The following is a 142,642-nucleotide window of genomic DNA, read 5'->3' as shown; positions in this document are numbered from 1 at the left end:
AAGGAGCTGCAGATCATTACTGCAAAAGGAGAAAGAAAAAAGACCGAAAGGACAGACTTGCTGTGCGGAGCGGCGGCTCCCGAAACAAGTCGTCTCTAATCAGCTCCTCTGGAAGCAGATGAGCTGGGTGACCTTTCTTCTTGAAAGGCCCTTTGGTAGCTCCCTCAGAGGTAAACTTCACAGCCTAACACACTTGCCGATGCTCAGTGAGCGCTCCTGGGAAGTGGGGCCGGTGGTGTGGGCTGACGGATGCTCCCCAGCTCTGTGCGCAGTACAGCCACGGCACTAACAAGCCAACACTGAAACAGGCCCTTCTCGGCAATAAAAGTTGTCCTTAGCTACTCTTGAAGGCTTTGATACAGCGGAGAGGGCTGAAGAAAGGCAACGCAGGCGGCTTTTCGTTGAACTTCATTTTTAAGGTATTTGTGAACTGGAGGCAGTGTTTCCAGGCTAATTGGGAGCACTCGCAGACACTGACGATCAAACGTCACTGCGAGGATGCCGATGCTGTCACCTCCCTGAACTCCAGCTCCAGCTAATCAGCCTCGAGAGGGAAGATCACACAGCACTGAGATGTGGCATCCCTTCAGGGATGAAGGGGTCGGGGGAGATAGTGGAGGAGGAGGAGGGTTTATGCCAGAACCACTTCACTTGGGGATGTTCAAAGACCATGTCTCTCTTTAAGTGACGAAGGGCAGCTTCACTGAATTGCGTTAACCTCCCACTTTAAAAGAATTACTGGTAGAAACTGGACAGGTCTTTTCTGCTGCGACAAATTGCTCAGCTGAATCCACAGCATCTTGTTAAAAGCGATTCTCCTGTTCAGCTCCTGGGCGCTCTGGGTGCAGGAGGATGCAGGCAGTGAAAACCAGGGTCAAAACTCAGGGTGGTCTTCAAGGGATTTTTGCACTTGGTTCAAAAGCAAGCAGAAATGGGACTTGTAAGCATTTGCACCTATAGGACAGGCCTGAAACACCCAGTCGTCCCTCCTTTCAGCAGGAACCAGAGCAGCAATGCTGTCCTCAGTGGTTTGCACGATTCGGCCAGGGTGTGCAGCTACTGAGCATGGACCTTACAGGGCTCTGGGGCTCTCTGAGGGTCTTTGACTCCTAGCACCCCAAAACACTGCAATGGAACACTGCCATCCACCACGTGGTTGCACCTCTCATTTCCTTAGGAACCAGCTGAAAGCTCTTCGTTACTTACTGGCAGCAATAGTGCCAGCAATACACAGGTTTTTAGGGAAGAATGGGAGCCTTCCCAGCCTGCTGTGTATCAGCCGTTACACTTCAACTGAGACACAGCATGAGATTTCTGCAATTTCCAGTTACAGAGGTGCAGGTGATGGGATTGCTGACTTCATGTGGGAAAAAAACGGCCAAAACAAGAGGGAAACTCTTTAGTGCTTAACCCCATTTATTTCAATTTTTAGCTCCTTGACTCTGCCAGGGGGATTCCAGCGTCCAGCACAGGCAGATTTTAATTTGCCTGTTTCTTGGCTCATAAGAAACGCACACGGCAGTGTCTCTCAAGCTCTGCACTGTGTGCATCCCCGAGAAATTGTAACATATTAGTTTAATGAAATTGTGCAAACTGTGAGTAGCCCTTAAAGGAATAATGTTATAATGTAACCAAATCCCTTCTTGGGTTTTAATCAAGGCTTACAAAGCCTGGCTGCCTTCACGTGAGTCCCAGATAGCTGCTGCTGGGGCCGTCCGATGCTCCGAGCTTGCTCAATGTGCTTGGAAAAATCTTCTAACGCAGAATTAGTGGTGCAGTGGGTGGCGGAAGTGTCTTGTGCTTGTGGCTTCATCTGATTTGAGATCCTCTGTCACACAGCTGGTGGAATGGGGATGCAGCCTACAGACAGCTCAGCTTAGGTGGGGGGGCAACGAATTGTTAAAAGGACAATCCTTGGTCTGTATGGGCTTGAAGCTGTGTGCCATCTCTTACTGACATTCAGCGCACAACTACTCAGTGTCCCGAGAAGATTTTTTTTCTGTTTTGCTTAGTCTTTATCTTATTTCTTCAAAAAGACAGTGAGAGAGAGAAAATGCACATAAAGATGTGGCCCCAGAGCTATATGTGTGTATTATATTTGCACTTCTGGAATATTTTTTAATGAAAGTAATTTTTTCCTCATTTTACATTTTTCTTGAAAGCATAACTGCATATTTTTATTTTTGAGAGTGCATACATATACCCGGTAGGTGTGCAAATATATCAGATTTTATAACTTTAAGCAATCTTTCATGTCTCTGCTTCAGTCACATATTCATTACACATAATTTTTACCAGTATTTCTCTGTCTGCAGTACATGATTACATTATTCTGACTCATAGCTCTCTATCTCCCCCATCTATTCAGAGTCAAATGGAACTGGGGAGATCATTATTAAAAGACAGAAAGCATAGAAATAAAATTAACCATAGCACCAGTTCTCTGTGTGCTGAATACACTGAGGAAATAAAAGGGCCTTCCACTTCTAATAAAATCTGGATATGAATTGCCTCATAAGAGCTTAAATGAATTATATTCAGAGCCCAAAAAGAGACAGCTCAGAGCCCGCCAACTGCAGGGTGACTGCTCTTGTTGCCTTGATATGCAGCACATCAAAACATGCCATGAAAGCTTTGGAACCAGGTGTGATGTTCTGCTCAGAAAGTGAGCTTCAGGACTTCAGGAAACACTTGAGTCACAGGTCTGCAGGTGGTTAAAGCCCCTGCCAATGAAATATTAATCCCATTGAGGTTGCTGGAGCTCTTTCCGCTACTTCCTGAGGGCTTGGCCATCGCTTTGATTCTTGCCCAAGTACCTTCACGGTGGATGAAGGACTCTGCAGAGGAATGGTGGCTTCTCAACCCTGTGCCTGCCCACTCTGATCCTCCCAGGGTCCCAGGAAGGATTTTGGGCATTGACATGGTTTCTCAGCTTCTTCATCTCCATGCTGGAAGATGAAGGCTGATGAGGAACATGCACCAGTTCATCTTCCTTGTAAAGCTCCAGTGTCCGTTTGGCGACAGGATGTATCTGCTGTCCCGGGACATCACTGTCCTTGTGAGATGCTCTTTGGAGACATGCTTTCTTTTAGTCATATGTTTTATTGGGTGGGTTTTTTGGTTTAGCACAGGGAGTTAGCTGGATCAAAGGGGACTGCGTGCCTAACTCAATAATGGAGAAATTAGCACCCTGCAAAGCCGAGGACTGCATGGTGCTTATTGATTGTTTCTCTTATTTAAGAGTGTAGCCCAGAGTGTCAGGTATCCAAGGGAAGAGGAGACTGCAGAACTGATGTAATCCTGGTAATGAATAATCGTTAAACTCCAAAGGAGTTTATTATTATTACCATTAATTCTAGTTGTACTGTGCCCAGAGACATGGAAGGTGGAGATAGATGAGTTCATGACCTATATATTACAGGCTAGGTTTTATCCTGCTAATATGAGAAAATCGATCATTTCTTAAGTGAGAAGGCTGATAAAATCACTGACTTCAGTGGAGCAACATCATTGCTGTTCTGTGTTCAACAAGCTCACTGGAATGGTGTTGGAGAAGAGTCGAATCCTTCTTCTGTATGTCTTAAATTCAGGAATTAGCTTGCTCTCAGTTTCCAGGAGGCAGGGGAGAAACAGTTAACACCATCCAGTGTTCACACCTTCACTTGCAGGCAGGATTTCCCCTTCGAGCTAACCTGCTGCTGCACAGGTTGGACATCTCCCCATCCCATTTGCTGTCCCCTGAGGTTTTTCATACCCTGAAGTCAGGAGCAATTGCCAAAAGTGAAGGAAAGCCATAGAAAACCCCCTCCAGCCATAGGGTGGGCCAACAGCCAGAGGTTTAATGTTGTTCCTTTAAAGTGGTTTGGACCAAGAGTAAAATACTGTCATCATGTGGAAACCCTGCTCTTCATCACACTCCCCAAATTACTCGAGTGTGTTCCTTTGTAACTCACTGTGTTATGGAAATGCCTTGAGCAAGAGGACTCATTCCTCTCCTGGACAATAAAATGCAAAACTAGCTATAAAACACCCACAAAAAATGTCTGCTGTAATTTGCGCAGACCAAAAGGGAGGTGCGAACTGCTCTCTGCTTTTAGGGTCTTTATGCAGCATATTTCCTAATTGTCTCTTGAGCTGAACCAAGAAGTTGGGTTTGCTTTCTACAGAGGTACTGTCTTTCTGTTTGGAGAGGTTTCTGTATTTCTTGGCTCGGAGTGGAAGAAATTAATATCAATGTATTCATGACCCTTCCAATGAGACCATTAGGGTGAAAATGAAATCAGTCAGTTTAATGGGTACCAGTTGTGCTGGTAGAGGAATTTTACAGTTTATTGTAACCTTGTTGTTAATTCAACTAATTCCTATTTATGTAATACACACTGCTGGTTTAGTTTATACTCTGAGGAGTGGGTTAGGAATGTTTATTTTCAGGAGGGAAAGCCACTCCTGAGAGACCCAGCAGCCCCAGGAGCAGACCTGCTTTCTGGTGAATTATTTGAGAGCTGATACTGTCTGTCCTGTATTTTTTTTCTGCAATTACTGCAGGCAATGACTTACCCTGTTGTGCTTGCACAGCTTAGAGGGCTGCATTTACAAGGTCACATGAGAGCCAGCAATTCAAACCAGAGTAGGGTGGGTATTTCCAAAGCACTGAAACAGGGTGGGGACCCAACAGCACCTGCAAAGCTCACTTATCATGTCTACATTGTTTTATATGTTTTTCAGATACTTTTGAAAACCCTGTGGTTTTGAGAACCAAGTCCACACTGCAAAGACAAAAAAATGATCATTTGCAGATTCTGATGTTCAGGTTCACCCAAGTTCCATCAGGAACTTGCAGCAGGCTCAGATCTGGTCCCATGCTTATTAAGTGAATGTAGAGAGTAAGCAGGGATAGGGAAGAAACAATCAGTAGTGAAAAACCTTGTTTGCAGGCAGCTCCAGGGGGTGAAGGTTTATTTCCACACACTCTGCAGATAAAGGCTGATGTTCAGGAGTAACATGCAACTGCCTCTGACCTGAGCAGCTACCGGTGAACTGTATTTTGCCGCTACTGGATGCTCCAACTTTCCCGCGGTCTAGTGCGAAGTTGGGTAAGGTCAATGTCAGCAATTTTAAGTATCTTCTGCTGGTAAACTTTAACTGGATTTGATCCCTCATCCAAGAGAACAATGCAAAGACATATCTACACACTGTTGTCTAGGAAAAATAACCCACTAACCCTGCCTGCCCCTGCAAAACTATATCATAAATCTGGAGTAATCCTTGATGACAGGTAGCCTAGCAAATGGGCTATGTTCTCTTGTGAGAAGAAAGATAACTTAATTCTTGATCAGGAAAGACAGCAAAAGGAGGCACTTCCAGCTGCACGGACATTATCCTGACATTGCCTGTTAAAGTTAAATGCCTAATAATGATGGTTGTCATGAATTAGCTACAGTATATGTTTTATTGGGTTTCATGGTCCCTAGGGCTGACATGCCAGAAACTTTTAAAGAGGATAAAAACACAGAAGGGGAGACCTCCATACAGGCTCATTTTGATTTTGTAATGCCTGGTTATTAATAATATCACACAGCCAAAAATTCACAGGTGATACCCATATGGTACAGGTTAAGCCTCAGCGTCCTCTGTCTTTATAAATAAAAACATAGACAAGTAGACGGGTCCCCAAGTAGTGGACTGAAACATACCTGAGCACGGGAATTGTTTTTTCATTTTCTAGGCTGAAAACCGGGATGCTGTTTTTGGTTAGCTACTGAAGTGTCAGCTCTTCCCATCTGTTTTGCAGAATGCCAACGCAAGGCCTGATTTTAATTGCTGAAGTCAGTGTGAGTCTTGCTCAATACCTGCAGCCATAAGAAGTTCTGATCCAAGAAAAAACAGTTACCAGAACTTGACAGGATTAAATTTTCAGTCCTCAGATTTCAATTTGACAACAACAATCCATAGGAAAAATACAAATATGGTTTTTCCAGCAGACAGAAATGAGAGAGGGTGCGGAGAGCTCTAGTGCTGTTTGATCACTTTAAAGCCTTGCCTACAGAAAGTGAATTGGTGAAATCCTGATTGAAATGTGCTGGATGCATTTACAGGCAAAGACGAGTAAACCTTCCTCAGCATGGAATAGCCTCCCCCAGACCTTCGTGTTTATCCACTAAAATACAAAGGCAAGATTTTTTCCAGGCTCTTCTGTGGATTCACCCTGTGTACTTCTTGTTTAGCAATCCACTTCACCACAGAAAAAAGAGTCAAAGAGGTTTCAGCTCTTTCCCCTACCCCAGCCTTTTCTGTCTCATAATGTTAATGAGTGATAATGCTTCATGATTTTTTTCACAGGCTATTGCTGCTGAAAATTGCCCTGGTGCATTGGGACTCTTATTCGCTGGGTATGGCAAAAGCTTTCTGCAAAGCAGAGGAATAAAGACCAAGGAAGTGTGGTGGCTAGAAATTCTACAATGGTCTGACCTTTATTTTGTCTCAGAATCAGCTTTTAAGGAGTGGGTCCTGTCCCCCTCGCCAGGCACATTAGAGATGAGCCACACAGCTCACTCCCTCTCTTGCCCAGTGCACCGTACCTCACACATCCAAAAGGCAACACATTCCATCCAAATTGGGTAGTTATTGGGAACTGGACAAAGCTTTCACTTTTCATGATTAACTAAGCTTAGATCTATAAAATAAAAGGCTGAAGAGTGTATTACCTGGGGTTAAATTAGTGGTGAAGAGAGGCTGGGGCAGCTCTGTGGCTCCATCCCTGCAACCTCCTCCCTGCCACTGTGAGTGCGTCTGGCCCTGGTTAGGGGAGGGATCTCTGGGGTTTGGGCAATGGACGTTTCTCTTGAAATGGTGGTGGCTGAGGCATCAATGCAGCCAGGAGAAATGGGAAGGACTCTCTGATGTACCAAATCGTTTGTCTGTGATGAGTCTGCAACAGAGCAAACCCCAGCATCTCCTCTCCGGCTCTAACAAAGATGATGATTTGTACGCAGTGGTGTTATCCCCAGCCGGTGCATCGCTGTGGCAGAGAGCCGATGGCCAGAGCCTGTGCAGGGAGAAGAGGGAAGATAAGTTCTCCGATCCTCTTGCCTTTCAATACAAAACCGGCAAGTCCTCCACACCCCCCCTCATTGCTCCCACAGCACTGTCACGTGCATATGTATATATGTACACTGGGATTTCTTTCCTAGAACCTTTGGCTTCTTTCACTTACTTTGAGTCCCCGGTTTTTGTAGTCCCATGGACGACCTGAAATACAAGTGGCTGCACAAGTGATGCTCGAGGCCAGATTCAAGCCCATCAGGGCAACTGGTGTCCTCTACATGCTGTCAAAGCAGTGAGAAACAGAGATGGCATTACTCAGTACTGACTTTTTTGCCTTCTCATTTTGGCACTGAGAAAATGCTTTTGGCCTCTTCTGGCCTTCAGTGTCTCCTGAGGGGGCTGGACACAGGTGTTTCACAACACTGCAAAAACAAAATGAGAGCTATCTAATATGTGGGTGAGGTATAATATCTTCACTGTTGATGTCCATTTGGAAGGACACTTTAAGGCAGCTTTATCCCAAGCTTGCAGAGGCACTGGCTGTGCTGGGAGGCAGGGTGTGGGTGGCACCAGCGACTTCTAGACTCACAGTGTACCATTTCTGAAGAGACAGCAACTCTGGATATTAAATAGCCTTTAAGGAACAGGAGCAGCTGCAAAACATTTTTGTAGACCAAAGGTACAGCTCTGGCAGCACTAAATCAGAAAAGTCAACAAGCAGATTAAACAGCGCGGTTTAGCTCTTTGAGCAGAGATACCTGGCCTGAGGCCTGCCACTGGAATTGGTTATGGAAGACCATAATTGAAAGGAAATCTGATATTTCTAAAACTCACAAGGTTTGGAACCTGTGGGTGAACGCAGGTTCGGTGGTGTGCATAAGTTGGAGGGTGCAAGTCCATCCTACGATGAACCACCTAACATTTCTTATAAGCATCCTCAGGTCATCTTGTTCACTATTACCATAGTAATTAGCACTTGCTTGCATCAAAATCTAGAATAAACTTATTAATTATTTATTACATGTACCTTCCTTTACTTTGCCCATTTTTTCTGTGTGGAGAAGGGTGAGTGTGTGTCTGGTTTGGGTTTTGGTTACTTTTTTTTTTATTTTATGCAATGAGTTCTTACGTCCTACAGGTGACCAGATTTTACATCCCATACTTGGAGAAATGGTGCTCTGAAGTGTCTCTCCTCCATCACCTCCTCCAGATTTGGAGTTTGGCCTTGGTCACTACCATCTAAGGTTCAGTTCAGCCTCTGAATATTTAAATACTCTCACCGAGGTTGGGGGTTTCTGTGGAAAGTCCCAGCCCTGCTGCGCAGATTGTGTTTAGCAAAGTAGATTCCAGCACTTCTTGCCTGCAGGGGTTTTGGGTGCCACATAGCCCTGCACACCGCGGTGGCTTGCGCCAAGCAGGATGGATTTCTAGATGAAACAGCACAGCTATGCACCGAAGAGATAAAGCTGTAATCAGACTCCAGTGGCTAACTGAGCTGCTGGCTGCCAGCTGGACAGGAGATCAATGGAGAGATACACCACAATAATTTTATAAAGAATGGAGACATGTTGCATGTGCAAATATGACTGGAAATGTCACTGCATATCCATTCTTCAGGAAAAAGGCAGGGCAACAGTGAGCACTCTCCCTTTTCATCTACCCAGAATAAAATAGATTTTGCTCAAGGTGCCAACCTTTATTTCTCAGAAGCAATTTTTCTCCTTCTTTCTTCCCTGGACATAAATGCATCTGTTTTCTTTTGTTATTCAGAAAAAAATGGGGAAACAAACCCTCACTTATTCCCACTGTTCAACTTCGATAACACTATAGCTTAGAAAACTCTACATATTAATAGCGTGAATCACTTAAGTGAGGTACATTATGTTTTCAATTTCCATGATGCTTTTAGTGTAGGCAACTTATCAGGGGCTGCCATTTAATCTGTTGTAGCAATCTTGAACATTAGAGCCAGGTTATTTCAGAAAGGGATGTATTCCTTTCACTGGGGAGGTTAATATCACCCATGATTATATTTGACATTTAGGCCTGGCATATTATTTGTCGTACCGTGTATGAACGCAACTACCCACTCTTCCCATGAACAGTGTTTGAAGTGGGTACATTTCAAATATCTGCACACATCCATAAGTGTCATCCTAACAGCCTCATTGCTGTAAATAAGAAAAGATGATTTAATGAATGAAATGGGGAGGGTCAATTCAGGAAATGAAATTTTCTGTAGTGGGTAACCAAGCAAAGAAAAAATGTCACTGTTGTGCATGCCTGTTGAAGAAGCTACAAATGGGGAGTGGGTACTGTGCTCCTTGGAGGAGCACCTCCAGAGCATCACCTCTTGAAAGCATCCCTGAGCAAATGCTACTGATATGCAGCTGGCGTGCAGCTGGGCCTCCCGGCTTCTTTCAGAGGTTCTTTTCATAATATGACCCACAACATGGCTTAGAGGTTTGCTCTCACTGAGAAACAGGGATGTCTGTAAAGTAACACGTCCAGAAGCTGATGTCTCAGACGGAGCAACGCTTCACGTCTTTCAAAGCCAAAGGACTCTGGCTGGCTCTTAGCACAGGGCTGCTTGAGTATGAGCCTAAAAGGACTCCTCAGAGTTGGGCATGGGAAAATTTACCTTGAATCTCAGTGCTGGCCTGGTGAAGATGGTAATTCTCAGTTAGGGTAAGTGCCTTTCATTTAGCAGTCAAGGGAGCCTGTGTCATGGACATAATGACTCATCCATGTCTCTATATGAGTAGATCTGTCAACTTCAGTTGTTAATTCTCTGTTTGAACCCCACTTGCTCCCGTTTGTCTTTGTTAAGAATGGCCTATTGAAGGTGAAGCTCTAGGTGCTGTTCTTGGACACAAATAACTTGGGGAACTTACTGCCACAAGATCTCAGCAACACCTAGGGCTGAGCAAGATCTTAATGAAACCAGGGCCTTTCTACTAAAATGTTAGCTCCTTGGTCCTGTTGCTGTCATTAGCGAACTGTTTGCCATGTGTGGAAGCCAGCAGTGTAGGCTTTGGATGTTTGGGGTCTTTTAAATCACCTCTGTCCTATTTCTGGTTTTGTTCAACCTTAGAGCCTTAGTGATGCTATGAAACCAGAGCAGTGTGCTGAAAGGGAAGAACAGGACATGAGGAGACAGCAATTCAGGAGAGGGAAAGACTAAGTGGAATTAAATTGCCACCAATTTCTGAGGCATGACAATGCATTACTGGATTTCATGGAGGATTCAAACAACTGATTGAAAAAAATTCTCTTCCCAAAATTCCATGTCATCAAACGTCATTTCCACAGTCCCTTCCTTTGATTTATTTTCAAAGCTAGCTGATAATGCTCCCATAATGTCTTCTGCCTTCATCTTTTATCTGTTCCTAACACTGAGACTATAGTGAAGGAGAAACCCCAAACAGCAATGGCAGCAACTCTACCCTTCACTTAATGCAGCGCAGGTAATTTCAGATGAATGGGACTGTGTGGGACTACAATATCAGACATAAGCAGCCAACACAAGAAAGAATATCCAGTTTCCAGGCTGTCTGAGCACTGCTTGATTAAAGACACCAATACACGGGATAAAAGCCAACTGCCCTTTGCTGCCTAGCATAGTCCAGTGCTCTGTGGGTAGACTTTGGATAACAGAGGGTCTCCTGTAAGGGCAAGCTCTGCTTGACAACTCTGAGTAGAGCTAATCAAAATGTAGAGATTAATCAAAATTAAGACATTTAGATTAATTGCAAAACTCCCTGACCTCAACAGGGCTAGGATTTCAACCTGAAATTCCCCTAATGCTCTTAGATGTATTATACAGTCACAAAGTGGTAGAAACCAGGGCTGGGACAAGGCATCAGGATGTCACAGAAATCTGCTCCTCCATCTACCTTTATCTGACCTATCATTTCCTACCCTGTTTTTGCAAATGTCATAAACTTGGATACCTTACTGTTCCCCATGCAATTGGCTCCATTGCTTCAGTGTCCTTACTGCTAGGGCAGTTTCTCCAAAGCCCAACTCCTACCCGGTGTGGTTATGGGAGGTCCAGTTCAGGGTGCACTGCCTTTTCAGAAGTGGTTGAGTGGAATATTTTATAAGACATACCTTTGGGCTCCCTGATGGGTTTCTATGCATTAGCCAAACATTTTTGAACACACCTGTTTTCATCTGTGACACAGCTTTATTTAAACAAAGCTGCTCATGGAGGAGACCAACTCTGGTCAGGGGAAGTCCCCTTGTGAAACGCACCTCTGGACCCCCTCTCCCCTCCTCCTCATCTCTAAAAACATATGCATTCAGACCCAGGTCCAATGAGGATTACTGTACTTACATTGTGGGGTTTTTTATGGCTGCAATTTCGTTTAACATTGCCCCTGAAGAGTTCTGTTGTGTTTTTCAGAACTCCAAGTACAAGAGCTCCTTGAATCTTTCCCCTAAGTGTTCCTATTGCTGTTGGGAAAGAATATTAGAAAAGTGTGGTCCTGACTTCCACTTTCTCATTTGGAGTCTGTGATTCATGTTTTATAGCATCCCGCTCCCATTACTGCCAGCTCTGCTTTCCCAGGGTTTGTTCTGCAGCATCTTATACAGCGGGGGCACTAATGAGTTTTTATGTCCCATGGGTTTGTATCCTTTATCCCATATATGTCCCCTTTAATTTCAGTAACCTTGATCCTGTCCAGATGAGACAGGGCAGCAGGAGGGCTGCTCTCCGGCTGCGTGGATGCAGGCTGGTCCACCAGTGCATCAGCAGCACATTGCCAACGGAGCATGCAAGGGATGACGTTTTCTGGTTTGTTTCATTTTCTTTACTTAGGCCATATTTTTTACAAAATGTATATTTGAGACCCTTCCTTCCATCTTCTAGCCATCATTCCATCCCTAACTGGATGATTTTAAACATTGGTAGTGAACTGAAGATGAGAAGAAAACAGATCAACCAGCACAGTTGCAGAAACTTCATCTCCTTTGGAAACCAGGATAAAAACCCAGTTGCAAGGATTTAGAAAGTGCAGGGAGCAGATTCACTGGCAAATGATGCTACAAACTATTCCTACCAAGGGATGCTTGTGAATGCCATTTGATTAGAGGTTGTCAGCATTATGGGGTGGAACAGCTGGGCTTGTTAATGAAAATGCCTTTTCTACCTACATGCAACTATTTTGCAAGGCAGGATTATTTTAAACAAAATAATTTTTTTGTGAAAAAAGAAAATATTTCTTTAATATCACAACATCTAATCATGATATTAGGGAGTGAACTGTCATTTCGAATGGACTTTTCGGAAGGAAACTGGTTATTTATAGGCATACTTTGTAAAAAGAGATAAGAACAATTGTCTGAATTGAAGAGAAACTCATTAATTTTTTTTCTCTCCCTTCTTTCTGCCAGGGCAAACAGCTGCTCTCAGGCTATGCTCAGCATGGACCTCTCCGCAGACCAGCAGTGCCATTGCACTGGTTGCAGGCTACATGGATGAAAGCTGCCATCACTCTCCTCGTTAAGGACAGTGCCCAGAGGGGAATGAGCCCTCCAGCCTCAAAGGCAAGGACAGGACCTTCCCAGTAGGTGGCAAAACCATCAGGTGGATGAGGCCATTATTTCATTTCAAACTTACTTGACTAGGGGAGGAGACCTTGAGGTGGCAGTGAGCTAGGGATGTCTGAGAGTCTCCAGGGCTGGTGACTTCCCTCAGTTTCTGGGCTTGAGCTAGGGGGCTGGGGTTTCCATCTAGGGGGACCAACACAGGAGCTTTCCCCCCATTCAACTCCGAGTGGTGCCACTAGCAAGCCCTGTCATGCTCCATCGCTCCTGCCGCAAGGGTGATCTGTGTTCCTCGTGGACTCCTGCCGAGTCTGGTGCTGCAGGAGCGCTCTCTCTAGCTGCTGAGCTCAAAGCAGGTTGGTATTTTTCTAAGCGCTTTGGTGAGCTTTGCAGTAGTCATGGGCTGAGTTACTGAGAGGCTGAGCTCTGCTTGACTGAGCCTTCTGTATTCTGGGAAATGAGATAAATGCTGGCACAGGCTTTGCATTGCTAATTAGCACACAGTAAATGAGCTGGCATCCCGTGCAACAGGCGCTGATGATGCGCTAACAACACTGGTTGGTTTTGCCTGGTGATAACTGTGATCAGGGCAGGGATAACCGCTTCTGACTAGTGCACTCCAACCTCATTCCCAGGCCAAGAAGCTACAGGATATTTTTTATCATGGACATGTGCAACAGGAATGGACACTTTCAGGCTGTGGTGTGGACTCTGTTTTCTCCAAAGATGGACCCCAAACCATCCCAGAGTCCTGATTGCTCCCACCTCTACCAAACAGATTTGTGCCTGCAGCTCAGCTGCTGGGGCTGGAAAGTGTTCAGCATCATACCCACAACTCATCTTGCAGCACGAGTGAACCAAAAAGTCTAGTGTGTGCATGGTAGGGGAGAATGGTCCTGACAATTCAAGTAATGCAGGATTGGGAGGTAAAAATCCAGCAGTAAATGTTATGTATATTTGTACAGATGGCACTTACTAGGTAGAAGAATAGTGTAATGATGGCACTTTCTTTGTGAATTAATATGAGCCTGTTTAATTGCCGAGGGAGGGCTAAGGGTGAATAAGGGCTAAGCGTGACTGTGTGCCTACATCTTCACACTGGCTTTTATTTTCAGCTCTTCAAACCCAGCACCACTTTAAACTGGTTTTTGTACAAATAAGATTGAAAACAACAATAAGTCCTTCATCATGAAGTACAGAAACATTATTCTTCTCTCAGGCTTCTTTGTAAGTCACCATATATCACAGCTGCAAAAGCAAACACTAGTCTACCTGTGTGTGCACTAAATCTTATTAAGCTCCTATAAAATACAATTCTTTCCCCATGGACACAAAGTACTTCCTGAGAAGTCCAAGGATACCATGAATTGACCAAAGAAGTGAAGGACTTTACATATTTTTAAAATTTTCTTTTTCGAACTCCACCAAATTGAAGCCCTGTCACTCCTTGCTCAGAGCCATCTGCTTCCTATTGCTGGTAACAAAGGCCAGGCTATTTAGCTCCAGCCTCCAATTTTGCTGTTTGTTATTTGTTGGCTAATCAGAGCTGCTTCACTTGGGAAAATAACTCTTTCCATGTGCAAGCCAGGCCACAATGTCTTTGCTCCAACTGCTTGGCTGCCGTGTGTGTATGACCACATCTGTGTGCCAGATGCAAACAGCTGTGAAACCTGTGCTGTGCAAATGCAAGGGTTCTCCTTTTGGTTATTCCCTTCCTTAACCCTCACAGTTTGGGTGTTTGGTCGTCTGCTATGTCAGATATTCCTTGTGTCAGGTCCTTGGGGCTGTGCTGAGGAAGCCGGGATGAGTGACCCTGTGGATGCAGAGGGGTGAGGTGAGCTGCTCCCCAAGGTGAGGGCTGGGATTGCTTGGGGTAAGAGAGACAAGGCCCAGGCTGGGCTTTTCCTATGGGGAGGAAAGTGTGAGCAAGCCACAGATCAGGCTTTCTCTTAAAGCATCTGGTAGTGCAGCACCATCTGAAAGCTTGCTGGGGTCTGGTAAGCAGATAAGGGAGATGGAGGTTCCCAAGGGAGCAGTATCTCAGGAAAAAACTTGCTTGAAAAAATTTGAGTAGCTTCCTCAATATTGCAGGGAAGTGATGGGCTTTGCTTTATTCACAACTGGAATAAATCATCCCACCTTTACCCACCAAAGAGGAATGGCCCAAAGTCCTCAGGGCATCCATGATAGCAGCAGTGAGGAGAAACTGAGCCTTGGATCCTGCCCTCCTCCTGCCTGGGCATAGCTGGCTGGGCTCTTCCCAAAGCGGGGCTGGTCCCCAAGCACCTGCCTCCATCACCTTCCTCTCTGAAGGGCTGAATGGTTCCCCATCCTCCCAACACTGACCCCAAGGGCTGGATACACCATTTCAATCTCTCCTTTCTCCTTTCTGACCACCACTTCTTCAAATGCTGGGGCAGAACATTAGGATTATAGATTTCTCTAAGAAACTAACAATATTTTATAGGCATAATTTTCACCATTTAAAGTCATGCTGCCACAGGGTCAGTAATTACCAAAAAGAAAAAGTAGTTGTAAACTGACACACTGAGGTTTTATTCAGGTAAAGGAAAGAAAGGATGTTGTTTTGGGCGTTTGTGGGTCTTTTGGAGGGAGTTTTTTTGGTGGTGTTTGTGTGTGGTTTTGTTTGTTTTAGTTTTGTGGGGTTTTTGTTTTTTTTTTTATTTGTTTTGTTTAAAGATATCATCTCTCTGGGCAGGGACCAGAGAAGCTTATCTGGATCTCTCAGTGTTTCTCTCCCCTTGCATAAGTACTTCGTAATAACTACATATGAACAGCTTCTGCTGGAGGATTCTGTAGCTACAGTCAGTCAGCACTAGTAATTATTACAGCATCTATTACTTCTATTTAGAAGGAAATCTTAAAAAACCCTGGTTTTAGAACTCCGACTATGTCCCCTCTTTTCCTCCAAAGCACCGTAGGGTCCCTAAGGTAATGAGGATGAATGTGTCCCACGATCTGTCTGGGTGGTGGTGGGGCCTGAAAGGGAAAGAAGTACTCGAGGTTGGCAGAGGAGCTACCAAAACTGCAATTTGGTGCTGTTTTTCTTTTTTTTAAATGAGGCTTTGACATGGGAAGCAGCTGAAGTGGAGTTTGGGAGGCCAGGACTCTTTTCAAGGCACATTTGGGTGGGTTGTGTGATGGCTGCCTGCCTCAGTTTGTCCTTTGGAAGGAAAAACCCTACTAAAAAGTTAGTTCACGTGAAGTAGGGGGTGAGGTGTAGCAGTCTTATCGTCCTGGTTCAGAAATCTTATTTTTTGGTGGTGACAGCTTTTTTTTTATGCGAAGGAGCATTTATTGACTGTATCAGACTAATTCAAGCAGGAAAGCCCTTGGAGGCATCACACCCAGCAAGAAGGACAGACAGAATTTCTTTTCCTCTTGTATTATTCTTAATCCCACTAAGTCCTAGGAAGGGATAGAAGCAGATAAAACTTTACCTGTATGCAGTGACTAGACGTTATTAGAGCAAGCTGGAAATGGTACCTCCTCGCATGTCAATATTTGACTGGAGGTGATGTGGGGGTGGCATCGATTGCGCTTTGACTTTGATGCATTGTCACTTCAAAGCACAAAACTCCCCAAATAGTTCAGGCTCTGTGCTGACGTCGGCAGGTGATTATAAATCCATGCAGCGATGGGAAAAACCAGTCTTTGGGGAGAGCTTCAAAGCTGAAGCTGAGAATCTTGCAAATGTTATGAAATATTTCAGAGTCTGTTAAATGGGAGCTATGCTTTTAGACTAGGTTAAGGAACATGTGGGCTAATTTTGTAAGACTCTCCAGCACTTCTTGTAGATTATGGATTCTCTTTTAATCTTTAAATAGCTGCACTTTTCTTTTTGTCTTCAATAAAAACCCCATACCTCTAAGAAACCTGACAAAAGCAAGTGTTTCACTGCACGTTTAGTCTGAAGACAACTCCCAAATGACTTCATCTAATGGATTATACAGGGCCTTTTACTAACACAAATGGGCAAAAAGGTCTAAGGAGGGGTTCCCAGCTTGGCCCACATGGATTCTGCACCGCTCCTTGCACAGGGAAGGAATCGGTGCCAGGAGATGACTGCGGGGAGACCACAGCCTGCTCGCTACTGTCCTCCTCCCCATCATCTCCCATTTTGCTCCTCTTGGTTATTCACCTTCATCTTTTTAGCTTGTTGATTTCCCAGGCAGGAGAGGGATGCCTCTGCGGGAGTGCTGTGCTTGTGTGGGATTACAGGAGATGGAGCCAGTCATGGGTAGAAAGGAGCGGAGGGTGTTTGCAAATTTGGCAGCTTCAGAGAACTATTTATTCATAAAAATTAAATTTGAATGGGAGATTTCGATTCTTGCAAAACAACCAAACCCCTGGTTGCATGTTCACAGTCCCAGGATAGTTTTGGACAAGGTTGCTGAACCAGGATGAATCACAGGAAATTAATCCCTAACGGGGTGAGCTGAGTGGTTCAAATATCCCCGAGGTGCAAAATATTCCTGGTCCTGAAGAGGAGAAAAAACCAAGATAGTTTTGACCTACTGTTGCTTTCAGGATCATCTCCTGAGATACTTACTTGCCGAAAAAAGAGGAGTCTAAGTTAATTTGCAGCTTGCTTTCAGTACTTGAAAGCATTTGTTAAAGGCAGAGGAAATGCAACAACAGCTCATGTCTAACTGTTGGGTTTTTAAAAACTCTCCTCTAATGACTTCTTTTAAAATCTGTTATTTAGCCAGTAGGCAAGTGACTGTCCTGTATTCCAGCTGCACTAACTCATCTCTCCTGGTGGAATTAAAATGTGCCTTCAAAAGAAGTTGAAAGAAGGGGGCAGGAAACAATGTTCTTTCCATACTAAGACTTGTGACTTCCAGGGGGAAAAAAACCCAAAGAAAAGAAAGAAAAAGCCTATTTACACCCCAAAGAGAGTGAAAAGGAAAATCTCAGAAATGACTACTAAGTTACAACCCAACTTCAAATCTTTGTTCTTTTTGAAAAATGCCAATTTAATTATAATCTGTATTTTTAAAGCAGAGTTTTTACCATTTTGTGAAGAAAATGGAGAAATAAATACATGACATGTTAATATTCTCCCCATCCCCCTCTTTCAAACCGAGAACTATTCCTTTTAAAACACCAACAATTTTGGATGGGGGGGACAGGACCCAGAAAACCACATAGTCAGCAGAGTCGCTGCTTCCTGTACTGCCTCCATAAAGAGGGGAAGTGATGGCACTCTAGTCACACCTTTCTTCTTCCTACTTGGAAAACTGGATTTTGTCCGATATGCAGACGTGCACATCGCGTTGCAACGAGGAGGGAAGGCAGTAAGCCAGGTCTGCCGCTGGTAGGGTAGCAGCACGTGACAAATCTTCTGGGGGTAAACACGGAATCAGTATTTTCCACCTTTTTTTTTTTTTTAAGGAAACTATTTTTTTGATTACACAAAAACTTGTTGAGACAGCTCTCTTTGGAGAGTTTGGGGGTTTTATTAGAAATGTCAGGCTTATTTTGCTTAGCGTGATTCCCCCTTCCACAGGTGTACCAAGTCTCCCCTGTGGCTCACCATCAGCTATTGTCAGGTAGTGGAGTTGGGGTATCATATGAATATTTAGGGTTGTTTTTTTTTCCTGTCTCCAGCGTAAATCTGGACATTTCCAGTGACATGGGGCTGGGCAATGCTGAAGAGCCGGGAATTGGGTCAGGACTGGGGATCGAGCCCTGTCTGCAACAAGAATGGCAGCATGCTTGCTTCCAGTTTTCAGAAGCAAGAAGTTGCTTGAGTTTTTCAGTTCAATTCCTCCTTTGTTCAGAAGATGTCAGGAATATTGGGTGTCACTTGGGCATGCAGAAATAATTTAACAAATGCAGTGCTTTATTGTTAATAATAGACTAGCAGACTTGAACAATCCTCGGGTGTCTTTTTAAAAACCCAGAATTTCTGGTCTGTAAATACCACTGCTAAATCCTTCATATAAAGGAAGAAAAATGAGTTTTAAACCTCTGTTTCCTTCCATACTCCACCAGCCTGTTGGAAGAATATCAAATCTGGGATCTGCACCAGGCAAATAACACCTGAGAGAAGCTGAGACTAACTGGCACTCTGATGGATGATGCGTGTCCCTGGGAAGGAGAAAGACGAGGGGATACTGCCTGTGGTCCTCTGCAGACTTTGATGAATTACTGCATATCTTGGGGTCTCTGTGTCCAAGCTCTATTTTTCATGCAGCCTTTCAGCTGGTCTCCTGGGAGACCCCCAGCCTTGGCAAACAGCCGATGGAGGATTTCTCCTCTTGCTGGCAGTTTGCTGGGCGTAGGCATTGGATTTGCGAAGTGAATTTGTCTGGTGGCAGGTTCCAGCTGCTGCTTTTTTAATATCTTTCTCTGCTAAATTAAAAAAATCCTAGCAGGTCATCACAGGGTGATAACAGGCTCTGGTGTTCACCCACAACACCAGGTTTCTTCCTTCACATGTCCCCTCTTCCCTGTGCTTGCTGAAGAGCATCACCACACTCATCAGCCTCACAGGAGCAGCGTAGACCTTAGAGAGGAGCCTGGACCTTCTTGACCAGCTTGACTTCAGCTTGAAGCTTGACTTCAGCTGCAAATCACCCACCTTCCAACATTACCCACCTTCACCAAAATACATTCCGATGGGACTATTTCTTGCCGTGAGTCATACCTGTTAACATCACCTTTTTTAACTGCCTCTGCTCTCCAGCCAGATGCTGCACCCGTCTAATTTTAGTCCTATGAGTCACACCAGAGGCTTTTGACAGGGAAATATTTATTGCCTATTAACCAGCGTAGATGCCCGCTCTACACGTCCCAAAGACCAACAGGTCTGCTTCTGCTCTAGTTTCATTAGTGGTGCCAGTGTAAATATATGAACAGCTTTGGACTCGCAGGGAAAGACTTCTAGCAGTGTGCATGACAGCCAACAGCTCCACTAATTAAAGTGTATTGAAGGACTGGCTGCTAATGGAGTGCCAAATGAAACTCTTCTGTAGCATTTTTTTATTCCTCCTTTTCCTTTCTGTATACAGAAAAAAATGAGTGGGCTTCTTGAACCTCCTTATTGTAAACTAATGCGTTACTTGCTTAAAAACCTGTCAAAATCAAGAGGAAAGAATAATAATTTTGATGTTCAACTGCATGATTTTTTCCCTTTAAACCAAAGCATTGTTATAAACGATTTCAACCATCAAAGCTTATTTAGCAGAGATTAAAATTCAAAATGAGTTTAAGAAAAGATAAAGAACCATTTAGATTGTTTTAATTTCAGTTCTTTGTGGGAGTTAGTGAGAATTAAATAGAAGAATTCTTTTGGGTATCAGTGGTGATAGAGAGCAGAAAACTAGAATTTGAGCCTAAAATTCAACATGTATTTATATAACCAAGATATTTTGTTTTGCAGGAATCCTTTATTTTAGATACTTAAGGAGCCCAAGACATTACAGAAATTATTTAAAAAAAAAAAAAAAAAAAAAGAAATATCCTGCTTTATAGCAGATCTAGGCCTGTGGAAGTAAATACTGTTTCTTTTGAAGGCATTTTGCAGCATGGGAACTTTAGTTTGATCTTTGCGTTAGCTTGCAAACCTGATCTTGTAGATATCTTCTGTATATTTAAGCATCTAAAGATCATAAGCAAGTGTCATTGCGCAGGACTGAATGAAAAAGCTCATTTGGGATTTCATTTTGCAATAGTCGCTGGATTTCTTTTCAGTTAGAAAAAATTATTTCTCACAGCAATGTGCCTTGAACCTTTCCTGGGTTCCCAAAATGAGTTCATGAGCCTTCAATAAGGGAAACCGTATGAATCACTAAAATATAATATTTGCTGATGAGTTTCCATTGTGAAGCTCACTTACAGTCTGTGAGATGCACAGAGACTCTGAAACAACATTTTCCCCTAATGACTGGTTGCAAACAGAGAGGTAATAAGACTCAGTCTTATTGCTTTCCCTGCCTGCTGCTTGGAGAGGTGGGGAGGAAGTCCTCGGAAAGAGCCTTTTAAATCTCATTCACAAATGACGGGTTCAGAAGATCTGCGACAGGTTCATTGATGCTGGTGCGTGAAATGACATTTCCTTGGCCCTGGAGGGGGAACTGCCTGTGTGAGGGGTTGTGATGTTGGTTCAGCAGCTTCACAAGGTTTCTCCTGAAAGACTGTTGAGGAGGTTTTATGGCTCTTCCCTAGGGATTTCCAGCAACAAGAGTTGTTCCCATCTCCTCTTAGCCAAAAGCAAGCAGTACTAATGCTCATATTTCTGTTTAAATTTCCTACTGTCTGTGCAACCAGGGACATGCTTCACCAATGCACGGCAGATCCGCTCCCCGACCACCCTTGGGTGGGATCCTGGAGCAGATACAGAAAACGAGTCATGGTCCTGTCTGCATCTGTGCAGCAAAGGAGCTCACAGCTAGGAGGTAACATCCACATGCATTCAGATGTTGAGATGCACAGGAGTTAAGGCAATATTTACAGTGTAAGTAAAGTATGTAAATGTATTGGTGTTTATGCGAGTATGCTAACGAGGATATGCAGAATGCAAATCTGTAGTGGGTAATAGTAACATATCATGTATTTATACTACAGAGAAGCCCCAGCAAGCATTTCCCTCCACTTTAAACTGAAAGCCTTATAAATGGTTAGAGGAGAGGAGGAGCCCAGTGGGAGGATGGGACTCAGCCTCCTCTTTCTCAGCCTGCCATGAGTATAGAAACCTGCACTATGGGAGCTGGGGAAAGAAATAAGGCTGGAGCAGGTACAGGTAATTAATGAATTAACTCTCCTTTCCCTCCTAGTTCCCCAGCCTATAAGTGGCCTGGGAGGGAGCAGAGCTGCTTCTGGAAGGGGCTGAGGTGATAGTGAAGCTGGTTATGTTGGAGAGATTTTAGCCAGGGCTCATTTAAGTGAAAACAAGCCAGGTTCTGAAGGGACAGAGGGGTTTTGTTATTGCTTTTTCTAGCTTGAAGTGCTGCTTTTAAGCTACCAGAAAGGTCTCTAAAAGCCTCTATGGGAGAATAGGGAAAGCAAAGCCTCTTTTCCTCTGAGCATCGGTAGGGTGTTATTGTGCAATCAGGTAATGCTTTAAAGGGTTACTTGGTGTTACAAGTCAATATTCTGTGCAGTTTTCTTCTGTGGAAGAAGAATTTTATGGGCTGTAGCTACAGACTGCTATAGACAAAGCCCTGGAGTTTGGAAGGTTTACTTCTCTTTTCTCTTACGAAAGGAAAAATAAAATTAAATAGGAACTATTCATCCTAGTGGAGAAAAGTGAGAGAGTCCCTGTTTTTCCTTAGGGTTTCTCTGGAGTTAATTGTGCGATCAGCTACCCCAAGTGGTCTTGGAAGGAGCAGAAATTTGGGTCTATGCAGCCCCTTTGCCCAATGTTTGTTAGAGGGCAGTGTCTTAAAAAAGGTGGTCTTGGCTTTGTTTCTATTGATGTTGGCCAGTGTTTGAGACCTTCCTAGGGGCCTGTCCAGATGCAGAGATTCCTGAAAAAATAGGTCTTCATCTGAGAGGAGCTTGGTTTCTCATCAAACAAGAAATGGTCTTGAGGTGAGTGTTCCCACTCCTGGCAAAATGCACTGCTGCCTCTTTGAACTTTGCATTGAGGCACAACTCTTGGGGGGTGTATATGGGAAATTTCCCTGAGAGTAAGCTGAAGTTTTCCATCCAGAAGTCCATAGCAAAGTACTTGCTATTTTCTTCAGTGCTAAAATTTTTTCTTCTTAAAATCTAAATTGACGGGTGCATGAATTGTTCCAGCAGCAAAAAATCTTAATTCTCTCAAATTCCTTCCTTTCTCCGAATAATTCTTCTGTGCTTTGTGCATTTTCTAACAGCCCCTGCTTTACCAGCCCTTCCAAACAGCTCAATGAATAGGCCAGAGCCTCTTACAAGAAGTAAAGCTGGTGATGGAGATTACAATGACAACTTCATCCATCACTGAAATGCAGTTAGCTCAGAGAAGGGATGCAGCGTCTCTTCAGCCATGCACCACCAGGATTCCTCTGGCTGCATGGGACTGCGGACTGAAAAACATTGATGCAAACAGAGTTTTGGGTCTAGAAGGGATGTAAGCAAAGTGGGAGGTGAGTGAGCGGACTGGAAGTTGGCAGGAACCCTGGTAAAAATGTTGCCATGGAGCCCATAAGGAATCCAGTGATCCCACCTATTTGCTATGGAAACCAGCAGCTGGTTTCACAGGATGCATGGGGTGGCTGTATCCGAAACTCATGCCTAGGAGGGATGCAGCTGGGGAAAGGCTCCCAGAGCCAGGCTTGCAAGACTCATCATGTTGGAAGTGCAGATCTCTGCTCCCTGTGAGCAGAGCACAGAGACCTGAAGGAGCATTAATTAATGCTCCCAAGAGAAAATTAATTAAGCTATCAGACTGAAATCCCCATTGTAAAGTATTCTTTTCCACCTGGGTTTATTGACAACCAGAGCCTCCAGGGCCTGTGAGTGGCCTGAGAATGACAACCAACAAGAAACTGGGGAGCAAAACGAGGGAAGAAAAACCCCAGTAGTGTTTTCTTGATAAAACTTACTGTGGGTGCTGCATGGGAGTAAAGAGAAATAAACAAGCAAATCTAAGGTGCCACAGGAGGGAAGGGAGAAGTGAGCATTTTTCTAATCCCTGAATTTGACAGCTAGTTTATATGAAATAAACTCTGAAGCCTCCTGCCTTCCCCAAGGTATTTTCTTTCTAAATAGATCTATAGATACACTAATTAGCCAAAGGAGAAGCACATGAGTTAATCCCTAATCATGTAAATATGTTGTTTCAATTAATTAATGCACGTGGTACTTGTGCTCTAGTGATAGGCACCCTAAGGAAAGACAGACACAAGCGAGAATAATCATACTTAACAGTCTATTCCCGTTTATTCCTCCAAACATTAATGGTGTCAAACCTTCTCATAATCTTTCTCCATAATTCATTGTTGCTTGGCAGGGCTGTGGTATAAATTAGCTGGAATCACAGGCTGGAAATGATAGTTTTGTAAAAAAAAAAAAAAAAAAAAAGCAGCTTCGATCACTTCTCCCTTGTTTACATCCCTTCACTGAGTCATCAAGTAAACTCTGTTTTCTAGGTTGGCTCTTGGCTCTCACCCCACATGTTTGGGAATCTCTGTCCTCTGGGAGGGTGCTGGGACCAGCACCCTGTGGATGGGTGTGGGCTGGAGATGGGCATCTACTGTTTGGATGCCGATGGGGCTTTGTCAGTCAATGTTCTCAGCCACGCGGGGGGGATTGCTAGAGCAAGAGGAGAGAGTGGGAAGAAGAAAACAAGTCACCAAAGAATATATTTTCAGCCACTAAAAAATTCTTCCCTTAAGAACCTTAATGACCTTCTTAAGCAGCTACCCAAGCCATGGTCCCAGCCTCATGCGAGCATGATAAAAGAAAGATCCAATTTCTACTGCTTATTACCAAATGTTAGTGTTTCAGCTCAGACAGTCACCACAAAGGAGGATAAACAGGACATGTTTATATAAAGCTGAGGGGACTGTAATGTCCTTTCCATGCTGTTTCTGAGAACTGGAAGCACCGCATCAGAATTAAAAGCCACTTTGTTAAGGAAAAGGCACAAAAGGAGTGTGGAGCAAGGCAGGGAGGCCGTTTGTGGTGTGGTGTGTGGATGAGCCCTGCACAACAGCCAGCATGGAAAGGGGCTTGCAGGCAAGTTCTGGCTCCTTGGAGCAAGCTGGGTTTTCTATTGGGAAAATAAAAATATCCACAAATGGTATGACAGAGGCATCTGTAGAGCCAGCAATTATCTCTTGGACTGGGTGAAGGCTGCTTTTATTAAAAGGCAGGGCACTGCCGGGTTTGTCTGAGGTCTTTGCAGAGGTTGTTCATACGTGCTTTTTTAGAGGTTTTTAGTGACCAGTGGCAAACATGCCTTTGTCACAGCCCATCTCATTGGGATTTGGAACTCCAAGGTGAGGAATGGTGCTCGCGGAGGGATGCACATGTTGCACAGAGGTGCAGGAGCAAAGCCCTTGAGGTGACGGTGGGACCTGCAGTGTTCATGGTCCACAAAGTTCTTTGATCTTATCCTCACAGCAACAGCACCCCCCACCATGAAACACCCCCTGACTGATGGTAGTTGTCCAGCATAAATGCAAATATCTGAAAGAGTTGAAGAAGAAATTAGAGGCAGGAGTCAATTAAATAGCAGATGCTGGTGTGTGACACAGCTGTGAAAATGGGAGATTTTTTTTTTCCTTTCTGTTGGTGGACAGGTCTGAGGGCTCCTGAGGAACCCTGGGGCAGTGGTAGCCCAGGGAAACTGAGGTTCATGGTTTTTGGGGTATGCCTGCTTTTGGCTGCTGTATATCTTACTGCAAGGTACAACACAGCTCAAAAAACTGATCAATACAGCTGTTAAATTCAATTTTTGGAAAACCCTTTGGAAACACACTGCCCAGGGTTTGGGGGTAGTGCTGAGGGCGAATGTCCGTGAAGCTCTTTCGCCCCATGGGCCAAATCCATCTAATATAAATCACAATTGATGTTTTTGAACCTGTTTTCTGCTCCTTTCCTGGAACACTTGCACTGCAGCTTCCTCAAGGGCTTTCTCCTTCTCCTAGAAAGCAGGCAAACAAAGCTCTTCACAAATCAGTCAGTTTCAGAGCATTCCTCAGGCTGGTGAAGAGGAAGGGTTTGCACTAACAAATTGTGAGCTTTGCCCTGGCACTGCAGCATTGCAGTGTAAACCCCAGCCACAACCCATGCTGGCTGAGCTGCTGCGGTGCCTTGCCACCAACACCTGCAGTGATGCTCACTGCAAGCTTCTGGCCAACAGAACCTGGTCCTGATGGGTGACTTCAACTACCCAGACACCTGCTGGAAGAACAGTACGGCAGCTCGCACGTCATCCACCAAGTTCCTGGAATGTATAGAGGACTGTTTCCTGATGCAAATGTTAGATGACCCAACCAGGAATGAGGTGCTGCTGGACTTGCTATTCACAAACCAAGAAAACCTACTTTGTAATATCTGGGTTAGTGACAGCCTTGGCTGCAGTGACCACAGTATTGTGGAGTTCGGGATCCTGATGAGTGTGCTGAAGCTCAGCTCTAAGACAAGGGTTCCGGATTTTAGAAGAGCAAACTTCAGTTCACTCAGGGCTCAGCTGGGAGGGATTTGATGGGAAGCTTCCATAGAAGACAAAGGAGCTAGTGAGTGCTGGGAGTTCCTCAAGAACTCTCTCTTGGAAGCACAAAGCCACTTTATCCCCTACAAAGGAAAGGGAAGTAAGCGGAGCCAGAGGCCCCCATGGCTCAACCATGACCTCCTGGGTCTATTCAAATGCGAAAGGGAAACATACAAGAGATGGAGGAGTGGAGGATTATCCATTGAGAGCTACAAGGGCATTGCCAGAGCGTGCAGAGATGCAGTTAGAAAAGAAAAAGCCCAACTTGAATTGAAACTGGCTGTAGACATGAAAAATAACAAGAAAGGTTTCTTCAGGTATGTCAACCATAAGCAGAAAAAGAAGGAAAACATAGGCCCATGGTTAAATGGAAAAGGAGAGTCAATCACCAATGATGCTGAAAAGGCAGAGGTCCTCAACACCTTCTTCACCTCTGTCTTTACCAACACTGTCAGGTCCCAGGCTTTGGGAACAAAATTGCTGGTTGATCCAAACACTGACCCACCATCAGTGAAGGAAGAGTTAGTATATGAATTACTACAGGAGCCTGACCCCTACAAATCGATGGGCCCTGACACCATCCACCCGAGGGTGTTGAGAAAGCTGGCTGACATCATTGCAAGGCCACTCTCCATAATCTTTGAGAAGTCATGGAGAATGGGGGATGTCCCAGAGGACTGGAGGAAGGCAAATGTTACCCCTATCTACAAGAGTCTCGAGGGAGGATCCGGGTAGCTATAGGCCCATCAGCCTTACTGGGAAAGTTATGGAACGATTCCTCCTGGGGGCCATCACAAGTCAAATGAAGCACATGATTAGTTGGCTTTTCCCAAAGGCAGATTGTGTTTGACAAACCTGGTGGCCTCCTATGACAAAGTGACTTGCCTGGTTGACATGCGGTGGGCAGTGGACATTGTCTACCTGGACTTCTCCAAGGCATTTGATATGGTCCCCCACAGTCTCCTCCTGGAGAAATTAATGCGTTATGGTCTAGACAAGTGGTCTGTGCAGTGGGTGGGGAACTGGCTGAGAGGCTGCACCCAAAGGGTGGTGGTAAAAAGCTCTTTCTCAAACTGGCAACCTGTCACTAGTGGAGTCCCACAGGGATGAATATTGGGCCCAGTGTTATTCAATATCTTTATAAGCGATCTGGATAACAGGATCAAGTGTAGCCTGATAGAGTTTGCTGATGACACCAAGTTGAGTGGGGAAGCAGACACTCCAGCAGGGAGAGCTGCTCTGCGGGGAGATCTGGATAGGCTGGAGGAGTGGGCCAGCAAGAACCTTATGAAGCTCAACAAGGAGAAGTGTAAGGTCTTCCACCTGGGAAAACATATCCGGGAGTGCAGCCCAGACTGGGATCCACCTGGCTGGAGAGCAGCTCTGTGGAAAGGGACCAGGGGGTCCTGGTGGACAGGAAGCTCAACATGAGGAACAGTGGGCTGCTGCGGCCAAGAAGGCCAACAGGGTGCTGGGTTGCATCAAAAAGGGCATCGCCAGCAGAGAGAAAGAAGTCATTATCCCGCTCTACTCAGCGCTTGTCAGGTCACACCTGGAGTACTGTGTCCAGTTCTGGTCCCCGCTATACAAAAAGGATGTGGCCAGGCTGGAAGGGGTCCAGAGAAGGGCCACCAAGGTGATCAAAGGACTGGGAAGCTGCCATACAAGGATAGGCTGGGAGAGCTGGGTTTGTTCAGCCTTGAGAAAAGGAGGCTCAGAGGGGATCTCATCACCATGTACCAGTACTTAAGGGGTAGCTACAAAGAAGATGGAGACTCCCTTTTTACACGGAGTCACATGGAGAGGACAAGGGGGATGGACACAAGTTGCTCTTGGGGAGATTCAGATTGGACACCAGAGGGGAATTGTTCACAGTGAGGACAGTCACCACTGGAATAATCTCCCCAGGGAAGGGTTTGACTCGGCCACGTTGGACACCTTCAAGAATAATTTGGACAGGGTGCTGGGCCATCTTGTCTAGACTGTGCTCTTCCTGGAAAGGTTGGACTAGATGGTCCCTGAGGTCCCTTCCAACCTGGGATTCTGTGTGATTCTGTGTGATTCTGTGTGATTCCTTTGGTGGAAAGTTCCTGCTGTGCTTCTTATTGCTTTGGAGTATATCCTCAATAAAGATGGCATCTCTCTGATTTTAACTCAGTGTGTGAAACCTTTTATTTTTCCACTTACTAGACTGACTGTGATTCATTTCTCTCTTTCAAAGACCCAACTCAAGCTTGATGGTTATTTAAAACCACAGTCAGCTCCAAAACAAGTCCTTAGCGATAAAAACTTATCTATTGAAAGTAAGTGGATTGCATAGGAGAAAAACACAGGTCTACTCTGAAGTCCGAGGACATCAGTGTAAAACCATGTCTGCATGACCATGCTGCTCTGCCTGAACCAAACCAAACTTGTCTGTGCCCAGCGCTGCCGGTGGTTAGTCCCACTGGCAGCGTAGGACTGCAAAGGACTTGTAGTTGCAATGACTTTGCAGCTCTTCCTGAACTGATCAAAAGCTACATCAAAATAGGCTGCCTTATTTTTGTTTCTGGCTTGCACTTCCTCCTCTCAGACTTTTTTGAGAGTTTGATTTCTCTGAAGCTAAGAAACTTAGTGTTAGTCTCCTGCTGAAATGTATTCATGGCCAGTTTATTGCCATTTTTTAAACTGAGCTGTAGTAGGGGAGCCCCAGCGAGGACAGGAAGAAATTGCCTCTTTCTGAAAAACCTTGGAAAGGAAACTGAAAACCTAATATTAGATGCTGAAAAGACAGGATTTGACTCTTTGTTCTCTCTTTTACAAACACACCCCTTGAGGAGTCTTCCTCGTTGCAATCCCTCACAGCCATGGTACTTTCCAGCCACCTGCCTGGTTCTCCATCCTTATCAAAGGAGTGTTCAGATGAAAAAATGGTGCAGGTATGAGCCCAGCAGGACAAGGGTATTTTTATACACAGGGAGGCAAAGCTGAAGGTCAGGAATTCTGCTCTTGTGGGGCATTGTGTGCTCGGTCTCAGGGCTGAAATCCCAGCAAAATCCCTCCCCCCACCCCAGCTCTGGAGCACTATTATAATTTATTACAGCAACTCCTGCCCACTTGTGAATTTGCATTTTCTTTCCCAGTTTACAATTCCCTTCAGTGGGTTCAGAATGTCCTAATTCTATCCCAATTAAATTTTCTTAGAAACCTCACTGCAGTCAAAAAGTGTGGAGTCCTTGTCTTTTCTTTCCCCCCCACCTGTGCCAAAAGCCCCAAGGATTGTTCCTCCTGCTTTCTAAGCAGCTGCACATCTAATTTACACCCAGTTTCCAACTGGGAAAAGCTGAAGCAGCAAAGCAAGGAGCCCCTTGTCATCAGCAGTATTTCACAGGGGTCCCCTCGGGTGCAGAGCACCCAGGACCCGTTTGTTTTCCAGGAGAGCTTGGTGCATCCTCTCGCACAGTGTTTCGGTGGCCACCGATGAGCGATGGAGCTCTGCCACCTTGTGGGACTGTAACCCTGTCGCTTTGCTCGGTGGGTGATGTACCCACAGGATCCCTTATAGAAAGTTCAAAAAAAAAAAAAACTACTCACAACGCTTTAGAAAACATCACTAGAAATCGTTTGATGATGGCTCAAAGGTCACAGGGAATATGCCTGATGCTGAAAAGGTGTAATTTCAGTGCAATCTCTTGGAAGAAATGTGACATTAGTATTGACTCTGGTGCTCTTCCCTGAGGGCTTTTTAGCACTCTCGGTGTTCCTGTGCAGGATCTCAGGGGATGCGCGAGAGGGGCAGGGTAAGGTGCGCAGATCAGGACTAGAGGGTATGTGGTATCTTGGGGTGCTAGCTGGTTTTGGGAGGTGGCTGCTGGCCAGCTGAACCCCACACTGATGCAGCTCTGTGGCATTGTGGGGGGTACCTGTGTGCTGACCTGGTGCTCACGCTGCCTGCGGGCAGATCCTGCAGTTGACTGCCTGTATCTCCTACTGCTTTTTTCTCCAATGGCAGAAGCAAAACCAGAGGTAGCTCCTGCTGTAAAATGATGCCCTTGGCAGGGAGGCAGCCAGCAGCCCCTGCTGCCCAGCATGATCCTGCCCTGAAGATGCTGAAATGAAGGTAAGGTGAAGATGGGGGAGATGGATGGGGTCCTGCATGGGATGTGAGGATTGAAAGAGAAAGGGGATGGAGTTCAGTCCTTGGGGCTTACATCTCGGGGAATGAAGGGGCTGGGAAGGACCCTCCTGTGAGCTGTGGGGTCTGCAGGCAGGCGGCCATTGTGGCTCTGGCTGCTGGAGGGGGCTGGAAGCCGGGTTTAACCCCCACCCTGCAGCGCTGCAGGGGCTGCCATCAGCCGGCAAGGTTTCGGCAGGCCGTCTCTGCCACCGTGCGGCCCCGAGGCGGCCGCCAAAGAGCAAGGCAGCTCCCAGCCTCACCCCACTTCCCTGCTCGCAGCACCCCCCTGCAAGCAACAATCAGCATTAATATTCAGATTGTCTTTTTGAGCCTTGAAAAGACAAATAAAGGGGAAAGAACTAGCAGAGCTGCTGAGATTCACTAATTGGCACTTCCTTCACTTGCCCATCTGCTCACTTACAGACCAACAGCGCTTTGAACACAAACATAATTGAATTGTCAAGTGGCAGGAGATACTTAGGTGACCGTGCCCGGCTCTGCCTTTGTTGATTTGCAGTGTTTAGCTACAAGAGTGTGCTGCTGGCTCTGTGCTCCACAGATGTGGCGGGTTGTTGGTCACTGCTAGCACCAAATGTCGCTGCCACAGCCCTGCAAGAGAGAGGCTGCCACTCACCCATGTCCCCAAGGAGTGAACTGCTTGGAGCTGTGCTAACCCTGCGTGGCAAGCGATGCCGGTGCAATGAAGTTTCATTTCAAGGTTTGGGTCACTATAATGTATTTTGAGCTGATGCTGAATCAGTAGGTCTGAGCTTCCATTTGAAACTCTGAAATCTCTTGCTGCTGGAAGATAGCAGGACCCTGGGCAGGAGATGGAGGTACAAAAGCAGGACATCAGGCTTGCTGGTAGCTGCAGTTTGGTTTGTTTTATGTGTTTATGTACTGATTCTTTCTGCCAAGGTTGTTTTGCACTAAACATCTGCTCAAATCTCTCTAAGAGCACCAAAGATAATTTTGCCTCAAAAATGCCACCAAACTGCCCATTCAGAAAAGCATATGAGCTCTTCCTTGGAGCTGTCTCTAGCCTTCTCCAGCAGAATTTAGGCAAGTGCTTAAAATTACATGTGCACATTCTAAATCAGGGCCAGAGAGGCTAATGTTTTCAGTGAGTGTGCAGAATATGCCACCTTCTCCCTTCACAAGCTGATTGAGAAGGGTGAGCTGGAGCTCCCTGTGTCCACCTCAGGCATGGGTGGATTTTTAGAAGTCCTTAAATTCCAGCAATCCCTCAGAAGTCCTTCAGGTTTTCTTCGTCCGACATGTAGAATGCTTTTGATGATCTGTCAGGGAGTTTTATGAATCTGATCAACTGGACAGCAAACAAACACACTGTGGCAATTATTCTGAGATAAAACTTTATTATAGCAGCAGCCCATCTGCCCTGGGAGTGACAGAGATATTATCCCATTTCTTCAAGTTTACCACTTGGGAAACTTTTCAGCAATAAATAGTCATGAGCTGCTGTTCTGGATGCATATGGTTGGTTTCAGAACTGTGTGACAGGTTAAAAACAAATGAAAATAACCCTTCATATCAAAGAACAGGTTTCTGATCTCTGCTGCCTTCCGCCTACAGGACTTGCAGGAGAATAAACTCCTACAGACTTGATTAGCTTTAAAGGAATATAGTTGCTAGATTTGGAAGAAAGAAATCTGCTCTGATTTTGTTTAGGTGGTTGCTATTGTTTGCTCTGCTCTTTTGGAAAGGGATGAATCACCACCTGAAATTGGTGTGTTCTCATAAAATGTTCCAATTTGACTAAAAAGTCAACAAAATTCATTTCCAACCAACTATAGACAATTTGTGATATCAAGTCTGATTTGCAGCAATATGGAATATAAAAACATTTCCCCCCCTGCCAACCAGAAGGAGTTGTAATTCATAAAGGAAATAAAGCAAACAAGAGAGCTTGAGCTAACACCACCAAACTGTAGGATAATCTGCAGGATTATCCTGTAGGTATTGATCTCAAGAAAAAGAGGAGCAGCTGCAGAATCCTCTCAGGGCAAAATAATTGTGTCTGAGAGCTTGTTTGCCAACTGATCTGTATCCAGAGCAAAGGAATTATTTTGGCCTTATGGGGGTGGGGGAAATGTCAGACATGATAATTTAGTTTGTTGCTGGGATGGTGCTGGGAAAACCTTGCAGCCTGCTGAGCTCTGGCTACCTGTGCATTGTTAAAAAACAGCTAGCTTCCTGCCAAAAAAAAAAAGGTTTGGGTTTTTTTTTGGGGTTTTGGCCCTTGGAAAAGCCATACTGTCCTGTTCCCTACTTAGCTGTTTCTTGGAGGGAACTGATTTTATTCTGCAAAATCCTCCTGATGCTGCTGGAAATGGCAGTGCTCACACCCCTCCACTCCCGCATACAGCTGTGGCAGGGAGGCAGGCGTCCCCTCCCTGTGGTGGGGACAGCAGTGTGACACTGGGGTGACAGTCTCTGTGAAGCATGAAGGATGCTCCAGAGTTGGGCTCAGAGGAGCTGGGGCAGAGCATAGATGTGGGTGATGCTGGCTGTTGGGCTAAACCGAGCTGCTATTTGGGCTTGAACTGGGAGATTGGTATTTTATGCTGTGTGTAACCAAAGTAAGGAGAAGCGGAACAGGGCTGTGAGCCGGGGCAGCTGGAGGAGGGCTGTGCTCAGGCATGCATCTGGGGGAGATGCTGTGTGGTCCCTTTGTGCTGTCCAACAAACCTGGCTCTGTTGTGGCCCTGGGGCTGGAGGAAGATGGAGCAGGAAGGGATATTGCCTGTCCTGGAAGTTGGAGCACCACAAAGACTGCATTGAGGGAAGGGGCTGAGCAGAGAGGGTCCTTTTTGTCTTTGGAAACCTTCCCAAGCAAGTCTGAGGCACTTTGGAGTTGTCTTTGCTTGCTGAGGGATTCATTCATGGAGCCTGACCTCATTTCCCCCATAGCACACACCAGTGTGTATTCTCTCTGCTTTATTAATCCAAAAGCGTTATTGCTCTCACATTTGTTTGAACAAGTTCCCCACAGATCTTTCCCAGGCAGGGGCTGTACTGCTCACTTTCCTCATGTGTCCTGAAAATAAACCAGCTCAAAATTAACTTCGGAGTCATTCATTACTGTTCTTTTCAAACCCCCCTTGGAATAGAAATGCAGGTTGGACCCCTGTGAGCATGATGCCTTCAGCCCTGCAGCACTAATCCTGCTGCCTGCAGCTAGTTTTGTTGCAGTCATTACCTGGGTGGAGCTCCCCTGGGGAGATGGGGACCCTGCTAAGTCACTGCTTGCTCCGGATCCTGCTGTATCCCTGGTCACCCAAGGTCTGTGTGACCCCTTGTCATCGTTGCTGGGCTGGAACAGATCTACCCTGGCCTTTCAGTGTGGTTTGAATTCCCCTCTGCCCTTTCCTGAAATGGGTCTGGCCAGGGAACCGTCTCCATCCATCCCACCACCCAGGGGCAAAAGGAAGGAGGAAGAGTAGATGCAAATCTAAAAGCTCTTTGGGGAGGATGAATATACAACAGAACCGTACAGAGGAAGCCAAGGATACAAGAATTTTTTGAGACCAAGCCATGAAGTTACTCAGCCATCCTCCTCCTCTCTCCTTGCCTGCTGTGAAAGCTCTGCATGATGCCTGAGGAGACGCAGATGTAGGGATTCATCCATTTGCCATCAGCTAGCCCTGGAAGAGGATTTGCATGAGGCTAAAAATGTCAGTGTTCCTGAGGGGGAGGAACAGGGTTAAAATCCCATCTGGAGTTTGTACAGCAGCATTCAGAATTCAGGTGGCGGCACCGAGAGGACAGTGTCCCCTCATGTCATCACATCTGACCAGGACAGGGGCACTGGAGACCAACCTGACCCAAAACACTGTGCAAGAATGAGCTCACAGCTCTGGGGGAGGTTTAGGGTTGTGTGTGGGGGGCTTGTCTCTGGCACATTGGCATGGCAGCGCTCTCTTCCACCAGGGCTTTGGGGAAAACTTCTGCTGGGCATGCAAAAGAGTGTGTTGGAGTGGTATGGTGTGCTGATGGGGACCACAGTTGGTTCGTGATGTTCCTCATGGAGGGGGGAAAGACTTTCTGCAGCAACAAACTAATGCTGGACAATCCAGCTCAGAGAAGCACAGAGGAGGCTGCCTGAAGGTGTTTCAGCCACTGTCCTCTGACTCCAACCAGAGGAGAAACCACCAAACAGGACATACTTTGCAGCACATCAGGCTCGAGGCCAGCTTTGGGCTCCTTTTAAGAGTGAAGCTTTTTAGAGCAGGGACCAAACCATGTGTCCCAGGCTCTTGGGTCTGTGCAGCTCATCGGACTTCATATGCAGTGAAGTTATTTCCATCCTTTCTGTTGGGCTGCTGCTGAGAGCATCCCTGTGCCAGGCGCCGTGTCCCTTACATCAATAGATGGCAGCAACTTCCCGGGTGCTGATGGAGAAGCCTTTGCACAGAAGAGCTGGAACAGTTATCTGGAGTTCAGCCTTTCTTTTGCTTGCCTTTCCCCCTAAGTCTCAGCCCAGCCTCCTGCCACAACCCAAACTGTAGATGGCAGCAGGAAAAAGATTTTCCTATTTCTTGGTGACTTCTGTTCTGGATAGTATTTTGCTGCTAATGGCTGCTGGCTGAAGGAGCCCGTTGGCTCTGATGTTTCTGGCCAGCTCAGAGCCCTGTCTTGACTTCAGGCCAGTTTGCAGGCTTTTCTGAATGGGGCCGAGAGACTTTTCTCTGTGTGCTCCAGCTCTGAGTGATCTGTGTGGTGTGAGCATGGGAGATGCCTGTAAGTGCCTGCAGGGGGGTGGAGGGGGATGCTCCCACCAAACTTCACATCAGAGCAGTCCAAAAATTTTGGTATAAACTGGTGCCTCACAGCCAGGAGGGAACCGTGGCTACTGTCTCATGTTAAAGGAAACAGAGCAGTTTAAGCAACAGTTGTGCTGGCAGCGAGGTTGTGGCATCTCCATCCTTGGAGGTTTTCAAAACTCAGCTGGACAAGGCTCTGACCTTAACTCTGACTAATCCTGAGTTAACTTTGAACTTAGCCCTGGTAGGAGCAGGAGGTTGGATCAGGGATCTCCAGAGGTTTTCTGTACTTGTTAGCCTGATCTCCAACTCTCTGGTCTGCGTGTGCTAATCATGCTCATCTGGGTTAATGTAACATATTTTCCTCTGAGTTGTAACCGATTGCATAGTCTGTTACCCCTTCTTGAGCTGGGATAGGTGAATCTTCCGAAGCAGCATCCAGGCTGTCTAACACCTTGCAAATAACTGTCAGTGTGTCCTAGATATGTCAGCAGGACCCTGAGGTCACATCTGTACGTGTCTCCCAGGTACAGCCATGCCAAGGCTTCCTAAAGTGTTTTTTGAGGCTCTCTTTGGTGAATTGGTTTAAAGCTTCACTCTTGATTGACATAATGGGATTTTAGCAAGCTCACGTCCTAAGGAACATGGGTCATTTGAAGTATATACCGCTCAGTGGAGGAGGAAATGTTAACATGGTACATGCCGGCTAGGAAGAAAAATCAAGATAAGGTGAATCATAGAAAAAGCTGCCTCAAAATGAGAGCTATTAGCTACTGGAGTAACTTGTGGGGATGGAATATTTAGGCTATTTAATGGACCATAAATTACATAGGGAATTCTCATGCTTTAACTCAGTAGTCACTTGATTTAAATCTGCTTCTTTCCCTGGCTTCCTATAATTACAGCGTAGCTACCAGCCACATCCCCAGCCACCTGCAGCGGCTGTTCCCGGTGAAAAGGACTCCCAGATGTTCAACACCTCTCGGTGCCGGGTCCCACATCTATGGGGTCTCTGTGGCAGAGCCACCGTTCCCCCCGCTCCCACCCCACCAGCGGCTCTTGAACCGCCCGGCTGCTTTTTACACTACATCTCTCTTTGTGGAGCTGGGAAAGGATCCAGAGCAGCTGTGTTAGGACCTGTCAATATCAAATCGCAAAGTCATAAGGAGGGAAAATAATCATCGTAATAATAATAATAAAGTCATCAACTTGTCTTACCCTCTAACAGAAAAAAGGTTTTGGTTGGAGGTTTGCATTAGTTATAATTTTCTCCAAGCTGATTTCTCCCTGTGATGCCACTATACAGCCTTTAAATGATACTCAGGCAAAATCTCTTCTGACATTCATCTCTGTTTATAGAGCTCATCCAAAAACAAGAGGCCTTTTCTTCACTTTATTCAGCATCACCACAGCTCGGTTGCCAAGGCATCAGCCTTTGATTCCTGCAGTTTGGCTCTAAGCAGTGATGCCCGACACCTCCTGATCACCGTGAGCAGTGAGCCCGGCCATCCCAGCACTGATCCTACAGCCGAGCAGCACCATGTCCGCATGGTGGGACACCCACCTCCACTGCCCAGCCTTGGTGGGCTCCTTCCCAAACCTGACATAAGGACCTGCCTTCAAGCTTGATTTGTCAAGGGCAAAAAAGCAGATGGAAAAGACGGGCAAAATGATGTTTTGTCAGAACTTGTGCATATATTGCTGCTCAGCCCAAATCACCTTAGGTCTCCCTGCTGAATGGAAAGGGCACATCAAGAAGACCCTGAAACAGGAGATCATGAAGCTCTTGATGGGTCAGGAGCAAAGCTGAGGCTGTTGCTCTCTCTCCTGTCTGTTCACTCTCTCACAACACCACCACCTGCACCAGCTGATGCACCTCTGTCCTCAGATACCCACACTTTTCTAGCAAAAATCATTTCTAGCTGCAAACCCCACCACCCTGAGTCAATCATTTGCATGAGGGCTGAGTTGTTCCTGGATGAGACGTCTGTTAGCAACCCCTCCTAAGACTGCTGTCCATGCATTGCTGCTGAAGCTGCCAACATTTACAAATGGCTCCAAATCCAAGTCTCATCAATGGAAAATGATGTTTCTCTGTTTCTGTTTTTTTCCACAAAAAAAAAAAAAAAAAAGAAACACCATCTAAGCTGCACAGCACGCTGAGGGAAAGGAGCAGAGGGAAGTTGGGAAGGGGACAGTGCATCTTGATGCCTTTAAGTCACTCAGATGAAGTTCATTTCTCCTTGTCTGTACAAGGTTGGACTCTCTGCATTTTCATGGTAAATTTGTTTATCGAGCCGTTGTTGAAATTCTGGAAGCAGAGAAAATGCATTTGCTCCATAACCTTTCCGGATCTGACAAGTCCTATAAAATCTATTAAAGCCTTTAATGAAATCCCCGCTCAGAGCCAGCTCCCATGAATGAATGTGGAATCGGAATTTAAATTAAAATGTTGTTTTTGTTGTCTGTGGGCTTTAGCCTTGACAGAAATTAAAGGGACAGTTCACATTTTGTGGTATGTTGCTCTCTCCCTCTAGTTCTCGACCACCACAAAATGGGTCTCCTTGCAGAGGATGGGTATCTCAATCTCCTTTTCCTCTCACTGAGACTGTGGCCAGTTAGGAGCACTCGGCTGCAAGCACAAAACCTGGTATACTGGATAATTTCAATTAGAAAAGAATAAATTGCTTAATAGGCAGCACTGTCCTTTAAATAGGATGCAGAACTCTCATTAGCAAATGGAGGGGTGTTGGTCCGATCTCCCTCTCTGAGGTGGATGGAGCTGGCCAGGCACAACGTGCCCTTGCTGCAGGGGTAACCGAAGTGCCAAAAGCACCGTGGTCAAGGGCATCCTCAAACACTTCCCTGTCCCTCTGCCATCAGCTACCCAGGGGCATGCTGCCGCTCGGCCCCCAAGTCTTGCTGCTACAGAGACACTTCCAAGCAAGCCTCAGTTTGGAGCCTGATGTAAATCCATTGGATGTGCCTGGCTTTGCATACCCGAGGATTTAATTTCCATATGTAAATACAGGTCTGCATGTGCAGGGGGGTGTGCAAGCAATTAATTATTTTTGATCTCCTCTGCACTGAGCAAAGCGAAATATCCTACAGTGAAATGTGTGTCTGAGCCTCAAAAATAAAAGGCTGCTCAGGGCTTTGATTGCCTTCTCCTAAGCTTGGACCCTGCACCAGCCTAACGCAGCATGGTTCAGGGATTGGGCCTGGGTTATGTGGGTCTCTGATGCCTCTTTCTTCTGGGAAAAGTTGCCAGGATTTGCTGGCTTTGGCTTCCCACGGAGTGAAGCCACCAGCTGTCCCTACTGCCTCTTTGGGTGTGTATTTTCCAGCAAGAAGTGACAAAGTCTGCATTTGTTCCTTTACCCAGGTTTGCTTCTTTTTGGCATGCTTTGTGTTTACATATTTGCTCACAACTGCATCAGCTCTTGCCAGCCTCTGCAAGGAGTCAGTTCTTTACCCAGAAGAAGGAAACCATCCATCCTCCTTTCCTAGGAGCCAAAAACTGCCCCAGCTCTGGACCACCCCAGCTGCAGCTGCTCATCCTTGGGCTGGGAGCTGACCAGAGGGGGCTGCAAAAGGTACCTGACTCTCTCCATTTTGGGGCTTTGGGCCTTCAGTTACTCTTTTCACAGCTTGCAGCTCCTCCTGTTGGTGTTTCTCCCTTTGCAAGGGTTATTTTTACCCAGGGAGGCCCTTGACACCTGTGCTTCAGCCTGGATTTATCCCATGTGTTGGACTCCCCTTGCTCCATGTTGATGGAGGGCTGAGGGGTCCCACCCCATGTCTGAAAACCTGTTGAGGGTGCTTGGTCCCCTATGGTACTGACTTGCGGTCAAGGGATATTCAACTTCTTCTTTCTTTCCTTTTCATGAGAGCTGCTTCCAGAAATGCATCCCCAACTTCCCAAGCTCTCACCGTTCGATGTTAGACTACAGGGGCTCAGCACAGGATTATGAACGAGGCATTACAGGAAGTGTTGCAGATCACAAATAACTGCATAATAAACACGTGTAAACAGCCACTTGGTTCATGGCTGATAAATTTCATGGTCTATTTTATCACTGTGTATGAAAAGGAGGAGGGCTCAGGATGCTGCTGGTCGGCAGTGGACCAGTGCTCAGCCCTCTGCACTGCCAGAGGTTTGGGTGTGATCCTGACCCACACTCTCCTTTGGTCTATGCTCCAGCTCCTCCAGGCTGGGGGGACAGCTCTGCCTCCAAAGTGTGGCAGGAGACCAAGGAAAAGGGTGATTTCTGGCATGGGTGGTGTAGCAGAGAGAGGTTTCGTTCTGCAGGATGCTCAACACACAACCAATAGAAGAGGCAGCTCCTCTCCCAAGGAGGAGAAAGCAATTGCTGCTTGTATTAAAACCTCTCTGGGTTAGGAGAGCTGCAGTGGGCTGAGCATACCTATGGGCACAGGGATTTTTGCCAGCTTCATAGGAAACCTTGCTCCTGCAGCAAGGCCAAGCTTGGGAAGAGTTTCTCCAGAAGGGAGGATCTTGGAAGACAGGCGAAAACAAGAGTCTGTTTTCAGTGCAGAAAAGCAAGGGAACTCATTAGTGCAATGTGAAGTGAAACAGAAAATGCTTAAATTTGTTGGCAAAATGGCAGGAGGAGGGAAGGAAATGCTCTTTCCATGTCAAAGCATTGCTGGAAGGATGGTGAAAAGTTTGTTTTGTATTGGTGGCCGTCAGGCCTTTGCATTTTTCTCCTCTTTCCTCTTTCTTTAACTGAGGTTATTACAAAGCAATCCATGTTGTTTCTAAAAAAAAAATCATTAAGTTTCATTTTCAAAATGTCAAAACAAAATGTTTTGGCATTTCTGAAGTGAAACATTTCATTAAAAATGCTGCATCTGAGTGTTTTGACATTTTTTAAATCCGCTCTCCTCCTCCTCCTTCCATTTTCCCAACCTACATTTGTTAGTATTTTTAGTCCTTCTGAAACTTTATTTTCCAGCAAACATAGTTGTAGTTGTAGTTAAAAAAAAAAAAAATTGCTGCCTTGTGTATTTTGAAAGCTATAAGCAGTGGGAAATGTGGGCAGCTGAGGTCGCCACTGTCTTACAACCTCAGTTGTCATTTCCATGGTGCAAAAGGAATGTATAATCATGAAATTTTGTAGTAAAAGATTTATTCATTTAGAATCATAGTGGCAAGAGTTCCTCAAATGCAAAAATTGACCTGGTGGTGGGAAGGAAAACTGGAGCAGGTTGGGTTCTGAGTGATGCTGCTGATGTCCCCTTGCATTCCTCCCACTCCCTTGATGCACCCCTGGTTCGAACGCTGGCTGCACCGGAGCACACAAACGGCTGCGGGGAATTGCCTTGGTGCTCCAGCCAGGAGATCACAGGGAGGCTCGAGGGGGCTGGGCAGCCCTGCAATGCAACAGGGTGAGTTGCTTGCACAGTGCCTGGTGTTTCTCACCTGCCAGCAGCAGCCACCATGCTGCGAACACTCCTGGTGTGCCCTGGGCACGCAGTGGGGCCCCCCTCCAGCCAGAGCAAACTGCTGATGCTTGGAGGCTATTCAAATATCGGCTGACTTGAATGCAATCAAAAGCCGCCTTTAAAGCGATGCTTTTTGTGCAGTGGAGGGAATAGCTGGCAGGGTGTGCTGCTTGTGGCAGAGTGTGATAGTCGCCTACAAAGGCTCGAGGTGTTTGTCAAAGGGGACGGGGAAGCCTCTGAAGCCAAGAGAAGCTTTCAAGAGGAGAGCAAGTGAGTGCACGCTCCGGTCTGCGCTCCATCACTCGGACACGAAAGGATGCGAGGCTCTACTGTATTGCACGCTTGTTGCCACAACCCTGGCATGCAGCAGTTGTACACCCTTCCCCTGCCAAAACCTTAACACCAGCTAAATTGAAATGAAGAATGTAAGAAAATACGGGGTGCTTATATTTGCTTTCAAATCACCTGACTCCAGGAGTTCAGGTCTTGATAAATATAGACAAGGCAGGCTCAAAATAGCACCACTTTCTCAGCTGGTGTCACTGCATAAAGAGAGAAATCGCATTTACACAACGTTTACCCTCTTGTCACAGCACCTCCCAGTTATCTGCTGGCAGACAAACCAGCACACCCACCAAGAGGTCTGACCAGAGGAGATGCTTAAACCAAGAAACACCGATTCTAGGTGGGGATGATGGAATGAGGCAGTTTTGCTGCTGAAACACAAAGGCAGGCCGCAGCAGGCAGCTCTGGGGCTGCCTGGGTCCTGAGCTCTGTCTTTGCCAGTCCCTGCTTAGTGTGGTGCCATTTCAAGGATTTGGATGAGCCACGCAAGGCTGAGCAGGTTCAATTTGTGAGCATTAATTTCCTGGAAAAAAAACCCTGTAGCCTTACAAATGTCTATCTGGAGGTTTTCCCAGGACTTCAGGAAGACCCAGAAGCTGCCTCAGCAGTATAAAATATTGGCAATAATCCTAATCTGCTAAAGAAAGATCCAGTTTTTTAAATCCAGATCAGTCAGTTACCTTTATGCAAAAATCCCATGCTTGTGCTTGCTGGGAAAACCGCTGGTGGTCTGGCTTGTTTGAGGACTGTGGTCTCAGCTCTGGTTTCACCATTCCCCCGGCTGGCTGGGCAAGCAGAGCACCGACCAAGGACCTTCTTTCAGTGCTGGCTACTGGCAGCTAGATCTAGGCAAGGGGGAAAAACCATTTTTGGTTTGGGAAAAAAAACTTTTTTCCCCTCTTTATAGCTGGATGTTTAATTCCCACGTGGTGGGAGCGGATCTGGATCTTAACAGAGGTGAGCTCCCTGAAAACACCCGGCACCGCTGCTTCAGGGGAAGGCAGTCGTGTCCAGGGCTAAGTTTTCCCAGCAAGTACAAACTCTTTTGCGCTGAGATAACCAGCTTGCAGTAGTGGTCTCCTGCTGAAACCCTCATGGAGATGAGACACTAGTGGTTTTTATAGGGGCAAGCTCAGGTGTAGGGACAGATCCAGGCTGAGACAGCCTGAAAGATGGGTTCATTCAAGGGAAAAGGGGGAAAAACTGCATCTGGTCTCCTCATCCTCTGGATGATCACATTGTTTTAACAAATACAGTCATTCTTCCAGTGCCTTTAGTGACTAGTTGCCTTCTCAGGGCTGCAATCCCTTTGTCCTGCATCCCTCTGCCCCAGATCTCCCCAGCAAAGCCAGCCCATGGCTGCACCCATCCAGAGCCTGCACATCTCCCCGGGGCCCTCCACTTCTCCTCTTTTCTAAACAAACATTAAGAAAAAAACGGGTGGAAGGGAGGTAGTGGTTCAGGAACATAAAGTCCCACAAAGAAAATTATCTTCCTTTCACTTGAGTTTTTTTTTTGAAAGCTGCTGGGTTGCAAAGGCAGTTCTGCTGATTGCAGTTTCACTCTCTGATTATGCAGTAATGGAAGCATCAGAAATCATCAAGCTTCCTTCCTCAATTTGAGCTTGCCCTTCATCCCGTGGTTTCAGGCTAAGGAGAAAATGGTCATTTGGAAGAGGAAGGGGGGAAAAACACAATATTGTTTATCTCCCTTAAAGTCACAGCTCTTTATTTGCCATTCCCATTTTACAGCTTGGCCATTTGAAAGATCAATTAGCGACTGCCTTGTACACGAGCAATAAAACCTTTAACGGGGAAACTTTTCCTCAGGCTGAAAAGTACTTTTCTCACCTTCTGAGAGAAAGGGGAAAGGCCAGGTGGTTTTTCAAGTAAGGAATTCTCAGGTAAGAAGATAACACAGGTTGTGAAGAGGCTTTCGGACGGGCTGTCAGACCCCACTCAGTGGTTTCTATGCTGAGGGTTGGCATCAGTGAGCAAGAAATGAGAGGTTTTTGGGGAAAAGCTAGCAGGCTGTTGGGCTGGGGAAGTACTGAACTCACTCCTGATCAGAAGCTGCGACAGAAGAGGAAAGCACCTCTTGCCATGGGAGGTTTTGGTGATAGAGATGAACTTTCCTATCCTCTCCCTTTCCCTGTGCTCATTCTCTAATATTTGGGATCATTTGGGAGGGGTCTAAGCAGTTAAAACAACTGCTTTATGTTTATTCTCTCTGGGGCAAAAGTCTCTATTTCAAAGTTTTATAATAGCTGTGCACATTTATGTACCCACAAGGATTTATAGACATCTGTGTAGATGAGGCTGATCAAAAATTCACAAAACAGGCAACATAACTGCAAAACCCAGTCTTAGCGCATTGGAGCTACGCAAAGCCTGGGATTTTGGGGTACTTGAGCTGCAAAGGGTGACCCTGCTGCCTTGGCACCTCATCCCTGGGGGAAAGGCAGAGCTTTGGCCATCCTAATGTGCCAGGGACGCTGCTCCTGCTGTCCCTGATGCCCTGGGTGGCCGATGCGGCTGCACCTCTTGCAAGGGCTGAGCACTTTTCTCTCTCTCTCACTCTCTTTCTTTTTTTTTTTTAAAAAAAAACCAACTCCAATCTGTTTGCACTTCTCCCCCCTCCCCATTGCCATCCCTTAGGCCTTCTGGGGAAAGAAAGAAACAGCCTCTCTGTTTTTAATCAACCTAATTAGTGTATCTTTAATACAATTAGAGGGAAATTTTACTGCTCCCCCCCTCCCGGTGTATCAATTAAAGCCCCGCAGTTGCAGGGTAAATTTCTAATCCATTTAGGACCGTCTCCCCCAGGCTCGCATCCCCCTCGTCCTCCTCCTCCTCCTCCTCCCGCCTGGCAGAGTGTTGCTTCCTCCTCCGTTTTCTTTAGGAGTCTGTTCAAACAGCACATTGTAAGGAGTAAATAAATTACTCTCTGCCCCCTTGCCCTCTCCTCCGTGGCAGCCGGCCCTGTTCCAGGCAGCTGCCCTGATTGTACAGGCAGGCGCGGGGGGGAAGGGGTTCGCACAAAGCCAGGGCTGCGGGGCTGCACGCTCCAGGTCAGGGGGGGTCGTGCTGTTCATCCTTCTTTTCTTCTATTCTTCATCCCCTCTTCTGCATCTTGCTGTTTTTGTTTTCTTTTTTTCAGGTCTGGGGTGGTTGGGGTGGTTGAGGGTTAGTGTCTATTTTTGTGGCATGGAGGGGTTTATGCCTGGAGACCCACCGGGTGGATTTTAATCCCCTTGGGGGTCTGAGTAGGGTGGTGCTGGGTTATGGCCCCACTGCTGCGGTCGCGGCTCCTACCCCCAGGGTGCTGCGTGGGGAGCTGGGGGGGCCCGCTGTGCCCGGCTGCCTCCCCTTCACACTGCAATTCCCATGTGGAAAAAGCCTTGGGCTTGCCTAAACCCAGAGGGAACAGCCCTGCCCGGTGTCAGCATCCTACTATCCGTGCTTAGCACCAGTGGGCCCGATCCTGCCCTGTGCACCCTGATCGCAGCTTGGGGAGTGCAAAGTACCAACTGGTGGAGCAGCACCTAAATAGCAAGAGCGTTTTTTCTTAGGCTTTTGGGTTTTTTTCTTGTTGTAAAGAGGTGGCCGCTAGATCTCCAAAAGCTGACTGAACACCACAAAATGAATGCCCAGCCCAGAGACCTGCTTAATAAATACATGTTCATTTGCAAACTCCTGAGAGGGGTTGAGGGCTCTGGCCTGGGACCCCCAGAGTGTGGCACCTTGCGGGGATCGAAGCTGGGAGGGAGCTGGGAAGGGGGAGGCAGGACCCAACCTTCTCCCCCTCTTTTTGCATGTGGGTGTAAGAGCTTGCTCGCAGAGGTGAAGAGCGAAGTGGCGGGTGCCATGGGGCCAGGTGCTGACCCTGCACCACGCCTGGCTGGTGTCCTGGCATGGGGCAACGCCCCAGGAACCCCTCTGCAACTAGCAACTGAGTTGTGCTCCAAAAAAAGTCGTGCCAGTGGGTTGTTATTGCCAGTGCAAACACAATTAGTAGCTTTGCTGTTGCCTTTTTGAGGTAGATGGGTGAGACTTCCCTTCTCTGCATTTCTCTCTGGCTGGCCCATGACTACAAGGTCCTGCCTTTATGGATCACTGAGTCCCTGCGCTTTCTTAATGAACCTGCGTTTAATGCTTGACTTCTCTGTGTCATGTTTAATTACAGCAGCTGTAACTTTCTTGTTGGTTGGCTTGAAATAATTTCTAAGTGCTTCTGAGCTTTAGAGCCTTGTTATTCTTCTATAATTAGAGTTTTAAGGCTGGTGTGAGCCATCTCTATGAAATACGCATCCATTTGCCATGCATGCTTATTGCAAGGCTTCAGGTTTCCGAAAGATGGGAAAGAGATGCTGTTATCAAAAACCTGTCAGGTTTAGGTGGAAGAAAAGTTGGGCCCAGGGTGCAGGAGGTGGCAGCCGCACTCTGCAGGTGGATGGCAGTGGAGCATCTCGCTGAGCATTTCAAAACTCAAATATGACCAAGGAATTGATACAAAAAAATTCCTCAGGGTGTATCTGACACAGGAATGTGGGGTTTCTTTTGCTTAAGGTTGAGTTTGCTTTCTTTCACCTCTGAATACACTGCTTTTCCCCTGAGAAGGGCTGGGGTTGGGAGGATTTGGGGTTCTTGCTGCCTCTTCAGGTCCCCTCTGCTTCAGTCTGTGGCTGGTGACCCTCCTGGGAACGGGAGAAAAAAGCGAGATGGGGAGAGGGATGAACATTGGCCAGTGCGAATGATCTTAGAAACCTGAGGTGACACTGTGCCTCCCCAGCAGACGATGGGCGAGACAGCAGCCAACTTGAAAAACAAGTGGCCTTTTAGGACCTGCCAACTCGGGAGAAAAGGGGGCTTTGAGAGGGGTAGAGATCGCCCCATTTATACCACATCTGCACTCCCAGCGGAGGGACCGCAAATGTTCCCTCCTCTCAGACTTCCCCTCTACATTCACTGCCTTTTAAATAAAGGGTTTTATTCCAGTAAAAGTGAAGGGATTGATGGCTTTTTCTTCACTTATGTTCGTGTACCTGTGTTGTCTGGGCAGCTGTGGTAGGAACTCAAGCACGCGGACCTGCAGCCCAGCTGGAGGGCTTTGTGCTGGCCACGGTGGGGGATTGAGCTGCAGTGACCCCCCCAGCTTTGTCCTTGCTTAGCCTGGGGGGGTCACAAGGACTTCTCAGCTCGGGGACAGCTCCGGCCCATGTGAGTATGGTGTGTTCCCAGGCAACGGCATTGCAGAGCCAGTGGTGCCACCAGAAGCAAGGTGAGAAGACCACTGGTAACATTTCTAGTTTTTATTAAACTCCTGGATTTCTTCAATTCCCTACAGCTGGAGGGTCTCATTGCCCCAAACTAGGCAGAAGAAGCCACAGCATGTGATGGATGTTGAGTCATCACTGTGGTATGGTCTCAGCTGTGGGTACGTGTGAGACTTGAGCCCCAGGGCAACCCAGATCCCACAGCATGGGACAAAAACCTGGGACAAGACTGAACGAGAGATGTCAGGGTAGTGCTGGGCTCACAGGGGCTGGGGCAGCTGGAGACAGCAAACCCAATGGCCAAAATGCAGCATCTTCTCAACGTGGCTTAGGGCCATCCCCTCGTCCCTTTGGAAAGCAGTTCCTTAGAAGAAAAGGGCAGCCTGCTGATCCACCCCTAAACAGGGATTAGTCGAAACAGGCAAAGACAAAGTGCTCTGATACATCAATTTATGCTGTAAACTCTTCCTTGAAGCATCTGCCACAGGCTACATTTGGAGGCAAGGTCCCAAATCCAACAGAGCTCAGGCTGAGCCCATGGCATGGGACCTAGCACTCATGGCTGTGGAGAAGCTCATCTCCTCGCAAGATCCCCACTGTACTCCTTGCGCAGAGCATTAAGAGGGCGTTCTCCAGCGAGAAGGGGATGGCAGGAGTGACAGTCTCTGAATTGCAATTTGAAACGTTTACAGCCCAGTCAATCCTAATTCATTATTAGCTGTAATTGTTTCAAAGAAAGTGTCCACTGTTATGTAAAATGCAGTCCCAGATGCTCCTAATGGTTCAGGCTGTCTGATTGCTGTAATTTGCAAAGCTTTTGCCTTTTTTTTTTTTTCTTCCCCTCCCTCTGTAGTTATGATGTGCCTTTTATGAGCCAGCGAGGAAGAAAGAGAGAAAAGGACGCCATTAGAGGAAAATAATAATGTTGTACCTGAAAGGCCATTAGTGAGTCTCATATGAAAGTATGCATCTGGTCTGCACCCAGCCTGGCCCGGATGCTCCCTGGCACCTGGAGACCACGCGGGGGCACGTGGAGCCTGGGGACGGGGACACACGGGTCCCAGGGAATGGCTCTGCTTGCAGGGAGAAGGGCTACAACTTGGGTGTGCAGCCCAAGGTGATGCTGCACTAATCCAGGCGTCAGGAGGTGTAAATAACCAGCATGCTTCACAATTAATTTTCACAATTAGACGCAGGCTCTGTGCAGAAGAGGAATCAGCTGGAGCAGAGCAGCTTTTGGCTAGCAAATTTAATGCGGGGTGATTTTGCTGGTGAGGGGGCGGTTTGTCTCTTTTTTGACATGAAGGAAACATCCATATCACACTTCCATCTTCTGATGGTGCTTTGTATAAAGGCAGAACTGCAGGGATGTCTCTCGCTGGGATACCCAAGCTGTGCACCGCGGGACATTTCAAAGCTCTTACTGCTCGCTGTCTTTCGCCTCCACCTCTGTTTTCAGCTCAGGTGTTTGTTTTAGGCTGTCTGTGTCGATCCTGTCACCAGGAGCTTCTTAAGTCCATAATATCAACCTAGTTTAAGGAAGACTTTACTTGATGAGACAGGTTTTGGTCCCCGCTGTGTGCAGAGGAAAGAAATTAAGGTTGGTTCGGTGTTTCCATCACACCCTGCCCAAGGCTGAGCTCCCATGGGACAAGGCACGGTCCTTGGGCTGAGTTTCTCAGTGCAGTTTGCCTGGATGAACTGTGCTAGACTTATGACTGGGATCAAAGAGGCACTTTTAGTGCCTTTTTTGGTTATTTTAGGGAAAAAAAGAAAACCCAAACTTATTGTGAAAGAGGTTAGAGGACATGAAGGCTGAGATTAAGTACAGTGTCCCTCATGTCTGGCAGATGCTGCATCCATAAATTATCTGGGAGCGAAACACTCAATGAATTGTGCTGGGGTTTCCCCATTTCTGAGGCTGGGCTGGAGGAGCAGCAAGACGAAGGAGCAAAGGCCAGGAGCAGCAAGCCAGGGCAGTGTGGAGGGAGGCTGGTGTGAAGGGGGTGCTGCCCTTTCACCTCTGCTGTCCCACTTCTCCTCCAAAAGTATCTGCCGTGTGACCCAGGCTCACCGCTTCCCACCAGACAGCCCTGCCCTGGCCCCCTCCTGGGGACCTGCTCTCCCAAGACAGGCTTTGTCTGGGGAAGATTGAGAGGGCTGATGGAGCGGGGCGGCTGCCTTACCCTTCACCTCCGAGGAGGGTGGTCCTCCGGGGTCATGGCTGAGGGCACGCAGGGCAGTGCGCGATGGTATTGTCCACTCAGGAGCCTTGGGATGGGCTTTTAACGGGTGAGAAAGGCACGTGGTACCCGCCCCCATCCCTTGCATTTCGCAGCACCCATCCCAACACCCTGCACTTCACAGCACCTAGCCCAGCCCGTTGTATTTCGCCCCGTCCCGGTGCTGGGAATAGAGGGGATGACTCTTATTCCTGGGAAGGGTTTAATGTGGGTTAACTCAGAAGCCCTGGGCTGTGGGTCCAGCTCTGGCAATTAGCAACATGCATGTTCTTGGAAGGGTCAATTAGGCTCTTAAGCCATTGTTTACTCATTAACACAATGTCTCTAACTACCCTGACCTGATGCTACGGGGGTGCTGAGGTTGGCTAATCAAACATGTACATCCTTCAAAACAAAGGTAGGGCTCAATATTGAGTGAAAATGCCTTTTCCACAGTCAAGCCCATGTTGTTTGGGGACTTACAGCAACATCACACTCTCTGTCCCTGAGGACGGATGGGGAGGCGGGAGCGAGCGGCTGGGCTGTCCAGGTGTCTCGCATGCTGCTGGAGCAGCCGGCGGGGCCAAGATTGCTTTATTGCCTCCTGTGCCTGCGGCTGCGTGGGGCCAGCAGCCCTGGCTCCTGCAGGACGTGTTAATGCAGGTCATGGTGTGGCTGGACTCACCAGCCCTGGCAGGAACAGGGACGGATGCGGTGACAGCAGACAGACAGCTTGCCAGCGTCAGGCAGGGCTGCCTGGGGAGATGGAAGTGGTGTGGTTGGAGAGCTTTGCTTTGCAATCCACCAAAATTATGGGTTTTGGGGGTGAGGTGAAACACTCTGAACTCCCCAAATCAGAGCTAGGAAACGGATACCACAATCATGAGCACAATGGCCACATAGGAACTAAAGCAGCCTTTCTTGTTTGATTTATTTTTTTCCCTCCATCTCAATTAACTCTCTTTATTATTTCATCACGGAAATTGTTTGTGCCTTTAACGAACGGGAGGAACATTTGCAAATGCCTTTTTGTCTGAAGGCAAAGCTGCTTGGTGTTACTGAACTTCAAGGTTTCGTTCCCTGTTTCCGCTCCTCTCCCTTTCTCTGCTGAGGCAGAACGTAGCATAACTTAAAAGTCAGTGATTCAGACTGCAATTATAACCTAAAAGCACAAATAAAAGATAAGCTGGCATCCTACTGTTCCCCATTTGCATCTGTGTCACATGGGATGAAGGGAAAAATAAAATCTGCTTTTATAAAGTGTTGAGCAGAGAATCTCGTCCAGCAGAAAGAAGAAAATAAACAGATCCCCTGAGGCACTGGCTGTTTGAGTTGCAAATGACAACTCAGTTGGAAGATGGTACCATGAGAGGCACGAGGAGTTTGCACACAGGTTGGCCACCCTGGCTCTGCATGCCGCCGTACCATCAGCCTGATGCTGGCAAAAAGCCGCCTTGTGCTGGTTTTTCCATGTCCCGTGAGCACCACACACTCCAGTGGGGGGATTCCCATTGCTCCCCCAACAGCCGCTACGATTTCCCATGGTCAGGAGTGGCTGTGGTGGCAGCCTGGGTGCAGGAGGGCTCGGTGTGGTGCTGCCATGATTTGACCACCTCCTATCAGACAACCATCCCATGTGGCTCCTTGGGTCCAGCACCTCTAACATTACCCTCTACTTTGGGAGCAATGGCTCATTTAGCATTTCAGCAGAGATTTCTAGTGCTCCTGTCCTGGTAGATTGAAAAATCACCTTCCAGGGTGTTTCAGGTTTCTCTGCTTGCAGAAATGGTTGGGAGCTCCCTGGGGCCCTATAAACACTTCTTGCTGAAAATAAACAGGTTTTTTGACACAATGGGCTTTTTTTTCCTGAATGTGATAGGTTTCTAACAGCAAAAAAAATCCAAGAAGGAGGCAGAAAGAGGATGGTTTGGGCTGAGATGCTGTAAAAACCCAAAGCTATCATATCTGGGAGCAGGGCAGGGGGCTGTGCTTTGGTCTCTTGGGCTGAAGGGGAACAGAAGCACTGCAACAAAGTCTCAGCTGCAAGAATTTGTCTTCCAGCTTGGGAGCAGATAGTTTTCCAGCCAGGCACTGAGCTGGACACAAGGAGTCACATCAATAAAGAAAATGCTGAGGCTGGTCTCCCAAATTTGGCTGTCCTTTGCTACCTCCTGCTTCCCCAGAGGCCTAACCTGATGCTTTATAAAAGCTGATTTTATTTTTCCCTGCCTCTATCCAAGACCCTTCAGCACTGCATATACTCATGGTAGACCGTGGCTGTGGGACAGGCAGCACTTGGGGTCTTTCCCTAACATCGTGCAGTTCTTTACTTGGCGTTTCCATGTGCCCAAGCCCCGCGGTGCAGTCAGCCGGAGGGGCTCCTGCCAGCCTGCCTGGCCCCGGGAAGCAGAGCAGCTGTGCCGGGGATGCTCTGAACAAAGTGCCTCTCCCTGTGCCGGCAGCCTGCCATTTGCATACAGATGCGTAGGAAATCCTGGTGGGTCCCGGCGTCAAGGGGGAAGGGGACCACTGCTGCGGGCAAAGAGATGAGGCTGGCCAATGTGCGGCCCCTGAAACCTCCACCTCATCGTGCCAGGCTGTGGGGACCCATCAGTGAGGCTGTCCCACAGCCACCCTGGTGTGCGTGGGATCAGGAGCAGCCTCCAGCCCAGTGAGCCAGGGGGATGTGGGATGTTCCCCATGACGCAGCACTGTCCTCCCCTGTCTCATGGTCAGATGTCCATCCTCTCTCCCTTTCCTGCCACTTCTTCCTCTTGTTCTTCCTCATCCCTTCTTCATCAGCCTGTTCTCATGCTTTTCCCCTCCTGTTTTCTTTTGTTGAGGATCCAGTGTAATACTTTGAAATGATGTTTAGGTCCTGTTTATTTGCTGTCCAGCAGCTCTGGGTGCTCTGCACTATCACATCCAGAACACAACCTCACGCAGCTGCAAATGGTGTAAAACCCCATCCCTACCACCCTTGCACCTTGAGTCCCCATCCCATGCCAAAGATGGGCATTCACCAAAAGCAGTGGGTTTTGCAGGCTAAGGAGGGTTGAGCAAGTCATCCATCAGCAAGTGGGGAAAAACTACAGCCTGTGATCCCCTCGCGCCCATGCAGCAGAGGAGCTCCAACTGCAGACTGCTGTGGTCCATAAACACTCTGTTTGCTTTGTTTTAAAGAAAAGTTATCCATCAAATGTGTTTGAATAGCAAATAAATGCAGGGAAGCTGTGAGCGGCCATGGAGGATCCTTGGGCAGAAGGAGAGGATGAATTTGTCAAACCCGCTGTTTGTACAGCTGGATCCCTGAGCATTTTGCAGCATCGAGAAAGCTGAGGTTGCATATGAATGAAACACTGAATTCATCACCCGCTTTTTGTGTTCCCTTCCCTGGATGCCGATGGCTCTGCATTGCGTTTGCTGTTGGACTACAAACCCCACTTGATGTGAGGCTGGTGGTGGAGGGACTGACAATGGAGGGATGCATGGCAACGTGGGGCAGCGCACATTGACTTTCTAAGTTTTGCGAAGGGCTGGGAGAGGTAAAACAGTGAAGCCACAATCACTGCATCTCAATGAGGAGCTCAGCAACACCCTCTCCTCCCAATGTGCAATTAAAAAGAACAAAAACCCAACATCATGGTGGTGCTGGAAATAAGACAGCTTCTTCGCTGTCCTTGTAGCTCCCGTTATCAAATATCGTCCGCGGCATCCCAAATGCATGACCTCAGCAAACGGCAAATTGAGTCTCTTTATCACGTGGCTCCTTAAGAGGTGCTTGCCTGGTGAATGGCCTTGGCATACATTAAGTGAATAAACCACCCCATTGTTCGGCTCCTTCAGCAGCTCTGCTCAGTTGACCCATTCAATAACTGTTTGTTTGCACAGATTTCCCTGTACAAGTGCAACAAGCTGAACTCTGGATCTGAGCAGATGTGTTTGGAGTAGGCTCTCTCTCTTCGCTTCCTTCCCATCAAGGTGTATTGTTGCATCTTTTGAGAGCTCAAGCTCTCACCAGCGTGACTCATTCAGGCAAAATTTCTGTGCTGTTTTCAGGGACCCTCAAGGGTTTCCAGGCATGTTTTACTTCTTCTGTGGCCTTATTTTGAGCCTCAAACTAACCCAAAACTTCCTCCTAAGAGGTGTCTATGTTTTATCACAGCATATCCGTGCATGAGAAAACAGGGAACGCAATGGGACACAGGAAAGGTGTGCAACTGCTGTTTGAAGCCAAAATTGAATCGGATGTGTCAGCATCTCCTGTCTGAGGCTGCTTGGCTCTGGAGAAGGTGCCCCAAAGTCCTCTGAGACTGTGTCTATCATGGACATCCTTTGCCTTGACCTCGCAGCACTGTGCATCCCAGCCCTTCCCTGCAGTCTGGAGCTCTGCCAGGGGACTTAGGGAGAGGAAAGCCCCAGTCTGTACTCCTGGGAAGCTGGGAGACTAAGTGTCTCTGTGGCTTGAACTTCTAATCGGCAAAAAGAGAAATTATGTTAAACCCTCTAGTTAAACCTTTGTGCCAGGGCAGATCCCTGCAAGCACCTTTGTTTCAGGAACCCCATTTTTCAGACACCGGACCTGGAAGATTTTCACAAAGACAACACTTCTCCTTTTGAAAATCATAGTTAGTTTGGTCCCTAAATTGTCTGATATACAGATCCCACTGCTTGTAGCTCATCTCTTCTACCCAGAAGTAGCAAAGCACTTAGTAAATGTTGAGTTCAGGCTGACCAGGCCAATCTTTCCTTGATGTAGAGGCCGAACGGCTCAAAGATTAATGGAAAAATAGTCTCCAGCAGTAGAAGTAGAGGGACAACCCCAAATATTTAAGAATGTGGGTAACTTTAGGCATGGAGTAAGGGCAGAGCCCTCAAAACAAAGAAACAGTAGCCAGTTCTGAAATGTGTGATGATGATGCCTGAAATCAAAGTCAACTTGAGGTTGGCTAAAAATACAGCAGGCACATTTTGCGGGGCTGTGGATGCCAAGACCCAATAAGCTATTAAAAGTTCTGGAGATTTTAAATCCTTTTTTCCATTGATGTATCACATGAATCACAAATACCCTCAAACGAGCCATTTATGCATCTCCCTCCAGACGGAGTTGACAGGGGGATAAACAAAAAGCATGCAAATACTATTTCGGGGCAGGCTGAGATTGGATGGGGTGAAAGAGAAAAGTTAAACATAGAAGCATATTTATTTCTGCATAATTTTGTCAGCTTTCTGCTGGCAGCAAGAGACTAAACTTCAGAGGAGCCTGACCTCCGGATTATCCGAGGGAAGACATGTGCTCGCTGTTTTGGAGTCACCATCTGTGAGGGAGATTTTGGGGAGCGAAGACGCATGGCAGGGAGATGGCTGCATTGGCAGAGGCCAGAAAGGGACCGCCAGGATCCTCAATTCCTGAGCATCCTCCCAGTCCTGCCCATGCATTTATCACCACAACGAGTTTCTGCTTGACAGAGGGGTTCTTCAGCTTTTCTATTTCTTCCCCACCAACCCTCCAGCCCAGCTCCGGGGGACTTTCCCCCCTCCTTCAATCAGCCCCGGTGGGTCCATTTGCTTTTGTCTCCCATTAATTGCTTGCTACTTTTCACTGCCTGCTCCTCCCCCTTTTAAAGATAAATTTTAAAGCCCAAGCAGGGTGGAGAATGGCTGAGCCCGCTGTTATTTTTGACATTCGCCTCAGTGACAGCTGGACCTTGCAAGGCTGGGGCTGTTCGCACACAAAGCCTATTAGCTGTGCCCACTCACTTAATGAGGCCTGAAGTCTGGAAGGAAAATTTCTTCCCCAAAGTGTGGCAGAGCCCTTTGTCATTGTAAACAGGCACTGCTTGCCGAGCCCTGCCTTGCCTTTCTCCTTCCTGCCACCGTGGCTTTTCTATTTACTCAGGAAACAAAAGCGAAGCCGTGTCAGCGTGCAGCGAAGAAAATGCACCCAGCTACTCGGGTTCGCATGCATGCACGGACACACGTGCCTGCCGCTGCCACCCACCTACCTTGGTCAGGGCTCCCCAGCGTCACCAAAATGAAGGGGACACCCAGGCACGGGCCGTGGGATGGGGAGGGAGGGATGCACCTGGGGTTTGCAGATCCATAGGAACCGCTCCTTATAGGAACCCGCTGTACAGGTCAGAACAGCAGTGGGAAGAAGAGCAGGGTGCTTCCTCCAAAATCCTTTCCCTAATCATGGTGATCTGGGGCTCCAGAAATTCCTACATTAGCCACAAAGTTGGTTTTGAGGGGTATTTTCCTCCATAAATTTCTCTAGTAATTTTTTTTCTCATGCAAGGAGTTTCCTTCCTAGTTCTACAAATAACTCACAAAGGAATATTTCCTTCTGCCTCTTTTGAACTTGCAGCCTGCCCGGGTTTGTTGGATTGTAAGCCTCAACATGCCCTGTTTTATGCCCGTTTACAATGTCACTACCCGACAGAATAAAACCATAAGTGTCTATAAAGCATTTTAGAAATGGAAACACTCTTGGTGTAAGTGGTAGCACATGTTTATTGAAACTATTGCAATATGCAAGCAAAGAGCAAGGAAAGTGGAAAAAAAAACCTGAACAAGGCCACCTGGCAGGCGGTCCTTCCCTGGGCTGAGGGAGACCAGTCACTTGACATAGACCCTGTCACCAAGGGCAAGCAAAGTTACTACAGCTTTGGAATATAGGTCTTGATTTGATTAAGAAGATGAAATCTCCAGGTCTCATGACTTGCAACATAACCTTCAATGTCAGCCAGGCATAAGTAAGAGCTGGAATATCTGCCCGGTCTTGATCCAGGCTGGGAAAGAGCTGAGAGGTGCAAGCTGTCCCTTCCTTGTCCTGTCACTACTGAAGCCTAAAGAGCATTTAAATATCCTGCTTGGAGTGTGTGTGAGGGCAGGCTGAGGCTGCTGCAGACTTCGCAGCCTTCGCAGCCCTGATTTGCTTTTGTGGTTCAAGTGGGCAAAGCATTGCTTGAGAGCTGGACCTCGGAGGATGACCTTGTGCCGTTGCTTTCCTGGGCTGCTGCTGGGTAAAACTTCCAAGAGTCTTCAGAAAAGCAGCTCCCAGCCTGCAGTTGTTTCTGTATCTGCTGGCACCCCTTCCCCCACTTTTTTTTTCCCCCCTTTTTTCTCCAGGGATTTGCTTACTAGTTTTTAAATATTTGCATATTTCAGTGCTTTCTTTCTGTTGGTAACCAAGGCTGTTTGGTAGAAGCTGAGACATTCTCTAAATGGAAGTCAGGCAAGAAATTACCTTTTTTTGTGTGCTTTGCAATTATCACAGCAAAATTATTCCTTTCTTCCTTCCATAGTCAGTAATTTATTTTTTAACAGAAAAACTAAAACGTTACTTCAAGAATGCCGGGTTAATGCTGTTCTTGTTTTCCCTGTGAAGTTAAGCTGGCTTCATGACTGAAGTGGTTGTCTTCAATTTATAAAATTGCTTGTGGGTATGTCCCACTTTGGGAAGACAGAAGAGGCACTCACAAGTGAGAAAATCTCAGGTTCCAAATTGGTTATTTAGTAACAAAAGGGAGGGAAAAGGCTAATCTTTATCCTACTTTAAACTTGCCTTTGCCAGTGTTTCTAAAGTGGCTTTTCCCTGTTTACTTCATAAATCATGAGGTGTAAAACCGACTGTGTCAGGAAATATACAGAAATATACAGTGATCTTGGATCACCAAGCTCAGCATCTCCTACTTGCTCCTCTGGTTCCCTGCTCTGATGCCAGCCCACAAGCACGAAGACTCCTGCACCCACCTTGTGGCAGCCTCTCCTGAGAAATGCTTCATCAAGGGATGATAGAGAGGGAAGCAGAATAAATAATGTTCATGAGAAGTCACCAAGTCTTTCCCTTCCCACAAGCCATGATTGCCCTTTTGGGCCTTTTGAACTTCAGCCTGTTCTGGGGATCTGGGAAAGAGATTTTCTACTCTTGCTCAGCTCTATGTGAACTGCTGCAGCTTATTGACCATCCCAACGCCTGCTAGCTTGGGCCAAGACCACCTCTTTGCAGCAGCTTACCCTATCTGATGGGTAGTCAGGTCTTGAGAGATGATGATTCGGCAACCCAAGTCTCCCAGTTTAATGAGTGTCCAGTTTAGGGGAATGTCTGTAAAAGCTGATTGCAGGGCAGGAATGTGAAGGCCTGGGCTATAACAGGAATGCTAAAATGTAGTTTTACCACTGTGTGACCAAGCTTTCCAGATACTCTGACAGTTCCTGCATGTCTGGCACATATGAAAGCCTCTCAGTCACATTTCTCCATAAATCCTTGAGAATTTTCCCTAATGGCAATGGAGAACCTTCCCGTTGCACACAGTCACCTTGTGCAGGGAAGCTCTGGAGAGCAAGGAACCTGCTGTGGTTCCCTTTTATTCTTGTGGTTCTGTGTAATCTGGGGGCTGAATTTTGACATGCAGAAGCCTGCAGAAGCCCCTCTTCCCTCTGGTGTCAGCCTGTCTCTGCACAAGGGGATTAGGACACAGAAAAGGAGCTGCGGAGATCAGGGAGGAGGTTGTGCTACAAACCAAGGTTGGGGCCAGGAGCCTTTCTCCATCACTGTGGCCTCTTCGTTTCAATGTCCGTCTAATATCTGCTAATCGGCTTTTCATTTGTAGTGTGCCTTTTAATTCACCGGTGTTCATACCTCCGACATCAAGTTGGCAAGTTGTGCCTGTGTAAAAGCTGGAAGTCAGGCCTGGGCAAACGGCTCCAGGAGTGCTTCTGAGCTTGGCGTGTGTCATGGGGATTTGCATTTTGAAAACAGAGCTAATCCCTTTTCTATGGTCCGCACTCGTAGGCAGCTGCCCCAGAAGCATTTTGCCTGTCCTCTCCTCCACCCTCCCTTTTGACGGGGATTTCAGAACAAAGAGGGCGGTGGGTTAGGGGCGGGAGCACCGACTGGGCATGCAGAAGACCTGGCTCCAGCCCTCTGCTCTCACACAGCTTCCCAAGGTGACCCTGGATAAGTCTCACAGCCTACATCTACCCGGGCACCAGAGCAGGCTTACGCTTGCTAACACCCAACCCATCCATGAAGCCGGCCTTCAGCCCAGCTGCGGCTCTGGTGGCCAGTGCAGGTCAGGAGAGCTGCTGGGGGACATGGCTGGAAATAAGCACGTGCATAAACACCTTACCAGCACTTCCAAACATCTTTTTAAAATTTGAATGGCATCTACTCAGTATTGCTGGGGCTGTATTTTGAGAGCTCTGTGAACATCTGGGCACATATTTCTGCTCCTTCGGTCTGCAGAGCCTTTGAAAGTGCTGATATTGAGTGAGGGTTAGATTTCATATCATCTTGGATTAAAGATGCATGTACTGCAGAGGTTGCTCCGAGGCCAGCAGCTGACAGGAGAGATGTCCAGACTCCCTGGATGAGACCATGATTTTCAAAGCCAACTGCAGGATGCAGATACTCAGCACACATCAAAATAAATAGGAGTGTTATATCTAAATATTCAGTTGGCTTTGCCAAGTGAACAAAATTCTTGTGAACACCCCTTTTACCACTATTTCATTAAGAATATTAAATTCAAGATCAAGACGCTGGGAGAATTGAATGCCAAGAAATCTAGCTGGATTTGACTTTTGTGCTTCTTTTACAGAGGCCAGGATGATCTTTTCAAAGTACGGGTGATTATTTGCACCAACCAACCCTGTGTAATGACTATCTTTTATGCAGTTGTGACGAGGGGTTTGGAAGCCAAGGACGGGTTTTTAGATCATTTCCAGCTCCTTCTGTGTGACACTGCAGTTACCTGCCAAGATGCCCTAAGACTTAAAAAGGCCAAGCTCCCTGCTCACCTCTTGTGGAAGAAGGAAGACCTGCAATCCCAATTTCTGGTCCATGAATGCTTCCCTTTCCAACAAATCAACACTTCCCAGTGACGGGGGAAAATGTTTCCCTTAGAAAATCTCCCACCAGTCTTACAGCTACAGACCACACCAAGTCCATCACGAGGTCATGGAGGTATTTGCAGCTGTTTGGTCTCTGACAACTCCTCTTGGAATGGGAAGACTTGCACCAAAGCAAGCAGTCCTGACCTCCATGTCGGTGCTGGGGAAAAAAGCCTCGTGCTGACAAGCTTTGGTGTCATTATTGCATATCACAAGGTTGGCTGGGCAGGTGGATGCTGCCAGAGCAGGGAAACCACCCAGCACAGCACGGGCAGGTTGGCTTTTGTCGTCCATGCAGGAATGCAGATTCCACCCAAGTGGGGAAGAAAATAGAGTTGGGTTGCATTTGAAATAAGGCTCGTGCAAAAATCTGCATAATAACATGTAAAAAAATGTGATGTGAAACTAAATATAGTGCAGTGCTATTTTACCAACCTCTGGTTAATCAAAGTTAGCTGCATTATAATGTAACATGCGTTGTCTCACTGCATATCAAATTTCCATTCTTCCAAACCATCAGAGTGTTTCTGAAAGGCGGCTCTACAAAGAAATGCAGTGGAAAACAAAATCCCAACCATGCTACACCTTAAATCATCAGTAAACTTGCTTTTATACCAATAAAAAGTTTTAATTCTTTATTTTAAGTCTCACCATGTCTTTTGAAGGAAACCTGGGTGGAAGGGCTAGCAGGAGGAAACACCCATTTCCCATTCTCTGGAAAAAGCCAGATTTGTCTGTCATGTCTGGAACAGACATATAAATATTTACTTGAACCAAACCCACAATTTTCTGTAGAAAGAAAGTTTTCAGGTAAAGCCTTTCAGCCTGCTCTGTTTAATCTGCAATGTCCTAAGACTCTCAGAGTGTTGTCACTATGTGAACATTAGCCAAGACCAGTCCTACAAGAAAGTCAGAAAAGAAAGGTGCAGCAATCTTTTCTTTGAGTTTTTGTTTCTTTCTCATTTTTTTAAGAAACTTGTCATCTAAATCTCAAATGTTTCCATTTTTCCCTCCTGCAATTTCTATAATGAACCGTGATCTCTGTCCTACCAAGCTCATGCTATGACTTCAAGGCAGTGTAGTACATACTTCCATGTTATCTTGACTTGAAAAGCAGACTTATTTTGCAAATCAGACACCAGGCTGTTACTCCGTGCGAGCCTCAGTGGCCTGGTGAATCCCAGACTCTTGTTAATATTTATATCAGAGCTAACAGCAGCATTGGAGGCTCCGATGGGCTCTGCTGTGTAAGGTCCCATACAACCATGCGTGAGAAACCTGTGGTTCTCTGCGTGCCGAGAGAAGCTCTCCCCTTTTTGAGCTGATAGTTGATTGACCGCCCTCACTCAGGGTTTTTTACGCCATGAGGACCCCCGGCGTTCGGCACGTTCCTGGAAACAACCCGCTCTCCCCGTTCAAAGCCCCTGTGGGTTGAACTCCTCCACGGCTGCTGTTAATAGGTTAATGAGACCCTCGTCTGGCGGAGTTAGAGTGCCTGGCTTTCTAAGATAAAACTATCCAGCAACATTAGGAGGTTGGGCCTCTTTATGACTGAACGCCATTCATCCTGAGTACACAAGAGCTCGCAAATTTAATAAGCAGAATCCATTTCAGCCCCGTGGCCTGCCATGGCAACAGGAGAGAGGGGCTCCAGCCTCGGCTGCTCAGGCATCATTATCTCCAGGGCCATCTGCTCCAGAGAAGCACAATCCCAAACTCATTTAAATAGAGCCAGCCTGAAATATGTGACGATTTTTCCCAGTCTCCCCCACCCCACTGGCTCCCCCCCTCCCCGCGCGTGGCTACACCTCCGCACACAAGTAGGTGGAGATGTAATATTCAAAGGGTGAGGAGAGGGTACGGGAGATAAGATTATAGAGATAATGAACTGAGGGAAGGCAAACGGGGGAGGGAGGAACTTTCCTCCTTTGGCCGCTGTTCCCTGAGAAAGCAAGAGGTTGCAATAAATTATAAATGTATTTTTCAAATCATCTTCTTGGAAGAAATATTTCATAAGCAATGATTCATCACCCTCCCCAGAAGTCAGGCCCTCTGGAACAATTAAGCGATGAAGAAAACTAACCCAACTAATTCATTTCTTTTCCTGCTTTCTGACTGACGGTGCACTGTCCTTGTCATAAAAGGATACAATAAATTACTACATTCCTAAACACGGTCACCCCTCCTAACTGGGACATTTTGGAAAGCAAATGGGAGGGGTTAGGGGGGAGGGCGTCTAGTCCTTGTGAAGCTCAGACGGTTTGCACCCATGCGCATGCTGCCTCGTGTTTAGGGGCTCCCAAGCCAGAATTTGGGATGGGGAGCCATAACAGCTTGCTGAGATGAGTGGCCTTAGGTCCATCCCTGAAGGGGACGGGGGGGGGACATGGGCTTTGACAGAGAGACATAAACAAGAGCATGCAAAGTTGCACCACGCCTCTGCTTCTGCATTAAGTCATTTTTAATGCATCCGTTTTATTTCGGATGTAACGCACTGCTTGCAGGCGCAGCAGCTGCAGGAGGTGTGAGAAGCAGTGTGAGCCAAGGCAGGGGCAATGGGGGATGCCAGCAGGTGGTTTTACAAGTCATTACCCCAACAGTGTGTAAAGTTGGGGCAGCACTTCACTCCCGGTAGCTGGGAGGAGAAGGCGAAGGGCAAGCCCCAGGGAGCCCCAGGGAGGCGTCCCAGTTGGCACCCAGGCTGGGAAGGGTGTTTCTCTGCCTGGCCCCTGCACCACGGCTCTCCCACCACAGTGGGAGAGATGTTGTGGCCAGAGGGGAAAGAAGTTACTGCAGAGATTTCTGAAAGATGTCATTTCTCGTTTGTTTTCTGCCAGGGTCTTCTGACCTCTGCTCACTGGGTCACAGGAGTAAGTCCTTCATGGGCTAAAAGATGGGTTTCCTCTGCAAAGGTGGAGGCAGCACCTGTCTTCTGAGCATCCCTGACCCTCCTGAGTCAGTAAATGTGTCTGGAAACACTTTCCCTGCCTGTTACCCTGTTTCTGGCTCTGCATCCGTGCAGCATGCATACACCACACAGCATGAGCACTCACATACATGCACAGAGGTGTTGAGGCTGTGGATGGGATGCTCCAGCCCCATTAGCTTTCAGGACAGGTATGCCGTGGGATGTATGACTTTGCCAGCTGCCAGCTCATGCATATGCAGTGCTGGGGTCTCGTTCGCCTGACGCGCCTACCTGCCAAGTTTCCTGGCTCCACTCTGAGGCATGTGGAGTTCATGTGGTTTATAAGGAGTGAGGCTGCAGTACATCAACAAGATCAAATGAAAGCGTAGAAATGCATCTGGGGGGTGAAATGAAATCATATATATTCATTACATTTATTTAGTGATGTTAAGCCTCCCAGTGCCCATAACACCCTGTATATGCTGCCATTATTCACCTGCAGCGGAGGCAGCCACCTCTGGGAGAAAGCATGGCAGATGGCCAGAAAGCCAGCGCAGCATCACTGAGGCGGGGATGTGATGAATGCCTGCAAGGATGGACACCTCTGCCCTGGCCCCTGGGAGAGTTGAAGGAGGCAGAATGGAATTATATGTCTTGGAAGCAGAGGTTTTCCACTGTCGACTGAGTCCTGTGGTATTTCAGCATCTGCTTCTGTGGAGTTTTGCAAAAGTAGTGATTGCTCAGGTGAGGAAATTGTGGTTACCATTGGCGGACATCCCTGGGCAATGCAACCACACATGTGCAAGACACTCTGGGTGACCAAGGTGCTCAGCATCCAGTCCTGGAGGCTGAAACTGCTTTGGTTACATCCCTTACTTTGCAGGGATATACTAAAAGATATAATCTTTTAGTGTTCACTAACTCAAGTTGTCAAGTCATTGATTAGGAAGACTCAGCAAACCCCGGGTGATAAATAGCATATGACATATTAACTTATATAGAAAGCCTCTATTGCTTTGAAATGTTTTTATGTTGATAAATTGGAGGGTCTACCACAAAATCCATAATAATGTGTTTTTCTGTGTAGCTCAGTTAGAAATTATAAGGTACCAAGTGTTATCAGAGATGAATAAGCTTCAAAGTGTTTGCAGAAGTATTTTAATTTATTAAATCTGCAGAATAGTTGAAAAACTCATAAGAACAGTTTCGCTGCAAGTTTCTCAGCTTTTTCTTTTCCTGGACTGGCTAACACCACACAAAGACCTGAACTTAACCAGGCCTTTGAGTTCTCATGCTAGGCAGAGATTTGGCCAACAAACAAACAAACAAAAACCCTTTATGAACACACAAGTTCAGCTCCTGTTTTCATATTTAGAAGAAAAATTATTTCCTCTAAAGAAATTTCCAACCGTTTTATCTCCTTATGTAAACCCTTGTCAGAAATGTCCCAGGAACTGATATTCACAGTAACACACAGTGTTCACTCCAGATGAAAGGAAAACCAGATGTCTTTGCAGACAGACTGATAGCGCAAACTCCATCTGATTCTCTGTGAAATCTCAGCCTGGAGTTTCATGGACTTCCTTTCACCAGCCAGCCTAGACTCTTGCCTTAAGCGCATACATTCAATTATTTAGCAAGGAAAATGGGCTCCTGTAACTAATAAAATATCTGATTTAGCCCCTTAATCCCATCCTAACATCTTTAAACCAGTGCCAACACAGGTGAGACCTCTGGGAGAGGAAAGCTAAATATTGCTTTCTGCCTTGTGGCTTGCTTTCAAACGTACATTTCATTCCATCTCTGTTGTTCAGAATTAATGTTGCAAGGAGAGCGGCAGAAAGCTTTTCTAGGAAGGCATGGCAAATGCCCAGCTCCAGCAGAGACCAGCCTACCACCGTGCAGATCCGCTGTAACACGGGTAATTCATCCCGGATGGCAAAGGCTGGGCTTGTTTTTTTGAAATGCTCATCTGTTAGCAACAGGAGAAAACCAACTCATGGGTCAAAGCTCTCGGAGCAAATCTTTCTGCCTTATTTTTCAGGTTTTAAGAGATAAAGGATAAAGCCCAGCAGGTGGGAAGGAAGAGATTGAAATGGGCAGTTTTTCATTCTTCCATAAGCAAATTCTTGGCCGCAATCTCTCCTGCTCCTGCTGCAGTGGCCTAACGTAACTAGACAGCGCAGACCGAAATCTTTCTTGCATAATTGTGTGCTTCACTGGACTGACACCGGGAATGAATTTAGCTCACCCGAGGCTCAGCTGGAGATGGGGTGGCTTTCAAGGAGCTTACGCTCTGTCCCAGCGCATCACCCTTCATTGATTGATCACCTTTTCTGCAGAGTCTGACAAGAGGTATGAAATTATCATTAAAGATGCCCCTCAGAAAGGCTCTAAGCTGTTTTCTGATCAGATTTACACTGTATTGGGAGGAGTGAGGCAACTAGTGTCTTCCCAGTCTAATTTTGCAGCTGATGGAGCTGTCTGGGGCTAAAAGAATGGCATGGAGGAAAATCTGTGGTGTGAACAAGGTCTGGGTAAGCCCCGAAGATCGGCAGACACCCATCTGAAACATTTGATCACGTTAGCAAAATTTTAAAAAATCAGGAAAATTTGACATTTTCTGACAAAAAAAAATATATTTGGATTGCTTGTAGTTCAGAAGCATCAGGTTAAAAGTCCAGGAAAATTTGGGGCAGGCTAGAGTTATAAATGTACCTAACATCCTTCCCGGTATTTATTTCACATACAGCCTCATTTTCTTGCATATTTTCTATTTTTATTTTCTTTAATGGGTTTCAGCCGTGATATTTTTAAGAGCGCTTTTCCATGCGTAGCAGCTGCCATTGCCATGCTGTCAGCCCGGTTGCCAGGCTTGTGCAGGGCTTGTGCCAGAATTCTGTTGGTCAACAAGCCGCTGTCAGCGCTGTTGGGCAGCGTGTTCCCACAGCTATCCGTGGAGAGGGGCATCTTCAGGTGATGTAATGCTGAATCTCCTTTTCAAAGGACTCAGCCTAAATGTACTCGCCAGTCTGTAGTATTTAATGTGACTATTTAGCACCCTAACAGATGAACTCTCTCCAAATTAGCTGGAAAAGCAACGATTTTTAATGCAGGGCTGGTAGAGCAGCTCGTTTGTGCTAATCAAAAGGGAGCGATCAGCTTGAAAATGTCCCCTCTTAATTTAATGCATGGACTTCAAAAATAAGTTTCTTCAGATGGAGGTGCCTTGAGAACATCCGTTTTTAACTCATTTGAAGTAGTGAATTCCTCTCACTGGACTTAATTAGGGACAGGTATTAAAACAAATTGAGGAAGAAGATCTTAGAAGAAAAATGATTTTATTAGGAAACGACTGTAGGGCTTTTTAATTAATGCCAGAACAGCTGTCCTTAAACTGTTTCTCTCTTATGAGCAGATTATCCCAGCAAAGGCTAAGAGGCCATGGAAAACAAGGAGAAAGTTCTGTTCAGAGCTTCTGGTCCCCGTCTGCATCACTACCATCAAAAACCACGGAGCGTTTGCCTGGTCCTCCCTTGGATTGCAGCATATTTCTGTTTTCTTACAATATAGACTCATCCCAGTTTGTTTCTAAGTGAATTGCTTTTTTGTTCATGTTGCATATTCCCTAAACAGTCATATTAGTGGTGACAGCATGTCATTTTGATGGTGTTATGACAGTATGACGCCAAACTAGTATTAACATAACATTTCTTTTTAAATCTTGTCTGAAAACATATTGTTCTCCCTTGCCAGCACTTCTCTGTTTCTCTCACCCTTTACCATGGGTTCTGGGTTGCCTTTTTTGGTTTAACTCAGTTGTTGCAAGCGGGCTGATATGCAGCATATATGGAGGCATTTTGCTGATCATTCCAGTGATGAGATGAAGGGAGAGAAGACTAAACCTGTTTGACCAAGGCTGTCCAGAAGCCTCTGGTGGGGGAAAGCCCCAAGCCCACGCTTCCCTGGCTAACACCCCCTTTTGTCTTATGCTTCACCTTGCTCAGATTTATTGAATTTAGATTTACGAAGGTTAGGTTTCAATATCCCCATTGCTACTATAGAAATATTTCTATTTCTTCTACTTTTTTCTTCTACAGCCTCAATTAAAAGGTGGACTCTGATGTCCCCCAAATGGTGAAGTCAGTCTTAAATTCAGAAAGCTCATGAAGAGGGGAGACCTGTAACTCAGGGGACAAGGAGCTGTCTGTGTGGATGAGGGGGATGAGCAGAAGCTCTTACTTGCTTGAACAACCTGCTTTTCTGATCTGAGGTCTGCAGGACTCTTGCTCAGAGATTGAGATAGTTTGGCTGGGAAATGAAAATTGTTTGCTAAATAACAGACATTTTTTAGAAGGAAAGTAGAATAGAGCTGTTTGTTTTCAGAGAAAAAGATTTTTATGTTAAAAGTGAGCAACAGGAGTGCAGGAAGTGCTTCCAGTCCCTGCTACATGCAGGCAGTGGGGTGCAAAAGCCTGGGCAAACACCTGCCTTGGAGGGAGCCTAAATTGCCAAGGAGGAGCTACAGCCATTGAAATGGAGAATAAGACAAAAGGCCTTTCCTGCAGTACCCTCATGCAAGGCAGAAGCCGGCTGGCAGACACCGGCCGACCCACCGCCCTCTCAGGTAAAGTGCTTTTCCCTTGCTGCTGGAGAGGACTGGGAGAAGGTGACACCAAAAAGAGCAGCTCTGCACCGGGAGCTGCCAGGGAGCCCCGAGGGCCGAGGCATTGCTCTGCCTCCTCGTGCAACCGATCTGTCAAAACCTGGGGGCATCTTTGCCCGACCCCTCTCACCTCCCCAGGAGGACGAATATGCCCTGGTGCAGATTGGCTTAGCGTGTTGCTGGCTGCAAGGTTTTCCTGGCTCTCAGCCTGTTAGTGATGAAGGGAGGATGGGAGGGGGTCCTGCGATACGATGCACAGTAAAGCTCCCTGACAGCCCAATGATGGGGGTGAAACACCTACTTTCCTCTCCAATGGCCTGTGGATGAGCACAGACCCCATCCCCATCACCCTGGACATCTGCACCCCACAGCTCCTCCATGTCCCTTGCCCCCAGCCCCTTCCTCACAGCAAACCTTTGCTCAGCTTTTATTTTTGCCTATTTGCTTTCCCATCCCTCCTCCTGCTCCCTGACCTGACAAGCTCTCCTTTTAGCAGAGTATTAATTATCATCACAGTGCTGGGACTAGTAATTATCCCTCCCTTGTGCTTTATGGGCTTCCCAGCATGGCTTGCAACGAGGACAGGGTGAAATGGCTCAGCTGGCAAGGGGCTCGTGGTGTGTGTCTCTGAGCTATGGTAATTGTCCTGTGCCAGAGAGGAGAGAAGGAGACGAAGAATAAGAAAAAGGAGAAAAACACCTCTTTGGAGTCAATGGGGACTTGGAGAACTTGGCTTGTAGCCTTTGACCAGGGTGTTTTCTTCCCAGTGGCTCCCAGAGTTTATAACGGAGAAGAAAATTAGGGGTAACCGTAGGCTATCCACCAGGAGATGGAGAAGCCCAGGAGGGCTAAGAGGATAATAATGATGTTTGCCAGTGCTGAGAAACTCCCTTGAAACAAGACGAATGAGAAAAAATCCTCAGAGACCAACAGAGGGGTCATAGGGAGAAGATTGCAGAGATGTGGGTACACCTTCCTGCTCCTCTGTGGGTATTTGCAGAGGCTTTACATTTGATGGGGGATGGCTCACGTTTCCTCTCAGGGCTCGCATGGGCTGGCCAGGCACAACCCGGCACAGCAGCACTCATTTGGTTATCTCACTGATATTAATGACCATGTTAGTGCCCACTTTATGGGATCTGTCCAAAATAATTCATACTTATTTAGTGCATTGCATTTCACCCAGCATTTTAAATTAAAAACTCTGTGTTTAACTCTGCCCCCCTCACACCACCAGACTATTTCTGTAGTAACTTGCTGTACTTCTATGCCAAAACTGCATGGTGACCGGCTTGCCAAGGCTGCTGCTTCGAGATGTTCATCACTGGCTGATGTGACCTGGCTTGGGACGCGGTAGCTGTGGCGAGCCCAGCGAGGAGGCACCGCCTGGGACGGCAGAGCCAGAGACCATCGAGGTGGGAGGCCAGACGCCGTCCAAGGCACACAGTGCTACCACTGCTGCCAGAAACGCAACGCTTCTCTGTCACGAATAGGGTAAAAAAAAAAAAAAAAAAAGGAAAAACACTCTCTGGACAAAACTGTGAATTTTTCTTTGGCAAAATGACAACACTGCTAGTGAAAATTGCCTTTCATTACAGCAGGGAGGGGAAAGGGAGATAAAAATGAAATAAGCTGTGCTTTTCCTCCCTTTATGTCCTTTTTGCAAACCTGTAAGGATTCTTTCTGTCTTTTCAACCTCCAGTTTCCTCCAGCAGTGTGAAGTTTTATTACAATTTATTGCGTATTTGTCTAGGAATTTAGGGACCTCAAGCAAATCACAGTCCCAGTCTGGCAAGCACCGCTAATAGACACAGGAAGAGGCAGCGTGTACTCTGAGCACCTTTTACTCAAAACAGAGAAGCCCAGTGTCAGAGGGAAAATGGGTGAAGACACTTCCCCTTGGCCACCCTCAAAAATCAGTGGCAGGAGTAGAAATGAAATCCAGACCTCCTACTTCCTAGGTCCTTGTGAGAACCTGCCCACCTGGGAACCTTTTTCCGAGTATTAACGATTAATTGTCACAACGAAGCTGGGATGCCAACGTTTTAAGCCAGAAAGCAGCATCCTGCCCTTGCTGCTGCTCTGCCCCATTCTCAGTGTTGGGACAAATTGCACCCATGAGACCTGAGGTATGCAGGTGTGCACCAACCCACTCGATGGCTGCTGACAGAAGTGCCCACATGCAGCATCTTGGACATTGTAAGATCGAACTCTGCAGCTTTTCCCTGTGCTGATGCAGAGTGCAGGAAGTGCTTGACTTTGGTAGGCCAGCGCTGGTAAGCCATGGAGGACACTTAATCCACAGAGGCACACTGTGCAAGTAAATCCTCCTAGTTCAGGCTGGAAACCCTGCCCCTGGGGAGTTAGATAGAGGTCATTTGCCCATCATCAACAGGAGGAGACAAAAATACGCCCACCGAGGTGGTGATCGTCCCTGCAAGTATAGTTGTCCTGAGAAACTTCACCATCAAACACATAAGCATTGCACCTCTGCCTTTGCAGTAAGGGATATTTGAGCATCTTCTCTGATACAGTGGAGCCAGCTGGGCTTTTGGGCTCTGGGCTAAGGAAGATGATATTTAACTCTTAACTCTGCCAGTGACTCTCTATGAAACCTTGGTCAAATCACTTGCCACTTTGAAGAGGGTGGAAGAAAATTCAGTACAGCAGCTCCTGAGGGTGGGAAGCCCAAGCTTTCCATGTGCTTAGAGGAGGAGAGCACCAAACCAAGCTGCTGAGAGTGCCAGCACGGCTTCAGCCTCCTCCCACCACTGGTTTGGGGCAGCCCTGGATAACAGGCAGCCTGCACTGACTGTCACTTTCTTGGCTGCTGCCTCTCTGGCTCAGCAAAGACAGTCCAAATATGGTCCTAAATCACCATGTGCCTCAATTTCCCCATCTGTTAAATGAGGCTAATCATCACTTTCGATTTTTCATTGTCAGCATTGCACTGCCATGCAGAACGTAGCAGAAAAGGGCTTTGTCAATGAGGGTGAGCAACACTCTGGAGCAGAGCAGCTCCCGTGATTGGGCATCCCCCATCCACAGTGGCTCTTCTGATTTCAGGCATGTGCACGTCCCTCCCGCACACCAGATAACAAACTGGCTCGGGAAACTGCATCCGTCCTCCATCTCGTCTGAAGGCAGATTGCTCACGGGTGGAGGAAATCTCCTGGAGAGTGAACCTTGTCAGCAAAAATGCAAATATTTGGAGACAAAGTGTTCATTACAGCAGAACTTGATTTCAGGGTCAACCCTTTTTGCAGCAAATTGTTAGCCAGCTAAAATGTTTATTGTCACCACACTCTAGCAGTTTTGACAGTACCTATCAAGTTGAGCTTGACAATATCTGCATACTGCTTCTCTGGCTTTCTGTTGCGCAGCCATGAGAGAGGTGCTGGAGGAAGAGCTTTAAGACAGAAGCAAACAGTCTACAGATAACTGGAATTATCCCCTTCTTTGTGAAAAAGCCACGGCTGCTGCAGACCAGGGGAGTTGTTTAAGAAGGGGAAAGTATAACACAGGCTGTTGGTAAGATGGTAGTGGAGTGCAGTGAAACATTCTGGTGGATAGGGTTTGTTGGGTTTTTTTTTTCAGATGTAAAACTGCATGCATGGAATAAACTCCCCCTGGTCTGGCAGTGCATCAGCAGAAATCACAGCCTACATAAGGACGGTATTTCCTTTGGTCTTTCTCTGCGTGAGCCACATGGCTTCTTAGGACCCACAGCAGGGAACCATCCAGATATCAGTGGAGTTTGTGTGATTTTTCTCCATTCTCATTTGTTCTTTCTTCAGCTCCAGAGTTGAATCTGGTCCCCTTAACGCCTGCACACAACTAAGGCCAGTGGCACCTGGGAAGAGGATCACATCGCTGGCAAGTCCAGAGCCCAAAGGGATAAGCTCCCAAGTCTTTGCACTGTGCTCTGAGACCAGAGGACTGGGGGAGCCAGGGCCAGCTCTGCCTCACTCATGAAGTGGGGGAAAGGGGAGGCAGCAGCAGGAATTTGAGAGAAAACAAGAACCAGGGTGAGATGCTGATGAAAACACCAGGAAGGAGTGGAAAAGAGAGCTGCAGCCACAGGGCCTGCTCCTGCACATTTTGGGGCTCCCTTTGCTAGACAAAAGACAACAGCTTCCAGCTCAAAGATGAACTAGTTTTACCCTGCTTTTCTCTCCTCTGTGTCTTTACCTTTTCCCCAGCTAAAGCGCAGGGAAGGTGGGCCAGTCTGGAGCCACTGCGAATGGGTTTCATTTCCTTGCTTGCTGGAGCTGAGTGAAGGCTGTCTCATCTCAACAGGCTGCTCCCAACACCCCTTAATTTGAGATCTCCCACACGCAGGAAGCAATGGAGTTAAGTGACCTTGCTGAATTCTGGCCGCTGCAGCTGCAGGAGAACAGGGAAGGAAAAGAAAAGAGGGGAGGAGGAGGAGGCACTTTGCTGTCTCCCATTAAAGCCCCAAGAGGCTGAAGATGAGAGAGCAAAAGTTTCAGATTGCCAGAACATAATTCTGAAAGTCATTTTCCAAGTGTAGAGCGCTCCACAATGTCACCTCTCATCTTGCAAAGTGGGGATTGAAGGAACAATAAAGCACAGAATATTCTGCAAAGACAGAACTGCTAATTTAAAGACAGAAGAGGTGCCAGACCCCAAACAGGCTGTCTCACACCCCCTTCTGCTGGGAGATCTGTGCAGTCAGATGTAGCTGTACAGGGGGCCCAGTTCCAGCTCCTTTACGAGCCATATCCAGCCTGGGTGAGTGATCTGGCTAAGCTGGTCCTTCTATGAGTAAGGAACTCAAAAAAAAAAGCCCACCTGTTCAACAGTTGCCCTTTTAATTTGACACAAACTCCTGACTTTCAATTCAGTCCAATGATGTTGATAATGATTATTAGTATTATTATTTTCTTAGACCTCCCTGAGACCAGCAGAAGACCATGATGGATGAACAGAAAAAAAGGTGCACTTTGATATTCAAACACACCCCTGTCCCAATCCAGCAAAGCTGTTCCTCCCCACTCCCTCTTCCAGCTCTCTCTGTTCAAAGAAATCTGCATTAAGGAGTTAGCTGTATTCATCAAAGAGTTCGGCCCAGGATCTTGCACCAAAGAGTGAATTAGCCTCTTGTTCTACGTTCTTTGTCAACCTTTATACCAACCGCATCCCCACTTATGTTTATAAAATAAAAAATTACCCAAATATACAGGCATGCCCTGCTGAGATAAATTGCATTCAACTCTCCTTCAGTTCATATATCAGCTTTGTCCCACGCTCTTTATTGCTGGTGCCACCTGCCCCTCCAAGCACAGGGTTTCCCCCTTTTCCTTTCCCAAATGACCCGAGCTGAGGCTTGGGAGGGCTCTTCCTCTGCAAATGCAGTTGTTTACCCACCCAGGTCAGGGTGCTGTGTTTTCACATTGATGATGATCAGGCTTTTTGCCAAGCATTCCCTCCTCACTCCTGCTTTCAGAAGTGGCACTTCCCCCTCTCTGCAGGTCAGGGATGACCTGCAGGAGCTGGCCTTGTTTTCATCTAGGGTAATGAGCAGAACATGGGGGGGTCACACAACCTAGGGAAGGCACTTTGCCCTCCAAGCCAATGGGGTAACGAAGTTCAGTGCTATCTCACATATTAATCACAATCCTGGTTAGTTGTTATTATTATTATTATTATTATTATTATTATTATTATTATTATTATTATTATTATTATTATTATTATTATTATTATTATTATTATTATTATTATTTCCTGGTAACTATTTCCCTGCTTTTCCATCTGGGAGACCAGCAAGAGTGTTCCTCACTGGCCTGTAGCCAGTTTTCTCCAGCTGGGATCAGTTCAATCCAATGTTGCCATCTGTCCTTTGAGGCAGAGGGACATCCTTTTCCATTTTGGATCTCTCCCAGAAGCAATTCCCCCTTTCCCTTCCCCAATGCACCCTAGACTCGACCAAAGCATCCAAAGAGCTCTGTGTGCCCATCATTAGATTCGTGCATTTCTAAACAGGCTCGGGTGTGCAAGAGGTCCAGCGGCCTGACTGCTGGGCTGCCCAGAGCCCTGCCAGTCCACAGACTGCCTGCAGGGCTGTGGGATGTCCCCCTGCCCAGCCCTGGGGTAAGCTGCGGGGACTGTCACTCCGCAAGCAAGATACAGTGTCTTTTGGGTCCTCCCTGATGTAGTGGAGGTGCATGGGGCTTCCTGGGGATGCTTCGCCTGGAGGAGGGTTCTGGTCCCCCCGATCCTCCACCGGGATGTGCATCTTGCCCTAATTCACCACAGAAGTGAGGTGCTGAGACCCCCACCGCTGGGGAGGACGGGTCCCCTTCCCCAGCTTCTCCCCCCCTGCCCAGCCAGGAGGAGGGGGTGGGAGGGGGGGCGAATCCCCGGGGCGGGGGGGGAAGGACACACACCCCAGAGCCATTGTGCGGGGCCCCCGCGGATTGGCCGCCGAGTGCGCTGCAGTGATTTTGCGGCGAGGTCCCATTGGCCGCCGCCGCGCATAAGTTTTTGCTCCGGACGGCAAACTTTTCCCAGGGATGATGGAGTAACCCCGCGGCGGCTCCGCTCCCTCCCGCCCGGCTCCCGCCACCGCCCCGGGCAAAGGCAGCCACCGCCACCCGGCAAGGATGAAGCTCTGCGGGACTTTCCTCGGTTCGTAGTCTTTCGCCGGAGAATGGGGGGGTGTGAGTGTGAGGGGGAGGGGGGCTGTTCTCGAGTGTGTTCCCCTCCGCATTTCTTCTCTAAAGCACTCGAGCAGCTTAATTCTGCCTAGGCCACGCCTTGGCCAAGCGGTTCGGGGAGGGGGGGGGGCACCGCGGACCCACAAACCACCCCTTTCCCCCTTGTTTTATGATATCCGTGTGTGTCGTCGTCCCCCAAATAGCATGGTGGAAAGAGGTTCCCGAATGTATTTCATAGCGCAGGTTTCTCGTGTTTGCGTTTAGCAAGCCAGGTCCTGGGCTTGTCGGTCCCCCGTGTCGTCGTGTCGTGTCCCCCCTCCCCGCCCCGGTCCCCCCCGCTTTGCTCCGGGCTCAGCTGCGAAAGGCTGCAGGTGCGGGGCGGGGGTGTGTGTGTTGGGGGGGGGGGGGCGAAGGGGGTGCACGGCCCCCGGTGCTGCTGCTCCGAGGCACTGGCGGGGCTTTGTCCCCACTACCGGGAGTTTTACCTTACTACAAAGGACGAGGAGGGGGATGAGGAGAAAAATTCTGGTTTAGTTTGATTTTACGGTTTTTTATTCCTCTTGCACGTTGCTGGATAATAAAGGGGCGAGGGGGTGTCATTAAACACAAATTTAGTTTGTGCCTGTTCAGCTGGGGGTGTTTCAGTGCCTGCATTAACTGAGGCACAATGGAGAAAGTTTTGGGATAATGTGAGGTGCCTTTTGCAAAAGACGGTGATTGCTCCAATTGTTGTTCTTCAGGAGAAAAGAGCTCTAGATTTGGGTTAGACAAAGACGTTGCCCCTTCGGGAAGGAACCGCCCAAATCGGGGAGAAGGGGCGCGCCGGAGAGCGAGCAAAGGGTTATTAAAAGTTTTTTGTGCCTGTGCATGTTGTTCCATCTGCCAGGGGCCTGTAGTGGGCAGGTTTCTTCGCAACCCTTCAGCTGTTCCATATACAATATTAATGCTGGCCATTTCTATTCGGCATACAACAGCACTAATTGTAGTCTGAGGCATTAAGGCAGCCAGCCCATCTGCATAGAAGCTTTCAGAAAGAAACAAGGAGAAAAAAAAAATCTTTCACCCCCAGCTGGTAACCAGAGAAGTTGGTGCCAATTACAAATCCATAAAGTTTGAGATCTAATTTACTTTGAAATAGAGTCAAAGAAGCCAACGAAATGCAGCGCGGTGTTTTTATGCCTGTATTTACACACGCAAATGCGATTTTATTTTAAATAATCTCAAACTTGAAACGCTTGATCTGAAAACATGAGGATAGTAGGATTTTATTTAAAAAAAAAAAACAACAACAAACAAATTGCATGGGCGGGGGAGGGCGGGAAGGGAATCTACTTTTAAAGATCCTTTTGGCATTCCTTTCTGCAGGCGAGAGGCAGGCAGGGACCCTCGGAGCGCCCGTCTCAAACAACGCTCCGACGGCGAAAATACGCGAATGTTTATTTTATGGCTCCCTTCAGGGAAGCGGCAGCTCCTTCAGTCCTGGGAACACACAATAACGATGTCCTAGAAAACGGCTGCAAAGTGGCTCCGTAGAGCTTGAAAAAAACTAAAAAAAAAAAACCAAAACAAAACAAAAAAAAAGGTTTAAAAATGTTTAAAAGGGTCGAAAACGCCTTAAAAGCGGGAGGGGGCGGGGCGGGAGCTGTCCGCCGCTGTGGTGCTGACCCGCCGCCGCCGGGAGCCCACGCGTGGCCTCGCTGTCCCCCGCGGGCTCCTCCAGCGTAGGGGGGCTGGTGGCCGGCCTGACCCGGAGATCTTCAGGGGTTGAGGAGCGGTTTGGGGGGGTGGGGAGATGGGAAATCCTGCCGGCTGCTGAAGTTTGTGGGAACTATAAACTCCGGGTGAGGTGCTGCTTGTTGGCAGTGTTTGGGGAGGTTTTGAGAGGAGGGGAGGGGGAAGTCTGGGGAGTTTGGGAACAAAGAAAAGCCAAACACGCTCTCGCAACCCAGAGCCTAGTAGAATGGTATCAAAGCTGTCAGCTGCCTTAGGGGCTCCTAGGTGCGTCACGTGTTAATAAATGCAACAACAGCAACAATAAAATTCATCTGTTCCAATAGAAAGGCACAGGTATGTTTGCTCGTGTGTGTGTGTTCGTACACGTGCAGCGTGTGTACACGCAAATTTATGTGGAAACATGCAAGTAAACACAGTCTCCTCCTGCCTTCTAGCCTACCTATTGTGCTTTTGTTTCTCAAGTTTTAGCATTACGTCTCTAAATGCAATAGCGGTGGAGAGGACGAGGCAGCATTGTGAGCGGAGAGGAGCTGAGTCCTCCTGTCCCTCCCTTCGATTCTATCGCGGGTGCAGAACAATGGAGATGCAGTGTAGCACCAGGCCTGCTGCCTGCAGATAAGAGTTTAATAGAATTTCTGAATGCCAAAGGTTTAGGATGTAAAATATCCCTGTCTTCGTGGTGTGTCCGAAGGAGATAGAAAACAGCTTTTCAGGAGCGCTCTCTGCCTAATACCTTAGGAGCACACCAGGCTTGCAAGCCGTGGAAATGGGTTACCCTAAAAACCTCCAAAGCGGCCTCAACAGTTTAAAATTAGTATTTCCGTCACCCTCTCCTCAATAAAACGCCCGAGATGGGAAATCAAACCACTCTGCCTCCCCTGCCACGCGACCGTGGCTGTCCGTGGGCGAGACGGGGTTGCATCCAGCACTCACCCAAGCCCGTGCTGCCGGGCGGGTGTCCGGCAGAGCTGAGATCGGGCATGGGCTGAAACCTCGGGCAGCTCCGGAGGCTTTTCCCTCTCCTGCCTGCCCCTAATCTGACCGGGGGTGGGGGCGGGGGAAGGTGGAGAGGGGCGGCTGGGGCTCCCGCAGCTCTGGAGCTGGAGTTTCCCACAGGAAAGCGCATCCCCAGCAGGATTCAACTTTCCCTTCCAGGCTCTGCCTCTGCTCTCTAAAGGCTCCCGGGGTTTCCGTCCATTTGTGAGCTCCCGCATCTTTTCAGAAATCTTCTTTAAGATGACAGTAAAGTCTTAATCGTCTCGACGATGCTGGGGATCCCGTGAGGGCGCAGGAAAAAGCGCTGGGTAGGAAGGTGACACAGACCCCCCCAACGCCCCGTGGGGCTGCAGCACGCCTGTCTTTTTCCCGAAAAGTTGCAATCCAAGTGCTAACGCTCCTGCCTGGAGGGAGGGGACGTGCTGATGCCCTTCCTGCTGCAGGGGGCCAGGGTGTCTCCCCAGATCCTCCCTCCAGCTCGGCGAGGGCTTTCTCCTCCCGGGATGGCCAGACCTCCACCGAACAGGAGCATTTTCAAGGAAAGATGATGCTAGCTCCTGGAAAGTGCGGCTCTTTCTGGGAGGAAAACTCAGGTAATGGAAGAACACGCACTTTTCTCACTTAGAAACAATCCTCGAACTATTTGAGTCACCGTTTTGTTTTAGGACTTATGTTATTCTCCTTCCCATCATGAAGCCCAAATTGTAACCGCCTGAGCCACAGTCCATCCTTCCCGAGGTGAGGAGATGTCTGCTGGGAATATGTTGTGTCATTTTTTTTTTTCTAAGGGGAGGGAAAAAAAATATTTATACACCTTTTAACCACTCGCTTTTGAATATGTATATCAGCTAATATGCAATACTTCCAGGTTCATAGAGGCGATAAATTTCCCAGTCTGTTCTTTATGGTGATAGGTCATCTTCCTAACCACCAATAAATATTGTAAAGTACTTTCGCTGGAGCTGTGCTAACCCAGGGCATCTGTCACTCGCTGCTTGCTGCTATTAGGAATTATTGGGCCGTACCACGCGTTGGGATGCGCGGGGGGGGACACGGCACGGCGCTTGTCGCGCTCGCCGTCCTTTTGTGTTGCTGCTATCAAAGGAGCCCCGAGCCTCGTGCATATTAATTATGAATCAACTCGGGTAAAATCACTCACCTTCTGCTGGGTCTCGGGGAGGGGGGGGGGCTGGCGGGACTGGGAGAGCCCCAACTCTCCGTGCACTCAAGTCAGCAGCTCCATCTCTCTCTCTCTCCCTCTCTCTCTCTCTCTTTTTGATGCTATACTGTAAATTTATTTCACCTCAGAGAGTAAACAGATATATTGCAACCCCAAGGGTTCATGGGTAGTGTATTTACAAAGGGAAGGCGCAGCAAGCCCCCTCTGTGCCATTTCCATTAATGAGAGCGGTCATTAAGTAAATGAGACATTGCCTTTAGCAGGCTTAAGAGTTCACACACTAAGGAGTATCAGATATTTAATTGAAACCAACAACCCGTCTTACACGCGTGTTACTGGTGTAGGGAAGTGGGCTGCCCTCCAAGAACTCTCCCCCCACAACCTCCCCCATGCAAATTTCATGATTGGTTTCCGTGATGTCATTTTGCGAAGGGGCAGACAATAGCTGTGGGGAAAGGTAAGTCAATATTATGTTCTTTCGCTGACAAAGGCAGATAATGCTGGCTTTTTTTTCTCTTTTTTTCTCCTTCCCCTCCACCCCCCCTCCTTGGATTGAGACAGAGGGGAAAGGCTTTCGGAGCACACAGCTGATGTAAACAGACGCAGGCGTTTCGCCTTTAGAGCACGAAGGCTGGGTTGTTGTTTTGAAAATTGCACTGGAGAACCGAGGGGATTTTTTTTTATGATGATCATCATGCTCCTAGGTCCATCTTTGCTCGCTCGCTCTCTCGCTGGCTGCGAGACGCTAGTGGACATGTTATGCTTCTGACTGAAAAGAGGTTGAATAAGACGAGAAAGGAGATTTATTTTTTAAAAAAAAGGCAAAAAAAAAAAAAAAAAAAAAGCACAACGTCGCATTCAGCCGGGAAACTTTCTGAATATCTCTGGAAGAGGATGCTTGCCGGGTTCGTGGACCGCGAGATCGGTGGATGTTTACCCGGAGGGAAGCGTGCGCGGTGTTAGCAGAAGACGCTCCCGGGGAGGAGTTTGCGCCGCCGGCGGCCTCCGCGGCCGCGGAGCTCTCGGAGGTGCTGATGGCGGTGCGCGCCCGCGGAGCGGGGCCGGGGCTGCGCGCGTCCCTCTCGGGCTCTACCCCCCCTCACCTGCCCCCCACCCCCCCACCCCCAGCCCCTTTACTACAAGAACTCCAGCCCAAGTCTGCAGTTTCTTACTCCTCGGTCTGTGAGGAGCTCCGCGCCCCGGCGGGGGGGGGGGGGGGGGGGGGGGGGGGGCCGCGCTTTGCTCCCCGATAGACGCGTGTGCGGAGGGCTGGCGATCGCCCGCTCGAGTCGCCCGCCGGGTGCTCCAGCTTGCCACCAGCTGACTTTTCTTCTTTTTCTTTTTTTCTTGTTTTCTTTTCTGATTTAATCTCCTCCCCCCCCCGCTCCCCCCACCCCCCAATATTGACTACTTTAGAGTTCTCTATTTATAGCAGCGAGGAACAAGGAAAGCGTGCCATGTTTGTGGATTTCTCTCTGTACATTGACCACGACAGAAATCTGCGGGTTCTTATTTTTAGCTAGCTCGGAAGAGGCTTTGCTTGGCTAATCTCTTTATCAATTTTAGCAAAGTTTTTTTTTGTTGTTGTTGTTTTGTGGGTAATTTGAGGGGAGGGTGAAGGGAAGGGGGCCGATGCCTGAGGGTATGCTTGCGCTACGATCGACCCCTGCGAGTTAGGCTGAGTTTGGGGCGCAGTTTGCCAGCGGGCAGGACCGACCCTCCCTGGGGAGGCGGCCCCGAAGCGGGGCTCAGCACCCTCCGAGGCTCGCCCACACAAAGGGGCAGGTCGCGGGGATCAGGCCCCTCGGAGCAGGAGGCCTGGGGTGTGCGACACCCCCCGCACCCCCCCACCCCCCACCCCGGGATAGGGGAAGGGAGGAGCTGCCCTCTGCTCCCCCCGACCTGGCCGGGCAGCGGTGCGGGGGGCAGCCGCACACGGCCCCGCCGCTCCGCTCCCCTCCCGCTATTGTTGATCCCCTCGCTCCGAGCAGCCGCTGAAAACAAGTGCAAAAAGCCCAGCCTAAATCCTCGCCATCGCCCTGCCGCTACTTTTAGGTTTGGGCTTGGTTTTTTCTTTTTTTCTTTTTATCCCCCCCCCCCCCCCCCCCCCCCCCGCGTTGGCTCATCTGCTGTTATTATCAGCCTTTTCCATATGGCCACTTTAATTAATGGCAGACAAAAGGGGGTTGCGGGGGGGGGGGGGCGCGGAATCCAGGAATTAGAGTTTATAGTTGGTTTGTCTCTGATGCTGTCATAGAAACCAGAAGCAAAGATGCCGCCTTTCCACTTCTTTGTATGATCCTGTTTATTGTTCCCGAGCGGCGCAGATTGGAGCAGGCGCATGTTGCAAAGCGCAAACCATCGCCTGCTGCTGCGGCCCGAGAAACCCGGGCACGACTTGTCCCCTTCAGCTCTTTCCCAAATCTGCTTTCCTCTCCCCTTCCTTCCCCTCTTTCTCCTGCCTCGGGAAAACCAAGGGTAACTTATTTTTGTTTGCCTCCCCCCTTCGGCCCCCCCCCTTTTTTTTTTTTTTTATTTGCAAGTGTTTTAGGGGGCTGTAGGATCCCCGCTGCACAAGGGCGAGAAGAGTAAGAAAACTCCACAAAGTTGGGTTTATCCCTTCCCAGAAAGCAGACGGGAAATGCCTCTTGTGTCCCGGCGGAGTTGGGGGTCCCTGTACCCCGGAGCGGCGGGGCCGGGTCTGTCCCGAGGTGCCGTTACGGCGGGGGGCAGTGTCCCCCGGGGGGGGCAACTTCCCGGGGGTCCCGTCGTGGACGGGTCTGGGCGGGCAGAGCCAGTTGTCCCCTGCGCATCCCCGAGCAAGGGGCCGTGAACACCCCCCCGCCTCCGCAGGGTCGCCGTGAGCCCGCGGGGGGAGAGGGGGCAGCGGGGACGGCCCGTACCGTAGGAAAGCCAGAAATGCAGACCCCCGCCCTCACCCCCGTCCTGGGAGCCCCTGCACGGGCGATCCCCGGGGTTTGGCCCGGCTCTTGGCCCGGCGCAGACCCCGGCCCGGCTGGCGGGGGAGGTCCCGCTGCGGGACAGTGCTTAAGGTCACTGCCAAGGGTGGCGTTGGTGGCTCTGGGACGGGGGTGCCCCCTCCCCCTTTGGGCAAACCCTGGGTGGGAAACGGGGAAGAACCCCATGTCCCGAAAAGCCCAGACCTCCCGCTTCCTCCCACGCCCCCGCCTGGGCTGGTACTCGGTGGCAGGTCCCTCTGCCCCCGGGCTCATCCTTGTCCCCAAATCAGGGGGGACAGGGAGCGGGGGGAGGGGGGTGGGGGGGCGGCGGATCCCCACCTCCCCCGGCTCTTGCGTTGTAGAGCTGGGCTGTGTGGGTTTAATGGCCCCGGGCTGGGGCGGGGGGGGGCAGCCACAGCGAGCCCAGGTGCCTTCTAGCCGGGAGCTCGGGGAAGTTAGTACGCCGGCGACTAACCCAGCTGGGCCGGGACTTTCCCTAACAACCCAAAGCCGCAAGCTTCGGGCCGGGAGAGGGGGCGCAGGGGCAGGCGACGCTCCGGCTCTGTGCCCCCCCCCGCCCTGGGGGAGCCGGCAGCGGAGCGGCCCCGGTTCCTGGCAGTCAGATGATGAGGGCAGGGCTGACTTTGCAAGACGTAGCTTGCCGTCAGAGCAGCTGCCATTTTAGCAGATGGTGCTAAACTCCGCCCCCACCCCCTGTAAGCCCTGGCTTTGGGGTGCCGCCTCCAAACTTGGCTTCTTGATGGGGTGTGCTGCTCTTCTTGGGCTTTGGGGGGGAACGGTGCACCTAAGTGAGCAATACACCCTATACAGGCTGAATTATGCAGCTTTTAGAGCTCAGGAATGTAAACTCTTCTCCCTCCCTCAAATCCCAGTGTGATTTTGCGACAGGGCTTGAGCAGGGCAGGTGAGTTTATACTCCTGAGCCCCAGAAATCAGTTGGTGCAATGCAAAATGTTCCCTAGTTCCTATCCGGTGATGGATAGAGCCCTCCTTTTGCAACCTGGGAGTGCTTATTTTGCAATGGGTGCTGGCATCCGCCCCACTCAAAGGTTTGGGGCGACCCTTTGCCCCCTGAGAGCTGAGTGATGAGGGAAAGCAGCAGGTTTACAGTAAAGGCCGGAGCATGAGGGGGAAATTGCCATGGCTGGGCTGGGCTTCCCAGAAGACATGAAATCAGCTGTGGGAAGGGGGGGGTAGATGGCGGGGGTGGGAGGGGGGGAAGCACTGCGTTGCCGCCTGGAAGTCAGATGTGAGAGTTTAATGGCAAAGTAGGGGCAAGACCTGGTTCTCCCCTTTTGCTTTGTGTGTGTGTGTCAGTTTCTAAATGGAAGGACTTAGTTTTTACAGCTGTGAACTGTATGGCTTTGTTGCTAGAGCTCTTTCCTTACTGACAAAGGCCATCTCCTGTTGTCACTTTATAACTGTTCCTTTTTCTTGTACATGGGAGCTGAAGGTGGAGGATCCACACCGTAAACTTAGAGCTAGGAATGCATCACCGTGTGTTACTCTTCTTTCCCCAAGAAACCTGCTCTTTGAGCTATGCTCTTTACTCCCTGGGTGCGCAGACAAGGATGCTGACACCCAGGAGGGAGGCTAAGGGGGCTCCAGACTCCAGGTTTATTTGTCTTTTGGGGATGTAGCCCTAGAATGGCTGTGTGAAAGGGACTAGCAGGCTGAGATTAACTCTCACCCACTCTCTTGGTTCCCAGGTATTTCTAGAGATCTCACAGTGCAGAAGTCACTGTTAGGAAACCTTGCTCTTCCCCCCACCCCTTTCCACCTTTCTCCTGGTTTTTGCTGCTTTCTGCAAAGAATAACTCCACCACCTACATACCAGCACTGGTCTCCCTGGCTGTGTGATGCAGAATCCCCTGGCATCTCTAACGTCCTTAAGGCTGGCTTGTGTGAAACCTCCCATATTCTGTATCACTTTTGAGCCTGTTTACTTTTGCAAAGTAGGAACTTGACCCACCACCTAGTCCTTTGAGAGGAGATCATAGTGTGAATAGAGAAGCGTGGTGATAAGCACACACTATGAAAAGTTTCTGGGGTGGGAGAAATGCCTTGAACCACGTTGCTTTTAGAGTGAAATGAATTTACATGAGATCTCTGCTCTGGGATCTGGGAGCAAGGCCAAAAGCAATGGCAAAGAGCAGGGCTGGGGCATCCCTTCTGCTCCCTTCAGAGATGGGAGGGAAATCTGCCACCCTTCACTCCCCCTAAATATTTTCACCAAGGAGAAAAGAGCTTTGAGTGTGTATATTTGGAGGAAGGATGTGTCCCTTCTTGGCAGGTTAATCCGTGGATGGGAATTTCCGCAAGTGCAGCGTTTGCCCTTGCAGAGCTTGGGAGCTGATCTGCCGGGAGCAGCTGCGAGGTATCTTGGCCCTTTGGGACAGGACTGAGCCACAGAAGGTGCAGAGCAGTTTCCAAGTGCCTCCTCCCTGTGCAGATTCGCTGGGCTTCCCCTGCAGGAGGGCATCCCTCAACTTCTTGGAGCTGCTTTGCTGGAGCATCCTGCATGGAGGGGAGGTTGTTACTGCTGTGGGAATAGCGGGAGGTGGGCACTGAGGTGAGAATGCCTTGAAGGCATAAATGAGTGTTGAACACTTTTACTTAAAGAATGTAGACATTAAAAATCACCTGAATGGAGCAACTCCTTGAAAACTTGAAATATTCTGCAGCTTTTCTGTGGGCTCTTTTATAGAAGGCACAAGCTGGAGTTTTAAGGAAGAATGGCTAAATACATAACACTACTGTTTTTCTATTGTTGAGGTTATTCATCCCGACAACACTTCAGCGAGGCCTTGCTGTGGGTTGGCAGGTGGGGACAGTGAGGCAGAGAAGGTTTCTGGGCCAGAAAGGTGCAGACTAACAGCCTGGGATCTTAGTGTGAAATCTGGGTCCCTTTAAGCAGGAGTTTGCCCTTCAGGGGACTGTATTTTGAACGTCAGTGGCTGCTTTTTAAAGCAATGCCTCCATCCATGCTACAGGAGCCTTTGGTGAGGCAATGCCTGTATAAAACTGGTCCAGCAGTGCCCTGAAGGGACCCAGCGCTGGGAGCTGTGGCTGTTTTTGGGCAAACCCAAGAGGGCACAGGCATATGTGGCTCTGGCTTGTTTACGGATGAGCCTGGGGAGAGGAGGCAGGCTGTGAGTGTAGCTAGGGCTCCATCCTGCCTCCCTGCTCCTCTGCTGATCTGATTGGAGCATCCCGGTGTATCAATTGCCACGCACGCGTTCATATATGACTCGGTTGCTGGTGTGTTTTCTAGCAGTGTGGAAATTAAGTTAGCTGTGAAAGCTTGTCCAGAGAAGGGTGGTCTGGTGTGAAAGGACGTCAGGGAGGGAAATGGGGAATTTCTGGGCACGGTTTGTTTGAGGAAAGGGTGGCTGAGATCACCTTGTCCTCCCAGCCAGGCTGTTCCCAGTGTCAGTCTTAGAGCAGAATAATGAAGTGGTACATTCTGTAATACTCTGCTTTTCATTTCAGTTTGGTTTAAGAAAGAAAACAAAACAAAAAAAGATTTCGCCTGAATTAAAATACTTTTGATCTCTGTCTTTCATTGAAGTTTTTGCTTCAGTGACAATAGATTAATAAACACTTTCAAATGGAAAAACATAGTTTGGAAAGGTCCTCCTTTTATCTTTAACTGAGACCTTTAATGCTAACCTGGGCATGGGCTGGCTGTCTCTCAGTTCCTTTTGTCTTGCTTTTTTATCTTAACAACAATAAATTTGCTTTTATTGTGATCATGCTGGCCTTTACTGGTCATTTTATTTTTTCCCTTTTTATTTTGAAGTCAGCACATTAAAAAAATTTGCAATGTTATTTTAATCAGACCAAATGAAAGAGCAAATCAGAGCGAGAATTTTAATCTGCCCCAAGCAAAACTGCCTTGTACATCTGTCATGTTGGGATTAGTGGAACTCTTTAAAGAAGCTGAAGACTTTTTAAACAAAGTATTAAACATTTGTGACCTGATTTCCATTCTTACAATATTCTCATTAATAAGAGTGCAGGCTGAAAGACATCTGTTCGGTCCTATTTGTTTTAAGAATATTAAAGAATAATAAGAATATTAGAGGGTGGAGGGGTGGAGGAAATCTAAGTGTAATATTTAGAGCCAAATCTCTGAGCTGCAGTTTTCCAAAGAGATTCTGTGTCTAACCTGGGGCAGGGTGGGGGGAAACACAAGTCTTCATAAAGCCTGTCAAGTTGGATGCTCTGTATTGTTGGTCTTGCTTGGCCAGTTTAGGCTGTTAGAGCTTGGGTGAGGCTTCCCTGTGGGCTGTAAGCTTTGCCTGGTGCTCCATCCCTGCTTCAGTAGTGGAGAAGAGGCAACTCTACCTTCCTGAGGTAAAATCTAGTCTGAAACAAAACACAAGCAGAGATGCAGCCTTAAACTGTACAGAAATACGACACATATGTGTGTGGCACCTGCACACGTCCAGCGCTGCCTCGGACCAGCCAGAAAACAGAGAAGGGAGGGAGTGAAAGCATCTTTCTTGGGTTTGTTGCTTGTGTTTTGTTTGATGCTAAGGCAGTTAAAATGGCCCAGCTTGGACCCCTACAGAAAAAAAAAAAAAGAAGCCAGGCATGTGTTCAGTAAACTTTGCTGAAAGAAGCCTTCACTATTAACATGGGTATATGGTTTAAGAGAAGGTTGCTGTCGACTGCAATCTTTGCATCTTGTTTATGCTTGCTGGGTAAAATATTAACTAAAGCATCTGAACATAAAGTTCTGGTGTGAAAGAATATCAGCAGGGGAGAGCCATATGGTGCCAGCCTGCTAACAAAATACCAAACGCTGGAGATTCCTTTTTGCAGAAGACTGAAAACTCTCGTTCCCATACATAATACATGAGTTCACGCCTTTGATTACTCTAAACATTAGTCCAAGCGGTACAGGCATCTCTTTGGAGCTAACACAACATAGGGCACGCAGTTCTCTTTCCCCCCTCTTCCTTTACATAAAAGAAATCGATGTCGAGCTGTTAAGATACAAATATCCAATATGCTGTAAGACAATATGTTTCCGAAACTGCTGCGTAAGCTGCCTTTCCTCTAATTAAATATAAACTGCAGTAGAGACTCGGGTTTCTTCGTTCCTTTGCTTGAAACCATTTGGCAAGCGTGTGGCTCTCCCTAGGACAGCATCTGCAAGTCAGGTCTGCGCCTCTTTTGGGGAAGCCTCTCACTCTTCATGGGTACCATTAGACCTTTCTGATCGATGCTGAGGACTGTAATCATCTCTCTGAGCAGTAGTTTGTGGGTGTGTTTACCTGAATGTTCTCTGCGAGTCAAGGAGTCAGGTGTATTCAACAGCAATGGATTCAAACCCCGCATTAGGAGGATCCCCTGGTGAAAATTATTATAAGGTACAAGAGATGGCTCTGGGGGAGCTTTCATGCACACAGTATTTAAAAACCAAGGTATTGCTGGCAAAATCCGTAGGTGACACTCTGAGAACATTTGAGTTCCTTTTTTTAAACAATCCCTCGAAACCAACAATTTGGTATTGAATAACTCTGCCTTGTGCTTGCCGCTGGGCTCCCCGAGTGTTGCTTGTTAAGTTTTGTGATGAGTACCCAATTACCTGTGCGTAGAAACACCCACGTAGTGCACAAAAACCTCCCTGGCAGCTGCCTTTGGTTAACCTGTGTGGCCTCAGGTGTTGCAGAGCCAGAGTCTGTCACCTTTCCCTGCCCTTGGTGCTCTCCTGCCTGGGAGAGGCAGCTCTGGGGGTGGAAGGTGAAGTCTGCCTGGCAGCCATGGGTTTGGGGCCGAAGCTTGCACTTGAGTCACCTGTTTCAGCTCTTGGACATCCAAACCCTCTTGGAAAAACATCAGGTTTAGCACCTAAATGCAGAATTGGGCTTTCCTCTTTCAGCACGGGCTTTTCCCATTCTGGCTGTCTGGGCAATGCGGGGTGATGGGATGGAAATGACGTCAAAGCCCAAACCCTGTCGGCTGAATGTCCAGTGAAAGTTTTGGGGCAGGAAAGGGTCTGGTCTGCGAAGCCGTGTCCCAAGGAGAGGCTGCTGCCGGGATAAGTGAAGGTGCCAGATGGGCTTTGAGAGAAGTTGCTTGATTTCAGCCAAGTGCTTTTGAAAACCTCCTTATAATGAGGCTTGACACCTAAGCAAGAGCATTCCTTTGGGTACATGAGTCCAGTCCTCACTCTGTACCTAAAAACCAAGCACCTGCATAGGAATGAGAGAAAATAAATTAATTCCCTTCCCTGGTAAAGGCAAAAACTCTTTATTTGTAAGAAATCAAAAGCCTTGGGTGGGGGATATTCTGGGTAAAGTTATCTTGGGCAAAGCCCAACTTCAGTGGTTCTGTAAAGAAGAGAGTTCATGCCTCTGAAAGCTGATGTGGCCATGAGCACATCTTGAGTCCTGAGTCCCAGCTTCTCCTACTGATGCGTATGTTTCTCCTCCACAGTTTTGAAGCTTTGTATCTCCTGGCAAGTGGAGTTAAAGGTTTGTTTGTTGCCCTCAATATTTTGATGTAATTAGTCAGTGAGCAACTAGCTGCTTTTGCCCAGAGAAACGCTCTCTCCAAGAACACAAGTGACAGGAGAGGATTAATAGCCTTCTGGAGAGAGCTGCTTTGGGTTTTTATTAAAAAAAAAAAAGTGCCTGGGAGCCATGCTGTTGCTTTAAAAAACCATGACAGTCTAAACAGTTAACTTTGCCTGCAGTGTCTCAGAGGAGCACAGGGTTGTCAGCTCCTCTTGCACATCCCTTAGAAACTTTCGGCTCCCTCCTGTCATGGAGTGACTTTCCTGGCTGCTGGGGAGTCCGGTCGCCTCCGTGCTGGCAGAGCAGCTCTGGCAGGTCGGCTGCTTCCCCGCTGTGCTCGCCCGCCAAGCAGGGAGCATTGCTGAGGAGAGCAAGCACTCCCCATCAGAAAGGGAAGATTGGGAAAAAGTGGCTTTGGAGGAAAGAGGAACTTCCCAGTTAGAAGAATCCTTGGCTGCAGGGTCTGGGGAGTGAGTGAACTGCTGGGGTCTTGGTGTTTCCCTGCTCTTGGCCGGGCTGGAGCTCAGCATCAGGACAAAACTGGTGTAGCACAGAGGGGTCAGCCTGTGCAAGCAGCTGGAAGGGGGATGAAAGCTGCTCTGAGAGCATGGGCACCCAGATGCTGCCCCATCCCTCCTCCCCCTTGTTGTTCCCACTTCATAGTCACAAGCAAGCCCAGGCTGCTGTAGGAAGGACAGAAAGGTATCACTCGCCTCTAATTTCAATTACATGGGGTCTGCAGGAGCGCTAAGAGCAGTACCAGCAGGGCTATAAACTTAACATATTTGATGATTCTCCCTCTTTTCAAGCAAATGGCACACAGCGGCTGCCCCATTCAGCAGAGATGATCCTGGGCTCTGTGACATTATGGCTGGCAGAGCCACGTGCTGTGGCGGAGGCTCCTTTTTAATAAAGCCATCTGAAGGGTCAGCTTAATCACCTCATTTAATAGTGGGCAATGTGGCACCCTGTGTGTGCTCCTGGTCCGGGAGGTTTAGTGTGGAAATGAGCTTCAGTTTGAGCATGCTGAACCTCTGCCACAAGGAGGGATGCTGGTGGGGGATGTGGGGGGCTGAAAGCCAGCGGGTGCTGTGCAGTGCTGCCTTTTACCCCAGGGGAGTTGTTGCTGCATGATGATCTCACCTCCTTTTATGCCTTATTGCTTCTGTCTCTCTGACTCTGTATGACACATGCTTACGTGTCAACTTTTCACTTCTTATATGGCAGCAGAGAGGAAAGGCTTAATATCATAAAGACAAGCTGGCAGCTGGGAAGTAGCCCATTTAGTCATCTAACTTTGCATCAGAGGCACTGCCAGCCTCTTCCCTGGCTCTTCCAGGCAGCTTCTCTCTCCTCTGCCTGACCTGGTGTCACATGTGGTATAAATCCCCAACCAGAAAACCACCTGCTTGAGCAAACACTGTTGGTGGACCCCAGTCCTGTGCTGGGGGCAAAAGGGTTTGTGTCCCTCAAACCCCTCTGTGTGCTCAGCTTGGGCCAAATTTGGGGAGAAGCAATGTGGATTTTTTGCAGGTTTTGTGGTTTTTTTTTTCAGCTGTGTGTTTTGCCCAGAACCTACAGGGCGGAGGGTAAGGTCCCAGGGCAGATTCAAATTCACTTGGGCTGTGACAGTCAACACTGGGACATCTCTGGAGGTTTGAAGCCCAGAAGGAACTAAAAAATCCTAAAGGAACTAAAGAGAAGTTACAGCTAAATCTACAGATGAATAAAACAATAACGGAAAGATCAGCTCATGTCTCACCTGTTTCTTTTACTCTTTCCCTACATGCTGGGGAAATATGTATTTGCTGCTCAGAAACAGGTCCTGAGCTGAATGATGTGTTGCCCTATGCCAGGAAGGCCGTCCGCAGCTGGCTTTTCTCACTTGCTATTTTTGTATGTGAAGAACTTCATTTATTACCTTTGCTTTATACAATTGGCTTCCCCGCAGCATGCAGCCTTGTATCCCCCTCTGCAAGGACAACGTTCAGGCTTGCTCTTCCTCTTCTCTCCCAATTTCCAAACTGATGATGGAGCAGCTTGGACACAGGGTGTCAAATACCTGAGCTGGGTCGATGCATCCAACTAGGTCTGTTTGACATCCATCCATGCTGGGAGTACTTCCCTGTGCAGGTGTAGAGCCGCTGTGAGAAAGGGGAGGCTTTGGCTGCAGCAGTCGCTGATGCCTCCTTTCACCCCTCAACCTGCCAGGGTGGGCTTACGCTCCCGGTGTGAGAGGACAGCCCTGTCCCCATGGGTGAGGTGGGTGAGGAGATGTAAGCCACGGGCAGTCTGGTGTGCAGCTGCTGGTGCTGGGACTGCTGCCGTGGTGCAAGTGAAGGCAGCACCGTGCTGCTCTCCCCTGAGTCTAACCCAGCTCCTCGAGGTTAATGGCTCTCAACAGCTGCGAGAAGGAGAGGTTGAACTAGGGGAGCCTTGGAGCTGAAATCCCCTAATCTGGTTTGTTCCACTGCGTTCATCATCTCTGTGGCTGCTTGCCCACCAGCCTCTTCTTCAACCACCCTTCTTTCTGTTCAGCCCCAGGAGCCCTAATGCTGCACTGGAGCCCCTTTGTAGAGCACAGATACACCATGTGCACAAAAACACCCCCCACAAAGTTCTTCCCAGACCACCTCAGGTAGGAAAGGATATCCATGTCCAACATGGGCCGTGCTGGTGGACTTACACCTTGTGCCCGCTGTGCTCACCCCACGCATCCCTTCCCAGCTTACACAGGTTGATTTCCCCTTCCTGAGAGTCTATGTGTCAGCAGCACCATGGGAAGGGTTTTACAAATCAGAAGATGCTCTCGTAATCTCACCCTGAGCTGTTGGGTCGTTCCCTTCAGCAGCGGCACTGTCTTGGAGCTGCTTCCTTCCCCCTGGCCCAAGACGTGCTTATCTAAAACCATCTCTAAAAATTCATCTGCGCTGAATTCTCCTGCTGGTGTTTCGACACATTGGCTCCACGGAGGCTTTCGATTTGGTATGAAAAGTAATTATTACTGGGGTGCAGTTTAGCAGTTGTGTTTTACAATGCTGGTAAGGTTAAAAGAAATAATAATAATAATATAAGAAAGACTCAGCCAGAATAACCGCCTGCAACATGCTATTTGCATTTTTAAGGAAATACTTCTTTGAGACAGCTTAGGTGAAAGGTCGGCATTTGCATATAAATAGAAAAGAAAGTGTGTGATGCTGGAAGTTACATCTATATTATTTTCTCAGCAGTGAGCTGCTGTTTCAGAGATTAAGGGACGAGGTTTGCATTTGGCTTTTATTGAATAGAGAAGGTACTAGGAAAGCCAAACTAGAACAAAATAATGAGGAAAATGTGCAAGAAGAAAGAAACAACATCCTGTTTCTCGGAGATGCTCTCCTGCGTGCCTGACGTGTTACACGCCTGTTTGCACACACACCGGGCACAAGCAGATGAGCGTTGCTGAGCAGGGCTCCCTCTGCGTGCACAAAAGGATGGACCCTGGAGACGAAGGCGGTGGCAGAAGTGGTCTATGCTGTGGATAAGCCTGGCAGAAGGGGGGATGCTGGCACTCATCATTTGGAAGTGATAAGCTGGGGCTTGCTTGATATTTTTCTCTTTTTTTCTTTTTAAATTTTTTTTGTTCAGGCTTGCGTGTGTTTGGAGATAAATTAATCAGCAGGCTCGTACGGAGTTCCTGCTCTTGCAGTAGAAAAAGGCACACTTTCAGCACCTTTTAGTGGCTGGCAGGGCAAAGGCAGGAGGCAGAGATGCCCATGGCGCAGGACTTGCTCTCGTCTTGGATGGGGTCAGCATCGACTGAGAGCTTTTCTGGGCCCTGCTGTTGCCCTGGGCCTTGGAAACCCCAAAGGGATTCTCCACTGGAGAACCTCATTGCTTTGTTTTTCCTATCGGTGGTGGCCTTCTTCACCATGCTTGGAGCAGCTTTGCATTTTGACAGCTCCTCCAGGGAGCTGGGGGAAGATGGGATGTTGACCAATGTTCATGCTTTATTCTTTTTTATCAATATACTTAAGAACAATGTGCAGACAGCAGTGCTACTGTGGTATGCAGCATTTATTCCTCTCTTGAAAAGTACACAAGTGATACAAGGATGGAAAGTAAAAACTGCCTTCTTTTATATCTTCTGCAGTACTGTGTAGGGTGCTTCTGCCACTTTGTAGAAAAAGAAAAAAGACTCTAATAAAAAGTCTTATTAACTGGCCATGAACAGTGGAGCATGAATATTGCACTTAATGAGGAGAAACTGTAACCTCATTTGGCTTCCTTTGCATTGTAGGTGCACTGAAGGCTTCACTCCTGTAGCACTGGGTGATTCAGAGAAACAGGGCAAAACGGTCCTTGCCCAGCAGCACTTCATGGCTCGGTGTGCAGAGCTGCTGGGCAGAGATGGGGAGAGGGCCTTGGGTGCAGGACGGCAGCACAGCCATCACAGGATCCTGGCGGTGCCAGGTCCCATGGCAAGGTGATGTCTGTATCTTGCTCCTGGTGGACCTTTAACCTGCTGCTGAACCCCACTGCTGAGGGCTTTGCTCTCTCTCCAAGGAGCGGGTTTTGCTACTTCTTCCCTTCCTATTGTAACATGTGTTTGGGAAATCTGAATCTTGTAATTAAGCCAGTTGCTCTCGGTTCTGTCCCAGGGCCATGGGAAAGGGATGATTCTCTTTTCCCATCAAGAACCCGGGAAAGAGAGTTCAAAAGCATCCAAAGCTGCCAGGTAACATGGGGCAAAGCACAAGCTGGCATGGCCGAGGTGGCCACAGGGGCTGCCATGGCTGCCTGGGCAGAGGTGGCAGCTGATGGCCTCAAAAGTGGGATGAGCCAAGAGGTGAGATGACATGGGGTCAGGAAGGAAGACGTGAGTCATTTGTGCTTCATGCAGTGCTGGAGGAGGAGCCAAGGTGGGGGATGCACCCTCGGCTGCTGGCTGGCCCCAGGCACTACAGCAGGAATCACTGGAAGGAGGGTGGCAGGTTCTTGTGGCTGGAGATGAAGGAACGGTGGCATCGTACTAGCAATGACCTGCCCTCTTCCCCTTTGCATAGCCAGATGGAAACCCTGGCGCTCCCCTCCTCTCCTCTGTGCCCCCAGGACTTGAGCAGGGCTCTACTCAGCTGTTGGCAGCAAACACCTCTGAGCGGTGCTGGTGCTGAGCTGGTTGCTCAGCGGGTTAGCAGCACACACTGTACTGCAAACCTCCGTTTGGCAGTGAAAGCACTAGAAAGGTTTGATCCTACTGAAATCAAACCCCTTCCTTTCCTTTGGGTAAGGGAAAAATAGAAGATCAGAGCATGCATCACAGATTTCATAAACTTTGATGCTCCAGCCTGTGGTTTGGTAGCACAGTGGGTTAAGGCAGTGTTGTGTGTTTGTCAGGGCCGTGGGATCAAAAATGCAGCTCACTGGTATGATGAGTTGTTGGGTCTCCAAACAGCTGCTCAGCGCAGGAAGGCACTGTCCGGCTCTGTGCTTTGGTGAGAGGGAGCACGGCTGGGAGTGACGCAGGGATGAGGAGCAGCGAGCCCCCGGCTGGGGGAGTGGGATCTGCTGGTCAGTGCGACGGTGGAGCCAGGGGGCAGGAGCAGCAGGAGCCTGAGTGCTCAGGTGAACTGCCCCAGAGACCAGCCCAGTGCGTGCGGGTTGGGATATACTTATCTCTCATCAAAGGCAATGATGTTAGTCAACTTGCTTTAAATAAGAGTTAGTATTAGAAAGTACAGGGTGGCTGTGACTTCTGCACATGGGGGAAAGGATTCCCCACGTGCTGGGGAGGATGACCATCTCCCAGCGTTTGCTCCCCATCCACTGGGGTTCACTAGTTCCCTGCTTTGCTGTTGGTGCAAACAGAGTCATGGGGCCAGGTCCCTGCAGCTCGGCCCCAGCTTAATAGGAGGAAACTGCTCATGGTTCTCCCATTTCTCCTTTTATAGAGATTATCGACTCTTTGGGCCTTGTCCAGGTAAGCTCCCCAGGTGAGAGCATCAAAGCTTAACATCTGTTTGGTGATTGGCAAGCTTCTTTCCAAACATGCTAAGGAAAAGTATCTTTAGGTCAGCAAATGAACAAAGAATGACCTGCAGTCTAGCTGGCCATGCTACATCTCCCACCCATACATCCTGCCCTAACTGATTATTAAATCATATTTGCTGGTAAGTATGAGATGTAATATCTATTACACAGCTGTTAAACTTCAATTAATATGTTTTAATGATCAGTCATTTACTGTGCAATATACAATTATCATCCAGTATTAAATCTTAAATTAAATGCATGTTTGGGAAGCTAAATTTGAAGCACTGAATGTAGCCGTGCTGCAGTAAACAGCGATAATTGCATTGAATAGGTGGTATTTCTGTGCCCTGAGAGGGGGTTAAACCAACGCTCCTGGCATCAGAGAAGAATGGAGAAGAATTGCTAAAGTAGCTGTGTTCTACTTTTTCAGTGTATTTTGATCCCCATGGAGGTTTTAATTCATCTGCCTTGAAAAAAAGCATCCTGATGCACAGCTGCTGCACTCCTGCATGTGTGAAGGCTGAACTGTCAGGCACTCGCACTGGGTATCGGCTCAGAGGAGTCTTTTCTTGGCAAGGGTAGGGCAGGAGCGTGGGGCAATTAGTTGTACTTCAGGCTGGGCTGGGCTGGGCTGAGTCCTGGGGGCTGTGCAAGGGGGTTCAGTGGTGCAGCCAGGATCTGAGGCTGGAGCCTTAAATCAGAGATAAGACTCATGTTGCCTGCCGGAAGAGAAGCCCTCATTGCACCATGGGTTTGGGGCCGCACAGGAAAGCAAACGCAGTTATGGTTGTTCTCCAGGCAGTGGCCAGTGGCCATTGTGGGTGATGTGCTGCAAAACACCCGGGTGTTAGCCAGCAAGCAGTGCAGAAGGGGTAGGGGGAATAATGGCTGGCTTTTGCAGCTTAGAGAAGATGTAAACTTTGGGTTTGAGATTTTTTTATTTTTAATTTATATGAAAGATGGGGTCCAAAGGGCACCCTCCTATCCCTGGCACTGCTGCTGAGTTTGCTCTGAGAAGCGAGTCTGCATTGTCTGGTGGGACGCTGAAGGACCCAGCCTGTTCTCAGCACATTGCTGCCTTGTTAACACAGGGTTCACCTTTCCTATGAAAAATGTGCCTGAACAAAGATGAAGAAAAATCTTACTCCTTTTCTTGTACTTGAAAAGCAAAGTACTTGAGCAAATGAAGACTGATATGTTTTTCTTCTAGTCTTTCAGTTTAAATATGCAGTGACACATCTTATGAGGAGACAAAGCTTTCACCCCCCATCTTTTCTCTAAGGAACCTGTCTCTCACCTCATCACTTCGCTGTAGCAGGCATAACCTCTGCATAGATTTGGAGACAGGCTGGTGCTGCTCTTGCAAGTAGCCTGCAGGTGGGGCTCCCCCTGGCACTGTAAGGATACGTGTGGGAGCTGGCTGCCACCCAGGCAGCCCCCTCCTGCAGCGTCCTGCCTTGTTTGCTTTTCACCTTCTGCACTCCAAAGCTTCCTGTGAGGTTTGTTGGGTTTATTTCTGGGAGAACGTTCTGCCATTCTTTGGAGGGTTTAATTTTTTTTTTTTTCTGGCAAATCAATGCTTTCTTCTCTCTTTGGAAATGGAAAGTCAAACACACCCAAGCCTGATTAACACCCTGACATGTGTGTGGTCTCCCCCCCAGGTTTCCAGATCTTCTTGTTTGGAGTTGATGAGGGTGACCCAAAGGTTTCACAGAACTTGCTCTCTTTTGCCAGGATCTGCACAACTGCTTCAGTTCACAGCTGACATTTCTCTGTAGATATTTCTGAAGGTCAGAAGAGGACAGAGAGATTCAAGGTTTGGGAAAGAACCTCATCTGGAAGAGGACACACTGCTGTTTTGGTGGTGGATTGTCATAAATGTTGATGGGGAAAAGCACCCTATCTAATGAGGGATGCCAGTGTGTGATCCAGTCCTGACTAGGTGGTGGGTTCTGAGGATGGAGCAGGTGGGGGAAAGCTGGTGATTTCCTTTGGGATGTGAACATCAGGCAGTGGTCTATCAGATCAGCTGAGCATCTACGTTATTTTTCAAGGCAGAGTGGGTGCAAGTCCTCCCACTGTGAGAGATTTGGCTGTCCCACCTCAATGCCAGGAGGGGACCCCAAAGCGTGCTGTTCCCTCTGGGATCTGCTTCCCATGGGTAAAACCTTGTATTTAAGGCAATATCCCCCAACTCCTCTTGGGTGGTCCAAGTAGGGGTTAAAAGAAGTGTCCTTCACATAACCAGTAAGCTGCATTTCTGCTGAACCCAGGGTCCGGAGGCAAGGTGGAAAGGGCACAGCCAGCAGTGCAAGCTGATCCTCTCTAGAGACCAGATGCATTGAAGCAGCATGGAGTAGAGGAAATCTGACTCGTGTGTTGACGGAGCTGCCTTGGCCACCTGAACCAGGCTGGGCAGAAGGACGGGAGTGGGCAAGAGGGCACTGAGCTGGTGCAGCCAACGCACCTTCAGCCTGGCCAAAGCTTCTTGCCCCAACACATAGCCCCTTCCCCTCTTGCTCACAGGGATGAAGGCACGGGAGGTTGGAACAGGGCCTGTGGCAGGAACAAGCTGGCATCTCTGGCCAGATTTACCACGGCAGCTTCCAGAGCTCACCCTTAGCCTATGGCTTAGGCACATGTGAGCAAAACAGGCCCAAAGAGGATAAGTGTGTGTTGCTATTTTTTCCTCCTCAGGTTGAATCTCATGACCTCTCAACCTTTCAAAAAATATTCTAAGCTGTCTTTAGGGTTATCTTCCATCCAGAATTCATTGTTTCTACAGTTTAACCCACTCTCTGCTCCTGTCCCCACTGCATGCCTGAGAGGATGCTCCAGCTTTAAAACATGCTGCCTGGGAGAAGGACACTTAGTGAAATGCTTCAGATAAGCTGGCAGGCTGTACTGTCCTATGAATCTGCTATAGAAACATCTTTATTTCTTCTTATTTGATAATCCCCCCCTTCTTCTTCTTTCTTCTGTCCCTTTCTAGCTTCTTTCCCACATTTTGCTTGGTTTTCGTCATCTGTCTGGCCATCTGTGCCTCCCTGTTCCCTTTCCTCGGAGCTTTTCCAAAGCAGAATGATGTTTCAGCAACTCTTAGATTTTCTTTCCAAGCCCTGTGCCTTTCCTGTGGGTCCAGGCTGGAACACAGTGCTTCAAACAAGGTTTGGCGTGGGGTCTCCAACACAGATGTTTCTCCTGTGAAACCAGGAAAAGTCCCCCAAGCTGCCCTCCTGGCTTCAGAACAGCTCTGTTTTAGGACACATACATGAAGGTGACTTTCACGGTCATCTATCTTAGGCACTAACTTGGATTGTACATCACTTTAGGATTTAATTATCCTAGTGTTTCAATGTACTTATTCTTGCAAGAGCACTGTGGAACACACTGGTTGTTCCTTAATGACTTGTAGGTAAAGAACAGACACAGGCAGTTGAGGAATAAATTCTCTAGCTATTTTCTGCATGTTCTCCTAAAAGCTGCTTTGTGGCAGAGCAGATCCAAAGTTGCTTGGCTGGTGTCCTACACACTCAGCAATCACCCACCTTCCATGGTTTCCTTTAGTATGTGTAAGCCCTCTCCCTGCTTTTGCTGTCTTTGAGATCACCCCAACAATAAAAACATCAAGTCAAGGAAGCATGGGAACCTGTTCCAGCAGAGGAAACAAAGCCTCTGCCCTGAGTTCTTCCCCAGGCTATTAGCAGCCTGAGATGAATGAGTGTGCCGGCGTTCATGTAGCTCCTCATGTGCCCCCTTCTGGGGGGTGTTCTCATTTTTCCTTTGCCTTGGTGGTAGAAGATGAATGGAACAAGACTTGGAGACCAGGCAGTAATTATTCAGTACTCATTGCCAGAGGGAGCCGCAATTAAAGATGTGAGGGGAAGGCTCACGGCTGCGGTGCCCAAAGCGACAACAGTTTGCCGAGATGAGCTGTGACGCTGGGGGCCCAGAGGCCACAGTCTGGGGGCAAACGCTTCCGATCTCGTTACTGTGAGCAATTACTGTGCAGCAGGGTAAGCTGTGCCATGCAGCTCCCGTGCCATGGCAGCGCCTCCACACTGGCCCAGCTACTGCAGATCCATCTGTGTGCGGCAGGGCTGGTGCTGGCCCTTGAATGTGTTTGAAGTTGTACTAGATGAAGGGAAAGTGCCAAGAATCCACTTGTAAGGCATGTATTTCCCATAATCTTTCCCTTCACTGCCTGTTGCTGTAATGACCCGATTCCTGAAACACTGGTGTCACAGAAACCTGTGCGGGGACCCTACTCGGCTCTTGGTGATGTCCAGCTAATGGGCCCCATCCACTGCTTTAGATGTGTGATTTTTTGTGAAAGATTAAAAATAAACTTCATCTCTGGAAAGAGAAGAGGGTGTAAGGGTGGAGCAAGTGTGAAGGGCAGAAAAGCCCTTTGCCAGCTGCCATGGGCACTGCAAGGCTCCCGGGCTGGTGCTGGCAGCTGCCTTGACACTCACTGTTAATACCATGTTTTACAACCAAGCTCAGCAGTGTTGTGCAGTGTCTGGGGTAGACTGAGGGCACACATGGGCAGCTCTGCCACGCAGCTGATGTGTGGGAGCCCATTAGGTGTCTGAGCCTTCATTTATCCAATTGCAAATTCTCCATGCTGGGGCTCTTGGCCTTGGAGTGGCATCAGGTGGTCCTGCTTGGGGCATGGAGACCCTCAGGCAGGGTTGGAAGGGCCATTAAAGAAAGCAGGCAGGAAAAAAAAATATTGCATTTTTGCCTCCAGTTGATGCTGCTGATGGGGTGTTGGACTGACTCTGCATCCTGACCCCATGTTCCTCTTCCTCTCCCCAGAAAATGAGTTTCGGGGCGAGCTGCTGAATCAGAGGTGGACCTGCGGAGAGAAGATCAGCAGCTGCGAGGGGGCCGCCAGCCTGCACGGCACACGCATCAAGGTGAGCAGAAAGCCTTCTGTCCTCCATGAGTATGTGCTTTTTCGGTACGGTGACCCGCTGCCCCACGTGTTGGCCACAGGACAAGGGCCACGTGCTGCTCCAGTCCTCATGGACCAGGTGTGCTGGGGGGATGGAGCCTTTCCGGTACCCAAAGCGATGGGAGGACTTGGAAGTCTCTGCCTCCTTGCTACAGCCAAACCTCCTGTATGGTGAATCTGGGCAGAGAGGGCTTCCAGCTGTCAAGATTTGGCTTTGAGTCCAGATATTTAAATCCTTGCCTTCCTCTCCTGTCCCATCCTTCAAGGGTGGCTCAGATCTGGATATTTAGGTCAGTCTCGGGCCTGTTAAAATAGGCCCTTTCTCCAAGGCGCCGGCTGGTCGGAAGGAGCCCCTCATACGCCAGGTGAAGCCGTGGTGCCTTTGGAGGAGACAAGCGAGGCATTCATCCCCACTGGGACCCCGGGCAGCTCCTGGGGCTCAACAGAGCCACTCATTTACTGCTGCAGCTGTGGCTGATGAAAGAGGTCCAGCCAAGACTGTCAAACCTCCTGGCAGATTCACTGCCAGCAGATTAGGAAGCTTTAATTAAGCATAGAACTGGGCTACTCATTACGCAAATGGCACTTCCTGTCCCATTTTGGCCTCTCGGCAACAAGGCACCATCTCAGATGGGTGGATGGACCCACCTGGGCGGTGGAGGAAGCCCTCCTTGGGCAACTGATGTTACCGACTCTTCCTGTATCCCCAAATAAACTGAGCCCTGGGAAAACCCCAAGCCAGCAAAAATCCACCCTTAGAAAACATCCTTCTTCACTAACAAGCTGTCAGTGGCAAGCAGGTGTCGCCAGGAAAGCTCACACCTTCTTAGAAAGCAGAGTAAGCAGTTGTTGCTATATTTAAAATGAGCTCAATTAAGGCTTTTCTATTGAACCTGCCAAATAAGCACTTAGATTAGATTTAATAAGATTGTTGTATGTTAATAAAGCAATGATTGCAAAAGGTAATATTCCTAGTACCTGGTGCTCATCTAGTGCTCTGCCTCTGCCAAGCACATTGCTAATATTAACTGTTTCTTGCAATCCCCAGCTCTGCTTACCTGTGTTTTAACGGTGACTGGTCTGGGGGCAAGAGGAGGAGGTGGTAAGGGGCATCTGAAGTAGGAGCAGGATTTGGGGTGCTGCAGCTTTTGGAGGTGGTAGTGCTGGTCCTGCAAAGCCAGATCCACAAGGAGTCACTGTGGGATGTCGGGGGTACTCAGGGGCCTAATCCTGCCCGTCTCTGGCTGCAAGACTGAGCCTGTTGGTCAGAGATGTGCAAGTGAGCAATAGATGAATTCTGGTCCTTCACTATACAACCCAAATTAAACTTGAATAGGAAGGGGGTGGAGGTTGCTGGCTTTGATAAGGCTATTGCCGGTGCTCTATGAGCAGTTTTCTCCACGCATTACTTTAAATCCATTTAGGCAAACTTAAAAAATATTTCTTTGCATATCAGTGCAGCAGCGTATTTATTTTCTGCTATATTTTCCTAAAATCCAAGGAGAACTTAGTATAGTTTAAGTCTGGATATTGTGTGTGTGCAGCCCTCTTATCTCACTTGCTCTCTAACCTTTGGATCTGCACTGTGCGCACGCTTGCGCTTGCGTGTGTGCTCATAAATACATACTGTATTTAAACATAGTTTTTCATGCCAGTTATGGCTTGTGATTCACAGGATGCACAGTGGTGAAGGACAATGGGATGTGGGGCACGTTTACTTATTTATTTTTGCCTCTAAAGAAGTCCAGGTGCAGGATAAAATTTCCCATGACAGCTCTGAAATGAGATCCCTGACGAGTGCTGGGGAGAGGTGCTCTCTGCACAGAACCAGCTGAGACCGTCCGCATGGATGCTCCTGCTTGCGCTCGCCCTGGACCATGGTGGCTGATGGAGAAATGAACCTTTCTCTCCCAAATCTTCTCTATCCTCCTGTGCCATGGTGAGCTAGCTGGGGGTACCGCTGAATAGTGGGCAGGCTGTTGCTGAAGGCTGGCTGCTGTTAGGACAGGTAGGGCTGTTGTTGATGGGGCCACCAGAGCTCATCCCCTGCCACCAGCACTGGCTGCCACAGTCCTCTTTGGAGACGCGCACATAGCTCACTTCAGCAATCACCGTGCATTGTCCCACTTGAGGATAATCTTATCAAAAAGGCAGCTTATTACTGAGCTTGAAAACAATGGGTTTGAAGAACTGTGATGTTTCTCTTCCTCCCCTACCCCTCCCCTTCTGGCAGTAAGAGCTGTTTGCACGTACAGAGCCACTTAGGGGTCTCTGTGCGTGAAATGGCGTTTGGATTGCGTGTTGTAACACTTTCAAACAGTCAAGAGGAAAGTATATGTCAACTTAAACTGCTGCATAAGAAATCACCCCAGCCTAATGCTTGAATGCCAGCTCTGCGGAGGCACACGGTACAGCTGTGGCTGTGTCAAATGTGATGCTTGGGAGCATCTTTTCTGGTCTGCTTCACTTGTGCGGAGGATGCCTCTGCTACGGCTACAGAGCATTAGTGCTTGGTAAGCGTTTCATTTGCAGCATTGGGGTTTTTTTGGGGTGGGGGTTGGACCATTTCTGCAAATGAAAACTGACAGCACGGCTTCAGGAGGATGTTTGTGACACAGCTGTAATTTTTAATTTGAGGGGGTACAAGCTGCGGTTTTGCATCTAAAGATGTCAAGGCAAAATCCTCCCCCCGACTCCAAGCCCGAGAACATTGCACAGGGTGTCCTTTCCTGGAAGCAGTGCAAGAGCAAAAGGCAGATGGTAGTTTATTCAGCCGAGGACGGGACTCACAATAGGTGGAACGTCAGGAGGATTTAAATCAAGCAGCAGGGAAGACCCTAAAGGAAGAAGGAAAAAAAAACCCCTAACCTCAGAGTGTGGTTATAAAATAGCAGCTGGGAGCTACTATTGAGCCTTTTTTTTAAAGTAGAGGGAGACTCTTAATCAAGGGGTATTTCTTCCTCCACCACCCCTTATTTATTTTTTAACAAAATTAACAGCTAGAGAAAGTCCAGCAGGATGAAGCCCCCTTCATTTCCTGCAATGACTGATGATGCCATGGCACTTTGCAGAGAGCAGGCAGGAGAGATTTGGAGATTCAGATCCAGGTCTCTCCACCCATATTCAGCCTGCAGCAGCAAAGGGGGTATTCCTCGTGGAGTAGAAAACAAAAACCCTCCAAAAGAAATCAGGACGGCTATTCAAACCCATCCTCACTGCTTGGTGGGTGCTGAGGGGCAGTTTTGCTGCCTGGCTGTGATTTGCTCCATAGTCCATACCCAGCTGGACCTTGGGGTTTGCTCCCTTCATTGGCTTGCTCTGATGTGGTGATCCTTGTGTAGGAAAGAAGCAGAATACATTAATAAAAAAATTAATCTTCCCCGGTGAGAGTTTGAAGGAGTTTGCTGGGACAAAGCTGGTGATGGTGGAGGTTTCCCACACAGCATCCTTCTCCCTTCCCTTCCCTCATCCTGGCTTTGAATCCAGCCCTGAAGCAGGGTTGTGAGAGCTGGACCGTCTCTGACTGTGCATGGCCAGGGTAGAGTGAGGTATAGTGGGGTCCTGCCTCGTTAGGGCAGTTGGTACTGTCTTTTCCTGTGAGGAGCTAAAGAAGGGGCTCCTTGGATCTGGAAGAAGAGAAGGACCAAGTAGAAAACCACTTTTCAACAATTCTGTAGGTAAAATGCAATTTCCTCTGGCATTTTCCTCCTCCTGCCTCACCTGCTGCTAGGCAAATATAGGTTTTGGTTTTTTAACTAAAAATAGAGGCTTGCTCTGTCTGTCTGTCCCTCTAAAGCTCAGACACAGCTTCTTGCAAATGGCATTTTGCTATATCCACAAATAAGCACTGATGGAAGCTCTGCTGCTTTCAGAGTAAAATAAATATTCCCGCTGAATCCTCACCTCCCTTTGTCCAGCCGAAGGCTTTTGCAGCGTGTTTATTTTCTCTGAGCTCCATGGTGCTCTTGAATACATATAAAGTATTACCGCTGACTGTGGGGAATTTCAGCATGGCCCTTAATGGTATATTTGCATAGAGCCGTTGAAGCCCCAGCACACCTGGGCATCAGTGCACGGGAGGCTCCAGTGGTTTTATGTTAGCACCTCTGTCTTCCATCAGAAAAGAAATGTGTATTAAGTTAAGAAAGAAGAAGAAAATATCAACCCTGTAGGTATTCCATAAAATTAAACTTCATATCTGTGCTGCTGTTCCCGCGCTGTATTGCTATAGTCTTGGCAGGAGAGCAAGACTGTTAATGTAGAAGTAGGCTGTTAAAATTCACATTGTACTCAGGTTAAACTGTCTTTCAAGTTTATCTGTCTGAATCTCATTGATTTAGATTTGCAGCACTGGGACATCATTGGTATAGCTTGTATTATGGTTGTGTCAGGAAGCTCCTTAGTGCAGGGCAAACTCATGGTAAGAAATAGCGCCCGCACCACAGCACCTTTAGAAAGAAGAGGGGGGACCCAGAGATGAAGTGATGCTCTCAGGGTTACGCTGGCAGTGGCAGAGCATGAGCTGAATCCTGAAGTGAGTACCCTGAGATCCAGCGCAGGGTCCTTTCCACCGTGTTGACTCCTGGCATTGGGTTAGGAAATCCGCTAGATCCTTATATTGGTTTAATATGAGAGAAAATCCAGCGATAAGGTGAGGAGGAGCACTATAAACCTCTGTCTTGTTCTAGCTGGACTAACATGCTCTGGGGCTGGCATCTGGTAGCAATAATTTATTTGCAGGTTTCCTTTCAGATTGCTTTGTTTTCCATTCAGAGTTAAAATAATAAGAAATCTGGATAGCTTCTCAGCCTGGCTATTATGTGAACAAGAGACAGAACAAATGAAAATACCCCTTCAGTCTCCAAGGCTGCAAACATGCACTATGTGACCTGAAATTTTGCATTGAAACGATCTGTCTAGAGGGCTTCTCGCTGAGGAGGCGAACAATAAAGGACAGTGGTTTCATGTAACCTTCATGCATCCGAGGCCGATAACTACAGAGGCTCCAGAAGCACAGTAATGGCCATGTCAGTTAATTTAAGTTGCCTGGGAGGAGCAGGGGCTGAACTCAGAAATGGATATTTTTCCTTGTGTTTCTGCACTTTGGTGGGAAATTAATATCTTTGAGGATGCTGCTGCTGTTGATTTAAGCTGAGAAAAGGAGCCTGATGGTAGAAAACAAAGTCTGGGTGTGCAGAGCCCACCCCATCGCTCCGGTGCTGTAAGTGAAATATTTTAAATAAACAGTGGCGGAGCTGTGTGAGGTTCTCTAACCAAGCCATGGAATCTTCCCTACAGGGAAAAACCCCAGGTTTGGGTTTTTTTTTCAAAAGGGCTGCTTTGTACAGTAGGCCAGGCAGTCCATTTGGCTTTTCCAGCCTTTGGTCCTCAGCAAGCTTGGGTGCATCCCTGCCTCGGGTGGCTCCTGCCCCCTTTGCTCATGCAGTGACTGAGAGTGCTCCTCTCTTCCCAGGGCATTTGATCCTGACGTGAAAGAGGTGTCGAAGGCAAGGAGAGGAATTGCTTTATGAGGTTCTATGGTGTAGTGAGGAGCCTGGATGTTAGCTCAGATGAAATACCTAATTTTTTTGAAGACGAATGTGACATGAAATTGTATCTCCCCAATTAATAAGCCAGCAGCTTGTCCTTGAAGGGCAGGTTTAAGAAAACTGAAGTTTGTTCTGCTTTTCCCCCGCTGTCCCTGCAGGGTCCCAGCCCTTCCACTTTTTTGGCCGGTACTGGCACAGTGCAGGCGGTGCCTGTTACGCTTCCCACAGCCTTCTCTCCTCTGCTGCTTTGAATAATTTATCTGCAGGAAACCCGTATTGCCAAGGCACCAGCCCAAGACGTGCCGATTCCCTGGAAAAAACTGTCCAAAAAAAACCCCCAAACCCCTCTGAAATCCATTTGGGTTGGAGGCAGGCTCCCAGCAATCAAACGTATTAGTCGTATTGTCGGCGAGCGGCGGCGGCATTAGCTAGCTCGCTCAGTGCACGCCGACGTTGAAAGGCTCATAAATGTAATGAAGTCCCTTTGACACCTGCTCCTCTCCACACTTTAAACGTGAGCCATTGGTCCGCAGGGAACTGGCGCTTTAAAAATAGAAATTATAGTAATTGTCTGCTGTGTTATTGGGAAGATTGTAATAAACGTGGAGCACAACACCGCGGCGCCACGAGCTGAATGCTGACAGGATGCATAAATTGCTCCAGGTTTTGATTTTTTTTTCCCTTTTTATTTTTTTTCCTCTCCAGTCTCCCCATCTAACAAATCACATAAATCATTGCATGTTAACCCTGTGTTTCCAGAGGGTGGCAGTGGAAGGGTGAGAGGCACTTGATGAAATTTCATCCTGCCCCTTTGAGGTGTTTTCAGCTGTGGTGCACCATCAGCTGGGGACCTCCATCCCCTCTCCCTTCCTGCCCAACAGCCTCCCTCCCTCCTCACCACCCCCCAAACCTCAGTGGGGACAAGAGCTGCCCAAACCTAGCAGCACATCCTTTGAGGGTGATGGATGAGGACCCCTGGCCCCTTCTTCTGGGGCCTGCAAGCAGCAGCCATGAAGAAAGAGTTTCAAGGTGCACATGAGGATGTGGTGGCACATACCATGTGTGTATTATTCCCACTGCCAGCGAAGCAGCACATGCTCTGCATGCGTGTCTCTTCCTGCTCCTCAACTAGGAGGTGCAGCTGCTTGTGTCCCCCCTTCTACCGGGGGTGCCAGAGGGTTGGCTGTGGTGCCACCTCACTTGGGATGGCATGGGAGCTGGTTGCATCCCTCTTCAACTGGACCTGTAGGGGATGCTCCAAAGAGAATTTGTTTTTATTATGTTAAATCCCACGTGGAAATGGTCATTTCCCCCACTTTTCTCTCTCCTCCTCCCTACCCCAGAAGGAAATGTCCCAGAAGGTAGCGCTACAGTAAAACCCAAATTGCCTTGTCCCCAAACTAGCAGGCATGATTCACCTCCCTGCTCACACCCCAGTCCTGCGTAACCCCTTGGCATTCGCTTGCACCTGCCTGCAGAGAGAGCATCTGTGTCAGGGTGAGATGTAAAACCAGCTCTTTGACCACTTCAGCAACTTCATTGACAAGTTTAATGAAATCCCATTTCTATTATTCTCACCATATCTTCTTGCCCCACTGTGCAGGTCCCCTGGTTTTGCTGCTCCCACCTCCAGGCACAGCCTGATTTCAAAGCTTCCCTGATGCCAGGGTGTGGGTGCGGCGCCCGCGCTGCACCCCAGAGGTGGCTGCACTTCAGCCTTCTGCTACCTTGTGGCATGTTGTGATGTTTAATTAATATCAAGCACTTTGAAGTCCCCGATGTTACTTATTCATGCCCATATTCCCCGCAGACCCTCCTGTTTGATGTCCATGTTGCGGGGTTATTTAGACGCAACCCTCTTTGTGTAAAATTTAAGCAGAGAGGAGAGGTTGCTCTTTAGGGCACTACACGAAAAGTTGCCCTTCCTGGGCACGAGATGAGCTTGGCTGCATATTTAGAGATTTCTGAATATGTGCCGGGCACCCACCTAGGTGCTCACAGCATTTCTGTGGTGTAAATCCAGAGGAATCGTTCTGCCCTTAACAAGCGATCTCTCAGACACAGCCATTTTCCATCACATCTGGGTGTTTGTCCCTCTGTGGAACCTGACCAGCGGAGAGTCCTTGTTGTGTCCCAGGTTGTGGAAATTAATTTAAGGTTGCTAAATTTGGGCACTGTCGTTTGAACAACAAAATCAATGCAAGAAACATCTGTCTCAAAAACGTGGGAAAGCTTTCCCTGGCGCCTAGGTGTTTACACAGAGCAACAACCACACGTGAGATTGTCCTTTAGCAATAATTTTCCTGTTATCTTTCAACAATTATCTTTTCTTTCCATTCCAGATGAGTTTAGAAAATGACGATAAGAGAGCACGCACGCGATCGAAGTCTATCAGAGGTGAGCAGCTGGTTATCCTGCAGCGCGGGGATGTATAGACCCGAGCTCCCTGCACTTTGTGTGTTCCAAATAGGCTTTGATTTTTCAGATCCAGGCTTAACTCTTTAAGTAATGCTAACTTCCCCCTCTCCAACCCTAGCAAAATTTGTCTACAACCTGGAAAACTCCCAACCACAAATCTTTACAGGTCCTCATAATATTTAACCCTCACCCGCTATACTCAGGAGAAGAAAAAAAAAAGGCAAAAGAAAAAAACAAGCCCCTTTGCATGCTTTGCTTTAGGGGGATTGCAATCATCGGAGCTTCAGATCAGCTCCTGGGGCTTTCATCATGCACACTCTGCCAGCGGCTTTGAAGTTACACATCTGAGATTGCCTGGCAGAAGTAGTGCATGCTGGAGAAGCAAACGGGGCCATCCTCTGGCAGGGATGTGAGGACAAACGACTTGTTAATGCAAAACTTGATTGTTATTTATTTTTGCTATTGGTCTTTCTTTGCGTGCTCTCTCTGGGAGAAGGCAAGCTGCTGTGATGCAGAGCACAGGGTGTCACCTCATGTGGTCCCATGGCCACGTGTGATGGTTACAGACTGGCCTCTCTGTTTGGGCTCCTTTTTTGTGGCCATGGATTTGATGAATTGCAAAGGTGTCTGGAAGCAAGGGATGAATGGGGCTGGCTGAGAAGAGTGTGATGGCTGCAGGGACTGCAGCTTCACCCACACAGCTGTGCTGGACCGCCTTCCTTTGTCCCGACCCACCTTCCTCTTTGCTCTTCTCAGCATCTGCATCTTTTCAAAAAACAAAACAGACCCCAGATGCTGCCAATTGTGCTGAATTGAGCTCAGATCTTTGGGTTTCGTTGCTTTGTTGTATGTACATAAAGGTGCTCGCTCAGGTTGCTAATGAATGCCCTGATTCTATTTATTTTCTTGCACCCTGCCTTCTCCGCACTTGAATCTGGGTTTCTTAATGTGAAAAGGTAATTTACTGCATACGCCCTGGGACTTGCCACTGCCTCCGGTTTGTTGAAGCTGGATCCCAGGAAATCCAATTAGCTCAAACAAATTGAGCAAACGTGTTATGCTTTTTAGCCTGGGCAAGTTTAGACTTTTGTTGTGGTTTTTTTTTTTTTCCTCCTGGTTATTTGGATTCCTAGATGGATGTAAGGCTTCAGCAGTGATGCGATGTTGTTGTATGTTGTTATTGTAAGCAGTGGGATGTCCTCTTATTCACAAGTGGGGAATAACCCTTAAGACCCCTACAAACTATTGTTTACCCTAAAAGCCATGTAGCACATCCCCTACCATGGGTCTGAGTGTAGGCAGGGGCTCCCACATCAGTCCGGTGTGACAAGGGGAGGAGAAAAATGGGCCTCTGCCTGTTGATAGGTAGAGGGTAAATTTGGCCATTGCAGCAAAACAGTAGCGAACTGTGCAAAAAGTAACTGAAGAACATATTTTAAAGGCAGACATAGAGAAGAAGGCATTAGAAAACTCGGTCTTTACTTAAAAGTGTTTGAGTCATATGCAGGTATATCAGTATAGCTTCACTGACTTCAAAGCCATCCCATATTTAGAGAGGTAGTTCCTGATGCTGCAAACATGCACTCGTGTGCTTGAAATTAAGCACAGGCATGCGGATTTACAAGGCAGGATTGTGATTTACTACAGGCTGGCATGCAGTAAATGGTGACAGGATAGATTTGCCCTTTCTTTCCCAAACGGGATGTCCAAGGGGGCGATAGAAACCCAACAGCAGGCAGGAGAGGATCCCCCAGAGAAGGGGGATGTCTCGGGGGGGCTGGGCACCCCTGTTGTGTTTTTGACCTTGTGTTTGTTTCCATTGCTGCATCCTGCCCCTTTGCCCAGTGCCCACGGAGCTCATCGGCCAGGAGGTGAGGTAAGGACACTGCTCCTCCTCAGCGATGGGAGGGAGGGGAGGCCCCGTGCTGGGACTGGCTTGGGCAAAGCCCCACAGCTCCTTACAGGCCTGGGAACCTGGATGAGGGAGGCAAACCCATGGGACTCATGGGGTGGAGGTCTTGCGGGGGGCTTATATTTGTAGACACCTCATTGTGTCCTAGTCCTTGGGGCACCACTTGACAACATGCATCAAAGTAACCACAGGAGTTAAAGGGATGAAAACACGAGCTCTGGATAGGTCACATTAGACTGAAGATCCTCCAGCTATCCTCCATCCCACCCCAGATCTAAACCCTAGCAAAACCTAATGCCCACATTTTGTATTGCAGGATCATTGGGGACAACATCCTACTAACGAGAATTTCTTTTCTATGTATTTTACATCGTCTTATTGCCCCCAAACAATGTTGTGTCACATCACTCCTTGTGCCAGGTGCTCCTCCTTTGGCCCTATGTTCCCTGTTGAGTCACCAAGATCCTGTTGTCACTCATTTAGCAGCACTGGCATGCCAACAGCAGCAGCCAAAAGAGCCAGAGAGAGCCTTTGCAGCTCTACAGAGCTTCTCATCATAAATAACAGCCTCCCCCATTGCTAAGCTCCTCTTTAAACCTTGCACAAGGGCTTACGCAAGAGGTAGGAGTCTTTAACCTGGACAGGCGCTAATAGCAGGGGCTGCCTCTCCTAGCAGCCTCTGTTAGAAAGCCGTGTGTGTCAAAGAGTAATTGGACCTTAACCAACCCAATTTCAGAGCATTTCTGCTCCTCCACTCTCCTATTACTCTGGAGAGACAGGAGGAGCAAGTGGCAGGCATGCCACTTCTCCAACTTTTATTGCTGAACACTTGAGTGGAGGTGGTAATTGGAGCAGGTGACATATATAAGGGGCAGGACAGAGTGCTTCACAAAGCCATCTCTGCAGCTGTCACCTAATTGCCTGATTAACTGGACAATTAATCGACTAATTGGAAGCAGGGCATCGTCTGCATAACAATAAGAGGCCCTTTTGTCAAGCATATGAAGGCTGCTGAGAGGGGGAGAGCAGGTTGGTGTGGCTGCTGTTGCAGGGAAGGAGAGTAGCTTTAATAGACCTCCAAGCCCTTTTCCCCTTTTGGATCTCCTGCCAAAATACATGAAACCTTTCCAGAGGAGAGTGGGAATGAGAAAGCCCATCCCAGAACATGCTGAGCATCACCTCTGTGCTGGTGATTTTTAAAGGAATTAAATTAATGCACTGAAGCCAGAGACATCCCAACTCAACACCTGCTTCAGAAAACCTCGATGCTGAACTACTTGGCTCTTTCCTACTTACTTTTTACTGTAGGCTTCATTTCCCCACATCAAAATTGAGGGGGAGGGGGCAGAATCAGCTTTAACTGATGTGAGAACATTTGTAAAAGCCTGTAACGTCTTTATCAGAGCTGCTCTTGTTTCCCACTGAATAAGACCTTTTTCAGGCAAGTCACTGGTAACATAAACACTGCTCTGCCTTTTGGCATGCAGTCACTTAAAGTGTGTCTGGGGCTGCTCAGGACAGAGCAGCCTCAGTCATGACTGAGGACAGTTAAAATTAAATAGACTTTCAGATCATCAGCAGGGGGAGCAGCAAAGGGGAGAGCTCCCTCTTCCAGTTACACGTTAGCAGAACTAGATCTTTTTATATATGACTTTGAGCGTTTTGCTTGGGAAGGGGTGCCTCGCTTGCAGACAAGATCCCAGGCACGGCAGGGCTTGGGCTGTGTGTGCATGCCGAAAAAGCTGGGAGCCGTCCCCCAAGTGATGGCGTTGGAGGATGCTCAGCATCTCAGGCTGAAGTTGCCCCACGAGCAAAGGGGACAGCAGGAAGGAGGGACTTGCTCTTGGAGGGGCCAGGAGGTGCAGCTTACACTCACGGCCACAGATCCGCCTCATCTAGAAAACCGTGTCCCTTTAGGGGATATGCTGCTGTTATTTGCCCTCTAAGCATTAGCTTTGCTAAGCTAAAGCAAGCTGGTCTCCCTGAAGGAAGGATTCCTACTCTGCTGACAGTTCAGTAGCCATTTCCTGTCCCAGTTTTGGGTTGAATTATATTCATTGAACACAGCGATCTGACTTGTGCAGGGTGTTCTGGGGAGCTGAGCCATTAATAACCCACCGGTGCACCCAGAGCTGCTGCATCCATTAGTGCTCTCAGACCCTCCTTATCCTTAGGTTTCCGCAAGGGCTGAGCACTCTGCTGAGCGCAGAGATTCTGAGTCCCTAAAGCCTGACGTGGCACTTGGTATTATTTAACGTTGTCCTGTGTCTTTTACTCCAAGAATAACAAGCTGGCCAGATCCCCTCTGGGCTGGCAATGCCTTCTCCCTTTGCACTGTCATCAAGAGATTTCATTAGCGCTTCCAACTTCCCGGGCCGAGGGTGATATGGTACTAAATGAGGTTATTAATCCTACATGACTCCAGAATTCCTCAGACATCACGCAAGTCACTTGGGCATCCTTTAATCAATGCCATAATCTGGTTTTGCCAGAAAATGTTTGCTTTAATGCTTCTTATCTGGAGCCCTTATAGCTCCTGGATCTGGGACTAATTACCCCTGCAGGGGAGGCGTGTGGCCCCACGCTGAGGGATGCAGCAAACTGGCTGCCTCGCTGCTGCCCATGGCAAAGCCAGCAGCGGCTGCAGGCACTGCCCAGAGCTCCCTGGAAATCTTTAACTCATCCTCTTCTGCAGAGCAGCAGGAACAAATGCAGGGGTCTGGGAGGTCTGGTCACCTGAATCCCATCTGTTCCCCCAAAAGTCAGGCTCTGAGGTGCTTTTGGCGATTTTTGTCCTGGTGATCTCCACCCAATGTGCTCTGGCTAAAACCTCCTCAATCCACTCCCAGCCTGCTCTCTCCAAAAAGCCACCCATTTCTTACTGCAGGGAACCCCAGTTCCCTGATAACCCATCAAATAAGTGAAAAGCCCATGTCTTTCTCCTGCACCAGCCAAAAAGAAAGCTGAAGAGTGGCGGTGGGGAGGCAGAGTGCAGTAGTTGTCTGCTTTTTAAAAGCTTGCTCTTACACATGCAAATCTTTAATTAAACATACTCATAAAACTATAATGAACCGTTCATCTAATTAAATGGGGTGAGTCATTCCATTAATTTTTAGCAAACTCAAGGCTACTCTCCTGCCCTCCTTGCTTGGAATTCAAAGGGACAAGCTGAATCATTTGAGGGAAATTATCTTCGCTTTTGTGGTTATTTTTTCCTTGTGCACAGGACCTGTTTAACTGACCATAGTTTATATACTTCTAATTAAAAATGAATTCTCCAAGTCCTATTGCTGTTCTTGATGCTTGCTTGTTTCCCTCTCAAGCTGTCCAACCCCAGGCTGTAACGGCTCAGGACACATCCGTGGAAAGTATGCAAGACACAGAAGGTGAGGCTGGGTCAGAGGTAGTGGGGATGGAAAAATGCCCCTAGAAAACCCAGAGAGAGACATTCACTGAGAGAGGCTGGTTCAGAGCAGCAACCCAACTCACCTGCTCCAAATGTGCCTACCAAAGAGCCAATTTTCTGTCTCTCCATTAGTCCATGAGGGATCCTCAGGGATCTGCTTCACCAGGCTAACAGTAGCCTTCCCACAGACCCCAAACCCAGGCAGAAGTACCTCGCTTGGGCACCCGGAGTTGATGGGACCTGTCGGCAGGCAGAAATTTTGGTCTGCCTGGTGCCTCTATGGACAGGGAGGGGAAATGAGAGCACACTGGCTGCCTTTGAGGCCAAGCCAGCTGGCCTGTAATCACCCTATAATGGTGAAATTGGAGTGGTTGGTGGACGTGCCCCAGGGGTCGGTTCTGCATCCTCTCCCTGGTTTCATGGTGGCCCTGGTGGCTGTCACAAACAGTGGTGCTGGGAGCTGTTGGTTCTACTGGTCCCTGGACAACAACTGCCCATGGGCCAGACTGCTGGAGTGAGCCCAGCAGCCTTGCGCTGACTTCAGAGTAAAGTTGACATAGTTGCAAAAAGTCAAGGTCTGAGAGCAGATCTTCTGGCCACGAAGGGTTAAAACAGCTAAAAATCTGGGCTGCTGGGTGATTTGGTGTTTTTTTAGTATTTTTTTATGTGTCCCACTTGCCTTTGCCTAACTGGTTCAGATGCCATAGCCATGCCTTTCTCACTCGGCAATGCCTCCTCTCTGCTCCTTGATCCCATCTGCAGTTTACAAAGCTGCCCTCTAGCAAAGAAGAGGAAACTTCAGGATGCGGAGGCTGAACATCTGGTGTCGAAGAGAAAATCCCATCCGCTCAAGCTGGCCTTGGATGAAGGCTACAACGTCGACAGCGACGGCAGCGAGGAGGCCGAGGCAAAGGAGGAGTCTGGCTCCGATGAGTCGGAGGGGACGCTGGAGGAGGACGAGGCGGAGGCGGTGGAGCAGGAGGAGACCCGCAGCCCCGAGCCGGCAGAAGGTGCTTTATCATTATTGATTGCAGAGCTGTGTTCTGCAGATGAATAAAGGGCAGGGAGTGTTAATAACCAGGAGTTATAGCTCCTCTGAATTATGTACAGGATGGGTCCTTCAATTATTACCTTCAGTGGAAACACAATGGCAAAGCTCTGGTTAAGCTGAGGGGATACACACAGATTGTCTCTGGTGTCTTAAAAATGAGAGCTTTTCCATCAGGGATGCTCCCTGGGGAAAGACGCACGGAAAGCACGGAGGAATTCACTGCGTGGCTCAGACGGCAGTGGGGAAGACAGCCGGGGTCCCACGTCGGTGCCTCGAGGGGCTCGGCTGCCTTCTGCAGTGTAGGAGCCATCCCCCTGGCTGGATCCAGCTGCTCTCCGAGAGGAGTGACGGGCAAACGTGCCGGCTGTCCAGCCGGGGTCCTGGCACTGTCGCTCCCCGGTTTAGAGCCCCTGGCTTGGGGAGCACTGAGAGCGAGGGGGCCAGATGGCTGCTGATGGTGGGGGGCTGGAAGCCGCACACATCTGAGCCCTGCAAAAGCTTCCAATGGAAATCCCTTTTCTACCTGCCATTCCCAAATGCAATAAATTAGGCTGCTCCAGGGATATAACAGCCAGGCTCTGGTTTCAATTAAGCTTAAGTAAGACAAAGATGTTTATAAGCTGATACAATTTCTTTCTTCTCCTCCTTTTATTTCTTTTCTTTCTTTTTTTTTTTTGTTTCTTCCTTTTTTTCTTTTCCTCATATTTTCTTTTTCATATCCTTCTTTTACTTTTTCCCTTTTTCCTTCTTTCCCTGCTTCCCCCCCCCCAGAGAGAAACCCAGCAAAATCAACTCAGTATGGACAAAACACTGCAACAAGTACATCTGGGCCCAGCAAGGCCAACTATAGCAGCTATCAAGAAATAATCGCCAACTCTCTCCTAAACCTAGGCCAAATAGCGGAGGAAACCCTTGCCATCGAAGGGCAGCTGCCTGAAGCTGAGCTGCAGGTCTCCAAGCCACCGTCCAACGTTGTGCACCTGGTCCATGAGGATGCAGGAGAGGAGTTAGTGGAGGATGAGTGTGACAAGGAGATCATCATCCAGACGGAGGATGCGGAGGAGGTCATCGAGGTCACCAGCGAACGCAGCAGCGAGTTGTGTCCGGAGCACCGGGATGATGCGAATTGCGAGGAGTCCTGCAAACTGCAAAAGGCTGAAGCAGAAGAAGAGGATGAGGAGGATGAGGAAGAGGATGAAGATGAGGAGGAGGAGGAGGAAGAGGAAGAAGAGGAGGAGGAAGAGGAAGAAGAAGAGGAGGATGAAGACGAGGAGGAGATGGCTCCTGAAGTGATCTGTGAAGAAGCTCCTCACACTTCTCAGGACACCCAGAAAAGCCACTGTGAAGGGCAGTTCAGCCCGAAGCCTGAGTACTCCGTCATCGTGGAGGTCCGGTCAGATGATGACAAAGACGATGACGCCCGCTCCCAGAAATCAGCGGTGACCGATGAGTCAGAGATGTATGACATGATGACGAGGGGGAACCTGGGGCTGCTGGAACAAGCCATCGCACTGAAGGCTGAGCAGGTGAAAATTGTGCGGGAGCCCAGCCGGCTGCCAGGAGAGCATGTAAAGCACTTCCAGGTGGATGAGAAACAGAGCAAACCACTGGACAGCATCCGAAAGAGCTACTACGGCAAAGGTATGGGGAGGAGCTGTCACATGTCTCCTTCTTTCCCATCCCCAGCTGAATTTGTCTGCTCAGCACCCCATGAAAACTAGGTTGCTGGGGGGATTCACAGCCCACAGAGGGAATTTATCCACAAACCCTCAGTGCCTAGAGGGATGGGGACATCCTAGAGGTCAACAGTGAATGCGCGAAATGACGGTGTCCTCTACATCTCAGCAGGAGAATTGCCTGGCTAAATTGCCTGTTGGCCTTGAAAATCTCAGTCTGGTCAGTAGGGCTGGTTTAAAATCCAAGTGGATTTTAAAGTAGTAGTATGAGTCTGAGTACAGCAACATGAGGCACTTGGCAGGGGCTGCAGAGTCCCCCAGGTGCTGAGCCGGGTTACCTGCTCAGTCGCTGTGAGCTGCTCCACACTCCTAGTTGGGTTAGCTATTCAAATTGCTTTGCTGATTTTAATTTTTGAAACTTCAACTGTTACAATTCCACCTTCAGGAAAAAACCTCCAAACCCAAAGGTTTCTCCCTGTTTGACTAGAAAAGTGTTGGGAAGCATCCTTGGCAATTTTTCTCTCCTTCCCACCTCTTCCCCTGCAAATCCACTAACCTGCTTCCCACTGCCCTTTCCCCACAATCTTTAGATCCCTCAAGACCCGAGAAGCGAGAAATCAAATGTCCAACTCCTGGCTGCGATGGGACTGGCCACGTCACGGGACTCTACCCTCACCATCGCAGCCTCTCTGGTTGTCCGCACAAAGACAGGATCCCTCCTGAGAGTGAGTACATGGTGGGATAACAAGGCTTGCTTAAATTAGTCTGAAGCCTTGTTTCGTAGGGGGATTTTCACACCTGATGGGTATAGCCGTCTCAAGGTCAATGGTCACTCCAAATAGCTCCAACTGATGTGAATTTTACGACCAGGTCCCTAGCACAAGCCTGATGTTAATCCTTGGTGTGTAATAGAGTTTCTGGCATGGGATGGTGCTTTTCCAACTTGTTCTGGGATGCTTTTATCCACCAAAGTGTTACTGTTCTTGGGAAACGCTATGGAGATTACTAGGAAGTCCTACCCTTCTTAAAGATTTTAGCACCATCCTGTGGAGAATGAGGTCCCTTCTCTGAAAATCAAGGAGGTGCTTTAAAAATTATGCCCACTTCCTGAGTGTGTTAAGCTGTTCCCATCTTTACATTGAATGTCACATATTTTCCTCTATTTGGGATGTCATGTTGGGAAGAAGGGGAAATGCTTCTTTTCTTTCCTACTGTCCAAATGTGCTGAAGGTGTTGCCATACAGCCAAGGAGAGGAGTTGTGCAGGACATGCAGGATAGCTGAGTCTCCTCCTACACTCTCATCACTGTAAAATCTGCAAGGTGCTATATCGAGATTCATCTGTTCAACAGAAAATATTTATCATCATGACAACAGATTTATATATATATATACATACAGACATAGAGAGATATATTATTTCTACCTCTCTACCAGCACCCTAAATAGCTTTCCCTGTGTATATGAAAAAAAATTAATGTATGTTTATGATAATGGCATAATAGACCAAAAAAAAAAAGCTCTTCCTTATCAGTAATTTCAAAGGTTGCAGACCTGCTATAAGCGCAGAACTGCATGAAACAAGGAGAAAGTACAGCTATCTTCACACAAGCTTGAATGCAAGACAAAATATTAATAAATAACTAACACAAGCTGTGTGCTTTAGAGAAGCTTGCAAACCAAATTATTTTCTTTACTTTTAAGGTCAGCACTGCAGGAAGGAATAATCCTGAAGATTAAAATTAAAAAAAAAAACAAAACCAGACAAAGGCTAGTCCTGAGGATAAAAGCAGAGATACAACTTCAATCACTGAAAACTACCTGAAACTGGGAGATCTGGCTCCAAAACAGTGGAGGGCAGGAGGGGCTGGATGGGGGAAACTGGATTGCAATTGGCAAATGAGGAGAAAGCCCAGGCTGTGTGCAGAGATGCTAATCTAGTGCTGACCTGAGCACTGCTGCCTTGTAAATCTTTCTTTCTCTATGCAGATGAATTCTAATTACAGCATTTTACATTCCCTGATTTCTAGGAAACCAGCATACACGACATGATTATTTTGTCTTTTTTTTTTTCTTTTTTCTCTGATTTTTATCAAGTTGTTTTTGCTTCCCTTCCCCTCTCCCCTTCCCCTTCTCGCTCTGAAGTCTTGGCGATGCACGAGAACGTGTTGAAATGCCCCACGCCAGGCTGCACGGGACAGGGTCACGTCAACAGCAACCGCAACACGCACAGGAGGTACCAGCTTTGACTTCTCCTCCATAACAGCCAGGGCAAGGATGGCAGCGGGCAACCATCCCCAGAAGCCTTGGTTTTACTTTTGTACTGACATGGTGCAACTAAGATGGGTGAAGTAGGGATGACCCTAAGACAAAGAATAATATGGGCAAGCAAGATGGGGCAGTGATTTCTGGCTGGGCAATAGAGCAGAGCAATGCTCGGAGGCTCGCGGGTGGGACTGTGGAGGGGTAGGTGCAGGTGGGGTTCATGGACGAGGTGTTTGGTGCTATGGAAGCAGAGGGTGCCTGGAGAGGCTGACTGGAGGGTGATGTTTGTGTTTGGTGGTGTGGCACTTAGCAGGATCTCTTGGAATTTCCACAATATTTAGACTGAAGTTATTGATGAGCTGGGAATATAAGTCCTCTTGCTGTAGGACCTCAGCCCAGATGTGGTCAGGAGGGGACAGGGTTGCGCTTTGGGACCTCTAATTATACCCCATGCTCTGGCTTCAGTTGAACTTGAGCACTTTCACAAATGGGAAGGCTGCAAGTGGAGGGGATGGTGCACTTAAAAGCTAGAAACATTCCAAAAAGCCAGACTAGCTTGTGCTGCAGGGATGCGCTCATTAATATATGATTTACCATTTGTTGCACTTGAGCTTAATTGGCAGAGAGTGATGGCTCTGCGAATGTCGATGTGTTTTAGGCGTGAGGTGAGTTTGTGTTGTTACTTGTTCAGCCAAAGACGAAGCTGGTGGATGCTTCATTGTAGCTATAGCTCCAGGAGGAAAATTAGGGAAATCTGCTTGGTTAATTGAGAAGTTTGCTTGGGTGCAGGTAGTTTGCGATTGCAGCAAGACTGAGGTGATCCACTGGTGTTACTGGGCTACACAGCGAGCTTTGGGCACAGTGGTTTGAGCTGAGACCTGGTGGGGTCGGAGTCCTGAATTTCACATGGGGCTGGGCTGGGGTTCCATCAGTGCTGGCTGCTCCGGTGATGAAGGTGCCCGTGATGGCTTGGGGTCGGCTGGGAGCATGTGGGCTCTGCTTGTGAGGGGCTTTTAGCTTCCCTGAGCGATCGCCATAAAAGCGAAGCTGTCCCAAACAGGCAGAGCCAGGCTCACACGTAGAGCGTATGTGAGCAAAAGCCATTCCAGTCCCTGACCTCCCCTGGGCACCGGTGTGCTGGCAGCCATGCACATTGGAAGTGAGAATGTTTCTCCACAAGTGCCCCTCAGAAGGCTCCCTTCAAACGGCCCATGCAAAAGATCCAACTAAATACAAATCAAAAATGCCATTTAACTGCTAAAACCACTCAGAGAAACCAGCCTGTCCCCTTCTGCCCCTGCTGTGCCCAGCCAGGGGGAGCTGCCTCCTGGATCCACCCACCTCCAGGCCCTGGGGACACTCTGGGGCTCGTCCTGAAGAGCTTTGTCACTTGATGCTTGGCTGCTTTGCTGCTAGCCAATACTAAAAGTAAGCTAGGATAATGATAATTACAAAAACCTTTAAACACAAACAACTTTCTCATGGGCTCAGTGCAGCTCTGGGTCCCTGAAATGTAGATTTTCATACTCATCCCTCATGCTTGGTTTTCTTCTCTCTTTTTCTCCCCTTTAAAAAAAAAAACACAACTAACTCCCACAGTTTATCTGGGTGCCCCATTGCTGCTGCTGAAAAATTAGCCAAATCACATGAAAAGCAACAAACCCAGACTGGTGATCCTTCGAAGACCAGCTCCAATTCTGACCGGATACTCAGGTAAATGGGACCGCGAAGCCCAGCGCCACGTAACCGCGCTGCCCCAGCCCTCCCCGCGATGCCACGCTCGCAGGAGCAGCCGTCACGGCTCCCTCCAGCTGTATCTTGATACTGCTGAGTCCTGTTATTATGATCATAGGTCTCGCCAAGGTGGGGAGATATTTAATTGATGATCCCAGGGAGGGCATTGAGGACAATGAATTGCTTCTGTAGCATCAATTAATGCTGAGGCTACAGGCCAAAGGGTTTTACCAGTGCAGCAGAAGGCATTTGTGCCGATTGCTCTGCAATGCAAACTGCCAGAGAATGATGGCTATTATATTAGCATTATAAGTAGGGTGGGCTCAGGGAGGGGGAGGAGGAGATTTAGGCTACATATAAATCACTTGGTGGCAGTTTTGCCTAAGTCCACCCACTTTTCTTCCTTAGCCTGCACAGTCCAGGGGAGAAAAACCTGCCACTCATTTCCAAACCAGTCACATTTATTTTGTTATTTCACCCGTCTCTATCTTCCCAGGAGAAAGGGCTGTCTCACATTAAAGATGTCCCTGATAGATGCTGGCTTCCGTAGCTGATGTGATTCATGAGGCTACAGATGGATTGTAATATGGTTAGTTATTTTGCAATGAGAGCAGGATAAAAACCACAGTATGAGCCCTAAGCAGCACTCCCACAAAGGCATCGAGGTCTGATTAATTTATTTATTTGCTCCCCAGGACTGCTGAGCACCCTGGTGCACCAGCGCTCAGTGCTTTGGAAAGGCCATTTAGGGCGATTACTTATTTATTTGCAGCAGAGCCTGCACTGGGCGCAAAGCGCTCCGAGCACATCACGAGGACGGTCCATGCTCCAAGGAGCTCCCGCTCCGAGGACTCGCTGGTGGAAAGAGGTCATGGGAAGGAGAATAACAATAGGCCATTTATATACAATTTATATGCAAGACAAATTGATTCATGATAGGCATCCCAGCAGAAGCGGGTCTTTACGGACTCTGCAGGCAGGGGAGAGGCCCTGGTGCTTTTGCAATGAATCCGCAGGGGGGAGTGGAGCTAAACTGGGGTCCGCCTGCCTTCATGTGCCATCCTGTGTCATGGGTCCCATGGATGGGTGATACCCAAGTTTCTATCACCATTGGAAAAGTGCTGTTACACCACAGCAGCCTGCAAGAATATTGTTTTACATGAGATTGACACCTCAGTGTTTTGCCTAAAAAGAGAAAAAGAAAAAAAAAAAAAAAGGAAAAAAGGGGAAAAGAATAAAAAAGAGAATCTAAGAGACCCAGACCAGGTGCTGACTTACTGAGAGAGAGCAAGAGAGCAAAAGGGCTGTTGCCGACTCTGCTTCCCCAGTAACTCCCTGGGTACAAGGTGCAGCTACATGTCCCCGTTGCATCCTGTCCCCTCCCAACCACCATCTCATCGAGGAAAAGAGAAATCACTGTTGCTCATTGTTTCATCCTCAGGCCTATGTGCTTTGTGAAGCAACTGGAGATCCCTCAGTATGGAAGCTACCGGCCCAACATGGTCCCAGCAACCCCCCGGGCCAACCTGGCCAAGGAGCTGGAGAAGTACTCCAAGGTCACCTTCGATTATGCAAGTTTTGATGCTCAGGTTTTTGGCAAACGCATGCTTGCCCCAAAGATTCAGACTAGCGAAACCTCACCTAAAGCCTTTAAATGTAAGTTGGGAGCAGGGATGGGCTGGGTTTTGCATTTGCTGCCTTCCTCAGCATGTTACGAGGCTCTTGGGACCGTGGCTTTGGGGTGATTGGAGACTTGGGCTGAGTTGCTGGATCCCTCCTGCTGCTGCAGGAGGAAGAATGGGGATGGGGGAGGCTGAGATGGGTCCTGTGGCATGTGGAGAGAAGGGTGGAGAGAGGAGCCTGTGGCTTCAGCTTTGGGAAGAATTGCATCAAGTGGTGGGAACATGAATCTGAGCAATGTCTCTTGGTGGGATAAGTTACATAGTTGTCCTCAGTCAGTCCCCGCTGCTTTGCAGTTCATATCTATTGATCTGTCTTCCCTCATCTAGCTAAATGGATTATAGTTTTCTTCTCTTCCGCCTTATATATGGCCCACTCTACCCATCTGTCTTCTCTGCTGTGCTCTGTTCGCCGGCTCCGCTACCTATCGATCACCCACCTCCTATCTCCCAGCTGTTTCCTTTTGTAGCCACCCACCTCTGCTCTGTGCCGAGGACCTTGTACTGGTTACAACTCTGTGCAAAGAAAGTGTGGGTGAAAATGAAATGGCTAAATAAACCCTCAGGGGCTGGGCTGTCAGGAGCAGGAGGGAAGCTGGGTAGGGAGCCAGTCTGCAGCATACTGATGTTAAACGTCCTTCTTCCCTCTGACATTAAACATGCACCTGAAGACATCTTTCTGAGAGGAAAAAAAAAAAAAAAAAGATTTAGGAGCCCAGTTTGTAGAAGTCAGCAGCCTCAAGAGGGCTTTCTGTCTGGCTAATCCCACTTCCACAATCCTGTTTAATCCTGATGCAGCTGCTCTCTAAAAAGTGCTCGTACTTGAAAGCATCCCGGTTGTTGCACTACAATGGAAGCGCCCTTTATTACAGTACTAAATCTGTAAAGGATCAGACAATGAAATTGGATGGAGGCCAGAGAGCACAACTGCCACTGTCATCCTGGGTTAGGGCTGATGGAAAAGTAATTTGTTTCCCAGCACAAGTGATTCTCTTGCTGAATAGATTGTGTTATTTGCAATATTAGCAAAGAATTTTCAGGGTAATTGTACTGACAAAAATAATTCCAGCAGACCCACTAGGATAATCCTTTCTATTTTTTCTCATCACTTATTTCACTAATTTTCTGATTGCAAGTCTATTAGTGGTAGAAATACTTATGAAATGGAAAGGCATCGCTGAGCCTACGGTGTGAAATTGAAATTGGCATCTCACGATCCCAGATATTGTCAGGTTGGGCTGGCAAATACCCACATGCTGCCACCAAGACATGGATTAAACTGGACTCGAAAACAAGCAGCCATACACAAGAATAACCATTTGGGCAAACCTCCAATGAGTTAATCAAAGCGACAAGATGAATATGATTGCCAATCATAGCAGGGAAATCTGTTCCTTTCACTGAGAACTTATTTTAAAGAGATCTTCATCCAGAGGGATTTATATTTCCCTGCATGTGTGCACGTAACTCCCATTAATGTCAATGTGCATTATATACGCACACAACGAGGAAGAAAGCAGTCTTCAGGAAGATTAGCATTTTATAGTGTCTTATATTACAAGTTTGTAATGGGAGTAATGAAATCGCTTTGCTCTGTAGCCGCATCAGCCAAGGTTGTCTTGCTGCGTTGCCACCGTTGGGCCAAAGCTTACAAGTCTTCCCTGGGTGAGACTCTCACTGAAGGGGTGGATGTTTCTCCCCAAAAAGGGCAGAGTGAAATGAATTAAAAATGTGAAGATTTTGCTAATTGATTCAGAATACAATCCTGTGACTGTTGAGTATCAGATGGTCTCCTGTTTGTACCCACTGAAACTACTGACTTCAGAGGGACTCTGTGTGGGTCAGGGCCTTCCTAAATGGGTCCAGGTTGAAGATTAGGGCAAGTTTTATTGTGGGTTAACCCTGGTAAATACTCACTTTCATTTCATAGGGTGTAAAGAGAAATTGCATCTCCAGGATTGCACTGCTGCATGCTGTGACATACAGTAACAGTGCGGTGTCGTGGCTGGGTGCAGCTGTGTAATAAATCCTGTTATTCAGGTATATTTAAATGATATGTCAGCTGTCAGAAAATCCATATTTCACTGGTGTCATCTTTGGAAGCTCGTATTTCATGGCCCTGGTTTTGCTATTAATGTAATTTTTTAAATTGTAAGCTTTCAAATGTGCTACAAGAAATGTCCTCATAAGCCAGCTCTGCAAATAAGTTATGAACAATAAAAACAGAGCTGGGAAGCTTCTCTAAGCTTTCTCCTTTAACTGCTTCCACCAAGGAGTAGCTTTAATGAAGAAAAGCACTCGTGTTTAGGGGACTTGATGGCAGAGTCTGTTAATGAATTAAGTTTTCACACTGAGAGACCGTTGCAAAAGTCACAGCCAGCACTGCTCCTATTGCACGTCCCCAGCAACGAAACAGCCCCTGGCTTGGTAATAACCACCAGTTGCCACTGGAACTGCTAATACATTATCTGTGTCGGACTGACTTAACCTCTCACTGCTGCCTGTGCTGGTTATACATTAGCCTTGTGTTGTTCCTTCTCTTTTTATTCCAGCCAAACCTTTTCCAAAGGCCTCTTCCCCCAGCCACAGCCCCTCCAGCAGTTACGTGAAGAGCACTTCATCTTCCTCCACAGGCTTCGACTACTCCCACGACGCCGAGGCTGCACACATGGCTGCCACTGCCATCCTCAACCTCTCCACCCGCTGCTGGGAAATGCCGGAGAATCTCAGCACGAAGCAACAAGAGGCCCCCGGCAAGGTGAGCCGAGCGTGCCTGGGGACCACCGCACCACCACACAGCAGAGTGGGTTAAGACTTGAAGTTTGGGATGGGAGAAATACCTTTTTTTACCTTTCCATTCATTTTAATCTTTAAATATAGAGGGAATGCAGAGACTTGTCACGTATCACCCTTTCGCTCCCTGCGTTAGGTGATGCAGTTTGGAGGCGGTAATCTTGGCTCTCAGTGTGTTATGGAGATGCATCACCGTTCAAATTACCCACCTGAGACAGCATCTTTCCCAAGCAGAGCCTCAGGGCTGGTTTCAATTGTTCACTGGTCTGTATCTGATGCCATTTGAGATTCCCCAGTTACATCCAGGCTGACCTCCAGCTATTTTTCAGAGGAACACAGGTTTTCTGGAAGTCCCATGTTGCGCCCCCAGCCTTGGGCAGATGTCTTGGATGCCATGGGGTTTCTTAAATGGCACTAGATGCTTGTGTTCAAGGAATTGAATCAAAATGCCACATTGCTGGTAGTAGAGAAGTGCATTTACATGGCATGTTTCTGAAAATATTTATGAAAGAGCATCCCTTCCACTCAGTTCCTTCTGACTGTGAAGAGGACGGGACATGAATAACCTGCCCCCTGCACTGCAAAAGACAAATGGGGGCAAGTCCCCATAGGGGATTGCTGGCAGCTGCTAACATTGGGCATGTTTCCAACCTTTCAGTCCATGGACATTGAGGTGGATGAAAATGGGACTCTGGACTTGAGTATGAACAAGCACCGCAAACGGGAGAGCACCTTTCCCAGCAGCAGCAGCTGCAGCAGTAGTCCCAGCATGAAGTCCCCAGATGTGTCCCAGCGCCAAAACAGCACCAGTGCCACGAGCAGCACCATGACCTCCCCCCAGTCCAGCCAGACCTCCCGCCAGGATGAATGGGATGGGCCCATTGACTACACTAAACCAAACCGTCAGCGGGAAGAGGAGCCAGAAGAGGTGAGCAGTGACTCTTGATGTTTAAATAACACCTCATGGGGGATTGAATGCCATATTTGCTTTGCACAGTTGTCCTATTTTCCCCCAGAACCCCTAGTTTGCCCTTTGTGCCTAGGAGAGAAGTATTATTAGCTTCATCAATGCTACCAGACATCAGCTGTGGACAATCAGGCAGGAGGCAGATGCTCTTGGATCCACTGGGGTGCTCTTGCCAAGGAAGAACCCACCACTTGTGTTGTCCTGGGTCTGCAGTGCTTTCTTTGTGGTAAATCCTTTCAGCTCATCTGCAGCAGTGGTGCTCTTGGTGACATTCCCCAGGATGATTTCTGTCTGCCATTAGCAGATACGGCCCTGCGTGCCACTTAACATTAATCCTTGCAGGTGAGGGAGCCCAGCCATTACCTCCTGGCTGGGGTGAGTGTCCTGGCCCTGGAAGCAACACACTGAGGGGAGGCAGGTGCTGCTGAGGATGAGTATTGGGGGATTGCACTGATCTTCATCCCTTCAAGACCTTGGGAGAGCCAGATGTAAATCCCTGTGCAGACGTGTTTTACACCTTTCTCCTATAAAAAGGGGAAATTGCAGACTATTTGATCTCTGGTTTGGGTACTTCGAGGTGCTTGCAAAGGGCGCAGGAGTGTTGGCAATGCTGCGCTAACTGGGATGAACCTGGGATCCGTTCACACCATGGCTCAGCATCAATGACCACCACTACAAACACTTTACCTGGCTGTTTTCTTGCAGTCAGAGCCTGCTGCTCATTCTTTTGCCTCCTCGGAAGCTGATGAGCAAGAAGTGTCAGAGGAAAACTTTGAAGAACGAAAATACCCTGGGGAAGTTACTTTAACCAACTTCAAGCTTAAATTCCTCTCCAAGGACATCAAGAAAGAGCTGCTTACGTAAGCCCTGCCTTCTTGTCTCTTCCTCCAAAATGTATAAAATCTGTATGCAGGACAGCGAGGCTGGTAGGAGGCAAAATTTTTTAACATATACATTTTAAAAATTAGAAGTGTAGTTCCCTTTCTTACTCTGGTTTATCTTAACTAAGCAGTTCGAATGAAAACTCAAAGAGAAACCCTATTCTTATACAACTGCTGATCAATGAGGCATATGGCCTTGAAACTGCAGTGCTGAAAGGATCTTTCTGGGGAGCTCAGTGCTTTCAGGATTCACAGGTGTGGGTGCGGAAACCTCCTTGCAGGGCCCATTTTCCCTGGTGTTTTCCTGCAAGAGTGTTTCTGGCACAGTGATGGAGCCTGTCCAATCTCCTGCCCCCTCATTTTGGGACACTTGGTGCTGCTGTGGAGCCAAGAGCACCCAAGGGATCTCAGTACCTTCTTAATGGGGGTGTTGAACCTCAAGGTGCCTCACTGGGAAGGCAAGACTTGTTGGCTGTCTAACGTAGAGCAATGAGCCCCATCACCGTGATACTGCAGGGCCACAAAATGTGAACTAGGGCTACAGCAAGGTTGTATGGGGGAGAGATCTTAACCAAACTCACATCTGTGCATTCATGGCATTGGGTGGGTAGAAATACAGACCCAGGTGTATTCTATGAGATGGAGTATTGCTGTGCATCCACACTGATCCCCCAAACCAATGGTTAATGTTTAGAGTCTGACACAAATGCTGCAGCTTGGACCTGGCTCTGATCTAATGGCAACGTGGGATCAGTCTGGAGGTTGTGATGGGGAGGTCACGCCTCCTAGGCATCCCAGCAGATCTGCTGTGCTTGGGCCTTTTTCCTGTGCATCTGACCTTCCCATATGTTAAACAGGGAAGAGTCGGCAGGAATCGTTTTGCTGACCTTTTACAAAGTGGCTCATTATTTGGCTACGCAAGCAGGAGGCTGAGGGAGCACAGGCAGGGAGGAGAGCCATGAGGGCAGAGCAGCAGCAGCATCTTCCCTAAAAGAGCAAAGCACAGACCAGCTGCCCTGTGCAAGCTCTAAAGGCTTTGTTAAAAACCAGCAGCGATGTGAATAGCGATTTCTGAGGTAGAGCCCTGAAGTCCTCCTGTGCTATAATTGTATTATGAGGGTAGAGAAATTTCCTAAATGGAAACGGCCCTGGAATAAATAAATGGTGTCATGGGCAGCCCTGAGCCTTCTCTCCCCATTTAGCATCCTTGTTCCTTTCTGGCCCAAGGGCTGTAATGAATTAGCTGTAGTTAACTCAGGAGCAGACTTGCCCTCTGTGTCTGTTTGATGCTCTGTGTCTGGGTGCAGTTCTTGGGCCATCTCCAGGCACTGATGGCAGTCGCTGTGAAGGTGCTCCTCACTTCTACCTTCCTGCTGCCCTGCTGTCGGCACACAAGCATGTACCACGCAACATACATCACTGCTGCTTGAACATCTTCATGTCAGTGCTGGCTCTAGGGCTTGCTGTGTTTGTGTGGGTGTTGTGGCTGTGAAAAGGACTCAAGGGTGAGCAGGGAATAGCTGCATCCCCAAGACTCAACCTGCCAGGCCAAATCGTCCCAGGACATCCCTGTGCTGTCCCAGGACATCCCTGCTCCCTTGCATACCCTGTGACCTCGGGCAGGCAGGGCACAACTGTGCCAGAACCTCATTGCTCATGCACAAACTGGATCTTATCCCCTGAACTCCGAGAAGGGATGACACCTTTTCCCATTGCCAGCACAAGTGCAATTCTCTGGGGAGGCAGCGAAAAGGGACGGGTGGGAAACGCAGCTCGGTGAAGGCAGCAGGTGGGATGCGGCAGCTTCTGCCCGTCCTCAGTTTAGGAGCCCCCAGGCACACGAGTCAGAGGTTACTTTTATTCCCTTTCTGGAGTGAACAGTGTTTTCAAGCTTTTGTTTGCAGCTATAAGGGCTGAAAAGACTATTTCAGAATGCTGAAATCTGATGCTTTCAGAGAATAAGCTGATTCCTGCAGCCAGAGCTTCAGAATTGCAAAAATTATCCAAATTGGCAGCACCAAGGCAGTGGTGTTCATGCCACCCAGCAGGCTGTTTTGTCTTCCACTGCCATGAGCAAGCTAAGCAACTAAGTATTTTGAACATGTTTGCCACAAATTTTTTCATTTTTTTCAAAGTTTTTCAGGGTCCTTGTGATCTTTTGGGAACAAAAAAGGGAGGAAGGGGAACTGAAAGGGAAACAGCTGGTTTATTTGCATGCAAACATATAAACACATGGTGAGGTCCGATGGAAGGAGCCGGTGTAAGGGGTCTGGCACTGGGGCTGGGCTGAGCCCCCCCACAGACAGACCCGGAGGAGGGCTCAGCTGCTTTTGCAGATCCGTAGCTCTCGGGTGAATTCCTGCCTTTCCAGCACTTACGCTCATTGTTGTTGTTGCCCAGTTGCCCAACCCCAGGCTGTGACGGCAGTGGACACATAACGGGAAACTATGCCTCTCACCGCAGGTGGGTTGACCTTTTTCTCATGGTTTGGACTTTAAAGACAACTTTTTTTTTCTTTTAGTATATTTTTTGACCATGTGGATAGTTTGGTTCTGTTTCCTCCCCACCTTCTGTTGCCCCTCTCCCTCTCCCCGCCCTGGCCCTTTTTCTTTTTCCTTTTTTTCCTTTTTTTTTTTTTTTTTTTTTGCTTATCCAGATATTCCATCTCTTCTCTTTCAGCCTTTCTGGTTGTCCTCTTGCTGACAAGAGCCTCAGAAACCTCATGGCTGCCCACTCTGCTGACCTCAAGTATGTTTGCGCTCAACTTGGAACTCCTTTTTTTTTCTTTCCCCCCCCCCCTTTTTTCTCTCTCTTCCTCCTCCCTGCCCCACCGTCTCTTCTTGCTCTGCTTTTGCTTTTCCATCCCCTCCCTTCTCCTTTCAAAGAGCCGATCAAAATCCACCTGCGAGGAGCTCTGGCGGAGCCCAGCCTCCAGCTGTCACATTGGGAAGAGTCAGCATCACGCAGCAAGGCTTATTTTGGGGAGGGGGGATCACGGCAGTGATCAGAAATAACCTAGCAGGTTTCCTTTGGGCACTGTAGACATATACAATTTTCTTTTTCATTTGGCATCTTTTCCCAAGCTCTTGTTTCCCTAGTTTGTGCCATAACCCTTTTCATTCAACGTTTTTGTATGGCTCTCAAATAATCCAAAGCCTAGATAAAGGCAAGCGCTTTATTTTGGGTAGAGACACAGCTGGGAAAATACCACCAGGACACAGTGAAAAGAAGCCAACTCTTTTTGAGAACCTGAGATGCTAATTTTATGCTAAATTTTAGGCGTTGTTTGTAATGCGGTGACAGAGGTTCCTGTCCATTTCCATGGGAGTTTGATTTGCAAAGGAATGAAAGAGGGAGCAAGCAAAGGCCTGGCGAGGCCGGATCCTGAGCCAGTGGCAAAGGGCTCACAGGCACACAAACTCTTTGTTCCCATTTCTGCTCCTGATGGGAGGAACCTGGTCTTCACATTTTTATCCAAATATCTTCCTCTGAATCCTGTTTTCAGCTTTGCTGCTGTCTTCCCAAAGCTCCTCTTTTTCACTAGGAGCTTATTCTTCACAAGGGGGTTTCCCAAATTCTCTCTTAGGTTGCCTCTACTAAAGAAAGGTTTAATAGAAATAGTATTTAAAATACATGGAGACACTGGGGGGACCTGAATTTTCCTCCACCCAACCTTCATCTTTGGGGAAAAGCTAATTGTGAATTTCTTCCCGACATCACTTCCATGGAGCCAGCCTATTTTTGGAGGCTGATTCTCCTCTGAGCTCCCTGCTTTGTTGAATCCAGTTTCAGGATTATTTAGGCACGGAGATATTCAGAACTATAACTGAATGGCTTCTACTGAGAGTAAAACCTCATGGGGGACTTCACGTTGCACAGGGTCATCATAAAAGAATAAATATGTCCTGTGTCCTGTATTCAATCAGTGATGTTTGGAGCCATGGTAAGAATTGTCAAGTCAGGTGGGAGCCCCTTTGGTCATTAAGGTGGTCAGTGAGGCCCCAAATCTAGTTTTGGTGGCTCAGAGGGCAGTGTGGGTCTGGGTCTGCTCCGCACCCCACCGTCAGCGCCGGTGCCAGGAAAAATATTCATTAACTGCCTGTTCCTTATCACAGAGGTGGAAAAAGTAGCTGGATTAGTTGATATTAATAGAATATGCTAGTGGAGGGAAAGGACTTGCATGATTAGTGCTAAGTACACTTAATCATGCATTATAGACGATATACGTTTTGAAAGAACCTCTTAAGAGATCTTTGCTGAACTGGTGTTTCTCCAACAGTCTTAAAGAGTAGCCCAGTGATCAGGCAATTAGCGTTAAAGATACTAAAAGCTCTCAGGAACAGTGCCTATTTCCAGTAAGGGCCCAGAGAAAACACAAATGGGGTCATCCCTGAGACCAAGCATCATGCCGAGCCTTGCTGTGCAGCATCCCCTGCTCACCTTGGGCATCTGATGTCAGCATTTTTATCAAAATACTATATAAAACAGGAGACTTCTGGCCAAAACAAAGCTTTTTAATGTTATTTCCCAAGTACTGCTTTTTTTTCTATGTCCTGGAGAGGATCAGAGCAGAGGAGGGAGGAAGGGAAGAGGATTTTGAGATATTACAGATAGCACAGTCATCGCTTTTCACAACTTCAGATAAGGCCATGTCAGTGTTTCTATTATAAATTCTATTTCAGGGGTTAATATCCCTGATATAAAAAAAATAGCTCCAGGCTGGAACACGCAATAAAAGGTCTCTGTCGATATGATTTGTCTCCAGATAATTAAAAATAAAACTCCAATCACTACTCTCCCTTTTTTCAAGTCCTGAAAGGCAAAAGGAGTTTGGTGTTAGCGTTTTCATAATTTCATCCCACCCTGAAGTCAGAACAACAAAAAGACAGTTTTTCTTTCTATTTTAACAGCATATACAGGGAAATGTCATAGTCATCTCCTAAACCTGTAATTTCTAAATGAGTTAGAGAATTTGCACCCTCATTGGGGTCCTGCTGGATGTGTCCCTTCTCTTACTGCACCAGATCTATGTACGTTTATGTTTTCCTGGGTCTGAGCAGGCCAAGCCTTGGTCCTGACTTAGTCCCCCGTCACCCTTCTGGGACCAGGATGTGTCCCCAGTCTCCCACCCTAGGTGAGGTGCCAGGTTTTTTTGCCAGTGGAGACTCGTCAACGCAAATGCCAAACCCTTCCTCAGAGATGGTGCAAAGAGGAGAATTTTGATACTTTCTAACAAAAAAAAAAAAAAAAAAGAGGACTTTTTAAAAGGCCATTTTCCAAGCTGCAGAACTAAAGGCATCTGTAGAAATCATTGCTCCATTGACTCTCAGGGGCTGGAGCACCCCAACTATACCATTGTCTAGGTCAGGCATGAGCTTTCCCAAAGACATTGGCCTCAGGGGCTGCCCGTGCACCGTCATGTATTGCCCATCAATTTGTTCACTGGGGTGTCCTGGAGACACATCAGTCCCTGCTCTGTGGTGGGGTACCAACCGGTGCTACCAAACCAGGCACCAGTGGCTTTAAAATTGAGGACTGAGAAAGTGGGGGCACAGCAAAATCCTCCACTGAAGAGAAAGGGCACTCTGCAAGCTTGCAGTCAGCCCGTGAGCTTTGCCCGCTCCGGCTCAGACGCAAGTGGCTGAGACCCTCCTGCTCATCCTGCAGCAGCACCGTGGATTTCCTCCCCCGGCACTAATCACTTGACTCAAACAGCCCTGGCTAATTGGCAGGCTGGCGTGCACATCCTCGGCAAGCACTCCTCGCCTCTCTTCCTTGTCCCCATGACAACTTTTATGTCTGCCGCGTCACCTACAGCATTTGGAGCACATCTTTGTGCTCGTGGTAGTTCATATCCCCTCACCTTTCTCGTTTCTGTACCCTTAATGATGCGGTGCTTAACTCGTGCCATTATCTTCGCTGCCGCTTGGTAGGGCTTGCAGCCCCTGCTAGCCTTTGTGCAGGTTTGTGTGATCACAGAACTATTCTTCAGGCTTTGCTTTCAATCATGTCCTGGAGTGCTGGACGCTTACCTTCAAACCCATGATCATGCTGCATCTTCAAAGACCCCTTTGTAATGGCAGCGGCTGAAGACTGAGGGGCAGATTTTGCATAGAAGCACCAAAAGCTGCTGGTGCACCAAGCATGGTGACCTGGTGATCCCCAGCCCAAGGCCCTGCAGGCAGCTGTCCCCTTGCAGAACCCACTGTCCCTTGCCCATGGTGTTACGGAAGGAGGAGACGTGAGGTTAACCTAACCTTTTCCCTGCTTTTCCTTCATTACTTTCCATCAGAGGCATCAAATTGTTTTGGACTCTGAGGACCCTCCTGCAGTGAGGTGTCTGTTTGCCCTCATTGAGATTAGCCCCTGTCAAATCACCCAGAACTGAGCTGAGAACTTCTGTTGGGCTTCCCCTTGGTGTTGGCTGAGGTGGCCCCAGAGGAGAAAGCTCGATGGCCAAGTTGTCCAGATGTGTAGGCTATTTTTTCTGGTTTCTTCTCTACGCTTGCATCCAGCTCAATGGCTCTGGATGGTACCTGCCATCTCTTATGTCTTCCTCAGGAAGATGGACATTGTCCTGGAGGGGTTTTTTGGCTCCTTCATTATCATCTCCTGAGCTGCCCCCTTCATGAAGGTGGGGACAGGGGCTGGGATCCATGTCCCTCGGCTGGAAAGCAGATATCTGCCGCACTCCCAACGCCTGACCTCTTCCCACCAACGCTCCTCTCCAACGCCGACATCATGCAGTGATGCATCGACTTTGCTGCCATGGATATTACAGACCAGATGTTGTTCTTATGGAGGGAGAAGAGGCAGGAAGAAAAACCTGCTTCTGTGTTGACAGTCCCTAGATTTCTCTTTGAAATGAGCTGTCACAAAGCATCAATCCCCTGCTTGCATCCCCAGGCTAATCTGAGCATCCTTTTCCTCCGCAGGTGCCCTACTCCTGGTTGTGATGGCTCTGGTCACATAACGGGAAATTATGCATCGCATAGAAGGTAAGATCTCCCTTAAATTATTTTCTCTGTAGCCTCTTTCTGTGTGTGTGTCGTCCCCGCCCCCACAGTGGGCAGAGTTGTAAAGTTCTGAATAAAACATTAATGTTACTGACAACTGAAGCCTATTTTCATCTCTTTAATCTAACTTCTCTTTTTTTATTATTTTTTTGATGTTTCCAGCATCTGATTAGAAGCTCCCTTCAACAGAGTAAAAGACAAAGGGTCAGATTTTAGCTGATGCAATGTTCCTGTTAATAATGCTACCTATTTATGACTTCTATTATCACTTTAGAACATTAATAGCAGAGATCTGAGCCTTCTGTTTCAACAATTCCATTAAACATCGCAGGCTGTTAGCAGATATCTTCTTATCTAGACACCATTAATTACTGTCCATCTCCCTCAATTTTTTATTTTTTTTTTCTCCTGACTTCTCGTGATGTGAAGCTGCAAAACGAGAGAGATCAAAAAAACAGGGTGAAATTCAAGGGAAAGATGACTGAAGCGGGGGAATAGCAAATGCAGTGATTCTGCCAGTGAGACAGGCCTTTCTTCTCTTTTTAACCACAGTCTGTCAGGCTGCCCTCGTGCCAAGAAAAGTGGGATCAAGATCACCCCGACGAAGGATGATAAAGAAGACCCGGAGCTGATGAAGTAAGTCTGGATGAAACTCCCAAGTGGGCTGTTTTTGCTCAATCCCCTTTGCCGCGCACAGATTTACGTGGGGGAGCAGCATCCATCCCGCATCCTCCCTTGCTCACGCTGCTGGAGCATTGTCTGCCTGCACTGGAGCGCGTCCTGCCAAAGCTCTCCTGCTGCTTTCCGGGTAGTTTTTCCTGATCCCAAGAACGGTGGTGTAATTCTGAAATTTAATTGGAAAATTGGGCAGTGGGGAGGTAACGGTGTATTTTTTCTAATTTGTTTTAGTAGATGTGAAAAGTAGGCTGGTAGGGCATGAACAGTTCCTGTCCAACCTGTGCTTTTAATAATTCCTTAAAAAAACACCAGTGTTGTAAATGAGGGTAAGATGCCACAGTCAAGCAAAATGTTGCTGGTTTTGGGGCAGTAATGGGCAGGTGAGGGGTGCTGGAGGGCTTGTTTAACTCCCAGGAACATGGAAGAAGTAGAAACTACCCAGCACTGAGTCAGGTCAGGATCCGGTAACCCTGAATAAGACATGTTTTGTAGAGTCTTTGCCACAGCTGAATATTCAAAGTGAACAGAAAAAGGCTTCCTCTGCTGCCTTGGGCTGAATTTTTCAAAACATACCAGGGGGTTTATTCCTACTGGCAACAGTAATTTTAAATCTCTTAGTCTGCCTCAGGAGCTTTCATTTGCTGTGAATCTATTTGTCCTGACTTTTAGCAAGTCCTAGCATCACAGGCTCAGTGTCCAGGACCTGATGTGAGGTTTGGGGTCTGTGTCTCCACCACCCTGCAGCTACAGGACATCAAAACCTTTGCAGCAGGGCTGGGCCTGCACTGACTTCAGCATCCTCTTTTTTGTTAACCCAGAGCATCTCCAGCCTTTCTGGAGCCTGTCCACTTGCCCAGCAAGTGCAGGTGGAGGGGGTTAAAAAGAAACATGGAAAAACTTATCAAACCTCTCTAAGAGGCCCCTTTGGCTCAGCAAACTGTCCCCAAATGTATCTCTTACCCCATTTTAGCCCTAGGGCAGGTCTTGCCCTTGCAGAAGAGCAGAGGTGGATACCTCTGTGTACCTGGGTTTTGCCCTGGGGCAGAGGCTGAGCTGGAGCAGGAACTGGTGGGTGTGGAAGAACCCCATGGGGGCTGTGGGAAACTGGGATACATGAGCTGGGCGAAGGACCTTTAAGAGATGATATTTGAGCCATCTGCTCTGTTCTTACTCCTTAGTCTACAGGAAGGAAAGCCTCCCAGTTAAATGAGCCGTGTGATAATTAGCAGGAGTTAGCAGAGTTTATTAAAAATTAAGCAACCTACTTAAGAATCTGTGGGAAAAAATGCTTTTTTTTGGCTCAAATACACTAAGTTGCTGGTGGCATTGTAATGCTGTGCCATTAACCAGTGACACAGTGAAGGAAAGGACAAGCAGCAAATGCTGTCCTGCAACTGCCGGCTGTTGCACCTTTGTTTCTTTTACTGCAGTCTGAGGCCCCCAGCTGGGAGGTTGCCCCGCTCCACATTTTCCCCAGGGACATGGCCCCTGCGGGGCTGGGGAGCTGGGGCTTTCCTCATCCTTGCCCGCCCCATTCGGAGCTGGGGATGCGCCTAGCGGCTCCCCCAGTGCAGTTCCTCTGCAAAGAGATTGCTTCCCAGTGCAAGGAGGAAGGGGCTTTTATACGCCTGTTTTGTTATGGTGAAGCTGGTGCTTGTACAGGAACACGGGACGACCTGTCAGGGCATCCCCAGCAGAACAACGGCCCCCCCCCGGCATCACCACCAGGGGTTGGGTTTCTCCTAGTCCACCCTAAAGGTGCAAAAGCTGGGGAGCTAAAGTGGCAAGAAATGGGGTTGGAGCATCATCAGAGCTGGGATTTTCTGACTCCTAGAAAGCTGATGCCGTCCAACCCTGGACTGGCCTTGGAGGCTGGTTGTGGCTCTGCTGCTCTGTTGGCAGCGGGACTGTGGGCACGGATGCAGGCAGTGCCAGAGAGGCACAAGGGTCTCCATGGCATGAGGGCATGAAGGCATTCCCCCATGTCCCATGGTTCAGGCAGCATCCCTGCTCCTACAGTGCCCAGGAGGAGCAGAAGCTCCTCTGAGATGTGCAAAACACCACGGCACAACCACCCCTTCGCTGCCACCTTTCCCCAGCCCTTGAAAAGTTCATGCCTTGCCTCCTGCAGCACAGGTTTGCGTTAAGGAGCTTTGGCTCTAAATCCTCCTCCGTCTGCACCGACCATCACTTGGAACCCGGTCAAGTTTTGCATGCCACCACCAAGGAGAAAGTCATTTAGTGCCTGTTTTTGCTGTTCATCCTTCAAGTAACTTGCTACAGACATAATTGAACAGATCACCTCAACCTTCAGCCAAGCCCTGGCATAAAACGGAAGCATCCACGGCTGCCTAATGGATCAAACACTGCTGGTGCTTCCGTTAAATAATAATAATTAAAAAATAAATAAATAAAAAAATGTCCAAGCCAGCTGTTTTGCACAATAAGGCTCTGGTTTATTTTTTAACAATGAAAATGTAATGTAAGTTAGATTAACAGCGTAAAATATGTAACGGTTGGGCTGTAATGGCTGCATACTAAATGCTGGGGTTTGTCTCTTTCTCTCTCACTCTCCCCCCCCCCCCTTCTCCTGAGGATTCAGTAATTTGCTCGTGATCATATAAAAGCAATGATGTTATGAATTTACTGAGGATCCTGCTGGCAGGGATATTATAAGTGAATTGTGCTGCATTTGCAGCTGATTAAAATCAAGATCAGCATTTTTCAAATTATCTTGGGAAAAGGCTGGGTGTACAGCTCCCTCCCTTCTGCTGTCATCTCCCTTTTGTACGAAATACAAACAATCAGGGTAATAATTTCTGCGGTGAAACGCAGCTTGTGATTTTCAGAAGCAGCTCAGTGGATATTTTTCTGGGGAAACTTAAGTCCCTAATTGCTTTCAAACTGAGGACATGGGGTTATTTTTGCCTTTTCTTCCCTACTTTTGCTCCCACCCCTCCTTTTATAGAGTAATCTTCCTTGAGTAATAAACTTTTAACTGTATTCATAATTGACTAGCATCTATAAACAACAGCAAACCAGAGCAGAAACCTTAATAGATATACCGGGCTTTGTCGAACGGCTGAATTTAGTGAGTATGCCGTTAGGTTTGTGAGCAGGGAGGAAAGAGGTGCCTTTTAGAGAGGCACTCATCCTCTTGGCAATTAGCACAGGTTGTGTCAGTGCTTCCATGATGCCCCTCACAGCTCCTGTGTACTTCAACCGGCCATAAACGGGGGCAGAAGCGCAGGAGTGCACCACCTTGATGGTAATTCCCACCTTTATCCCCTTGAGAGCACAGGCTGATCTCTCGGTAGCCGTGGGGTGTGAACCAGGGGGAGGAGGGAAGCGAGGCCCTGTGCGGCTGCAGGCTGGGTGGTGCCCCAGGGTTTATTTGTCCTGTCTGATGGGGTACGGGCTCAGAAACCCCTTGGACGTCCTCCTTGCAGTAGCAGGTTTGCAGCTTTTTGGTGCACAGGTTGAAGCCTGACTGGCTCCCGGGTCAGGGACTGGTTCCCAGGGAAGGGTTGTGTCCCCATGGGCACAGACAGTGCTCCTGTATCGGGTTGACCGTGCTAGTGTAGAGTGACAAAGTTGATGACCCTGGGTTCCTCAGCTGTAACACTGGGCAGAGCAAGCTGTAAATGTGTGATGGTTCAGTGCAAGCATGTCAGCCTTGGGGTAACGTCAGGAACCCACATCATGCAGCCCTACCTGCCATCTTTGCCGTCACTCAGGCACCAAACACATGCTTTGGGACACCAATGGGACCTGCTTTTGCTGCAAGTCTGAGTGCGAAGTGACTTCCACAGTCTTTCCCTCTTGCAGGATTTACCTTGGTTCCTTTTGGGTCTTTTGAAGGGGCAGTCATAGCTCTTAATTTCCCATCAGCCATTTCCATCAACTAAGCATCCACCCCATAAAGTCCAGATGAAATCCCCAAATGTGAATACTCTTCCCAGGCTTCCTCATTCTGGCTCATCCCTAAATTCCTTACATCCCTTTTCATTCCTGTGCTGTAATTTTTGGTAATTTCCTGTGTCCAGGTGTCCGGTTCCTGGCTGCGTTGGGCTCGGACACATCAGCGGCAAATACGCCTCTCACCGGAGCGCATCAGGGTGCCCTCTCGCAGCCCGCAGGCAGAAGGAAGGATCGCTTAACGGCTCCTCGTTTTCCTGGAAGTCGTTAAAGAATGAAGGCCCAACCTGCCCTACTCCAGGATGCGATGGCTCCGGCCATGCCAACGGGAGCTTCCTCACTCACAGAAGGTAAATCACAGGGTTGAAATCACAGGGACCGTGACAACATTGCCATGGACTACCTGTCCGTAGATGCCGCTTGAGCATCGTTCAGCTTTTCATGCAAGGCTCAATAGCTGGTGCCTCTCATGCTGACCTCAGTCAGGTTGCTCCAAGGTTGGAGCTTTCTGCATGGAAGAGAATGCGTAGTAGTTTCAACATTGCAACGGTGAGATGTGGATTGGGCAAAACCATGAAAATTGATAATATAATGTCCTTCCATGAGCAAGCCAGAACAGGACTTGGGCACCCCAAAGAGGGGGTTTTATGCCCAAAGCAGCCAGTCTTATCTCACCTTCCTCACCTGTCATGCCCTCTCTTCTAGGAAACAATGTGGTTTTTAATCTTTGTTCAGAGAAAATTGCTCTCGCTTTATAAATGGGGAGTTTTGTGGCATTATTCATAAAGCAATTTTTTCTGTACCATAAAAAGCTTTTAGAAGAACTGTCTCGCAGCATGAACTCCACCAAACGGTACGTGCTCTTGTTGGGAAGGAACATAAGCACCTATAAATACCGAGAATTTCTGAAAGCCCTTTTTACTTGCTTTTCAGTTTGTCAGGGTGTCCAAGAGCTACTTTTGCTGGGAAGAAAGGAAAACTCTCAGGGGATGAAATTCTCAACACAAAGTTCAAGACCAGCGATGGTAAGGATTTTCACTCCTTTTGCTTTGCAGTTGTGTCAGGGTATTGAGTCCGTGTATCTTTTTCTTTGCAGACTAGGGAGGTTTCAACGCAGAAATCTGGCCTCAGATTTGCAAGCTTATCATGTCCTATGAAAACCCATTTCTTGGGTTCCCCGGGTGCTGGGGGCAGTGGGGTACTGGCACCGCTCCCCAAGTAACACACTGCGAGGGAGCAGGTGGAACGGTAAAAAAGGAGTTTCCATAGTGAAATTCCAGGCACGAAGAATTAATGCTGAAATTGAGATATTTTTTTAAATATTCACTGGCATTTTTACAGATCACTTGCAGTTGTTCAGCTATTTTCACCTATTCAGGGCTTTTAATCCTGCAGATATTTCTGGATCTGGAATTCTGTTAGCGATGACACTTTGCATTTCCAGTGTTATTACTGAGATTTCTGTGGTATTTCACAAGGTTCAGGCATTTGACTTGAATACTTACATAGTTTGGAATCTATAAATACCTGCACTCTTCTAGAAATATTGCTTTATTTTACAAACCTCATCATTTATAATCAAGACATGCATTAGTTTTTTAAATGGCATGTTCTCAAACTCAGGACAGGACAGAGTGACCTGAGTTTTCAGGGCAATCAACCTTGTAGGGTGCATGGAGGTGCTGGACTCCAACTGCTACGCTGTCGTTGGCTTTTGCATTTACATGTTGACCTATAAAGTATCATTGAACCATGATGCTAAAAACCTTACTAACAAAACAAAAATAAAAATAAAAGTAAGCAGGTGAGACGTGCCTCCCATTTAGAGGACGTAAAAGCAAAGGTGAGGACTTTGTGAGTGGTGGTGTCTATGCAACAGGATGGGCTCAGCAGAAGGCCCAACATTTTTGCTTATCCTGCAAGCGTTTGCTGACTGCCCGTGACCTTGTCTCCTGCAGTTCTGGAGAACGATGAAGAGATAAAGCAGCTGAACAAGGAGATCAGCGAGCTGAATGAGTCAAACTCGGAGATGGAAGCAGCCATGGTGAAACTGCAGTCGCAGGTTTGCGTGCTTGGACATGCATCCAAGCCCACGGATGCATGGCTGAGCCCCTTGCATGGATGGTGGTGGATGCCATCGCGTGAGGGCTGGTAACTCTGCCATGCGCTTCCTCTGCAGATCTCCAGCATGGAGAAGAACCTGAAGAACATTGAGGAGGAAAACAAAATCATAGAGGAGCAAAACGAAGCCCTGTTCCTGGAGCTCTCAGGGTTGAGCCAGGCTCTAATCCAAAGTCTTGCCAATATCCGCCTTCCGCACATGGTAAGAAACAGCACTCACCCCAGCCGGCGTGATCAAGGGAGCTGTGCCAAACCCAATTCACGATAAGGCTTATGTACAATTAAAGTGGGAGAATTTCTCTAAATACACCTACATGTCCTCTATAAGATCAGTACTTTGCCTTATCTCTGAAGATTGTATTATATCTCCCTTCTGTTGTCATTTTCTGCTGATCTCCCTTTGTATCTATTGTTCTGTCTCATTACATCTGGGAGCATTATCACAAAATAGGAAACTTTATCAAGGGCACCCAGTGCCTTTTAGGCTAAGACAGCACAAGCAGAGATCAGGAGGGATTGGATTTCAACGTCAGAAAGATCTTACAGCTCCTATTATAATGCAGGTAGTTTCAATTCAGTTTTGAATAGCTGGCAGCTAAAGAATAGCATTCTTAAAGAGAATGTATTTTGTTTAATTTCACAAGGTCTAACAGCCCACAGCATGTTACATAGAGTTACTGCAAAATGAAAAGACTGCATTAAAATAGTAAAACCACAAAAGGCTATTAATTACCTTCCCTCTATTCCCAGGAATGTAATTACTGTTGTCAAAACCAGGTGTGTGGAGGGGGAGCTCATGTTGTTGGGGAAGCTGTCGTCTTACAACTCATAAAGACCATCACAATGATCATAGGAATGAGCTTTTGATTTAATTTTTTTGCCATTTTTTTTTTGGGGGGGGGGGAATCCTTTTCATTAGGGTTTGTATTTAATTTCAGGCTGGTTGGAGAGAAGCCATCCTCCAGCAGAGCAGTTTTGGATAGTGTTCACCCAGCTGCCTAACTGGCAGAAATGCTCTCGCTGAGTGCCTTTCTGTAAAGTATTTGACACATAAAGGTCAAATAAACTGTTCAGCAAATATTTTTTCAAGGCAACTCCAATTAAATAATGCCCATGGGACTTGTACGCTCATTTTATTCCTGTTCTTTTTCTTCCTTCTCCCTTTCTTTTCTCCCCATTAACTAGGGGTTAGATAGATATTTGCAAGGGTTCCATGATGCCCCTCAAAAGCAAAAGCTGTACCACAGCAGTGTGCTGGTGTGGGAAGATGTGAGCCCAAGGTGATGGGGCTCCTGTCCTAACTTTGCCTTTGATTCCCTCCATAATGCTTCAGCAGTCCCTGCCTCCTCTTGTCCTCCAGCCCTTCATTTCCAAGGCTTAAGTCGGCCTCAAGCCTGTCAAACTGCCTGCACACGCTTAACCTGTGCTGTTAATAGTTCCATGAGGCCAATGCATAAAATCAAGGGCACGTTTAAGATCTGGCAGGATCATGGGTTGCACAATGAGATTTCCATACATACAACACCACACACAAAAACGGGCCGACATGGAGACCTTTGGCTCTTGGTACATACAGATGATTAATTGCAAAGGAACATCTCAACCTCTTCCTGCTCTACTACTAACACTTTTACTTGGCTGTTTTGGCTGCAGGAGCCGATTAGCGAGCAGAACTTCGATGCATACGTGAACACGCTGACCGACATGTATACCAACCAGGAGTGCTACCAGAACCCAGAGAACAAGGACCTGCTGGAGAGCATCAAACAAGCTGTCAAGGGCATCCAGGTTTAGTGCTGTGGGACGGAGACGAGCAAGCAAACAGACTGTAAGATGGAACTTTCCCTCCAAGTATTCAGGTTTACAAGTTAGAAAACTTGTTTAATGAATGAAAAAAAAAAAGAAAAAGAAAAAAAAAGGACCAAAATGTAACCAAGAGGCCATTTCTGAGACATGGAACTGATCGAACTCAATGTTCTCGTTTACTTAACTTTGGACATTCTTGAGAAAAGTGGGATTTTTCTGCCTGGACCACGAGGTAGATCAGGGCTTGGTAGCTGGTGAAGAGCAGGCATCTTTCATGAGTTGCCATGCTCTTGCAGAGTTGATCCAAGAGTTAAAACATTACAAGAACAGGGTCTTGTCTGATCCAAGACTAGCGTATGACTGGCTTAAACCCTCATGTTGTCTATGGTTGTATGTCCAGATCACCTACTCACACATGAATTATGTTCTATGTTGCTACAAGTGCTGGAGCTGCAAGCTACCTGTAAATCTGAACCTGTGCTGGGCCTCCCAACCCTGAGGTGTTCAGATATCCACTGGGCATGGGAACTCTGAAGTATTATAAAGTAGCTTATTTTTATTTTCTGAAAGAAATCTGAAGAGCAGTTCTAGATCTCCAGTGGAAAGCGCAATGGAAAAAAGGTTCTCAGGGAAGCTTTTGGAGTTTGCAACTACAGTATTCCTTTGTCTGTCTTAAATATGAGAATAGCTATTATGAATAGGCCAATACCAGATATTTCATCCAGAAGAATTCTTAATGTGTCATGGTCCGGTGTATATGATTTTTTGGAAGTCTGTTTGATGACAGTTCTGGTTCTTTTCATTATTGTGATCATCCTTACAGTGGCGCAGTACTGCCAGTCCAGAGATCATACATCAATGCCAGAGAACGTTTGAGATTGCGATGAACAAAAAAAAAAAAAAAAAACCAAACAAAAAAAAAGAAACAAAAAAAACAACAAAAAGAGAGATGTTAATTGATGGCCAGCAAAGTGCTTACCTACCGTGAATCAGCAGTTGATTTCTTAAAGGTATCCACAGAGCAATGGGTATTTTTTGGTTTGGTGTTCTACATTCTGCGCAAAATCACAGCGCAAGCGCCATTCTGAAAAAAAAGGCAAAAAAAAAGAAGAAAAATCCCCCAAGAGTATTCAGGTATTGGGTATTCTTCCAAAGAAGCATTTTCTAAGCAGCTCGGTACACGCAGCCCACTGTGCACTTAAAGAACAACTCTATGAATGTCTTTGCGGCGCTGCCCTCCAGCACCTGCTCCGTCGCGCGTGGAGCCGGCTGTCACCCCGTGGGTTCGCCCTCCGCCGCGATCGCTCCCGCCCGGAGCTCGCTGTCCCCCTGCTGCAAACGCTTAGGAAGCGGAGGGGGGCAAAACCTCCTGAGTGGTCCCAACGCGGGGAGCATCCACATCCCACATCCTGCATCCCGCCTCCCTCCTGGCGGTAGGGTGGGCAGAGCTGGGGAAGATTTTGCTGACCCATACTAAAGGCAAGACTGTGGTGTCATTTTGAGCCCAATCCTGCAGATATTTAGGGCATAATCCATGATTTGGAGAAGTCAGTAGAAAGCTTCCCAGCGACTGCAGTGGCCGCTGGATGCGGCCTTGAAGCTCACGAGCGACTTGGCTCGTGTCGGTTCCCCTGTTGAGTTCAACAGGGCAGCTGGCCTGAGTGGGTTTGCTCCGTACTTAAGTGTTTGCAGGATCAGACTCCATGAGTTCACTTATATTAGAACCCATTCCAAGTGCAAAAATACAAAAGAAAGGGAAAAAAGAAAAATTTGAGGTGTTAAAAACACAATGTTCTTAACATGTAAATAGAGTCCAAATTGATTGTGACTGCAATTCAGTTAGTATTTAAAAGTAGAGAAATTGCACTTCCTGGAAGAAAGAGAGGAAAAAAAAAAAGTAGTTAGTTTAATTATCCTGTAAATTATTTAATTTTGGCAAGATGTATGTAATTTATATTTACAACACCTTATGTTAACTTTTTGCTATTTATTTAACTTTTTTATTTATTAATTTTATACTTATTTTAAACTGGACACCGCACCATAGAAAAGAAGATAAAAGAAGCAAAAAAAAAAATTAAAAATTAAAACTTTTGACCATAAAAAGATATTCCAAAAAAAAAGAAAAAAAAGAAAAAACCCTATCTACAACTCCTACTTGTAATTTTGATGCAACCAAGTTATTTTTTATATATTTTGTTATTTATTCTTTTAACGATGGGAATTTTTTTAAAGATATTTTATAACTGAGACATTTTGATAATTTTTTGGTTTGTTTTTTTGTGGGGGCAGGGGCACCAGGGGGAAGAGAGACTTTTTCAGTTTTTCTTTTCTTTTTCTTTCATATTGTTTCAGGCACTGATAACAGGAAATGAAAATTCTGTATTTATTATTTATTTAATATTTAAGTCGGGAAAAAAATGAACTGTGCTCTTGTTGTATATTTATTTTGTCGTTTGTGTGTCAGTTATGTGATGACTGAGTACTTGTTTATGTGAAGGAATACTGTTAATATTTAAATAATAAAGAGTCACATTGAAAGTTATAGCGGGCTACATGTTATTCTGTGAAAACGAATACTGTGATCTACTTTCCTCAGGAAATGTATTTTGCAGACAGAACTTCCTTATGTAATGGCAGGGTTATTTCATAATAAAACCCAGTTCTGTTTGTGACTTCAGTTCCTATGGTCTTTCTTCGAGCTGCTGCCAGCGTCCCCAGTGGGTCCCTGGTGGGCTTCATCCTTGCTCCTGCGCTGTGGCTTGGAGGGTTGGTGTATCTCCCCTGCTCGGAGCTGCAGCCAGGGACTGCCCACCTCAAACCTGGCTTTCCCTGCCTAATAAACTGGGGGATTTAGGGGAAATTTAGGTTTGGTATCTCTGAAGCCTTTGAAGAATAAGGAGCTGTCACCATCCAGCCAAGCGGGTGCCTAAAATCCCTCTAGTCCTGTGATGGGGAGAATCAAGAGTCCAAGTAAAGGTATGTATTGATTTAGCTGGTTGCTGGAGCCTTTCCCAAGGCAGGAGGGCTGCAGGCACTGTACCTTCCTCGCACCCTGCACCCCCAGCACTCAGCATCCCCGGGATTCCACAGCTTCGTGCTCCCGCAGGCGGTGTGCGAGCGGAGGAGATGCCATCGGGAGCAGTGCAGGAGACACCAGCGCTGGGACAGGACACAGACAGATGCTTTCCCCTTCCGGATTTACAAAAAAGCCTCACGAAATTGATCTCTGAGCTAAAATGCTTAGCTAAAATGCTGGGAGATGGCTTCTTTTTGTCAACACGACTTCCTCACTTCTATCTGCCTGACTGCAACGTTCACAGATTACCTCCCTGGAGAATGGAGCTTTTTCACTGGAAAAAAGAGTTTATGTTTTGAAGTGGTGGCAATGAAGATAATTTCTCACCGGCCTCTCTGTTGGAGACATCATTTCTGAAGTCACTGAAATTCAGTTTTGTTTTGCTGTAGCTGTAGCTTCCAAGGTGAAGTAAATTAAATCATATTAAGGCAATTTGGAGCTGGCTGAGTTGGGTCAAATGGGAATTGCAGGCAGGTGCATCACCAAGAAATTAAATTCTCTGATTAACTGAGCTGAACTTTCCTAACCGTCCCTGTGCAGAAGCATGAGCACTCTTGGGTTAAGGCAGGAGGTGGTGGCCATGCTGCAAAGACACATGGGCAAAAGGCAGAGTAACATGGAGCCAAAAGGGTAAGAACTAGCCAGAAAAATTTGGAGCAAAGTTTTGGGTAGAAAGAACATTCTTTAAAGCCTTTCCTCAAGCATGTATATGGGTGTTCATTGGGAGTTTTTTCTGTCTTCACTGGGTGTCAGCAAGCTGGGGCAGGACAACTGGCAGAGGCTTAAGACAGGCTCATGGGGATGGTGGAGGAGGGGACATCCCTCCTGGAGAGGCTGCAGTAGATTCCTTTGCTTTGTGCTGGTGGGTTTCCAGGACCAGTGTAGCGGACAAGTGAGTTGCCAGCTCTGCCACCAGCTCTGCTATCTCCCCCTCCTTTGCAGGGCATAGTACAGAGATCGCAGGTGCAATTAAAAGTGCACAGCAGGCACTGATAAGAGTGATCAAATTTAGGGCCCACAGTCTCTCCCAGTTGTGACTGACAGCAAAATCAGGATGTACTAGGAGCCATGAAGCAACACAGCCACGGCAGAGACACTGGGGAGGGTTTGGTTCAGAGCCTTCGTGCT

At 47.8% G+C, this 142,642-nt stretch overlaps 1 protein-coding gene across 1 annotated transcript; it reads left to right on the top strand.

Annotated features, from left to right (window-relative positions):
• The first annotated feature begins 76,916 nt into the window (after positions 1 to 76,916).
• Positions 76,917 to 140,980, top strand: MYT1 (myelin transcription factor 1). Its single transcript, XM_064465420.1, has 23 exons — positions 76,917 to 77,111; positions 96,428 to 96,528; positions 104,458 to 104,512; positions 106,379 to 106,409; positions 109,769 to 109,831; positions 110,614 to 110,861; positions 111,674 to 112,543; positions 113,169 to 113,303; positions 114,723 to 114,813; positions 116,442 to 116,555; positions 118,018 to 118,232; positions 120,808 to 121,013; positions 121,707 to 121,976; positions 122,721 to 122,875; positions 125,297 to 125,359; positions 125,576 to 125,644; positions 129,832 to 129,894; positions 130,465 to 130,548; positions 134,637 to 134,858; positions 135,442 to 135,533; positions 136,467 to 136,570; positions 136,688 to 136,831; positions 138,283 to 140,980. The coding sequence occupies exons 3-23, from the start codon at positions 104,458 to 104,460 to the stop codon at positions 138,421 to 138,423; spliced, it is 3,435 nt and encodes a 1,144-aa protein (XP_064321490.1). The 5' UTR covers positions 76,917 to 77,111; positions 96,428 to 96,528; the 3' UTR covers positions 138,424 to 140,980.
• Positions 140,981 to 142,642: the final 1,662 nt, after the last annotated feature.

This window comes from Phalacrocorax carbo, chromosome 14, assembly GCF_963921805.1.
Source record: "Phalacrocorax carbo chromosome 14, bPhaCar2.1, whole genome shotgun sequence".
NCBI lineage: Eukaryota > Metazoa > Chordata > Aves > Suliformes > Phalacrocoracidae > Phalacrocorax > Phalacrocorax carbo.
Note: the sequence above shows the minus strand (reverse complement) of the source record. Positions and strands in the feature narration are given on the sequence as shown.

Bases quoted from the DNA above. Each gene is read 5' to 3' on its own strand.
- MYT1 (XM_064465420.1), top strand. From the start codon at position 104,458: ATGAGTTTAGAAAATGACGATAAGAGAGCACGCACGCGATCGAAGTCT. The intron at 104,513-106,378 runs GTGAGCAGCTGG...CCCTTTGCCCAG, and splicing joins GCGATCGAAGTCTATCAGAG to TGCCCACGGAGCTCATCGGC. The intron at 121,014-121,706 runs GTGAGCCGAGCG...CCAACCTTTCAG, and splicing joins AACAAGAGGCCCCCGGCAAG to TCCATGGACATTGAGGTGGA.